Source organism: Periplaneta americana, chromosome 1, assembly GCF_040183065.1.
Source record: "Periplaneta americana isolate PAMFEO1 chromosome 1, P.americana_PAMFEO1_priV1, whole genome shotgun sequence".
NCBI lineage: Eukaryota > Metazoa > Arthropoda > Insecta > Blattodea > Blattidae > Periplaneta > Periplaneta americana.
In genome coordinates, this window is record NC_091117.1 from 141969072 (window position 1) to 142113250 (window position 144179).

Genomic DNA, 144179 nt, shown 5'->3' on the forward strand with positions numbered 1-144179 from the left:
ATTTCTGCCTTCTCTTGATCCACTTCTTCGGCTTGCATTATTGTTTTCTCAAATCTTATAGTCTTCGTGAATTTCTGCCTTCTCTTGATCCACTTCTTCGGCTTGCATTATTGTTTTCTCAAATCTTATAGTTGGATTAAGAACATAAGCCTTCTGATGTTCTGTATCAATTGCAACAATATCAACCCTTCTGTTAGAGCTATTTGTTGATATAGAATGTACTTCTTGAAACACTTGTCATTTCCGGGAGCGTAGTGAAGATGCCAGTGCTGAACGAACTCTGTGATGTTTCAGTTTCTATGAAGTTCTCCTTTAGAGCAGGAGCCTAACACATGTGCAAGTGTTTCAATCTCTCTATAAGCGGTATGGCGGCAGCGGGCAGTGTTGAGACTTATTCGTCCAGCAGTCATGTTACATGACTTTTCCAGATACAGAAAGGTCATTTCGTCTATTCATCGAGTTATTAAATTTCATAGTATCAGCAAATGTCTGTAGTAATCTTAGGCCTATGTGATGATCAATTTTTGAAATTTAAGAAATTAACTCTATTACTCGTTCCGTCATCTTGAGAGATTTTCAGTCACGCTAAAGAAAAGCAGTGATACATTTTGTTTTTAAGATTACTAATACAATAATTAAGTGTGCATAGTCAGCGCTTAAGACAAAATATGAAAACTGACACTGCCAGCTGCTTTGACAGGGATAATTTCCACTTCTATTTTAGATTCGAACACAAGTCCGCTGGATCTGTAAGTTTATCACAACAAAGGTAATGAACGTAAACGCAATAATTACCTTAATTTACTACAATTTAAAATATCTGAATATCTATATATAATTTCAATTCGTAATGGAAATTACGGGAAAACGGCTGAACGGATTTTAATGACTGACCTGTCATTTTGAAGCTTGGCACTCAAGGATTTTGAGAAAAATAGTAACGTTCAGTGAAGCCTTAGTTTACCAACATAATTTTTACTATTTTCCAAAATCCATCTTTCGTCAGTTTTGAGAACTAATAAGCATTTCAGAATAAAACAAACACACACTACAATAAACAATAGGCTATTACATGAAGGCCATGACCTGCAGGATTGCTGACATATTTGGAGTTCAAATTCAATTGGTTATTAAAAACTTCAAGACTTACTAAAATAATTTACAGGTCTGATTCTGCGGTGTGTAATTTTCTGAGTACAGCTGTGTATTGGATATTAAAATCTACAAACTTGAGATAGTTTGATGACATTATTACCATTAGAAATTAAATATTATTACAGTTAATGTCATGATGTTAATATATGTAACTACAAAACTTGCGTAAGATGATAATAGTGTTATTAAAAATAAAATATTTTTATAGTTATTAATCAAGTGGAGTTGTGTCTTTTTCATATACTTAATAGCGGTGTGTTGTAGATTCTTACATGCGTCATTCTCTTCAGTATTGGCTCGAGAGAGCGCAAAAATTGCAGTTTCTAAGGAAAGACGGTATTACTTACTGATAAAATAAGAGGTCTACAAAATTCTGTAGTCTCCCGATCATTTCAGCAAGATCTCTTAGCAGGATAAAATGATTTTACCCTGTACATTTCAAGCTCTACATGCAGCAGCTATACCAAGATGCAATGTCTATTGTTCGAAAGCATAGCAACCTGACATATTTTTAACTTTCACCTACAATCCACAATGACCTGAAATAGCTATTGCTTTACTCCCACATGACATTTTTACATGAGTTTTCGCGTTGAAACTCAAAAACTGAAGGTGGATCGGTTCAAGAAAAAGTATTTGGCATTAAAAAAACATTCAGAGGGAGTATGTTTCATTATTATGGAAGCAAATAACTTTTAATATGTCTCATATTTTTCATTGAAAATAAATCTGAAACATTTTTATTTGAACGTCTAATGAATTTAGCTTGCAGCATTTGCGGCACAAGCCACTAGTTAATTATATTTACTCAAAATAATCAATTAGGAAATTAAATGCCTAATCAATTTGTTGTTCGGTACAAACTCCTTGTCAAAATATTACTTTGTTTATGTTCATACATGCTTCAAACAATATTACTATTGTGAAGGTGAACTCTTCGCGATACATTACCAATTATCTTTTACTAAATCGATTATTAGCGTTCCGTGAGGACGTACTCTGTCTTGCCGTAAAATAAACTGTGTCGTATTTAGGCCTAACCGCTTATTTGAGTTCAATTATTGTGGCAATATAACGTGAACTACCAACTGCGTGATAAATTATAACTTTAAGCTTGTCATTTTGAGGTAGAGGATTTATTTAAAGTAGGTAATAGAATACTAACAGTGCAATATTGATGTAGCAGTGCTGAAGGTATGAAATTATTTATTTCAAATGTGTTATGAATGAAGATAGGAATTTATGTCACAACATGAGGGTATTAGGCTAGTAGTGCTTAGACTATCGTTACGTTATTAATGACATGAAACGTGAGGTATGGCCAGGTTACAACTGAAATGTGTTGTGTATCGGAGTAAATGAATGGAGATATGTTTCTCGTGCGTTCAAAGAACACTCTATGCATACCTAACCTTGTAGTCTCTGTGAGTAAATTCCTATCTTTAGTTATGAAGTATTTTGACGTTGAAGCAGAGAAATGGCAGATTCCAACTAGGAGAAAAAATAATTTTTTTACTACTGAAAAGGGTTAGAAAGTTAGAACAATCAGGTTTTTTTATTTGGTTATTTAACGACGCTGTATCAACTACTAGCTTATTTAGCGTCGATAAGATTGGTGATCACGCGATGCTATTTTTTAGAGATGAGGCCGAGGATTCGCCATAGATTACCTGGCATTCGCCTTACGGTTATGGGGAACCTGGAAAAAACCCAAGTTCCACGAAAGCCACGATCTACTACTCTGCAACTTTTCCACTTTTCAAATTGTTCCAACTTGATACAGCCATCAATTAAGTTAATAGAAATACTACAGCTATCTATTACAGTACCTCCATCGCCATGAAGCGCATCACAGATAAGCATAAACTTTTTTAAATCACCGTTAGTACCAGCCTACTCCATTGAATATGACGGGAGTCAACGGTATTCTGTTGTACTGTTGTCAATGAAGGGCCGACACACAAACATTCACTCGCTGATTCCTTAGTCTTTCTATGTTTCGCAAATATTTCGGATAAAAATAGTTGACATTTCATTATGAAGGTTCATTAGCTTGTAGCCTATATTAATGAAATGCTCATATTTATCACCACTGGATTCACAATTTATTAACGAACACAAGACAGTTCACGGCTTTGTAGATTAATTTCACAGTGGAAATATAGCAAGTAGTGTCCGTGTATGCCGCTTGGTGTGCTGCATATTAGCCGAAGCAAAAGTTAGTTGATACCACAGTCTAGTATATACAGTCACGAAGCTTGAGTTGTGAGGATGCTAGGAACAATAGACTGTACCGGTACTATTTCGTATTGTCTGTAATGAGGCGATAGTAGCGATCCTAGTGGTTAGCAACTATCTATGGATGCATACAGGGCCGCCGACAGAATTTATGGGCCTCTATCCAATACTGTACTCGGACCCCCGTTGAAAAAGTAACAATTACAAGTTACCAGTTATTCTAACCATATAATTATTTGCAAAATAAATAAAAGGTAAACCCCATACACAGATACGAACCTAAAAATATACACTTTTGTTACGTTGAAAACATTTAACAAAACATCACATTAGCACAATATATTATATTCATAAAACATTATTCTTAAACACCTCTATTTTCTAACTTGCAGTCCAAAATCAACAAACAACTCTCCTTGACTTCATTGATACAAAATCATTAATTATATCATCAAAATTTAAAGACCTAGCAAGATCGCTCTACAAACTAAGGAGGCCAATGTTACTCAGTCGTTCTTGATACATTGTTTATCTGAATACATTTTTTATTTCCTTCAGCATCAGCAACTGTCACAGGAATTGTATAGAATATTCTAATGTAAAATCTAACTCATGCAGAACAGTGAAAAGGTGATTCTCAATAATAAAACAAACGCTGTTACCTAAGTGTACTAATTCATTTGGATCTCCTCACTTCTGCCATTACATTTATTATAACGAAAATTCAACATAAAATAATTTTATTTATCTTTTATTTCAGGTGTTAACTTGATCCTGTAATTTTCAATATACTGTTCCTGCCCATGAACATTTCTACCGTTTTGAAACTACCACGTGTCTTATAGAGGTTAAAAAATGTCTTCTTGAAAATGCAATATGCTTGGAGATTGTGTCACACATAAAAGTACAACTAAATAAAAGTGGCATATTCAAAGTAAAAACTTCAAAGCCGTGTGAAGAATATTTGTAATAAAAATGATAATTAACGTACGTGAAAAACAAATATCTCCAGTTTTACAAAGAAAGATGTTTTTCATGTCAAGAGAGAAAAAGACTTCTTGTCATAAAAACTTCAAGACTGAATTTTATGAAAACATGAAGCCTCTGTTCATGCTTTTGAGAATAACGGGGACGTTTCCATACACGAAATCTCCGACAGGTAAAGTCTATATATAAACGAATTATTTGTAGACAATGGTGAAACTTTCATATCTTTCAAGCTTCTTTCAGGTTTAGTTTCTAATAGATCTGAGTGACATAGTGGTTGCCTCAATTACGGACCAGAATGATATAATTTTAAACTAAGAATGTCCGAAGGTTGGGTTCCTTGGAAAGTGAAAACTTTGGCCCAGTGTAGTACTTAGATTTGCTGTATATAAAAGATGTCATAATTCATGACAAATATTAAAGCAAAACAAACAGATATATCCAGCCATGCCATTTAGTGCTCCTTAACGTTTCGTAGCAGATGTTACTACAAAAAGAATTGCAAAAGAACTAAGTGGTAGGGAAAACAGGCAATAATTCGTCTGAAAATCATACTAATCCACGAAAGTTCCCGTCAATGTGCAAGTGTCAAACTACCTACAAATTAAAACCGAATATGAATTAAGTGTACGGAAATCGACAAGAACCAACGTATAATTGTGGTCAAGTGGCCTGTAATGAAATTTTATTAATCGCTTTTTGTTTCCAACTTATAATAATAATAATGATAATAATAATAATAATAATAATAATAATAATAATAAATGTGAAACACTGTTATTGAAACTTATCTAAGTTACGAGTTAATCTGAATACATTATAAATGTAAAGATAATTACTTAGGACTATCATTTATGAAGTAAAAATACAATTTATTTAGATATTTAAATATAATCACTGTTCAACATATGAAGAGAAAATCAATTCATTAAACTAGTCTGAAAAAATTCAAATTATTAATTATTCCTTACGAGTATTACATTTAAGAGCGAATGTAATTTATTACGCCTGTTGAATTAGGTAAATCAGAAATGCTTAAAAATTCACGGGAATACAGGTTATTTGTTGAATGTGAAATAAGGTGTACGAACTTGTGACTTTTTGGAAGATCAATAGCAAACAACTAAACAAACAACTAAATAGGCCTAACTAAATAAACAAACAATTAGATACAAAGATTGATAGCTAGCTATATAGATGGATAACTATATAGCGAAATGGATGGATGGATAGGTAGGTAGGTAGGTAGGTAGACTTCCCAAACCTTCTAATTACAATTTCAAATTCAATTTTCAACGACGTGTACTGTCTGCTTACTTTATCTTCACTAATCGTACGGTATTCTTATAACCTCTATTGCCTATCTACTCTCCTACCTTGAAATCTTTCCCATCTTTCCAATGATCGTCTCAACACTTCTTTTGTTTATTTGTATTGAATTACTATACTTCCTCCCTTTGTATCGTTTAAAATTTCCCTGAACTGTGCACTATCCTTTACAAACACTATCTATAATCGTAACATTTCACTTCCATCTCCAATTTACAGTAATTTCCAATTCATCCTGTCACATTCCTTAACATCTATTACTTCACTCGCCATTAAATTACTTATTCATTTATTCACTTCCTCCTCCGATTACTTTTCTTTAGTCCCTATTATCGTTTATACAGTATAATACATACTCTTTATTGTCTGTCTATCCTCCTACCTTGAAATCTTTCACGTATTTCCAATCTTTTGCGAGCACTTCTACCTCCTATTTACAAACACTTTCAATTTTCCCTTATCATTGAAAATACAGGATGATTCACGAGGATTTACCGTCCTTTACGGAGCTTATCTGAAGACATTTTGAGCAAAAAATGTCACATAAACATAGTTGCTATTCTCAATATTTTCAGAGTTACACTAATTTAAAGTTGTTTGTAAAATACATTTTTTTCTTTAATTTGAAGGTAAAATAATAATACAAATAGAGAATGAACTATTCAGAAGTATCATTTCTTTAATTGGCAAGTATTATGAATAAACACAATATAATATTTGTTACTCAGTCAAATGACAAATCAATGTAAAATAATGACTTATCTTATATGGTCATTAAGTTTTATATACATGAATTACAAATTGCAAACGTTTTCGCCCATTCAGGCATCTTCAGGCACAATTATACAATATCTCAATATCAAACTGTGTAGCCATTATATTGGTGGTAGATAAACTGTTGAAGATTAATGATGTACAAAACATCTCCATAATTAAAATGTAATATTACAAGTCATAAAAATAAAATAATGTTAAAAACCACGTAGTGTTGTAATTAAACTTCATAATATTCTGTGGAACTCTTGTTCAGTAGAGTCCAATGAGAGATTAATTATGTCTCAAATATATAAATAAATACGGAATAGAAATAGGAAATTATCAAATGTAAAAGTGTAATCGGATTGGATAATTGAAAGTACTCACGTCGTTTGAACGTGGCAACTGTATAGATCACTATAAAACATCCTATGTTTGAAGTAGTTATCTGTAATGAAAATAATAAATAAATCAAAAATTTTTTTGAAGAAATTTGAAAAACTAATTGGAAGACTAAATTATGGACGTACTTACGTAGATGTGAGACGACCTGCTGCTGTTGGAACTGTAGCTAGAATGACGCGGGGGAAGTGTGTGTTCGTGTAAACAACTAACGCGGAAGGATATTGCGTAGTGATGGGGTTAGAGGTTGTTATGACTTGTAATATTACATTTTAATTATGGAGATGTTTTGTACATCATTAAACTTAAACAGTTTATCTACCACCAATATAATGGCTACACAGTTTGATATTGAGATATTGTATATTTGTGCCTGAAGATGCGTGAATGGGCGAAAACGTTTGCAATTTGTAATTCATGTATATAAAACTTAATGACCATATAATATAAGTAATTATTTTACATTGATTTGTCATTTGACTGAGTAACAAATATTATATTGTGTTTATCTATATTAATTGACAATCTGAATATTTCCATCATGCTTTCTAAGTTAAGTATTATGAAGCTAAAAATGTGCTGTGAACTTCTTAGTTGCTTCGTACAGACATCTTTCTCTATTTTTAACTAGAAAATTTCATTATTTTACGCACTTATCACAACAAATATTACAAATCACACCACTTCCACCGACTTAATTATTTGCAGTTCAATTTTGCATCCTAATTTACAGTCTTGGAGAGTTCACAAAACATTCTAAAAAATGTCGCCGTCCGCTTGAGTACACTTGGCCGCACGCTTGTGAACGGCACTCGTCGCTCTACGTAACTGCATACGGCTATCTTTGATTTCCGTAGCGCTCGCGCTGTCTGCTGACTGCACGCTGACCAAGATCACAGCAATGCGTTCCAATAACGAAACGTAACTCTGTAAATATTGAGAATAGGACCCATGTTTATATGATATTTTTTGCTCAGAATGTCTTCGGAAATAAGCTCCGTAAAGGACGGTAAATCCTCGTGAATCATCCTGTATATTAATCGGACATTCAGGTGAAAATAATTTGTTGTTACGATGAGTTTTTCTTAATTTGTATCTTTGCCAATATTCCTAACATCAAAATTGAAGCCAATGTTTTTAAAGTAAAAAATAACGTAACATACCTAATTCCTTTTCAAAAACTGGTTTATAACTGAGAGTTTACTTTATAACAAAACTTCCTTGTGAATTCATACTTAAGTTTTGATATGTGTTTGTTCAGTTAAATCTGCTGCATACATGCATACATACTAACACAAACAAAAAAAAAAACGTGCAATTAATGAGTCAAATATATATGACATGTTTATGTTTCATTCCAGGAGAGCTTAAATTCACGTTTTTGTCCATACCAGTGCTTTATTCTATAGTAATACATATTACATCTTTAATTGGAGTAATATATACGTTGATATATGAACGTAGAGTATACGATGCTGATACAGCATTTCAGAAGACGATAGTTAAACTGGTATTGAATTCAGCACATTGTTTGCACCTGATGGTACTCCTTACTCAATGGATAGAAAGTAATAAGAAAGTAAAGTTCATCAATAGTTGGACTTCCTTAGAGGTAAGATTTGCGCACTTGTAGCCTATATGCAAAGTGTTATATAAATAGTACAAGTATTTTGACAGATTCAAAATGAATAAGAAATCCACCCGTACCTATTTCCTTATTCGAATGGTTTATTTAATAAACAGCAGTATTATTGTACTAGCACGTTTTTAAAGGGAAGATGTTGTTGAAAACGTGCAAGATTATATTGTCTTTTTTATAGACACCTTCATTCAATCAAGACCGGTCAGTTCGTTTGCTTCAAAGGTACAGGTACAATATAACGTAACCTTAATAAATCGGAGTTTTGAAATGGAAAAAACACTACGGTACGAATTAAGCTAAAACCTAGAGTCTCTCGTTGTTTCATTAGACCTACTTGCTTGCACTTAATTCCTTAAGAACCTGTACAAATTAAAACAATTAAAGAAGAGTGAGGTAAGGATAATGAAAATTTCGGCAACTTGAAGTGCAACTTATTGTCGTTAAGGATAGTATTGGAGTAAATATTATAGGGGTACCGGTACTTTTGCTTTTTTCATATATTTTCTCTAATTATTATTTATCATTGCTAACTTTCAAGTATTTATGTTATTAAATTATCATACTTTACAAGCAGGCAGTTATATCTCGACACATATTAGGTGTTTCATATTTGAAGAGTTATTTGGGCACATAAGAACGTCAGCAAAAAGAAGTTACATACTTACTTACTGGCTTTTAAGGAACCCGGAGGTTCATTGCCGCCCTCACATAAGTCCGCCATTGGTCCCTATCCTGAGCAAGATTAATCCATTCTCTATCATCATATCCCACCTCCCTCAAATCCATTTTAATATTATCTTCCCACCTACGTCTCGGCCTCCCTAAAGGTCTTTTTCCCTCCCGGCCTCCCAACTTACACTCTATATGCATTTCTGGATTCGCCCATACGTGCTACATGCCCTGCCCATCTCAAACGTCTGGATTTAATGTTCCTAATTATGTCAGGTGAAGAATAAAATGCGTGCAGTTCTGTGTTGTGTAACTTTCTCCAGTCTCCTGTAACTTCATCCCTCTTAGCCCCAAATATTTTCCTAAGAACCTAATTCTCAAACACCCTTAATCTCTGTTCCTCTCTCAAAGTGAGAGTCCAAGTTTCACAACCATACAGAACAACCGGTAATATAACTGTTTTATAAATTCTAACTTTCAGATTTTTGACAGAAGACTAGATGACAAAAGCTTCTCAACGGAATAATAACACGCATTTCCCAAATTTATTCTTCGTTTAATTTCCTCCCGAGTGTCATTTATATTTGTTACTGTTGCCCCAAGATATTTGAACTTCTCCAGCTCTCCACAAGATAAATCTCCAGTTTTTATAGTTACATTTCGTAGAATATTCTGGTCACGAGACATAATCATATACTCAGCCTTTTCGGGATTTACTTCCAACCCTATCGCTTTACTTGCTTCAAGTAAAATTCCCGTGTTTTCCCTAATCGTTTGTGGATTTTCTCCTAACATATTCCCGTCATCCGCATAGACAAGAAGCTGATGTAACCCGTTCAATTTCAAACCCTCTGTGTTATCCTGAACTTTTCTAATGACATATTCTAGAGCGAAGTTAAAAAGTAAAGGTGATAGTGCATCTCCCTGCTTTAGCCCGCAGTGAATTGGAAAAGCATCAGATAGAAACTGGCCTATACGGACTCTGCTGTAAGTTTCACTAAGAAACATTTTCATTAATCGAACTAGTTTCTTAGAAATACCAAATTCAATAAGAATATTATATAAAACTTCTCTCTTAACCGAGTCGTACGCCTTTTTTTAAATCTATGAATAACTGATATACTGTACCCTTATACTCCCATTTTTTCTCCATTATCTGTCGAATACAAAATATCTGGCCAATAGTTGATCTATTACGCCTAAAACCACATTGATTATCCCCAATAATTTCATCTACATATGGAGTTAATCTTCTCAAAAGAATATTGGACAAAATTTTGTACGACGTCAACAAAAGTGATATTCCTCGAAAGTTACTACAGTTAGTCTTGTCCCCCTTCTTAAAGATAGGTACGATTATGGACTCCTTCCATTGTTCTGGTACAATTCCCTTTTGCCAAATAGCAAGTACAAGCTTATAAATTTCGTTAGATAATGCGCTTCCACCCTCTTGTATTAATTCTGCTGGAATTTGATCGATACCTGGAGACTTACAATTTTTCAAATTTTCTATCGCAATTTCGACTTCAGAAGGTGTGGGTTCCGGTATAAATGGCTCAGAAGTTTGCATTTCAATTTCGTCCCGATTATTTCTATTTAGCCTATGTATATTTAGTAGTTGTTCAAAGTAATTTTTCCATCTGTTCAGGATTGAATGAGCGTCTGCAAGCAAATCACCATTCTCATCCTTGATGACGTTTACCCTTGACTAATATCCATTCTTGAATTCCTTTATGCCCTTATATAAATCTCTAATGTTTTTATTTTTACTATTTGTTTCTACCTCATTCAGTTTTTCCTTCAAATAATCTCTCTTTTTATTCCTAAGCGTACGATTTGCTTCCCATCTTTTACTGAAATAATTATCTCTATTTACCTCAACTGGATCCTGTAAGAATTTCAATTTTTCCTGTTTCCTTCTTTCTACTACCATGCAACAATGTTCATCAAACCACGGTTTCTTTTTCTTAGTTTCATAATAACCTATGCTCTGTTCAGCTGCAATTTTGACATTATCTCGGATATTTTCCCCACATGCCATTGACATCTAACTCTTCCTCAACTTCGTCGGAACTTGCTAATACGGCAAACAAAAAGAAGTTACATACAATAGAAATTCGGTATAATGCACCGGATGGTCACTCGCGCCATCCTTATACGAAGTGATGCAATCTAGCAAATTCAAAGTAAATTATTTGAACACACTATCCATATTAGATCTAAAATGGAAAAGACAAAATCCTCATTAGATGCAACAAGCAGCTTTCCAAGTGCTATATGAAGATTCAATGTCTGGGCTGGCCGGTTATCTTTCGTACCGATTGAAGAAGAAATATCTATGTGTGCATACTGCAAACAAACTCTTTTATAGTGAAGGAAAAAAACTGTGAAAGTAAGAAATCCGATTGGTTACAGTGTGCTTCACGGAGAAATATTCGTCTTTCTGTTGACTGGCTTCGTATGGTTTACAAATATTAAAAGTGTTTTGAGGAATAGCACGGGACTACATGAAACAAGTTCAAAAACGTAGCACAAACATTTGCTAATATACTGAACGAAAAGATCTCTAGTAGGCCTATATATCCATTCCTTATTGAATGATACTCCAGAACTCGATCATCATGAAAGCTCTCAACAAACGCTGACAAGGGCAGAAAGGTACATCGTCTACAACTAGCCGTAAAACAGCGAAGAAAATGAAGAAAATCGTCAACTATGTAATGTGAGCACAATAACATAACATTCTTCTTAGAGAGTCAATCTGTATTTTCCACGTCCTCGTTGTAAAGAAATAAGTGTTTTAACAATGTCTAAAGAGCCCACAATAATTGAAGAATTGTTTGGGATCACAATGGTCTTTTTATGAGTGTCACAAATATCTTCGGTGCATTACTTTTCGTAGTACGAGGCATGTTAAAGGTCCAGCCTTGACGGCATATGACATCACGAGCACAGCGGAGGTGTCTGATGGTCACTACTTTCCATTCTATTTTCCTTGGGTTGGAAGATGTTATCAGTCATCGCAGAGTAAAGTCTTAGGAAGAAAAGAACAGAATTTTCCTTTTCAATTGCATAAATTTTTTTTATTTAGTAGGAAATCGACTTTATTTTTATAAATAATTGCAACATTATAAATTCAGTAGCAATTACCAACACATGAAAACACCCCTTCTTCACGGCAGTAAGGAGATAAATAAACAATGCCTGCAGCATGCTCCACAAACGTCTGTACTCAGACTAGGGTGAAGCACGCGTCTACATTTCGGTAACAGCGTTACCAATCAATCTTTCTTAATACTTTAAAGTATTAAATTACTCTTAATCCGTAAATGTTGACAGAAATATTATGCAAATCATTTGTTGGAATTGAGAACTCTAAGGTAAATACTTTTATAAAATTTATATTTCTGAATGTGTTGTGAAGATAATGAGAACAAATATCAATACTTACAATAATTGTTTTTTATTATTTTTGGGAATTCTAAGCGTAAAAGGAAAAAATGGTAGAGAACTTTTCCATTCACACTATGCTAAGGTTTCGTCCCTTATAAGGACTGTCACTAAACACCTTCCATCATGTATGTTATACAGGGTGATGCAGGAGGAAAGGGTCATACGTTGAGAGGTGACAGTATGGGCCATTCCTTCTGAATTACCCTAATTAATTATTTACTGCAAGGAACTAAAAATGCTCCGAGAATAAAAATAAGACACAGCATTAAAATGTTGTTTCTTTAAATTTCAGGTTGAATTTCATCGCGTGACTGGTAAATATCTGGTACTGGGATTGGAAAGGAAAGCACGTTTAACAGCTGCACTAGTAGTACCCATTAACATCTTTTGTATGACCTGTGGATGTGTAATAAATGAAGACATGAAGATATGAGAGATTATTTTGATGAGTTTCAACCCCGTTCTTATATATTTGCTGCTATTTCAGTGGATATGGCTTCACATCAGTCTCAGAACAACAGCTACACATATCGGATCAGAAATAGATAAGGTATTTATTTCTGTATGTTGGCACGCTCCTAACCAGGACTTGTGTCAATTGAGTTATCTATTCCTAAGGAAAATTCAAACTTCAGAAATTAGAAATTGGTGAGAATATAAACCTTCTAATTCGTGAAGTCGTGCAATTAATAGAAACCATGTAGGCGGATACATTAATTGAAAAAAATATATATTAAATATCTTATGGTAATAAAGTAGATTTGTGATATAATGATGGTAAATCGCGTTTGTATTATGATATTAAGGAATGGTTGAACAAAGTAAAGTGAACATGAAACTCATGTCAAGATTTATCAAGATTATTGAAATGATATTATCTATTAAGAGGAGGATCCCAGTGAGTAAAACCGTGTGAAGGTTGAGTTAAATAGGTATAGGGATTTTTTTCTTTTGTGTAATTAGGGAAAGGAGTTAGTAAAGTGTTAGTATAGTGATTTTAAATAGGACAGACAGTTAAAATTTAAGAACGATATTTCGAAACAGTAACAATGCTCAATAGAATACAGAGCAAACTTGGCTAATTTCGTGATATTTCTTTTTAAATTTACGATAAAATTATACCAGCAACAATTGTATCTTTGACGGTATAGTACAAAGGCAGATGTAGCCTACTATAACGTAGATTTTGTTCACTGCGCTCTTTCAGTGAAGTGAGCGGATTTTTTGGAAATTACTTGAAGATTTGTTAGATCTATGGCTTTGAATTTGAGAGTGAATACGCCATCCGAAGAGTTTTTCTGCGGTGTTTTATGGTCCAAATTGTTTTCAATGGTAAGTACTGACATTCTTTACTTCTTGGTGAAAAATATATGCCTATCAATGCACTGATTATGTAACAGAGCCTTATCTTGGAAGGTTATTTTCTTAGCGTTTCCCTCATTCCATGATGCCATTTTTTCTCTTCAAATTTTTTCTATGCTATAATAACACTCTCTAGTGGAAAAAATATGAAATGCATGAAACGTAATATTTTTGTGTGTATTCATAGTAGAGATGAACAAAACTAACTGCCGTTCTCGCTCGCTGTGTTCGTTGCATTTGTCTTTCGAGTCTCGACTCGTCATTCTCGTGCGCTTCGAGTCTCGCTCATTATTCTCGAAATAGCATTTGGTCGGCGTGGAATGATTTCGTAACTTTGAATAACATACATCATTGAAATAAATAACATTATAAATGTTTAAATGAGACAAAAAGACAAAACAGAACAGTATCTTAGTTATCAAAATGTTCTGGCTCTATTAAATAAAATTACACATGGTTATATAAATAGAAAAAGAAACAATTCTCAAATAAATTTGCATTTCTAAGAAACACAAAACATAACATTAATATCTTTTTACTTGAGATTGCACATGTGATCTTAAACATGTGAAAAGAAAATTCCTAGCCTTTTAATAAGGGCCTAGTAATTAAATAAAGTCTGGGGAGCGGATTATTATACACTGAAAGGTAGAGATGATGTTTCAAATAGGCTACTTCATTGTTTATACATATATAACAGTTGCCAAAGTAGATAAAAGTTCAGTCAGGTATAAACAACTGTGGCGATTCAAGGCTACTTGACTTCGGGAGTCATCAATATCGAGTCTCGGAACACTCACAACCAGTTTTTATGGCAAGGATGCGACGTAATACAACACTGTCGTGCGGGTTTTTGGCTTTGCGGGCGCTGTTAGTCTCATTTTCTCGATCGTTGTTCATCTCTAATTCATAGCATCTCTGACATGTTGTAAATTTTGCAGATGGTAGATAATAATCAAGTGTGGAAAGAAATACAATATAAATGATATGAATGAGACATTTGATTGTCTTAAACAAATGAAAACTGCTCAGAGAAAGCTCGTCTTTTTCCTGGCAAGTTCGATGAGAACCAGAAGGTACCAAAGCAGCAGTCAATGAGAATGATATTTCCAGCCTCTCAAATGAGTTAAAGAGAGGTAGACAACGAAGCAGCAACATTTTAAGAGCCAAACGAGGAAGATCTGTGCTTAAAGAAAAGGCGAATGATAAGCTTAATGATTTGTGCGGATTTTTCTCAGGAAATTTCTAGGACGTCAAGCATGGTAAAAAATGCGTCAGTTGTGATCCGTGGTTTCATGATATATATCAAGGTCTTTCAAAATACCGAAAGAACTTTAATTGTTTGGGTTGTAGGTATGAATCAGACTGAGGACTTTAAAATTTGACTGAATATGCCTAAATATTTTGAATTTAAGGACTATCAGGAAAATACCCTTGTACTATCACGAAATTATACCAACCATTCTACAGTGCTATTTTTTATTATTTGTATTGTTTCTTTGTAAATATTGTATAAATTTATTTGAGGTAAAAAATGCCGACATGTAGCTTCCTGAAGTCTAAAAATGTACGTACATTAAAAACACTATTTTTTTTTTAATTTTTACCTTATATTTGCACCAAAAGCTTAATATAACAAAATTAGCCGAGTCTGCCCTACTCTATAAAGAATAGTAGATTATTGTAATGAGTTGAAACGTATACAATGTAAAATGCTAAAGTAAGAAGAGTAAGATGTGATGTAGGAAGACCGTAATTATAGATAAATTATGTTAGGAAGAATAGAATGCTGGAGTGGAGCGATTGGAGTGTGATCTGAGAGTATTAATAACAGATCATGGATATTTAAGATCAGTAAGGAGAAATGGACTGTTTGAAGTTAAATTTATATTTGGAATAGTGGAATTATTTAGTTAAACAGACTGTCGGGATTTCATATTAATTGTAGAAAAATGTAGAAATAATAGAAAGTTATGGTGAAACCCGTATACCCCAAATTATACCCGGTGAATCTTCTCATCCTGCGGATTGAGAACTTAAGCAGTACCGGTATTTTACAGAGTATACCGTAAACACAGTCCCCTGCGTTGTACTATAACTTTCGGCTGGATTGACTGCTACTTACCGCTCGGCATGGCATGACCAGGTGTTTCACTAGCGCAGGTGTGTACGTGCTGGCCTTTAGCAGTAAAGGTCTAACGTTCAAATACTAGCACCTGAAGGTAGTTTTTATTTAGGGTAATTTAACAGATAATTTGGCATGGAAGAGATTAATAATAGTTCTTCTGTCATATGTTTTGACGTAATTAGTTTAACACAAGTCAACATCGTAGCCTTATCAGACGAGCTGGTGAATGCGGTGTGAGTACCTGCATTTTGCGTCGTCTGTAAAATGCAGGTTTGCCTAGTTACCAATTCGCAGGATGAGAAGATATATATATATATATATATATATATATATAATTATCAATGCTTAACTCTTGCTGAGAGCCGAGAATATTTCGATGTTCAATGAGGATTTTAGAACTACTAAATCAGTTCATGAATTGCCTAGTATTCTTTTCAGATTTCCAGTATTAGGTTTGTGTACAATCAGTACCATTTTTGTAAATAATTTAAACGCTTAAACCTTCATTATTTCCATGTTTAAGTTTTACATTCAGGAGGATGTAAGTCAATCAATTTAAAAATGTGGCACAATAAGTTTATATGAACTTTTTTCATCATGATATCAGAAATCAGATTCTTCGTGAATCACTCTGTATATATTAAATCCTACTGCATAACGCTCTCTGACGATATAAAGAATATACATTTTCGATGTTTAAATTTTCTTCAATTCTAGGAGAATTCCGAAAATATTCTTTCCGCGTTACAAGACGTGATGGAAACAAACTAGAAAAAGGGAATATCTCGTTTATTTTTATTTTAAGTGCAGCAACACTTTGGACCTTCAAGTTCACCTTTAATTTTACATAGGCATCTAGTAGAATATCCTGTATTTTCTTGAAAGAAATTTTTCAGTTTTTTGTCCACTGATGCGCTTGCTTCTTGTGTAGTTTGATTAATGGTTTCGAACATATCATAGATATATTCAAGCGCTTTAACAATTTCAACTATGTAATCAATTGTATTCAATTAGAATTAGAGTCTGACTGGGCGGAAGAGAAGGCCTACTGGCCTTAGCTCTGCCAGACTAAGTGAGTAAGTAAGTAAGTAAGTAAGTAAGTAAGTAAGTAAGTAAGTAAGTAAGTAAGTAAGTAAGTAAGTAAGTAAGTAAGTAAGTAAGTAAGTAAGTAAGTAAGTAAGTAAGTAAGTAAATAGTAAATATTAAATAGTGAATAGTAAATAAATAAATAAATAAATTAATTAATTAATTAAAATTTCCATGTTTCCCGATTCCAACATTGTGATTGCCCTTGCTATATATTTTAAATGTATTTTAATTGTTTTTTAAGTAGGTTATTTTACGACGCTTTATCAACATCTTAGGTTATTTAGCGTCTGTATGAGAAGGTACGTTTGAGATGTGCAGGGCATGTAGCACGTATGGGCGAGTCCAGAAATGCATATAGAGTGTTAGTTGGGAGACCGGAGGGAAAAAGACCTTTAGGGAGGCCGAGACGTAGATGGGAAGATAATATTAAAATGGATTTGAGGGAGGTGGGGTATGATGATAGAGACTGGATTAATCTTGCACAGGATAGGGACCGCTGCACAGTGTGAAATTTCGCCAATCTAGCTGGCCAAAAATATTTGTCGCTTCTATAAGCATGTGTAATAATGTTTTATGTTACAGTAATATGATATTACCCTTATTCTATCATTTGACGACAGTTTCAGATGCGCGAGATTTCTGAACTCGCGAGGATGTCGGTTCGAATCTCTACCGATTACAAAAAAAAAAAAATATATATATATATGTGTTACATTTTGGAGTTGGCATAGAATATTCTTAAATTGGTCAATTAGAAAATAAAATTACTGTAGATAATGTTCAATATTTTAAAAATAATTGTATTACTTCTTTGACCAGAAATAATATTATTTTGCGTTAAGTGTTGTAGGGATAATTATCGGAAAATTATAATACTGACACGTACACATTTTATTCACTGGCTTAGCAGATATGGGAAAACCTACTATATTTTCACTCACATATATTGTATCTAACATCTAGAATCTTAAACATTTCCACAATACATCACACTTTAGAACATAATAAAATATATAAAATATTATTGTCCAGCAGTGGGGAAATAAAGACATGTTAGCCTGTAATTTATAAGTCAAAGAAATTACACTTAAAAGTAACATTTAATAATGTTAGTAATAACAATAATAATAATAATAATAATGATAATAATAATAATAATAGTAATAATAATAATACTAATAATAATAATAATAATAATAATAATAATAATAGCATACTAAACATAATAGAGTAAACAGAAAATAAATACTCTTGTATGAATGAAGGAAGATAGAGCAGACTGAATCACACAAACAGAACATAGGCCTAATACGAAATAGAAATATTCAAAAGAGAACGAAGACAGTAAAAAGGCAATAATACTAACATAAAATAAAATGAATAATAAAATCTTAACATAATAAAGAAGGAATATATTAAAATACTGACTGACATTTAAATTAAAACATGTAATACATAAACAGGAGAATGTTTTCAGACCAACAAATTCTTAAAACTCATTATCACTCTCACTATCTTCAGCATTAAGGGAAATGTTAGGGTCCGCAAGCAACTTTATAGCATCCGGTGATAAATCAACATGTGCTGACTGCCGAAACTTTCTGAGACTGGTGATGGCAGGACCACTTGAAATCAACAACATAGAAAGGTATATCTCTGTTAGTATGGATTCTTGATATCTTTCTAGTATGATTCTGCCTGTATCTTCTACAGTCCTTGTTGCGAGCCTCTTGGGCTTCTTCCGATAGTTGCCCTATTGGTAGCATGAAATTACTTACAATTTCTGGGCCATGGACCAGAATTTTATGAACAGATACTGGTATGTAATACCATGGGTATAAATTAATGTACAGTTCTCTTGTTTGATTTAAATATTCTTTGAATAACTGTACATTGATTTCATACCCACATGATATTGCCTGGAGAATGATGTAAAACCTGTGAATTAGATTTTGATCTACACCGGTAATTTGCGCATTCTTTTCTTCATCTTGAAAAAATCGTCTCGCAGTATTACATCATTCGTAGACCCATATCCTGGCTTTGGTTGATCTACACTCAGACCATTCTTTCGCAAATTTAACTGAATCATCTTTCTTCTTTCGACAATTTTTTTCTCTTCATTTCCTCTAATCTGCCATTTTTTCAAATCAAGCCTAAAGCTAATATGAATCAAACACTCGAAAAACCTTATCCAGGCGTGTAGGGATGATATTCCGAAGGAATAATTGTATGGATTCACGGGACGATTAAGACTCCTTTTGGAGTTCATATCTCTAGGACCTGCTCCACATAAATAACACCTCTGAGATGAAACATTTTTTGAAACCGCGTTACACACCTTGCCGTCAATCATGGTTAGCAATAAATTATGGGTAACAAATATATCTCCTGTGCCGATATTAATTTTAGTTGGCTGCAGAAGAGATATTTGTTCCTCCACCCTTCTTACTTCCTCCTCAATGAGGGAGGTAGACAACTTCGCAAACATCAATTTTATGGGACGACAAAATTTTGGCGAGGAAGTCTTAGGGTTTTGCCACACAATTACTTTTCTGTCAGAACACTGACCATACAACTGTAAAGGCACAAAAGATAAAATAAATAAATATTCATCTGAGAACCCTTCCTCCTTAAAAGCTTGTTTATACTATGTCCAGCACTTCCATCACATCCCCACTTGCTAATCAAAGTTAATTTATTTTGATTTGGTGTCTTGATAGTATTCAGAACATCCTCTTGCACACTTGCTAATCGATTAACTGTATGGTCCAGTAATGACTGTAATTTAATTTTTGCATTTACTTCTGTGATGGAAATACTGTCCTCTGGAGGATAGCATGCTTCTTTTGCCTGATGTAAAATGCGGTAGGGAGGATATATCTGTGATCCCAATTCTTTTGCATTGTAGTACATAATTTTATACTGATTGTACGTAAGATTGGCACTAACATAGAAGGCTAATGCTTGTTCAGGAGTCATTTGCTTGAGTTTTGATACGAACAACTGTCTGGCTTTTTTTATTTTTGTTGCTCTTTTAGGGGAAGCTAGGGACAGTTCTTTAACAATGTTAGCAGCATCTCTTTTGCCTGAATGTCTGAGTTCTAGTTCAGCTGCTAACATTACAGCTTCGGAACCCTGCTCCTTAGAAAAAGATTTAGCTTTCCGTCTCTTACTCCTATAACTACTATCGCCAAAGGATAATTTTGGCCTACCCTTACTTGAACCCGGTTTGTTCGTAACTTCTGCAGAGTCCGATTTCATGTGTCTATATATTTCTGCTGGGAATGTTAAATCACAATCTAACCACTGATGATTCAACTTCAAAAAATTGTCCATCCGTCTTCCACACTTAATCCACTTGTTATTAAACTGTATCGAAAGTTTTGACACAAAATTTTTCATTTTACTGAGAGTTGTTTTATTACGTTCTCCTATGTCCAAAGCCTGAAGCAGCGAGTCCAGCATTTTTGTATTCCTTGTTTGTTTGGAGCTACTACGCTACACTTCAAACAGCTTCCTCCTTGCAATTGATGTGCGCAAGTCTGAAAATGACAAACTTCCGCACATTTCTGTACCTTGAGATTTTGCATGCACATTTAAAACAAATCGATTTTCATAATTATGTAAATTCCAGATTTGGAACTTTTTGGAAATTTTCAAAACTATTTAAAGAAGAATTTTTTTAAGTTATATTTTTTTTTGTCCATTTTAAACTTAATGCTGTGGGTTATTAGTAGAAAACAAACAATTTAAATATACATAGGGTTAAAGTACGTACCTTCCTCTGCATTTTCCATGTTTCACTTTTAAAATACCACGCTTCTGACAAAACTTACACAGCTTCTTCTTGTGGTGCGCTGAACTCAACTGAGAAAGGCAACCGAAGCCTTATCTCGAGGCGTATCTTTATGCTTGTGCTGAATGTAAACTATGATGACCCTTGCCAAACAAAATGCAGAACAAGATACTGCAGACATTTAAGAATAAAATGTACTGCCGCATGGATCTAAATGTTCGAAGTCAAAAATTGACTTTTGGCCAGCTAGATTGGCGAAATTTCACACTGTGCGCCGTAGCGTCGCGGTTAAGGAGTAACACTGCAAGCCGTAAGAACACGGATTCGATTACCGACGGGGTCATAGACTTCCTCCACTGATCTAATCCTTCCGCCTGCACTATTGCTTTGGAGTTCACTCAGCCTCTAAAAGAAATGAGTACCAGGGACATTTCCAAATATTTTTTTTAACTTCTCTCATTGCAATTTTTTAGCTCTCTTTCATTCTGATTTCTTGCCTGACCCATCATCTTGAAGGAAAGTGGATCGGCAGTGAAGAAAAAGTCTCAAGGGAGAAGAAGAACCATGAGTACTCCAGTCAACATTGCTGCATTTTGGTTTGCTGCTCCGCCCTATGAACTATGTAAGTCGCAGAAGACGAGTGTGTACGCTTGAATGGTAGTCACTTAAAGGACGTCCTTTTCAAAAAATAAATGGCGTAATATGAACTTTATGATCTCATGTATGTCACTTTGAAAAAATAAATTCTTCAGTTAATAAACAATTTATTAAAATAATCGCCCGTTCCCTAGCGGACTCAGTGTAAGAGGGGAAATTGCAAGCATTCGGAAATTGAACTTGTGCGTGTAAGTAACAATCTCATGAAAATATGTCAGGAATGCATGGACGCAGATGGAAACCACTTTGAAAAACTCCTGTAACACAGGTTAATAATCATATTATTAAATAAAAATAATTATTTGCATGCTATTATTAACCAAATTTATATGAGTAAAAATAAGCGAAAGTTAAGGACAGATAATGACGCAATCTACGCCCGCCATGCAAGCATGTCTGATGCACGTGATCTCGGCTGGGGTCATAGCAGAAAGCTCTTCATTGTTTAAAGGTTATTCTGCACCTAAATGAAATCACTTTTTTTTTTTCTTTTACGGAGAAGGGACCCGACGGTTTGCTATGTATTCTGAATGATAGGGTAGCCGAACGCCCACCCTATTGTACAAGTGGAGCACGCCGCACCATGAACTTAACCTGGTCTATCAACGAGTTAGAAAGAGAAGATTATAGAGTGGCCATGTTGTCCTGTACAGCGCTCTTTGCGGTGCCACCGCGAAACACGGCAGATATGAACTAAGCGCCCACCGTTGTAAAAATTCGTCTGCTTACAATGTTGTGTATACAGAGGCAGAGCTACGAAAAAACAAAGAAAAAACATGCCTGTTGTATGTGCTGCATATAACTGCAATGTCAAAAGGAAAAAGACAACTGATTTATCATATTTCATGTAAATTTTATGAAGTTAAGTCCATAGTTTTGTTAATTAGCTGCATTTCTTTTCATGCATAAATGTGTAACAACGCCCGTCATACCATGCGGTGTGTACAGTATTTTTCTTTTCTTGCAGATTCCCTTTGAAAAAAAAAGAACTGTTGAAACAGTGGATAATAAATATGAAACGAGACAAATGGTGTCTCTCCGAGCTGTTAATTTCTAGAAGTTCTTTCAGTACTCCATCAAAACATTTGTTTATAATTTATGATGCAGTTTCACACAACCTATTGTTCAAGTCCCTAAATTATTTACTGTAGTTTTGGTGAACTGCATTTTCTTGAAAAAAAAAAAATGAATTTAACACTGTCTTTATTATATCATATGCTTTACGTTTCGTACGTGAGATCTGAAGTTCATGTTGTTCTGTAAATGTGCAAGAAAACCAGCAATAGTTTGTACTGCCTTGTCAACAACTGCCTCCTACTCCTTGTCATGTACATATATTTGTCTCTCAATGTAGAGAGCATAGGAAGCTGTGTTTAGTGGGGTGCAATTTAACCCTTGTTGTGTTTTTTATCCACTGATTTAACAAATCTTTGTTTTCTAAAGGAAAAGTGTAGGTTTCTCTGTTGTATATACCTAATGCGTAAGTAATTGCAGTGTATTATTTTTATTATTATATTTGTAATTATTGAAAAATGTTTTTCTCTTACATTTAATATGTAATTAATATAGTTTCTGAAGAAAAAATCTTTAAGTGTTGAGTGCTTTCTTAATGAACAGAATTATGTAATATGAATATCCTTTATTTCTGTTCCTTGTGTCCATCCTGATTACAGAGAAGACGATGAGCTGTAGTTTAAGCCTATTTCGAAGACAAACAATAAATCAAATAAATGGTTCACTAGTAATATACTTCAACTAAATACGGATAAAACCACTACAATTCCGTTTCAAACCCAATGAAAAACAAATAGCAATAAAATATTAAAATTATGTTTCGACACCGGCATCCTTTATTTCTGCTCCTTGTGTCCTTACTGCTTATACAAGAAGACGATGAGCTGTAGCTTATAAAAAGTAGGCCTATTTCAAAGACAAATTATTAATCAAATAAATGGTTCACTAGTAATAAAGTTAAACTAAATACGGATAAAACCGCTACAATTCCGTTTCAAACCCAGTGATTGCAATAAAGTATTAGAATTGTATTTCGACACTATCATCCAAAATAACGCAAAACTCTTGGGTAGGCCGTATTGTTGTTAGTATTTTGACTGGACGGACATGAAAGAACATAATTGAGCACCTACATGCAATAATGGGGTAAGTATGAATATATTTGAATATATTTCGTAACTACTTACCCCATTATTGCACGTGGGTGCTCAATTAACATTAATAATAATCTGTGGTGCCACAGCCCTTGAAAAGCTCAGACAGACCAGCCGGTTGTTGGCCTCACGTTCACATTTCGATAATAATTATACTCTACTGCAAAAAAAAAAAAAAAAAAAAAAAATTGAAAGCGTGTTTGGTCATGTTTTACCACGGTCGACTTTATGATATAATATGAACCAATCGTTAGCCGAGACAGAATCATTTTTCCCTCACTTCACATCAAGTTTGACTTGATGAAACAGTTTGTCAGAGCATTGAATACTGATTGTAATTGTTTGCAACATATAATTATATGTGTACAAAACCGCCTTTGCTTATCATAAAATAAATACATTTTCGTTAACGACCAACACATGTCAAACCACACGCCAGGCTGTACTAAATTTATGGACCTGACAACCTCCATATTGTATCAGTAATATATCTATGATTTACATCAATTTCATCAACTACAATTGGATGAAACGTCTTAACAACACGCATTTTAACAAAATATAAACATGTTAGTGACAAAACGACACTGCGCTTTAGTTCAACGTCAAACATCAAGATCAACAGAAATTGCCCTATTCAACGAACTTTAAATCGGCAAATACAGCCAACATATGTTCAACGTGATTATAATCTTTCAAAGTGATTTTACAAAGTGTTCACATTTCAATGACTACGCTAATAGTGGTTACAATTCTTAAACGGTTTTATTTTTTATATATTTTAGATCATATCACACGACTTGCAGTGATTTAAATCGGCAAATACAGCCAACACATGTTCAAAGTGATTTAAACTTTTAAAGTGTTTATACAAAGTGTTCACATTTCAATAACTACGCTAATAGTGGTTACAATTCTTAAACAGTTTTATTTTATATTTTAGATCATATCATATGACTCGCAGTGATTTAACCTAACATAGCATATATATCATAGATCAACCTGAGTTAAGTGCAAGCAATCACACTAATATGACCCTAAAATTACCACATTAAGTTCCATCTAATAGGCAAGGTTTTCATCATATTAATCTAACACTTCACATCTGAAGATGATACACAAGTATCGAAAACGTTAATGAAAATTTATTTATTTTATGATAAGCAAAGGCGGTTTTGTACACATATAATTATAGTCAAACATTAATAGCTTATCGGCAAACTTCAACATGAAATTGCAACATGTAGTTTCAGCCTTTTCTGCTTTGTAAGATCAATGGACCTCAAATTCGTGCCCTTGTACGTGACGAGGAATTAATCAAGAATATGAATAACAGGAGAAGACAGCATGACTGTTTTTCATGACAGTTATAAAAACTTTTTCTGTAGCAGTAACAAAAAGCCGGACAGCTATGAGTTGAATCCTCTAGATTCAAAACCCCCTAAAGACCATTTTGTTCATAATTGAGTTACGTCCACATATTGCTTGCAGAGAATGAATTATAATGATTTATATAGTTTGAATTAAGAAAGCCACTAAATTTAAAGCAAAAGGTTTGTTAAAAATCACTGTCAGGTTGAAAACTTTCTCAATTTTTCACTACTCATCCTACTCATCCTTCAGTTTGTGAAAGTAGATATAGGGGATTTTGAATCTATAGGATTCAGTTGTCCGCCAATGTTATTCATACTGTCGTATATTTCCGCAAATAAGATAGTCTTCAGATAATACGAGGTATAAATTTGAAGCACAATATTATGGTTTTGCTTAGATCTGTCCTTTAAAATACCCTCAAACTATCAACTGTCATGGGAAAAAGTGAAAGTGTAAACAGTGATAAAATCCTTAAAAGAAATATGGAATTTCTAACGCGATGGATAGCACAGAGGACGATTTGTTATGGACTGGTGATGGCGAAGTACAAACCGACTCGTCACATTCAGTATGGGACCTATATAATGGCGCTGTCAACAGTGAAAGTCAGGATATATTTTACGAGCTCTTTGCCTCAGACAACGAATTTGATCTGTTGTTTTTTGTAATGGTTTTAATGTAGAATTGTAATATCTATTTTTATTTTATCTGCCATATAAGACGACCCTGGTTTTGTGGATTTATTATGCAATCTTACATGCCACGTAGTGGATTAGCAGATTAGGAAGTGGAAGAAAGCAATGACAAGATAGAAGAGGTAGTTGAGAAGGAGAAGAAGGGAGCTGCGTAATCCTAATGGGCGACTGGAACGCAGTAGTAGGAGAAGGACAAGATGGACGAACAGTTGGAAAATATGGATTGGGAAAAAGAAATGACAGAGGAGAATCTTTGGTGAATATCTGTAAGAGAAATGCAGTGAATGTTGAAAATACACTATTCCAACAACATAAACGAAGAAGATACATCTGGACATGCCCAAGGTACGAAATCAGATATCAGATTAGACTACATACTGGTGCAGGAAATATTCCGAAATTGCTTAAAAAATGCAAAGGCTTTACCGTATTAACTCAGACCATGTCCTGTTGGTAATCGAAGTAGATTTTCGTCTGAAGAAGATAAGAGGAAAACAGGTGACGAAGAAATTTTCAAGAGAAAGCTGCTACATTAAAATCCACACCTGAGAATAGCAATGAATGCTGGACTCGTCTAAAAAGCTGTATAAAGATACCAGCAGGAGAAACAATAGACTACAGAGAAGGTGCGGAAATGAAGAAACCTTGAGTCACAGGGAAAATGGACGAAAGGAGAAAATGGAAACAAATACAAAGAAGACTTCACTATGAACCTATTTCATGCGAACTACGTGGAATATTTCTACTGAAAAAAATAATTTCAAGTCAATGATGTGTGATACAAATTATAACCAATGATGCATTTATATTTAAAAACAAAATAAGTCAATTTGTAATCTCTAACTTACTTTAATGAGTCTCCGATCAACAGCGTCCATGACCTGGCCTTATGTATGTACCACTACTTGTAGTTATCCTGTTTAGCCAAAGAAGGACGCATTAACCTTTCCATTTTACAGTATTTATTGTGTTGGTAGGTAAAGTTTTACTAAGAAATTTTATGTAAGTGACATCTTAGAAATTTGTTATAGGCTTAAACATGAATTAATTAAAATATCGAGTGTCCTAAATAAGGCAAGTCACGGAAAATTGGAAAAATACTTTCTGCCATTAATAAAACTGGCATCATGCATCATTCTTTGTTTCACCCGCTCGCCACGATGAGGCACAGGATATGAGCGGGGCCTGAAACAAAAGAAACAAAATAAAACAAAAAAAAAATTGTATTAGTGAGTATACAAAAGTAGTTTGATTTCTATTAATACCATTTGAGCACTACCTCCATTTTTCCTTCACTTACATTTACTCTCCCTTCATAAATCAGGATCCTCAATCTGGTGGCTTCTGAATGCTGCATATAAAGTTGTAAGAATTATAACAAAAGGGGAAAACCAAATATTGCAATGTGTTCAAGATGTAAATCGGATAATTCCATAAATAGACACAAAATATTTATATTTTATTTGCAAATATTTTATTATTATATTTAGGAATTGGTTGGGTCACTGGCTGAAAAGAAACTGCCTACTGAAGGATGCACTGAAAGGAATGGTGAACGGGAGAAAAGTTGGGGGCAGAAGAAGGTACCAGATGATAGACGACATTAAGATATGTGGATCGTATGAGGAAACTAAGAGGAAGGCAGAAAAGAGGAAAGATTGGAAAATGCTGGGTTTGCAATGAAAGACCTGCCCATGGGCAGAGCACTTATATATATATATATATATATATATATATATATATATATATACACACACACACACACATAGACACACACACAATATTTATACATATTATACAAAACCATCACGATGGTCCAGTGGCTAGAGCGCTGGACTCAATCCTGTGAACCCAGGTTCGATCTCCGGCATAAGCACGCATCCATTAACACAGGTATTCTCCGGAAGCTCCTGTTCCTCCCACAACCTCTTCTCAAAGTGGATGTAGTGAAGACCAGTCTTCCATGGCGCACCGTGGACGACTGTCTGTAAATTGGTCTACACAACTGGCTTCATATGATGAAACATATTGATAAACGCACAACAATTTAACAGAACCCATCTACATAGAGAAGTATTCATTCTATGCTAAAAATATATCAAGAAAATTTTAAACTAATTTATGCTGAGAAGGAAAAGTAAATAAATATAATAAAAACTTATTGAGAAAAAAAGAACACTTATTTTAAATATTCACGTTATTTTTACATTCACTCTTTAGAGAGGGAATTTCAGTATTTTATAGGGCAACTTTTACTTTTAATCACAACATCAATTCTGCGGGGAATAGATTCTTCTTCTTTTTCTTTGGCTCTACAGCCTGGTTCCAGCCTTGACCGCCCCAACGATGCTTTTCCATGTCCTTCGATCTAACACCTTTGTTTTCCATCCTCTAACACCTGCTGCTATTATATCCTTCTCCACTTCATCCAGCCATCTTAGCTGAGGTCTCTCTACTTTTCTGGTGCCAAAAGGTATAGTGAGAGTCAATTTCTTGCAAGGATCATTTTCATCCTTCCTACAGATATGGCCCAGCCACCTGACTCTCCTAGCTTTAATTTCTCTGCAAACATCTGGTGCTTTAAAAAGTTGGTATAATTCATAGTTATATCTTTTCCTCCAACTGCCTTCATCATTTACTGGTCCGTATATCGTCCTCAGAACCTTTCTCTCAAATATACTCAGCCTACAATTGTCGGCACTGCCAACTGCCCAGGTTTCAGATCCTTACAGCAAGACTGGTCTTATTAATGTTTTATATAATTTGCACTTAGTGTTGAGGCTGATATCATGGGAATAGATTCTACTAATTCTAATTTCTTTGGTAGTCATAGCTCAAAGTAAGATGCTCTTCTTCATTAGACTTAAGTAGAAGAAAAATACATCAGTTCGCTTTTCATATAGTTTAAGGTGTAATCGAAAATCCTCTTTTGTTGCAGGATTTGCACAGTTTTTAATTTTCTCCTTCATTCGTAAACATGTTGAACAACAATCAGTTGCAGGATTTGCAAAGCTTATGTTGTACTCATTAACAAATATACTTCGAAAGTATTCATAATTGACATGAAGCTCCTAGTCATGAGGTTTCTTGTACTCATCCCACATAGCTGAAATGCTTAAATGGCTGGTTTACATTTTATGATCTGCAGTAGTGACTCTGAGATGGTTATTTCTTAATTAATATTTTAACTGATTGTCTCTTATGGGCAAATTTTTATTTCGAAAAATGCCACCTCTTGTTTTTTTTGACCAAACACCTTGCTTGAGAAATTTGTTACATACATTTTGAAGACGAGACCTTCCTATTTGAAGTGCTTCTAGGAACAGAATTATTTCTACAGAGCGGTCTATGACATTCTCTACGGCACTCGGCGACAAGCGGGTCCAGCGTCAGTGCTTGTCATTCCCGGTGAACGGGGTCCGCCACAGTCGCACGCTACAGTCTTTCTCTCTTTGCCCCTGCTTTCTCTCTCTTTCCCTGCCTTCAAGGACACGTTGCAACAGATAGCTGCTCTTCTGTTGTCTATGAGCTCTGTTGGCGTTTGAATTGATGTACGTAGTCTAAGATGAAGAATGAAAATTGTGGCTTAGTATGGCATCACAAAAGTTTACAAGCCACAGTTATTAAGCCACAATCTTCAATCTTCATCTAGGACATAGGTACATCAATACAAACGTCAACAGAACTCATAGACAACTGAAGAGCAGCTATCTGTTGCAATGTGGCCATGTGCTATGTCCTTGAAGGCAGGCAAAGAGAGAGAAAGCAGGGTTAGAGAGAGAAAGACTGTAGCGTGCGACTGTGACGGACCCCGTTCACCGGGAATGACAAGTGCTGACACCGTGCCGGGCTCACTTGCTGCCGAGTGTTTTAGAGAATGTCATAGACCGCTCTGCACATACCTGAGTGAACATTATCCTCTCTTCATATTTACTCGGTAACATTTTACTGATACAGACTTGCTGAAAGAATTCTTGCGAGATCGTTTGCGTTTTGGTGATAGCACCGTCACATACTTCAGAACCATTAGATTTTGCATGTAGATCTGGCTCCTGGAAGAACTTCTGGTTGATTAATCTCACATCCTGTAATGTAAATTCAAAGCATCTGAATATTGAATTTGTGGATGCTGACAATTTGGGGGTCTTGGGAAACGTTTGCAATGTATCTGAAACAATATACATCAATATTGTAAAATTACACGCGTAACAGAAACGATAATAAACTAAGCAAGCTATCATAGAGCATAAAATAAATTATTTATACTAATATTTGAATACAGTAGGCAGTAACTGAACATATCTAACCTCATTCGTCTCGCCTTGTTTCCTTTCAAGGATTGTTCATTTCTCGTCTTTTTTCGACCTCTGTCGGGAGCAGCAGACGTTACTTTGTTGTTTGAGGTTGCCACTCTATTTTCCTCATTCATGATTACTGTCAATTCACTGTATTAAATGGCAACTATTAAAACTCCAATCGTATCTACAAAAGCACTTTTCCTGTTAACAATAATCAGTACATAGCTGTTCTTCAATGCTGAAAACATTACAACATTATTTTTAAAATTCTCTTCAAATCATTAAAATAACATGGTACCACAACAAAGAAGAAATAGCATGAATTATAAACAAAGGAATCATTTATTGGACAGTAATTACTTTGGTTGCAGATGTAATAGTGGTAGCAGAGGATTTATGATTGAACAAAACACATTTTACATATTTGAGGAATTAATACATGATGTAACTGTATAGTAGGAGGACAAAACATTCCTTGCATCTGCACCTAATTTCTCCAATCGTTTTCTACCATGGACAGAACACGTTTAGTCCCTTTATTTGTAGCTTTATCGTTAGAGAAGATAATAAGGAACAACATGTCGCAAAAAACCAACAAAATATTATCAGTGGACATAACACGTTTTGCAAAGAACAACTAAAAATGTACTAAATACTCCTTCGGAATTTAAATAAGAATTGCCACGTTATTAATAATATAATGCTGCAAACAAAAGTACACGCAAATAATATGCATAAAATAAAATCTTATAATGTAATACCAATTAAACTTATAATCCCAGGATAGAACTGGCTTTTCTTAAGAAACGCTTCGATGATCACTATATCTTAGGTTGCAGATTGAGAATTCATGCTATGTCTATATTTAACGCCAGACTTCATTACAAATCACATTGCAGTGAAGTTTCTTTGTTATTGTATCTTACTGGACTCAAAATCAAAGTATTTTGAAATAATCACACTGAAAAATTAGCTACTAAACGTACCTTCCGAAATTAAATTTCGCATAAGTTCTACAAAAATGCCACGTTATTAAAAATATTGCGCTGGAAATAAAAGTACCCGCAAATAATATGCATGGAATAAAACTTTATAATGTAATACGAATTATACTTCGAATTCCAACATAGCACTGGTCTTTTTGATGATACGTTTCGATGACCACTAAACTTATATGTTAGGCTATAGATTGAGGATTCATGACATATCTTTCTTGAATTAACGCGATGTTCCTTTACAAATCATATTGTAACAAGAGATTCTACGTTATTGTTCCTTTATGTACTGAAAATCAAAGTTTTTTAAAATACATACACTGAAAATAAACTTGTACTTCATACACGTTTCGAATTAAATTATCGCACAAGTTCTGAAAAATTGCTAATATTCATAGGAAAAAAACATCACAATTTAATCCGAAATCAAATTCCAATCTTAAATATAGAAAACATATTAAAAAACAGAACTTGCCTTTCTGATAACACATTTCGATGATCACTAACTTATATATTAGGCTGCAGACTGAGGATTCATGCCATGTCCTTCTTCAAGTAACCGGAGACTTCATTACAAATCATATTGTAAGAAGAGATTGTATCTCACAGTACTGAAAATCAAAGTATTTTGAAATAATAATACCGAAAAATTATGCACTAAATGCTTCTTCCGAAATTATATATCGCATAGGTTCTACAAGATTGTCACGTTATTAATCATATTATGCTGGAGAAAACGTAGGGCCTACACGCAAATAGTATACATGAAATAAAACCTTATAATGTAATATGAATGAAACATCGAGGCTGACGAGAAGTGGAATAACGCAAGTAGGAGATAGTTCAGGGAGTAGTGATGAAGGAAGAGGAGAAAACAAGGTGAAAAAACAGTAGGACTTAAGGAAATGGTGTGGAGAGGGAATAAATCGTGAGAAAAGAAAACTAAGACCTAAAAAGTAGCAATGTGGTAAAGTGAGTAGTGAAAAGCGCAAATAATTAGAGATGTAGAGTGAGGGGAAATGTGTCATACAGGTGGGGGTTATAGTATTTTTGGTATAATAATGGGTTAGGAGTAAACTTGTGGAATAATTGATGACAAACAAGAAGAGACTAGTGGAAGAATTGCAGTAATAAATTAAAAATAAGTAATTTCCTAAATGACTTGTACGTGAGGCGTGTAAAATGGTGAGTCGGCGCTGTATACTAATAATGTGAAGTGCCGCCTCACCAAAAAGTATGTTGCTTAAGACAAATATACATTCATTCACATTCAATATGAATGAAACTTCTAATCTTAGATATAGGACTACTTACAATATAAATTAAAAGCGATCCTGATGAAACGTTTTAATGATCACTACACGCTATACTGTAGATTGAGGAGTCATATCATATCTGTCTTGAATTAACGTGTTTCTTCTTTACAAATCACATTGTAGTAAGAGATTGTACGTTATGCCTATTGTTCCCCACAGTTCTGAAAATCAAAGCATTTTGAAATATTTACACAGAAAATAATTTAATTATCGCAAATGTTTGATAGGAATTGCCACGTTATTAACCATATTTTGCTGAAAACATAAGTAGGTCTACTTGGAAATAATGTGCATAGAATGAAACCTTATTAATTTGATGTGAATTAACTTCTAATATTAGATACCGGTATATAAATGTTTCGATGATCAGTATAGGCCTACTGCATATTAGGCTGTAGACTGAGGATTCATGCCATGTCTTGCTTGAAGTAAGCGAAGGCTTGATTACAAATCACAATGTAGGAAGAATTTATATTTTATTGTCCCTTGCTGTATTTTTGAAGTACACTGAAAGTTAAAGTTTTACTAAATACCCCTTCCGAATTTTAGTATCTCACAAGTTATATAATTATTGCTACGTTATTAATCATATTGTGCTGGAAGTAATATACATACATAGCATATAGCCTTTGTTAATTTAATGCCAATTAAACTTCTAACCTTAGATTATTTAATAAAAAGGCTGCAACTGATTTTTCTGAGGAAAAGTTTCATTGATCACTAAACGTTAGGCTGCAGACTGAGGATCCATGCCATGTCTTGCTTGAATTATCTGAAGACTTGTAGGCTATACCTACGTCACAGCGTTACTTTTAGATATTTGTTACAGATGTAGATTGATCCTGCTCACATTTCACGCGCTTTGTTAACCACTAATCAAGTCACAATTAGCACGATATTAAATGCATCGATTGAAATAGATGTCCATAACCGAAAAGGTAATTGGTAACCATGAAAACGTAACAACAATATCATTTCGTCATACTGTGTTGTGTATTTCAGCGCTCTACACTTTGGATAAGCCGAGACATAAATGGGAGGGTAATATTAAAATGGATTTGAGAGAGGTGGGATATGATGCTACGGACTGGATTAATTTACCTCAGGATAGGGACGGATGGTGGCTTTTGTGAGGGCCGGTTTCTGTGAAAGTAAGTAGGATAACAATTCAAACAAGGCGAATTCTTTCTGTGCGATTTCACCGAATGGAATGTATCGAATAGAAATTATACAAACGTACGTACCTATATGAATATATCATATGCTTGAAATATGAAATTTTCTTATTTAGGTCTGATATATGGATACGATTTAATAATATGAAATCTCAACCAGGTAACTTGTCCCGACCGGGAATCGAACCCGGGCCACCTGGTTTCGCGGCCAGACGTGCTAATCCTTACTCCACAGATGTGGACTGAGATGATAGTTTGTATATTCCTGTTAAGTTGTATTTATTTGTGGGTCTTGTCTGTGTGTTAAGATGTTTTTTTGATGATTTTGTAGTGTGTTCAAGCAACTAAAATACAACATTGCATACAGAACATTTTACAAAAACATCTTAACACACAGACAAGACACACAAATAAATAAAACTTAACAGGTGTATACAAACTATCATGCAACAGTTGCAATGACTTTTACATTAGACAGACCAGAAGACCATTTCAAAGACGTCAAATGAAATCATTTAACTCATAGTCCATATAATAAGGTAAAGTTTCCTTTTTCTGTATCAGATATAAAAGGCATTCTCTTTAATTCCAAATTCAAGACAGTTGATTTTTTATTTAATGTAGGCTGTAATTTCTACGGATTAAGTAGAAACAGATTACATAAATTTACATGAAGTAATAAAAATTTAAAAGGCATGATGGGGCCGATAAGCTAACAAATAACAATTAAAGTTTTATCATATACCGTCAATGCTTATCCATTTAACAAATTTATTTGTTTTACAATAATTTGTTATATTTATTTGATTTTGAACGTTTTCGGCTTTATTAAGCCATCTTCAGCAGCTATATTTTCACATATATCGGTTATGCATTAACTCAAGTAGATTGTGAGAGTAAAGAGGCGGGGAATAAAAACTATTCTCTTTTTTCTACCCTTTCTTTCTCTCTTTTCCTCCTTTCTTCTCACTTTCTGCTATCTTTATGACAACACATATATAAGCTATTTATACGGCAATTTTAAAGATACTATGAAAAGATATGTCGTAGATAGATAGATAGATAGATAGATAGATAGATAGATAGATAGATAGATAGATAGATAGATAGATAGATAGATAGATAGATAGATAGATAGATAGATAGATAGATAGATAGATAGATAGATAGATAGATAGATAGATAGATAGATAGATAGATAGATAGATAGATAGATAGATAGATAGATAGATAGATAGGCAGGCAGGCAGGCAGGCAGGCAGGCAGGCAGGCAGGCAGGCAGGCAGGCAGGCAGGCAGGCAGGCAGGCAGGCAGGCAGGCAGGCAGACAGACAGACAGGTAGATAGATAGATAGATAGATAGATAGATAGATAGATAGATAGATAGATAGATAGATAGATAGATAGATAGATAGATAGATAGATAGATAGATAGATAGGTAGATAGATAGATAGATAGATAGATAGATAGATAGATAGATAGATAGATAGATAGATAGATAGATAGATAGATAGATAGATAGATAGATAGATAGATAGATAGATAGATAGATAGATAGATAGATAGATAGATAGATAGATAGATAGATAGATAGATAGATAGATAGATAGATAGATAGATAGATAGATAGATAGATAGATAGATAGATAGATAGATAGATAGATAGATAGATAGATAGATAGATAGATAGATAGTTTTGCAAAAACATGTGAAACATGTATGGCATCGCCATATACAATTTAAAATACATGATATCATACAATGGATACAAATTCAGATACATGAATATTAAAAAACTCATCGACATCATACAATGGATTTGCCAATAATATAGTCCTATTTCGTGTCCTAAACACTCGGAATGGAAGATTCCTTATATCAACAGGTAGACTATTAAATAATTTAAAAGCAAAGAATAGAAAACTGTTTTGAGTAATACTGTATTTACATTTGTCAATATACAGTATAAATTTGTATTACTTCTTGTAGAATATTTATGAACAGAAGTACATGCTATGTAATTATTAATGTTATTCCGAATGTAAAGGAGACAGGCCAATACATACATAGACGGCAATGTCAAAATTTGTGACTTTATAAAAAGAGGTTTACAATGAGTCGTATTTGATACTCCATGAATTAATCTTAAAGCCTTCTTTTGTAATATGAAAAGAGCTTGAGCAGAAGTATGGTGACCCCAAAGAATAATACCATAATTTAAATGGCTTTGTATATGGCTATGAAATATTGTAAACCATACCTTGTTAGGTAAATTATTCCCTAACAACCTTAACATATATAGGCCTTTACTTATTTTCTTAGCAACATAGTCAACATGAGTTTTCCATCCCATTCTAGGCTCAAGAAAGATGCCCAGAAACCTAACAGCAGTATTACTAACAATAGTAATACCAAAGTTTAATTTAACAGTTTTGTTAGAATTAATCATAAGTTTATTCGCACTACACCAATCAACAACCCTACTTGATACATCAGCAAGTTCCATAGACAATATGTCACTCTTTTTATGAATAGTATTAACGGCTAAATCATCCGCAAACATGAAAGACTCAGAACATCCACCCACATATCGCCATGTTTTTTTTTTCAAAATTGATGATTTCATTATATATTTATAGAGTTATGCCATTAAATTAAGCGTACATATTATTTAGTACTCACCATTCTGTTTTATTCATCATCCACTTCGAATACTCCTTCACTAGTACAAGCTTTGGAGTTAACTTCTGCTTCCTGTATCCTGGGTAAACTTTGGCGATGTCTTTCAAGAATGTGGGTATTGTTTTGGAAGGCGTACCGTATTCAAACCATATGATCCTTTCAGAAATACAGATATGTTGAAGTTCGATTTTTTAAAAGTTTACCCTTTTTGTATTTCCTCATAACAATATGAGATTAATCGAAATCTACTATCTGTCTTGGCCCACCGATAGGAGTTGAATTATTTGTTGGTATTACCACAGTCTAGTATATACAGTCACGAAGCTTGAGTTTTGATGATGCCTGTGAGAAAACATTGCAGTTTTCAGATGAGGGCGCTCGTGTGTCGTGAATGCGATCCTCTCAGTCTCGATGCGTGTCGAATCAGCTGGAGAAATATTGGTACAGTCTGACAATAAAAACATCAACAGCTGTTATAATCAAATAAAATTACCAATACCATAATTGAATTTACTTTTTCTGTCATATATACGGACAGTACCTTATTCCAGAAATAGCTGTATGCCCGACGTAGAGCCCTCAATTTCGTCTGCATTATCAGTTGAACTGCCTTCGTCTGTGCTACCTGGCCTATCATAATACATCTCATCTTCATCACACTATTACTAGCCTTTCAACTTCCTCTTACATTAACGCGTCACGATGCCAATATTCGTCCCCGATATGTTTAACAGATTGGCAGCATTTTATCCAGTCTTCTTTGGTGGTTTTGCATTATCTAACACAACAATGCGAGAACAAGGTTCTTAGGAAAATGTTTGGGGCTAAGAGGGATGAAGTTACAGGAGAATGGGGAAAGTTACACAACACAGAGCTGCACGCATTGTATACTTCACCTGACATAATTAGGACCATAAAATCCAGACGTTTGAGATGGGCAGGACATGTAGCACGTATGGGCGAATCCAGAAATGCATATAGAGTGTTAGCTGGGAGGCCGGAGGGAAAAAGACCTTTGGGGAGGCCGAGACGTAGATGGGAAGATAATATTAAAATGGATTTGAGGGAGGTAGGATATGATGATAGAGACTGGATTAATCTTGCTCAGGATAGGGACCAATGGTGGGCTTATGTGAGGGCGGCAATGAACCTCCGGGTTCCTTAAAAGCCAGTAAGTAAGTAAGTAAGTAAGTAAGTAAGTAAGTAAGTAAGTAAGTAAGTAAGTAAGTAAATAAGTAAGTAAGTAAGTAAGTAACACAACAATTCACTCTGATGGAAGATTTGGTATGAGACGTTCCTTTAACCATTTATTATAATTTTCGCCGTTCATTTCATCACGATAATTTTGCAGATTAAGATTTGGAGTCATATATCAACTCGGCCCCTTCGATGAATTCCATTTCACCACCAGCGTGAACAACAATAGCCTTATGCCCAACACTTTGGTTTACATGCACACCTTGCACTTCATCATGCTGTCAACACTTTTATACGGTGTAATGAGTATGGACCCATGTTTCATCTGTATAAACAATTGGCTTCTTTGGCCCCTTTTCGTTTTGTTTTAGCATTATCAGGTATGCTGCACGACGTGCAACAATGTCCGACAGCTCCATTAAAACATATAGTATGTTTTTGCATTTCTTAAATTTGTATCCCATGGATTTCAGCAGTCTCCAGAATGTATCTTTTCCTTAATAGCATTCATAAGCTTGCTTAGGGTCGGAATTTCTTTATCTCTGCTCATAAAACTCTAAAAAGTTCTGCGGATAACACATTTTTCAAAATCATCAAGTACAATTTTCTTTGAATGTGGGCGGCTTTTACCAGAAGTTGGAAATTGTCCTTCAATGCGCTTTGCTTCCTCACCTCCTTAGCTGTAATATGTTTTGTTCTTTCATTCTTCCCCACCGCCGTTGCTGTTCTTTTCACAGCGTTCGTTAATGGAATAATAAGACCTTTCTTTTTCTCTTTACAAAATTTTAGCACATTGTATATAATCTTCTGCTATGCGTGACGAGTGTCTCGGCAGAGTTTCCATTCGCTACACACTTCCGATACCGACTAGCAGAATGAACGAACTGAACTGAGGCATTTCTTTACTGCAGCGCTGTGCATAGTACGTCAGAACTGGGTGACGTAATGCGGTATCGATCGCATGTTTATGTTCAAGCTTACTCTACCTGCCGTCTACAATGATTCTTCAGACTTCATCCGAACCGTACTAATAATATTGCTGTATCATTACCAGTGGCGTAGCGTCAATGTAAGCTAAAAAGCTCAGCTTCCCCAGTTAATAATAATTTCATAACAAACCTGCAGTTTATGAACAAAATTATTTATTAATCTTAATACAATTTATATTTACGCGTTAAATATTGTGATGCGGCAGCTCAGGATGATTTGTGATGCAGCAGTAAACATGAAGCCTGCACACACCAGCTTCCAATCCCCTAATTCTTCTGTGTAACCCTACCCGCAGATTTTCCATCCCTTTCTAACAAAACTACCCTGGTCGCAAGGCTCGCAAGAAGCTAGCTTTAACATTGAAAATAATTTAGTTTCCGAGTTATCCCTTTCGTGAGTTGTGTTTAGTTGAAGTGTTAGTGTGCATTTTGACTGATATAATAAATAATGAGTGAAATAACTGTTGCTGACACTAATTTACTTGAATTTTTAGGACAATTCCATTATCAAGACTGTCTTATGAACAAAAGTGTGATTTAAAAACAAACGACCGACTCCCTTGCTATCAATGAAGGACACAACCAAGACAGACGCATAACTTACGTAATTACTAATACTGTATTTATTGACCGTTAATATTGTGATTTCTCTAAATATGACAGGGGGTAAGTTAATGCTAAATTATACGTCTATTTGTTAGAGATAGTCTATGTGTAAACCATGAAATCATATTATACTACGTACCATTTGAGGTGATGCCTTATTGGTATTACCTACGAGGTTCCAACCAATCTTGGACTGCTGATTTGACATTGACTACTATTTATTTTAAGACTATATTTTTCCAATACGTTATTTCATATGTACATGGAAGACAATTTGAGTTAGCTTCCCCTGCTCAAAATTTCATGCTACGCCACTGATCATTACTGCTGCAATTTAGTGCTATAGCTCGCGCAAGAAACGATTACCGAAAACCAATGGTGGCGTTGCTGTCTGTTTTGACGTGTGTATGTAGGCACGCCGAGAGGGGAGAGGTGCGAGCCGACGGAAGTACTGTCTCTTCCAAGAAGATGAACAAATGAGGACATCGCTATGGAAATAAAGAACGTAGCAAGAGAACAATTCGAAGCTAATTAAACGCGCAACATATGTTTACGAATGAAATAATAATGCCGTGCGATACAAGACACACATTCACATGCAATGGAACAAACTAAAGTCGTGATGTAACTATCACAACGCAAGACTGATTCTATCGATGTCATTTCTCTTCCGACTGTACTCTTGAATATCATTCAAGTTATCTCGTGACCTTTCCTCTCGCCCGCTCTTCCTTATCGCATTGTTTGATTCGCATTCCTTCCGTCGTCGGTAATCCGTACTTGCGAGACCTATACTACTGCTATACCACCACTGTAACTACCACCACCACTATTGATAAAACAGTCCAAGATATAGGACGAGACATATACTCATAGATGAATATAGAAATTGTATAAAAAATAAGTTATGTAATTATTCGTTAAATATTTCAATGTACTTGCTTATCTGCTCTTCATTACTCTCTCCAAACTTCTTAAAAGTGATAAAATACGGACATGTCACTTGGGTTATATAGCATCCGGTCCCCCAGATTCAAGCTATAACTCTCTCTGTGGGCCGTATGAATGTTTATTATATATTTTAATGAAATATATTAGTTATAATGAAATGTATTATAAGCCCATATGGTGGCTCAGAACTAGCCTAATGCTTATTTTGAAAATAATTATGTTATTTTAATGTTACAACAATAATGTTTAAAGTAATGAGCGTATTCTGTATCAACTTTTTCCCCTACAAATTAGACTACCCACCACGTACAATATTATCTGCAGTTACAGTAATATAAATACTACAAGAATAGTATTGATATATAAAAGGAGTATTCAGATTTAGTTACGTAAATGACTTTCATTATAATTTCCACGCTAGAGGCTCGGTTAAATTTCAGCGAGACCAAATAGGCCTAGTAACTGTAGTGTTGGAATAAGGTGAATTGGCAAATTCTCGAGGTGCTTTCATCTTCCCTGAAATAATTTGTATATTATTTTCGTAATATTTAACCGTTTTTAAATGAAACATTCAATTTGAAAATGAGTAATTGAATACAAATATAAAATTTCCTTTAGTTTCTATCCATGGAATTAAATATTCGTAAAATTGAAACTCGTACTGCACGGTAATGTAGATAAATACTGCCGCGCCAATACCTCACATATAAAAGGCTTAGCAAAGTTCAGAAGTAGATAGAACAGTACTGATATTTATGAAATAGAATTTGCTTTAATTATACTCTAAAATCAATTATGACTTTAAATCAGTTCCTGTTCGAAGCACGCTTGTCCACAAGCCAACGCAAACTTACATTAGTGTGTAACTGTTGAACATTAAGTACAAACTAAACAATAATAACATATATTATAGGATAGTTATCGTAACCTAACAAATTCATTGAATGAATCTCAACCCGGACACCGTCGGCCGTTCTTGAAATATCCAACCCGTATTCTATCTAGTTCCTGCCCGATGTCTTGTAACATTGGTTGCGTCAACACTGTTCACTGCATTAGTTGTAACTTCCTTCAGTGTTCCTGATTCTAGAAATCCTTTACATAGTCCCACAGGAAAAGATATTGGTCCTTCAAGTCCAATCCAACGCAATGGGAGAAAGTTACCGACATCAGTACTTCACTATGGTGGCATGTCGTTTTGTTGACAATGTTGGGTTGCAAACTCATCACCTGATGTACGAAGTAGAAGTGAAATATACGCAGATACGTTCACTTTCTTATCGCATAGTCGATAAAGTAATAAAACTGGCTATAATAAAGTCTTGTAGTTAACACATATTCCGCACACATTTCGAAACATTCGTTGCACTGTCATTATGGATCCCACTGTTGGTGTAGCAAACGAAGCATTATCACTTTTCTTGATCACTAATCACTTCCACATAAAACACATTACACAGGAAAACAAAGTACAGTATATGCAACGCTTATATCTTCAGATGAGCGAGTGTTATAATGTTGATTTCCTCTGCAATATAATATCAAGTAGATGCATTACGCACCTAACATATTAGACTACATAATTAAATATTTGCATTGGCTTATGAACACTGTACTTTAATAACATGTGATAGATTAATATTTTAATTTCCCTTGTCAAAATGTTAAATATCAGTAATTCAATTTAATTATTAAGAGTGGTATATATTAACTTCGGATTATTACAAGAAAAATCAAAATCAATACGTCTATTCCTAACAAGGAGAGAGTATAGCGAGAAGCTGCATTAAGTCCATAGCAGCTTACGTATGAAGTGAGTTGTCATGGAACGGGTATCATCAGCTGCAGCTGATTCTTTGTTGCCGGTTAATACGGCCCAAATGACTATTTAAAAATTCTGAAACAAATTAAATAAAACAGTAAAAATGCTCATTTCAAACCTCCTGTTTGTGTTCTTCCAGATAGGAAAGAGTGGGAGGGAGATCACCTTAACCAATTCCCAAGTCGTAGTCTGGTTTAGTTCAGAACAGACAGCGGTACTGGACCAGGGCTTTACGGTGTAACATCCAGGGTTAGAATACCTATCACCGTTGGTCAATATTCTACGGTTTTGCAGGCTGGATTGTTTGTGATATGAGCTTGCGCTCATGAAAATCTAAATAGATCATGCGAAGGCCTGAATATCTTTATTTACTCTGGTAGCCAGGCTACACAGGTGAGCCACCGGCGTAGCTAAGGCGCTTGCCTGCCGATCCGGAGTCGCGCTGGGGTGCGGGTTCGATTCCCGCTTGGGCTGATTACCTGGTTGGGTTTTTTCCCGAGGTTTTCCCCAACTATAAGGCAAATGTTAAGTAATCTACCGCGAATCTCGGCCTCATCTCGCCAAATGTCATCCCGCTCTGTTATATACCAGTGCATTGGCGAAAGTGTAAGCATCGAATTATGTCGTTATCAAAACCGTCTGCTACAAAACGCACATTTCGTATGGAATGGGAAAATGAATTGTTTTGTTGTAAGGTCGGAGACAATTTTCAGTGTAAGCTTTGTAGTAAAATATTACTTGACAATATTAATATCGTCATAAGTTGTTATTATTATTATTATTATTATTATTATTATTATTATTATTGTTATTATTATTGTTATTGTTGTTGTTGTTGCATCAGTATTTATAATTTTTAAATTGTAGATGTGGATCGAAACAAACAGTTGGAGCAACTGAAAGAGAAACTGAGTGCACCCAGAGGAATATACTTTGCATCCATCATATAAATTTCAGCTTACTAGTCATGTAGTTGTTACATATCGATTTGTTAAATCTTTCAATCCTATGGCTTAACACAAAATATAGAACAAATTAACTCAGTGTTTTATATATTTACATAATTTTGTATTATTCTACAAAGGTTTCACCCTCCTAGGGGCATCATCAGGTACAATGGTGTTTACATCAAATATCTAAAATCAATTAAAAGAATACGACCACATGTTCAAAGTAATGTATCACAGTGGAGTAATAATATGTGTAGAATATAAAGTATAGTGTGCAATTGAACAAAATATTAGAATGAACATACAAATTATAGATTAAAGCATAACCAGGTCAAAATATTAAAATCACAGGCCAAAATTCCTTATAATTGTGTTATGTTGATAGTATAGAGAATACAATATATTTAAATATAATTTAGTGCTAAAACATAAAAGTTGAGTCCTAATATAACATGAATATACTATTATAGAGAACTGTTAACTATCTCATTCTTTGAAGACATTATTCTTATAGCAAATGAATTTTCATTAATAAAATTATATATTTAAAGAACTATTATGCGAAAGGGTGTGCATTAATATATCGTACGTTGAACAATAGTATGTTATGTGGTTAGTTATAATGCAGACATATCACTAAATGTTGAGTCGTAAATAATGTGAAGTCAAATGTTGTAGTCGGATTGCTAATGGGGCAAGTAAGATGTTACTTATATTCATGTATTAACCATCGTATGCTCAACTTTATCTGTAACATATATTTACTATTGTAATAGATGAATTAGATAAAAAGATTTTGAATTAAAATTCCATGTAAAGTTATAATATGTTATATGAACTAATTATATATTGACATTCGGGAGCAAGGTGTAGCTATCTGTGATATATCACGATACAAATGTATCATTGAAAAATAATAAGAAACAAACATCAACACCGACAGAACAAGGTAGAATAATAAATCTAACAAATACCCAATTCACAAAAGATGAAATAGATATATTAAATTTAGGGTACAACCATAAATTCCCTCAGGATAATTTCCGAAAAACTGTAGATAATATAATTATCGAAACAGAAGCTCTAATACAAAACAATACACATTCTAATAAAGAATATCTTAGACGTCGAGCTGCTAGTATAATAAAAGAGTTTAAGAATAATTCCAGTACAATTACACAATTCAAAAAGGCTAAAGAAATAAAAAAACTAAAGAATTTACAACAGCGTCACAGCAATTTAATACATACAAAGGCTGATAAAAATAATGCAGTTATAATTATGGAAAAAGAACAATATATCAACAGAACTACAGAATTTTTAGACAAAAACGAAATTATTGAAATAAATGTTGATCCTACCGAAACTTATCAAAAAGAATTCAGAACAGCAATAAAAAATTCCACACAGGTTATACCATCTAATAACATACATCCATAAATACATTAATCAAAATCCAAAAATACCAATACTCAGTACATTACCAAAAACATACAAAAATCCGATAACTATGAGACCTAATGTAAACAGTATTAACGCACCTAATTACAAATTACACAAATTTCTCCAGAAATTCTTAAAATATACATTACAACTCGAAAACAAATACACTATAATTAATACAAAACAATTAGTAAATAATTTAAAAGAAATAAAGATTAATAACAATACACGAATGATGTCCTTAGACATAGAAAATTTGTGTACAAACATCTCATTTAATGAAACGTTAGACATTATTCAAAATAAATTAGAGAAAATTAACATACAAAAAAACAAAAATCGAGCAAATTATGACACTTCTAAAAACAGCAATAAAACAAATTATTTCCATTCCAACGACAAAATTTATAAACAAAACAAATGATTAGCCATGGGAATCCCGCTATCAGAATTATTTACAGAAATATTTCTACAGCATCTAGAAGGCCAAACAATAGACGATATAATACAAAACCATAACATAAAATTGTACATAAGTTACGTAGATGACACTTTGATCATTTATGATAACGTAAAAATAGATGATCATATATTAAAGTCTTTCAATAGTCTTCACAATAGTTTAAAGTTTACTCAAGAAAATGAATTAAATAAATCCTTAAATTTCTTGGACATTACATTAATAAAACAGAAAACAAAATTTGCTTTTGACATTTACAGAAAACCAGGCCACACAAACCATTGCATTTCATCTAATTCAATACACCCCATTACACATAAGCTCAGCATGTTCAATTTTCTAATTGAGAGATTAATGTACTGTACATACCATTAAATAAGAAAATTATAAAAAAGTATATAGTGAAATATTACAAATGGCTAATGAGAATGGATATAATACAAAAATGATAAAAAATAATTCAGGAAAAAAAGAAAGACTAACAAAACAAAAAAAGTTTACACCTCATGTCGCTAAAAAAGAGAAAAGGCAAAAGGCAAATGCAACACTCATATATATATGAAATATAGTCCACAAACATAATAACAAGCTCAAAAAATCTAACTAATGGACTTCTAAAATATAACAAATTACATAATAATAGCATTTACAGATACTGTATCTGACTTCAAGACTAACCGCTGAAAGTCAAAATATGCTATTCATTTGATGATACTGGCCATGGACTAGGACATAATAAAGACACTGAAAATTTTAAATACATATGCAGTTATTAAATTAATAAATAGTGCCGAACAATTCTAAATAACTAATAGTACATTATGCAACGAGCCTATAATGAAGGTAATTAAGGAGTATGGATATTTATGAAACGAGCGCAAGCGAGTTTCATAATTTTCATACAAGCTTCTTAATTACCATTATAGGCGAGTTTCATACGACTTTTTATGCTCGACCATATTTCTAACTTGATATTATTAATTTTTTAGCAATGTCCCGTATGTTGTGGGATGTGCGCAGGCGCGAAAGTATTGATTTTTTCCGAGGAACAGATGTCCACATTGACCTTGCTAGGCCATAAGAACCTACAGAGATAACATTGAAAGTAAATTAGACATTGAAAAACGAGATGACAAATTGAATTTATTTGAATATTATTTACAATTAACGCTAATTATTATAGTAACAGAACATAACCTTCTGCGGCAGTATTGGATTTTCAGCCTCCGTGACTTTTCGCTAATTCTCTTTCGATTGCATATCCGAGAATAATTGATACTTGCGGTTTTATAATGGTAGAAAGCTGACCTGTCATTGGCTGAACAGTTGTAACCTGAGTCGTCATTGGCTGAAAGACCTGACCTTTAATGAGTAGGTGTACTTAATGACATGCATTAAAGGTCTGCTACCAGGTGTATAATTACTACATTTCGGCATGGTCGAGCATAAAGAATATTTAAAACACGGTACCATAAATTAACGAAAATCTTATTCATAATCAAAATCCATTATACACTCTTTATGTATACAAAACATAGTCCCTTACTTCACCCAATAACAATTAATATTACTACGCGGATATAATACATGAGCCATATGCAATACGTAATATTTGGTAAGTAGACGCACGAGCCAGTAGCTACACTTTGCTTCCGATTATCAACATGCAAGTAGTTATAGAATACAATCCAATTATGAAATTTTATTTCATTAGTCAATTACCAATTTTCATAAATTTAAAATATTTGTTACAGATAAATTGAGTACACGATAGTATCACATGGATACTGAGAACATCTCATTTATCCCAACTGGCACAATGATTACAGCATTTAACTCCAGCAAGCAAGCAAGCAAGCAAGCCCAGGCAGGCAGGCAGGCAGGCAGGCAGGCAGGCAGGCAGGCAGGCAGGCAGGCAAGCCAAGCAAACAAGCAAGGCAGGCCAGGCACGGCAGGGTACGGCAGGGCAGGGCAGGGGAAGGCAAAGCAGGGCAGGGCAAAGCCAGCCAATGCAAGGGCAAGCAATGGCAAGCAAAGGCAAGGGCAGGGCAAGGAAAGGCAGGCCAGGGCAAGGCCGGGCAGGGCAGGGCAAGGCCGGGCAGGGCAAGGCAGGCAGGGCAGGCCAGGAGAAGGCAGGGCAGGACAGGGCAAGGCAGGGCACGCCAGGGCAAGGCCGGACAGGGTAGGGCAAGGCCGGGCAGGGCAGGGCAAGGCCGGGCAGGGCAGGACAAGAGTAGGCAGGCCAGGGCAATGGCAGGCAGGGGAGGCCAAGGCAGGCAGGGCAAGGCAGGCAGGGCAGGACAGGGCAAGTCAGGGCAGGGCAGGCCAAGGCGGGCAGGGCAGGGCAAGGCAGGCAGGGCAGGACAGGGCAAGTCAGGGCAGGGCAGGCCAAGGCAGGCAGGGGAGGCCAAGGCAGGCAGGGCAGGGCAAGGCAAGGCCGGGCAGGACAGGGCAATTCAGGGCAGGGCAGGCCAAGGCAGGCAGGGCAGAGCAAGGCCGGGCAAGGCCGGGCAGAGCAGGCCAAGGGCAGACATAGCAGGGCAGGGCAAGGCAGGGGAGGGCAGGGCAGGGCAGGGCAGGGCAGGGGCAGACATGGCAGACTAAGGCTGGCAGGGCAGGGCAAGGCTGGCAGGGCAGGACAAGGCAGGGCAAGCAAGCAGCTGGTTTATACACATGGCTTAATATACCGAAATATATTTATAATTTGTAGTTATTGAGATTATGATTTTTATTGCTATTATTATAGTTATCGTTACTACTATTATTATTTATTAGCATCACTTTCAAACCACTGCTAGTAAAGCCTACAAGCTGCAGCTGCATTTTGTCGTGTTTCACCATAGAGCAGAACAATGTCAGTGCACTCTGCATTTGTAAATGCACCAGGAACACCGCTGTTCTTGTAATTAGTAATAGAACGACGTAAATGAAGCGGGTTCATTACCCTGTTACTAGTAGTAATACTTGACATTTGAACCACTATGACAGACGCGGGCAAACTGGTAATCATGATTATATCTGGTAGCGGGGGGAGTTCTGACGTCACGTTCCTCCCACCAACTTCCACCCCCTCTGTAAGCGACCCTTAGTCGATGTGACGGATTGTCTTTGCGATGTTGAATACTCATAAACGTCCATTCCAAGTAGATTAGGAAGAAATATTCTTCTGTTGTGCTCATAGAGAAAACGTGATATGTTTACTATGCAACAAAATCGTTATAGGAACGCACAGAAGCAATATACACAGATATTATAAACACGTTATAAGAATCATAGCTTAATTACAGGTAAATAATCGTAGTTTGAAGTTTAATACCTACACAATAAGCTAAAATAATAATATTAGCTAGATCATTTTTCTGTTTTCACAATTAAAAAAAAAACATTTCGCTCTATCTTGTTTATTTCTCTCTGTTTCAATTTATAGGGCCGGAACGTACGGAGCGGCTTAAAAAATTAAAAACCCAAGTATTAAATAACCAGAATAGGGAGGAGGCGAATACTATGACTCAACAACAAAAGGAAATTCTTACCAGTGACATAGTTGTATGGGAAGTCGTAAAATCATTGAAACCTTTGTTAAAACATGTTTAATAAGTATGGCGAGTGTTATGTCTCTGAACAAATGAAACAATATGAAAACATTAATTTGCCTCATCGTATTAACTATAGGGATAGGAATAGAAGATACTTCAAACCTGGTGGATGAGTAATTAAAATCTAGTATTTCCCAATTCATAGTGTATTCATTAACTTTAGATGAAAGTTCAGACATTGCTCAGTCAGCATGGATCTTAAGGTAATTATCATTTATTTTTATATCAACTTCATGTAATAAAATGTGTACAATGAATTTAATTGTAAAACATTGATAAGAGCTTGCTTAACACAAGGTAGAGATAATGTGTGCTCATAACTGATATTCTGTTTCCTTTGAAGTTCGCTACTGCACATGAAAGGGGTAAAGTACATTCCCCTACCACACAAACTCTCCTCTGTATGGCTGGTTGCATCTCAAGCTCTGCCCACCACTGCACTAGGACACTCGAGTCGAACGCTCGCATTTGTTTCGACATCCGTTCCCTAAGCCTCTGAACTAGGCAACTGTTTAGCGTGTTACTCACGAAGGGAAGTCTAGTTCAACAAAATACGGCGCAGATGGGCCACCTGGTAGCTATGCCACACTAGCGTGAACAATGCTCTTTGTACATACGAAAATATCCGAAATTGAAATGAGGTGGTTACTTAAACAATACTTGCACTGCAAGAAATTTATTTCAATGTCACAAAAAGTGATAGATGCATAGGAATAACATGGAATGTTACTGATTTACCATGATGAAATCGTCTGAAATGTGTCTTACAGTGGAAAGCCATTGTATCTTAATTTCAAATAAGGATCTATTAATTCTTGATAAAATTATTATATGCCATGTGTATCATTCTGTGATACATTGACTGGGCAACAAAACATTCAGCTGGCGCTTCAATACACAAATGATTCCTTATAATAATTATTTTTAAGGAGCTATTAATATTAAACCATTACAGAAAGTAAACGATACATTTTGATGACGATTTGAAATATAATTTACTTCACTTCATTATAATTGCTGTCAGCGAGATGATATTTGGCGAGATGAGGTCTGAGATTCGTCATTTTATTGCCTGATAATCGTCTTACAGTAGGTATAAACCTCTGAAAGATAGCAAACAGATAATCAACCCAAGAAGCGGTAATCGAACCCACGCATGAGCGCAACTCCGATTTTTAAATTTAGTTTAACGATAGATTCAATTAAGGTGATGGAATTTTCCGGTACTTACATAATCTTATTTCATGACCTGCGTAACATTAATATGAATTGGTGATACCTGATTATACAGTAACACGTCCAGTAACAGCTGTCTGCACTTTAGTCCATCCTGTAACCGCTGTAGTAAAGTCAACTTCAACTGGAAGAACTTAGAACTGATGCAGCCCAGAACATATGCTGCCAACTTGAAATGTATACAATTTTAATGAAGGGAATGTGCAGTTGAATAATAATATGTATTAAAGATGCAGTTATTTTTAAATAAAAAAAAATGATTTGGTAATGATACATTAGGCTACTGCAGGGTTGCCGAACTGAAGCTTTTTTGGTGCTCGAGGCTCTCTCTAGAGCCGCGTACTGAAAGGTGAGGTGTCTTCGGTTCTTGTAGCCAACAGAGTGCGACCATGGAACTGCGAGCGGAGACGAATCTAAATACTAGCTGTAGGGTTCGGACAGAAGATTACGCGAAAGCATGGAATTCATGGTGGGAAAAAGTAGTGGTGAAGGTCACAAGCTAAACACAACCTCCTCTATTGCCTAGAATGCAGTACATAAGCTGAGAAATATAAACAAATTGCATTCATTGTGTTCAACGGAGTAGAGTTGATATAATCTTACTATACTTATTGTATGCTACTACTCTTGTGTATATTTTAGGTTAATGTATTTAAATTGAACCATGGTTAATAGTGTATTCTTTACGTTTAACATCTGAAATATAATAAATTATGAGTGAAGAGCGTAGACCCTAATAAAAATCATCCTCCACGTAAAAGATGCAAGGCGCAGTTTTCAGGCAAGAACTATTTCCTACGTTAGGTAGATTTGTTGCAAATGTATTTTCACTGTTCGCGACGACTTATATTTGTGAAGCTGCATTTTTATTAATGAAATATTATAACCCACAGTTAATTTCCGATTTATAACGCAAATCGTCTTAGCTGCATTTAGATTGGCAACAGCCAATAGAATTTGAATATATCAGACCCCTAACTGCCCATTGTGCAACTCAAACCAAGAAATGGATTCGGAACACCTCAAAATCTGTGCTTCAGTGGCTGACCATGACAATATCTTTGAAACATATTGGAGTACAAGAGGTCAAATGACTTTGTCAAACGTCTGGCATATAAAACAACAACATTAATGAAATTAACGAAGACTCACATTCGTAGCAGAATGTCTGATAAACATTCACGAAGTTGTTATGAAGGGAACGCACTGTCAACTTTCTACGAAAGCAGTTTCTTCCTCGAAAATGTAAGATGTAAATGAATCTATTTAATGCACAAAGTACGTTTATTATTCCAATAAGCATTTTTCCCTTCAACGGAAACACTCGCTGCATTTCTCTCACATAAATTCATTCCTGGGGGGGGGGGATAGCTTGTTGAAACAGAGCCGACTATTCTTTCAACATCACGGGTTCGCAGGCTACCCCTACCCTCGCGCTGGTGAGAACCATTCGGCTATCTTCGATCAACGCTGCTACATCCTTGACAGCAACTATAACATTATAGCGACTATGCCGGGAGCCTCAGTTCGGCACCCCTGGGCTACTGGATTGCAAAAACTTAAAGTTAGTATATTGACTAATTATGTGGCAATAAAATTTTCGAGATAATAGTATTAAGAGAATAATTATGAAGAAAGTACAATAATATAGAATTTAGCTAAATAAAAATTGCTCAATGGAAGCGTGTGAATTTGAGGGCAATTCCAGCTACAGAACTACCATGGCACGAGAAGGCAATAACAGAATGCAGTTAATTCTCGGTTAGCAAGATGCGGTGTTCACAGTCAGTAATTCAGAGAGTGGAGAAATTCTATAACCCTGTAATATGACAAAATATTTCATATTATCTGGAAAATGAAATCTTGACTTAACAACATTGAAACATTATACTAATTTTATAATACGATGCTGCTGTCACTATTACCACTACTATAAATTTTTGCTGCTTTCTGTTTGCTTTTACAATGAAACGACTTAAGAGCCATAATCAGATAGTTCACTCTTTTCAATTTCCCGAAATAAAAATACAATAACTTTTTAATAAAAGTAAGGTTTCCTGCACTCATCTTAATGTATTAGTGCGCTGTGATTTCCGAAAACGTTTATACAACTTCTCACAAACTGTGTGTTTAATAATATATATATTTTTTAATTTCCACTTTAGACCAATGACTCTCATTTCCGTCTCCTGGGGCATCATCAGGTAATACATAACAATATAAAATATTAACTCCATAGTGCATATGAAAATGTGTTTATATAATTGCGAAGACGAAGATCAAATTAAGAGAGGTTGTTATCATCATATCCTCAATTATATTTTAAGAATTACTTGCCCAGGTGTGATAACAATGCATTATATTAGTGAACAATGATTAATTAAATTTTGTAAAAATTAATAAAATATTGCAATAATGGGAGCAAGATTATTTTAAACTGTCATAAATTGTGACTGTTGATGTTGCATAACTTCCCCCACGATAATTTCTGTAAAACTTTGGATAACATAATTATTGAAACAGAAGCATTACTACAGAATTATACACATATTAATAAGGAATATCTTAGATATCAAGCAGTCAAAATAATAAAGATTATGAAAGTAATCCCAGGACAATAAAACAATTCAAGAAGGTAAATGAAATTAAGGAAATGTCAATAAATTACAACAATAATGACTTCACAATAATTTAGTACATACCAAACCTCATAAAAATGCAGTTGTAAGCGTGAAAAAATATGAATATCTTGACAAAGTCATTGAATTTTTTAATAAAAGTGAAACGAAGGACATAAAAACTGATCCTGCAGAAATATACTATTATAACAGCACTAAAATACCCCACAGAGGTCATATCATCTCATAATACATAAATATATTAACTAAAATCCAAAGATTCCGATACTTAGAACATTACCTAAAACGCATAAAACCCAATAACTATGAGACCAATAGTCAACAGTATTATACACCACACCACACCACACCACACCACACCACACCACACCACACCACACCACACCACACCACACCACACCACACCACACCACACCACACCACACCACACCACACCACACCACACCACACCACACCACACCACACCACACCACACCACACCACACCACACCACACCACACCACACCACACCACACCACACCACACCACACCACACCACACCACACCACACCACACCACACCACACCACACCACACCACACCACACCACACCACACCACACCACACCACACCACACCACACCACACCACACCACACCACACCACACCACACCACACCACACCACACCACACCACACCACACCACACCACACCACACCACACCACACCACACCACACCACACCACACCACACCACACCACACCACACCACACCACACCACACCACACCACACCACACCACACCACACCACACCACACCACACCACACCACACCACACCACACCACACCACACCACACCACACCACACCACACCACACCACACCACACCACACCACACCACACCACACCACACCACACCACACCACACCACACCACACCACACCACACCACACCACACCACACCACACCACACCACACCACACCACACCACACCACACCACACCACACCACACCACACCACACCACACCACACCACACCACACCACACCACACCACACCACACCACACCACACCACACCACACCACACCACACCACACCACACCACACCACACCACACCACACCACACCACACCACACCACACCACACCACACCACACCACACCACACCACACCACACCACACCACACCACACCACACCACACCACACCACACCACACCACACCACACCACACCACACCACACCACACCACACCACACCACACCACACCACACCACACCACACCACACCACACCACACCACACCACACCACACCACACCACACCACACCCCACCACACCCCACCACACCCCACCCCACCACACCACACCCCACCACACCCCACCCCACCACACCACACCCCACACCACACACCACACCCCACACCACACACCACACCCCACACCCCACACCACACACCACACCCCACACACCACACCACACCACACACCACACCACACCACACACCACACCACACCACACACCACACCACACCACACACCACTGGAAATAATAACAAATAGCTCAGGATTAGTGAGTATAAAACGTTTCATATTAGCAAGGAAGCATTCATGACTTCTTTATATTGTATATACAGTAGATATATTCGTGTTGTCAAATGTAGTACTGCTGGAACTAGTGGTGGAGCATGCTGTTGTATATACTTCATTCATACATACATACATACATACATACATACATACATACATACATACATACATACATACACACTCCATTCTTCACTCACGATAACAAAACAAAAAACAAAATCTGTGTTTCTCATTAAATTTTATAGTAAATTGGGTCATACAAGTTATTGTATTTCAATACATTCTGTACATTCCATGTCTCACAAATTTAGAACGTTCAATCTTTTAGTGGAAAAATTAATACAAATACCGTTAAGTAGAAATACTTACAAAAAAAGAATACAATAAAATACTAGAAATAGCGAAAGAAAATGGATATAATTACAATACGAGTAAGAAAATGAATCACAAAAAAGAAATACTAGGTAACAGAAGACGTTTACAACCCATTCCACTAATAGAGAGAGAAAACAAAAAGCATATTCAACATTAACATATAATAAATATACAGTATTTCCAGTAAATCAGGCAATTATTTTAATAGAGAAAATATTACAATTGCACATAAACCCAATAACAGGCTCAACAATAATTTAAGTAATGGTCTCGAAAAACAATAAATTACACAATAATGGAATCTATGATTTAGAATGTTTAACGCGCAAAAGTAAATATGCATTGGACAGACACGGAGGAATTTCATAGTCAGATATGGGGAACACATATCTGACTTTAAAAAGAACCGTAGAAAATCGAAGTACGCGACTCATTTGATAGAAACGGGTCACGAGTTAGGTCATAATACTGATATATTTAAAATGATAAAATCTTGTTGCAATGATAAATTAATTAATACTGCTGAGGAGTTCTATACAACAAAGCAATATTTGCAAGATGGCATAATAATAAATCAGAATTTGGTTCACAATAATAATTCTTTGTATACTCTCTAACCTGTTTAAAAATAGTTCCTCATTCTAACATGTTCACGTCAATATGCAGATACGAGAGCTGTGCGTATTCGGCAATACCAAGACAGTCGAACTTACACACGCTAGCAGATATCATCGCATCACAGTCTTCATAATTATTACGTAAGTACAAACATAGCGTAAAACATAAAATCTGTTAACATTAACTACTATAATATACATATCTGTTAGAGATATCAGAATTGAGCATATGGAGGTTTTCACGATATTACCAGTCAAGCTGCATCGTCATCTTATCTTCTTACGACAACATTAATACGTGATCAAGTTGAAATACAATTGGACTTCACATTTAGCAATACGATGAATTTAATAACTTTTAAAAATGTGATATCAACAGTCATAATTTTTGGCAATTTTAAATAACCTCGCTCCCATTATGGCAACATTTAATTACTTAAAAAAGCACTGAATAGATACCGTAACAAACCCCTAGGTCTAAAATGTGAAATGGTTATCGAAATGATAATTCAAAATATAAAGATCCTAGCATTTCTAAGTATGATGTAACTATCGGAAAACAAAAAAAGTAAATAGAAAATGTGACCACACGTACTTAATTATCGTCGAAGCAAGGAACTGAGCGTGAGATTGACATATTTTTAGAATAAAGAAAAAGGCTGGCAAACAAAATTAAACTTTTAATGGTTGATACATAATTTACTATTAGTGTAACAGAATTGCTTAACTATGGACTAGTGGGGAGTGAAACATAGCACGCTGAGGGCGATCTATCTGAATATGGCTTTTAGACATATAAAATTTTTATCCTACTTACGCCTAAAAAGACGGCGGCAAAGCCTAGAAAATACATATCTGAAGCAGGAAAAGCAGCCATTCTTCGTTCGTCTATCCTTGTCTTCTTCTTCTTCTGCCGATAGGTCCTCGACGTGTGGTGCTGGCATGGGTTCTGTAATGGAAGCCACCATGGAATCTGCCATGGATTCTGGCATAGGGAATTGCATAGCTTCTGAGCTTGGATCTGATGTGGAAACTGTCTGTGGTGGCATGAAATCTGGCATAGGTTCTATCATGGAAGCTGGCATGGGAGAGGATATGGTTTCGTGCATGATATCCGGGATTAGATCTGGCATGGGAGCCGGGATGGTATCTAGCGAGGGAACTGTCATAGCTTTTAGCATGAGCACCGGCATAGCTTCTGGAATGGTAGCCAGCATGAGTTCTCCCATGAGATCTAGCATGGGACCTGACAAAGGACCTGCCATGGGAGTTACCATGCGAGCCGGCATTTCGGGCATGAAAACTGGCGTGGTAGCTGACATGAGAGCTGCTGTAGAAGCCGGCATGGATTCTGGCATGGTTGCAGGTATGGGATCTGGCGAGGGAGGTGCCATGGGATCCGACATGAGAGCCTGCATGCGTGGCGGCATGGGACCTAACATACATGGTTCTTGCATAGCATCTAGTATGCGAATTGGGCATGGTGGTATGGAATCTGGCATGGGTTTTCGCATGAGACCCGGCATAGCTTCTGGAATGGTAGCCAGCATGAGTTCTCCCATGAGATCTAGCATTGAATCTAGCATGGGACCTGACAAGGGACGCGCCATGGGAGTGGCCATGAGATCCGGAATGGTTTCGGGCATAAAAACGGGCATGGCAGCTGAGATGAGAGCTGGTGTGGAAGCCGGCATGGATTCTGGCATGGGACCTGGCGAGGGATGTGGCATGCCTGCCGGCATGGGTTCTCGCTTGGGTGCTTTCTTGCGAAATGGCCATTTTGACATGGGACCTGGCGAGCGATGTGGCTTGGGTTCTCGCTTGCGTGCTGTCTTGAGAAGTGGCCATTTTGGCATGGGAACTTGAATGGGTTCTGGATCTGGCAGGGTCTCTTGCCACTCTCGGATGGGTTTAAGGTACTCTGCAAGAAACAAAATAAACTTGATCATTAAGCACGTGTCATTGCATTCCAGGCTTTCAGTGAATGACATATAATAGGGGAGGATTCGTATGCAACTGCATATTGTTACTGTCTATTTGCAAGCCATGAAAAATCATTTTATACTTGTTTTGAACGACTGTAATGACGAATATTCAAAATTAATTGTAAATATTTTTTCATATCTCAGGTTTTCCTGTATATATTGAACATGCAGTGTACCATATTTTCAGGATTTTGTAGCATAAAGCCCGAAATTAGCATATTTTGTAAAAACAGTAACATTCTGAATTGTATGTCAGCATATAAAATTTTTGTTTTAACTGTAATCGATGGCGAGAAATTCCTTGCATATGCAGCATGGATGTGGAAAAACCAAAACCACCAAGCTATGCGCTTGTTCCATTGTGCTACTGCACAACAAGAAACAATCGCAAACACCTCTACGAACCTGACTTCCTCATCATTCTTACAAGTTTTAGGCCATGTAGGTTATTACAATGTCATAATAAATACTTAGGAATATTCTCTCCAAGGGACATCCCAGAGATCTCTTCCCATAGAGTTGATAGTGAAGCATAGCTTTTGGGATTCTGTGGGACCTCATAAATCGCAAATTTCTCATCCAGTTGTTCTGATATTTCTGTATGAATTGGAGTACTGGTTTCAGATCGAGTTCTTCCATTACTTTGTCGCTGCGTTTATAGTCCCATTTTGTATATCATGCTGTTTGTGAAAAGTGCACAGAACAAACCCAACTGACTCGCTTTGAATATCTGCCTACATCTATAAATTGTTTGGATTATCCCAAAACGACCTAGCCAGGAATAGAACAAAGTGGCGCTTCTTTGTTGTAGTCCTGTGCTACAAATAAGGAGCTAAAAGAATACTATGCTATCCGAAGATACATCTGCGCATACTAATGCCACATACTGTTACATGTAGTTGTTTTTATCATATTCAGCATGTCATCGCCACTTCTAGCAATACCGTATTGTATCTTTGGTCCAGGGAAAATACAATATGTCGTTGCAGAAAGTGGCAGAAGTGAGTCTTTCCGTAAAATACGAGTATTTTTCGCTTTACTAACAAGTAGGATTGATGTACTAAGCATTTACCAATTTAACTTATTCTCTCTCACCTTTCGAGATCATATCCAATCCCTATTTCGCAAGACCAATGGCTTGATACTTAGACACCATCCCATTCTGGCGGCCTTAACTCCTGACAACCTGGGGGTAGGACTTACCCTATATAAGGCCCTCATTCGCTCTGTAATAACTAGACCTCGGATTTTAGGTAAAAACCTATTTTGTTCCTCATGACATCCGATAGAAGAAATAAGGAAGAGACTAGTGAAGTGCTTTGTGTGGGATGTGCCAATGTAAGGGGCATAGATCTGATCATTACGACGAAGTGAACAGAAACGACTAGAAGCATTTGAAATGTGGACATGGAGAAGAATGGAGCGTGTGAAATGGATAGACAGAATGAGAAATGAAGCTGTCTTGGAAAGAGTGGATGAAGGAAGAATAATGCTGAAACTGATCAGGAAGGGAGAAAGAAATTGGCTGGGTCACTGGCTGAGAAGAAACTACTTACTGAATGATGTACTGGAAGGAAAGGTGAATGGTAGAAAAGTTCGGTGCAGGGAAATATATCAGATGATAGATAACATTAAGATATAGGCTATGGATCATTTGCAGAGACTCAGAAAAAGACGGAAAATAGAGAAGATTGGAGAATGCTGGATTTCCAGTGAAGTACGTGTCCTTGGACATTTGTGTAGGTGCGCACAACGGACACCTCTTAGCTTTACCAACTACTCACTCTTGCTCGTGTAGTGTGGATTTGTGCGAAATCAGCTTAAAAAAGTAGCATTTAAGGCTGGGATTACGTCCATTTGCGTGACTTTACGTTGCGTTCATCCGTACGTTGAACGTCTACCGAACGTTCAGAGCCTGTGTATTATGATCGACGTTCATGACAACTATCACACTCTGCCGGCCATAATGAGTACTGAAATCAGTCAGCTGTTTATGATAAACATTGAATTTTATGGCAACTTTGTTTGAGACAACATAAATAAAACAGGCCTACCAGTATTAAAAAAATATTTTACGACAGAATAATATAGAATGACGATAATAATAAAGTAATAATAATAATAATAATAATAATAATAATAAAACCATATATCAAGGAAGACTGTTGTGCCTTGATACACTTTTCACATTTGATTTTTTTTTTTTTTTAATTTTGAGAAATGAAATTGTTTAAACGAAAAATGCTTGAAATAATTATTGAAGTTTCCTTTACATCTTCCTGTATGTATTTTCTTGCTTTATAGATCTGTTAACGAGAAAAAAATAAAATAAAGTGATATGTAATGTTTTCGACGGTACAACAGGTTCATGTACTTTGGAATATACCCTCTTGTAAGTTGGAACACATGGAATATAAGTGGGAATATAGCTGTAAAAACTGACAATCATAGCTATTTTAAAATATTCACCATCATAAACCAAGGCAAGGTTCTGTGATTGCTATTTTGTTTCTTGGTTTTGTGTTAGAAAACATATATCAATGAACGAAATGTTTAGTTTTGGTACTAAAAAAATTGTTTCGTCTACAGAACTCACACTTTGTAAAAATCAAACCGAAATTACGTCCAGAGTTACTTAGCTACATTCTCTACAATCTAGCTACTTCAGTTTGAGTCCTCTAGGTAGCAGCAAAATTTAAAAAACAAAAATTATTCAAAGCCATACTATGGTCAGGGTAAAGTCTCCCATACTAAATAGCTGGACTAGTGCGAATTACGAATATATTATTTGTGGAATAAAACCCGTTTATTTCGGGTTAAAATAAAATAACATATCTAAAATAATGTAAATAAATGATTAAAAAGATAAAAAAGAATAAGTTAACCGCAAGTTCGAACCTAAGTTCCCCTATAACACGACCATTCTCATTCATGTGACGTGACATATTCAATCAGAGATAATTCCTCGTATTAAGTAATTTTTAATTATTATTATTTTATTTAATATCCGAGTAGCAGTATGGCGTATCTACAACGAAAGAAGCGGTGAAAATATTTGAAGCGCTTCTGATTCATGATTGGATGACGTTGAACTTACGTTTCTTTGCGTTTGTGGAAGCTAGACTTCGGTAATATCGAATCAACGCTGTCATGCGATCGTTCATTTTAACGTTAACCGTAGTCAAATACACAGAGCTTGCATGTGACAAACTTCAACGTACTTTACCGTAACGAAACTAACGCAAAGGAACCTCGACCGTAATCGCAGCCTAAAAGACCTTGATGGAACGTTCTCACATTTCAGTACACTACACTGTTTTCTGTCTCGGATTTAGATTCAAATATAAGCGCGGCTCAAATGATACTGACTACTACCGACCCAGTGGCCATAAATCATTCTGAATTGTGAATTCTTTTAATGAAAAAAGTAATCTATTTCATTCAAATGGAATAAAAAATTGAGGGAGGAATACCTTACTAAAAGAGGAACACGAAGTATCGTAGTAATGTGCTTAATAGTGTATTTTGTAGTTTAAAGTCTAATTATTCCTTTAAATTGTGTTTTTAAATAATAAGCAATGATTCATTGTAGTGTATGAGGTATTAGCTCTCAAATGGAAAGGGTTATTGGTAGATGACTTCCAAAGTAATTGCAAATGGGTTTCAAGCCTGCAGGCATGATATCCACGAGCCAATTCAAAAGGGAAACAACTCAAAATTTAAAGTTTTGAGAAAACTGAAATTCAGAGCTGTGAAAATGAAATTAAGAAACACTATTTGAAACTAACAGCATATATAGAATATGATTTGAATTTGGATTAAGTTCAGTCAGTGGCATACGCAGAATTTTTTTTTAATGGGGGAGTCATTATTAAAATTGTTTACAAATTTACATTATCTGTATTTTAAATTGTATTATTATTATTATTGTTATTATTATTAATATTATTATTATTATTATTATTATTATTATTATTATTATTATTATTATTATTATTATCAGCAGCAACTGTTTTTTCACAGAGGAATGTGAAACTAGATCCAGGAAGAATGTTAGCAACAACATCGTCACAAGCCACCTGCGTGACTCAGTCGGTTAAGGCGCTTGCCTGCCGGTCTGAAGTTGCGTTCGGGCGCGAGTTCGATCCCCGATTGGGCTGATTACCTGGTTGGGGTTTTCCGAGGTTTTCCCAAACCGTAAGGTGAATGCCAGGTAATCTATGGCGAATCCTCGGCCTCATCTTGCCAAATACCATCTCGCTATCACCAATCTCATCGACGTTAAATAACCTCGTAGTTGATACAGTGTCGTTAAATAACTAACTAAAAAACATGAAACGCTCCGGCTGCAAAGAAAGATTTCCCAATGTGAAATTTTCACTATCCTCGCGAGAATCACTACGCGACTTTTTGATTTTTAAAACATTGTAAAATTGAGCTTTTCTGTTGCTCAAACATATCGAAGGACCAAGAACGGTGTTGTGAAGTTTACATTAAAAATATGAACTTCAAATGCACAAAACGTTAAGCGAACGTTTCACAATTAAGTCAGAACTCTAACGAACGGGTGAATACTGCTAGGTTAGCCCTTTACAGCATAGTGGTTGTTCAGAAGAACCACCGTTTCCTTTCTTTCTAAATTTTATGACAGATATTCCACCAAGGAACCACCTCTTGAATATACATGGAGGTGCCATCTATGTTTTGAAATTGTGTGCAGAGTTAAAATGTTGAAAAAGATTGATCGAAGCTTTTTTTTTATGATCCATGAAATGAAAAACATAAAAAATTAATTTGTGATGCAAAGAGTTAAATTGAGTTTAAAATCGACAGTGCACAATATTTAACATGCGCACTACCGAGCTATCGAAACAACCTTTTCAATTTCATATTGTGTCAGCTTCATTTTATTACAAGGTTGGTAGTTGGTACGAGGCGGTATGTCTCTCTCTATAAAAAGATAACATTGTTATAATTCGAATGTGCCGCAGCACTTAGGACAAGGATTATATTGAATGAGGGGTAGGAGGACTGTGTCTTATGTCGATATAGATTTTGTTACTCTGACAGTGAAAAATTTGTGAAAATTTTTGGATAAAAATACTCAAATCTAAATATGCCATTTTTTTTTCAAAATGTTCGGGGGGGGGGGAGTTCAAATCCTTTAACCTTTCCCTTGCGCACGCCTCTGAGTTGAACGATCCTGCGCAAGCTTCCCCCTATATAAAAATTGATTTGCTCCTTATCACTCATTATCTGACTATGAGATATCCTTGAAAAAAATTCGTGAATTCTAATATAAATGCCATTTATTACTTTTGATTAGTTCAGCCGTATTTTTGCAATCAGTGTACTAGAATTTGTAATAAATACTTGGGTGAATGAGAGCTGACTTCCTTCAAAACCTACCACTGGGACACATATGTCCCACAAAGAAACACCAATGGGACAAATATGTCCCAGATTCCTCAAGGCCACTCCGTGCAAGATATCATCTGGATATTGAAACGGCATGCTAATTAGAGGCTTAGGAATTAGTAAATGCTAATAAATAAAATATTTTCTTTAAAATTAAAATTGGTAGTGAAAGGGTTAATACTGTGATATGATTAAGTTTTTCTGTCACTGCCTTAGTAAGAGGCTAGAGAATTTTGTGTTAAAAATGTTAAATAAATATTCTTTCTTTCTGTAGAGAACCTAATATCTTAACTTCAAACATTTAAGAACAGGTTCTGCGAACTGCGACAAATTTAACAAGTGAATCGAGCGACTGGTGAGAACTGGCTGAGTGACACCACTGGACAAATGCCTTATTCGCTACCAGTCATTTTCGTGTCCTCCTTTCGGAAAGTCGGTTCCAAATATGCCTCCATTCGTCTCTGTCTTCCCAAGCTTTTTTCCTACTTATTTCATCCCACTTGATCCCCGTTCTTGTAAGTTCTATTGAATTTGATATATCCATCTTTCCCGTGGTCTTCCCATTGGTCTTCTACCTTTCACTTTTAAATTTAATATTCTCTTTGGCAGTCTTCCCCTTTCCATTTTTTAGGTGCCCAAACATTTGTAATCTCTTATTTTCTAATTTCCGAGGCATAGGCCTACTTATACCAGCAATAATTAAAATTCCAGAACTTGTGCATATACGGTAGCTGAAAGCGCCACTACTTCAGGATGTAAACAGTTACTGTACCTTCCCAATAATCGGCGTGGTGGTATAGAAGGTAGGCGTCCCAACCCGTGAGTTTCTCCGTCGCCAACAATTCGCTGTACTGCTCTACCTCCACCATGTAAAAGCCTTCAGGTCGACCTAAAATGCAATATAATTCTAAGTTGAAATCTTTGTAATACGCTGATTGCTAGCTATGAAAAGAAGTAATAGGTAGCCTACTGTCCGGCCGAATGGTTATATCCCGGTTTGCCCCACTCGTTTCTCCTCTCCTCTCTATATGTGCAAGTGACTGAGTTGTTAGGTTCTATTTTCTGTATGGAATTGAACGTTTACGTAACTGTTTAAAATACTTTAAAGAAAAAGGCCCCCTTAAATAAGTAACTTTCATGTTATTTCCCTTGTTTTGACGACCGTGTGACATAACCACTCGGATGGACAGTAGCATGACAATATGTACGTCACCAAACTGTTAACAATAAGTGAATTATAAAAGTAAAGTCTGAAAGGAAATCAAGAGATGAAGCGCGTTACTGCTAATATAGGTATAACGTCAAAGAAAAGTACATTCAGGGAACTGAAATAAGGGAAGTTTAGACTTTTATTAGAAAATGAAATTAATTTATCCATATTCTTTTAGTTACAGATGTCTCCTAAATGTTGTGTGCTTGTGTGTACCAGAGTGCTATAAGTGAGAGTGTTATCTTACAGTTCTCAAATTTTCAACTGAAAAGGATAAGTTATATGGCTAGAAGCTACTCTTAGGCCTCTGCCACAAAATGTCTTCACGCCAACAAAGCATTCAGTTGTTTGTATTAAACACTTTGAAGTAACCGAATTAGAGACAGATAATTTTATTATTTAGTTACATCCCTTATTAGAATATTATCACCATGGCATGAAAAAGCAATAAAAATTCCAAGCAGGAAAATAATAAGCTTATATTTTAAGTAGATTTCTTGGCTTTATGAATGTAGAATTTCAGATAACATAGAAGAAGAAACTATCTGCCTAAAAAAATTCTAGACAGCAGAAAAAAGAGGTATACTAAAATGGGATGAGGATATCAAACAGGTGATAAATGGTAAACGGAAAGCTTGTCTCTGATTTTTACAATAAAAAAATTTGAAGATGAAATAGAATATGAAAGAAAGCGGGCAATTGTAAACGGGAAGCAAGGAAGCGACACAGAGAGAAATGGAACGATTTTGTTTCAAGATTAGAAACAGTCTTATCTTTACCAAGACCCAAAACTTTCAACATTTTAAAGAAAATAAATTCAGAGATAAAAGAAAATGTTGTTATAAACCCTATCCCAAATGAATTTTATTTAATCACTTTAAAAATATATGGTTCCAGAAAAATATACCTCTTACATTAACGAACTCCAACAACAACACAACAACGGATGTTATTACTTATGACGAACTCACTGGAGTATTATAAACCCTCAAAAACGGAAAAGCTCCTGCTGAAAATGGTTCAAATATAGAGAGAGGTTTTTTAATTGCGAGAGAAGAATTTACTTATAGATTTTTATACTTCTTAAACAATATTTTGTCAGGATCAAAACCACCAGAAAGTTGGCAAAAGGCTATTATAATACCCATCTATAAGAAAGGAAACAAGAAACAATGTGGAAATTACAGAGGCATAAGCCTTCTCAATTCAGGTTATAAAATCTATACAACCATAATCAAAAATAAATTATCACATATTTATGAAGACAAAATCACTGAAGCACAAAATGGATTCCGAAAAGGGAGATCATGTTGTGAAAGATATTTTACTATGAAGATTTTAATAGAAATGCATGGAGAGTGTATTATCTAAACACACTTAGCATTTATTGAATTTCATAAAAGCGTTCGATAAAGTTAACAGAAATAAACATTCCGATATTTTATGCCATATTAATGTACCAAATCAAATGGAAGAGAAGGGAAGCAAAGAGAACAAGGGTAATACAAGCAGAACGAGGCGAAAACGGAGAGAAAAGTTGAAGACATTGAGAAAAAGAATATGAGGAGAAAAAGTTCATGTAGTGAGAACATGAGACGAGGGGAGAATTAGATTAATAGAACGAGAACAAGGGGTTTAGAGGAAGAGCAAGGGGAATAAGAGAAATACAAAAAGAACAATTGGAATATAAAGACTACAAGAGGAATACCATATTAACAATTAGAATAAAACGACATCACAGTGAATGCAAGTAGTAAAAGGGGAAATACAAGGAGAATAAGAAAAATTCAAGGAGAAGGGAGGCGAATACAACAATAACAAGCCGTATACAAGCGTTACTGAGGGTATACAATGAGATCGAGAGGAATATAAGGAGAATAGTAGCCATTAAATGACAGCATAGTGAATGCGAAGAGAATAAGAGGAATAGAATGGGAACCAGGGGAATCCAACGAGATCAAGATTAAGGTAAAAGGACAACAGAAGGACAAGGAGAACAAAATTGGGGGTCGATCATTATATTTTTGGTGATATTGCAGTTTACATTGGTCTACAATTACTGTATGTCACTTTTTAACTATTTCTGCCTCTAATTTAGAGAAGGAACAATTTTTTCGTAAACGAGGTACCATTCATTAACAATATTATAGTGTATTCTTAAGTGAACAGTAGGTAGCATGTGAAGTTACGTTTCTAACGTGCAGTGCAGTTTTATTAAGATGAATTAAGCACCATGACGTATTTTCAAATTGAATGTTATGGTTGTCCTGCTATCTTGTCTTGAAGGAATTGTTCCAGCTCTAATCATCATTGCATACACTTAAAATTTACTATTCCTTACGCCTGAAACAGGGACAACACCAGCGAAAACACGACCGACAACACCGGCGACACCAGTAGTAAGTCCGCCAAAGCGGATTCTTCTGTCTTCTCCTCAACTTCTCTTCTTTTCTTCTGCGTTTCAACTTTTCTTGAAGACCTAGTAAATTATATGGAGATGCTGATCCTCTTGCTGCTGCTCTTGGTGGCGCTGATGATGCGAATGATGACGATGATGATACTGGTGATGGTGGTGGTGGTGGTGGTGGTGGTGGTGATAGTGATATTGATGAAGATGGTGATGGTGGTGGTGGTGGTGGCGGTAGTGATTGTGATGATGATGATGGTGATTGTGACGGTGATGATGATGATGAAGATGATGATGCAGCTGTCCTGGCGTCCACCGTACCTGTTAAGCAGAGCAAACTCAATATAACATTGAATAACGTAACTAAATTACACACTTTGAAGTTTGCTTTCCTCAAACATTTTACTTTGATCACATTACTGTGTTGTTATTAAATATTTAAAAATCCACACGTAGTTAGTGGCCAAGCCTGTAAAATAAATGTTTATTTAATTGACTTACAAATTAATGCATTGTGGTGGAGGGTATACTTTTTACATTTATTTATAATTACGGCTTGGAAGTTGATGACCTAAGAATCACAGGAAAATAACTTATAAAAAGCCTCAAATTTGTGAAAAAAGACATCAAAATGTAAAAAAATACCAAGATTTAATAATGATGATGATAATAATAATAATAATAATAATAATAATAATAAAATAATAATAATATCGATAATGATTCGTAGGATCTCAGGTTTGAAGGATCGCCGGTTGTTTTGAAAGACATTCCTGTATATTGAAAAACTCTTCTCTACTTCAACTGACGTCATGGACACATACTTAAAGTGACCAACGTCCGCTGGTGAAATATCTTAATCAAGAAGTCAGTGTTTTCACCATGCAGAACTTTCTCGGCTTTAGACATTGACTGGTACCCAATGTTGTTTTCCAGTCCTTTTTTTCATTTTCTCTCTAACTTCATGTCCAATTTTTCCTACTCATTATTACAAATGTTCTTCGAAACCTTTAATATTTTTGACAGCTGAACGAATGCTGTTATCTCTTTTCTCTAGCCATGTTATTGCTGTTGCCAAAATTAAAAGTTATCATTAATATATGACAAACATTCCTTAATTTGAGAATCAGACAACAAGCCTTGAGAAACTGCTATAGAAGCAGCACTTTCTCTATCAATATTGTCTTCACTTGTAAGGTACAATACGCTGACTGCGAGTACTGCGGCTGTAATATTTGTACTGTTGCGTTGAATGGGAGCAAGCACGTTACGCATGATCAGGAGTTAAGGTTGATACAACCATAAGACAAATACCTGCATGACAGGTTCTGGAATGTAGACTACGATTACACTGTAAATAAATTCCGTTCAAAAGAAGAAAAGGGAAATAATGCAATAAAAAGTAGAACATTTCCTAAAAATGACCAGTAAACAATAAAAGACAAAAAAAAAATAAATGCAAAATAAAAGTAGACATAATCAGAAAAAAATTTGATATTTCATCAACTTCCAGCCCTATTCATCACTCATCAACTCTGCACTATTTTCCTACGTCCCTTCTGATATTCCCATCACATTCACTCTGTTTCTACTCATTGCTTCAAGTTTTCCAACTTACTTGTTACCGCTGGAGTCCTTTCATTCTTCGTCGAACTTCCTTCTTCTGTGACTTGTTCCGTCATGAATTGTCTTTCCCCAGTATCCCCCTCCCGGACATCCGATTGGGGGGATAGTTTACGTCCGGAATTTTTTACCAGGGAAAAACTCATCTTGACATAATTCAACATTTCTTCTTGGGAGATATAAGTACGGAAGCTTCCCATTGCTGTCCGCACACCACTCTCTCTTTCGCATCTTAAAAGATCCCAGGGGGCCCCAGCGAGGAGGTGAGGAGAGTGGATTTGACTAATTAGGCCCTCCGGACTTCACCGAAATTCACCGCAAGGGTTAAATATCAGTTCCATCAGGGTTTTTGACCCGATCAGAGACCGGGAAATCCCAATTAGCCTTCGCCCCCCTTGTTGAGTGTAAAGCGTTATAAAGTTCATCATTGTGAAAAGACCAACTAAGATTCTTATCGAACATGACACCAAAGAAGTTAGTCTTCAAGGATGATTTAAGGTTAAAGTTATGTCATTGAAATACTAGATATTGAAAATTAACATTATTACTAAGAAATAAGCATGAAGTTCTGTCTACATTAATAATAAGATTATTAGAACGACACCATTTTTAAATTCACAAACACCATTAATTAATTTTCGGTTTGCACAATACCTAGATGCTAAACAGGACCAAGATGAAGGTAAACTGCTATCAAGTTTAAGTAAACTAACGCTTCCATATTATTAATTTATGCAGTGATAAGAGAAGTTGTCAAATAAATGCTAAGGAAAAATCTTGAACTCAATATAATTTATTATAGTAATACGTAGTGTAATTATATAAATTATATAATTCTGAAAAAAATTTAACTTCAATTTTTATTACGTGTGGAGTGGGGAGCACACAGGTAGGCATGGGGTAATTTTGATTGTGCTACTTGGTATACCTGAGTGAAAATTTTTCTACCTGAACTCACTTTTGACGTGGACGAGAAATTACATGTGAAGATTATTTTATGTGCTATGCACTTATCTTTGGACTGACACTAAAGACAGGTAGGCCTACACATTGCAAGTGTCCATGACGGTTACCACAACACAACTACCGCTCAGGCAACACTTTCCATAGGCTATGCTTTACAGAATTGTCCAGTGTTATTCATATTGTAAATTTGTGTAGGTTACTGGAACAAGCTTACTCTCGCCTTTCTGACTTTCTTGTGCACACCAGAAAGAGCATAGTTAAAATTATAGCACATTCCATTTCCAGGACTGATCCATTAGTTACACGAAAATAGTAACCAGACTGAACAGGCGCTACAAAGAGCGAACAGCCCGTCTCAACAAAATCGTAATCAAAAAGAAACGCTACGCATTCTCACACGCAATGAATACTTATTCTTCTCGAAATTCTTTCGTGGAGCGAGTCTTGAAGGGAGTCCATCTGTATGTCGGCGACAATTTCGCACGACTATCCACAAGTAGCATAATTGGAATGTTTGTTTTTGAGAGTTATGTTAGAACGAGGGGGCTAACATGAATGTGGAGATTATGAGCATGCAACTACATTATGGTACAAGATACACGTGACGTCATAAAATTTTCAAATAGCACTACATATTTTAATCATGTTACATTGATTATACACATTAAGACGAGTTCAAAAATGTATCACAATGTCACCTTCCCAATCAATAACAACAAAATGCGCAATGAATGCCATCAGAATGTGCTGTTTGTTGTGGTACTCCATTCATCTTGTGCATTAAGTTACACAAAACGGAAGACGACTGACGTCCGTACATGTCGTGTTTTGTGTGTTTGCTGTCTTAACATGTAAACAAGCCACAACAACTGTCGACGCCACAATTCACGTACACTGGTCTGCACGTTCTCCGGACTTGTTGCCACACGACTTTTTCCTGTGAGGAACTGTAAAGGACAGTGTGTACCAGAACATTCTGACAACACCAGACGACATGCAGCAAAGCATTCGACAGGCTCGTGTGTCCATTCAGCCAGCAACATGCAGGGCACTTACACGGTCTTTCGGGGAACGCCTTCGAATGTGCATTAATGTGAATGGTCACCATTTTGAACATCTTCTGTTACTCTCAAAGCATAACATTATCACACTCACAGTACGTTTTTGTTTCATTTTGTTGTTGTTGTTGTTGTTACTGATTAGGAAGGTGACATTGTGATACATTTTTGAACTCGTCTTAATGTGTGTAATCAATGTAACATGATTAAAGTATGTAGTGCTATTTGAAAAATTGATGACGTCACGTGTATCTTGTACCATAATGTAGTTACATGTACCAAATCTCCACTGAAAGTACGTTTTTGTTTCGTTTTGTTGTTATTCATTAGGAAGGTGACATTGTGATACATTATTGAACTCGTCTTACTGTGTTTAATCAATGTAACATGATTAAAGTATGTAGTGCTATCTGAAAAATTGATAACGTCATGTGTATCCTGTACCATAATGTAGTTACATGCACCAAATCTCCACATTCATGTTAGCCCTTCGTTCTAACACAACGCTACCTATCCAAACAAAAAAAGTTATAATAGGTGCACGAGATAAATGAGACACTCTGTATACAGGGACTCTTGTTTACTGCACATGCGCAGTGTGTTGTAAGCGAAACTTATACAATGAAGGATATCCATTTTTTTTTTCATAGATCTGTGGTTGATACTTTTGTACGCGGTTTGTAACAACTGTGTTGCCTAAACCCCTAAAGACAGAAAACCCTATATAGAAGAATACACTGTTTTGTTGACGTTAAAATCTACATATTTTCACACAGTCGAACATGCAAGCTATCAAAAAGTCTTACAAACTAATTTCAAGAATTAAGGAAAATTTCCCGTTCAAGACTTTATGAAAATACAATAATTTAACATGAATATTCCGAAAGAAAAGCCTTATATTTCTAGAGTAAATGATCTTAAACCCTCAGTTTTTACTACCGCAATGCGGACCAGGAATACTGCTGGAGTTTATGCTAATTCAACTGTGACCTAAAAAGAAGGTGAAAGCTGCAAGATCTTACCCTGTTGGCGAAACGTTTAATACACCATCATTAATTCTGTTGGGTATCCCATTCCTTTGTCTGGTATCCTGATGTTGCCAGATGTTCGGCTGGGTTAGTTGCAGGGTCTCACTCCAAGTGCTGCATGAAGCGTTTAGAGTTCACTTTCGTTGAAAATTTTCTCTGTCGCAGGTACAGGAGATGTCTCTGTAGGCTTACAATAATGCAAGCAACTTCGATGATCGAATCAGTGAATTCCATGTAAATTCCTGGAATTGTTTCGAAAGTTCTGAAAGACATAAAAGCCGCCTAAAATTTTCGGAACCCATGGAAAATGTTTTAACATAGCTAGTGACAACCGCACAGTGGTCTAAAATCCATATTTAGGAGGACAAATGCAGAAAAAGTGACTTGTAAGAAAATGAAATTAAACCGTTAAATTATTTTCCTATATAACTGAGTAACACTGAATTGATAATCTTAATCAGCGGAGGTGGCTGCATAGCGAGATAAGAAGCCGGTAACATGCCACATTTCGCCACCCAGCATTCTTACTCAGCAAGCGCCACGAGTCTGCCGTTTTCCTTGTGCTGTAACTCTGTTTTAAGTGGACGATTCGATTCATATTTGGTACCAACATGTCAAGTAGTTTTTTAGGTATGTAACACTGTTTGTTTTTGTGACATTTAATGTTATTATAGTATGTAAAATTAGCATGAATGGACACGGGACAAAATATAAATATAACCATTGAGTGCAGACTTTGCTAAGGTAGAGAAAAAAAAAACCCCTTTGGTTCGTCCAAAAATGATTTCTTTCACTTCCTCCACTATTTACCTCTATTTTAAATCTAGTCTTAAGGTGCGCAGATTTGCGGAAGTAATAATTTATGAGCACTATTCTTTCGAGGTGCAGTAGTGCAATTTTTCTCGGTTGCAGTTATTTCAATATCTGTGAACCGAAACTGCTTCCGCAGTATAATTCAGGGAATTCAAGATGACAGCTTGTTAATTATGTACCAAATAAGCTTCCCGAGTGTCCAAAAGGTGCAATAATACCTAAAATGTTACATTCCCCCCCCCATAACATACGATTTTTTCTAAATGCATCCCCCTGTAAGGGGCACTTCTGTTCATACCAACGTAAACAGAGTTTGTACACAAAACAAATGTACTAAGTGTAACTACTGTATAAAATTTCATAAAAATCTGTTAGATAGGACAAAAGTTACTAATTTTGTCTAATTGCGCCCCCCTATAAGGGGTAGTTACACTTAGGCCAACGTAATGAGAGCTTGTATACAAAACATACATGCTACCTGTAACTACTTTGTAAAATCTCATAAAAATATGTTAAATAGGAGAAAAGTTACTAATTTTGTCTAATTGTGCCCCCTAAAAGGGGTAGTTCTCCTTATACCAACGTAATCAGAACTTGTATACAAAACATATATGTTCCTTGTAACTGTTTTGTAAAATTTCATAAAAATCTGTTAAATAGGAGAAAAGTTACTAATTTTGTCTAATTGCGCCACCACTATAAGGGGCGGTTCCCCTTATACCAACGTAACGAGAGCTTGTATAAAAAACATATATGCTACCTGTAACTGCTGTGTAAAATTTCATAAAAATCTGTTAAATAGGAGAAAAGTTACTAATTTTATCTAATTGTGCCCCCTAAAAGGGGTAGTTCTCCTTACACCAACGTAATCAGAACTTGTATACAAAACATATATGTTCCTTGTAACTGTTTTGTAAAATTTCATACAAATATATCAAATAGGAGAAAAGTTACTAATTTTGTTTAATTGCGCCCCCCTATAAGGGGTAGTTCCCCTTATACCAACGTAACGAGAGCTTGTATACAAAACATACATGCTACCTGTAACTACTTTGCAAAATTTCATAAAAATCTGTTAAATAGGAGAAAAGTTACTAATTTTGTCTAATTTCGCCCCCTATAAGGGGTAGTTCCTCTTATATGAACGTAATCAGAGCTTGTATACAAAACATATATGCTACTTGTAACTGCTTTGTAAAATTTCATAAAAATCTGTTAAATAGGAGAAAAGTTACTAATTTTGTCTAATTGCGCCACCACTATAAGGGGTGGTTCCCTTTATACCAACGTAACGAGAGCTTGTATACAAAACATATATGCTACCTGTAACTGCTGTGTAAAATTTCATAAAAATCTGTTAAATAGGAGAAAAGTTACTAATTTTCTCTAATTGCGCCCCCTGTAAGGGGTAGTTCTCCTTATACGAACGTAATCAGAGCTTGTATACAAAACATATATGCTACTTGTAACTGCTTTGTAAAATTTCATAAAAATCTGTCAGATAGGAGAAAAGTTTCTAATTTTGTCTAAATGCGCCCCCCTATAAGGGGTAGTTCCCCTTATACCAACGTAACGAGAGCTTGCATACAAAACATATATGCTACCTTAACTGCTGTGTAAAATTTCATAAAAATCTGTTAGGTAGCTGAAAAGTTATTGATATGTCCCGCTAAATTTGCATTCTAGACCACTGTGAACCGGCGTAGATGGAGTAGGGAAAGGGACTCGTGTGCTGTGGATGTGAGTTTGATTACACTCCGACTGATTGATTATATGTGCACATATTTTTTCTTTCCACGCTCTCGAAGGCAATCACAATGGGCCAGAATTCAAATCTAGCGGGAAAAAATTAAATAAGTATGGAATATAATTTTAAATGATTCTGTTTGCAACTCGAGAGGAGAGACCAAGTAACCTGGGCGGGTAGATTACGCAGAGGGTTGGAGGAAATAGGCATGGGATTTATAATCGGGGAAGATTGCAGGAACAAGCGAAATGTCTGGCGGAAAGTCAAGAAACGCCTGAAGGATATAGACAGGCAAATAACAGAAGGGGAATGTAGGGATAAGGTTGCTCTGGAGATCAATCGATGATCAAAACAAATTGGGGGGCCGAACTATATCTCTATGGAGGTAGCAAAGATGGTAGACTGGGTTTAATCTGGTTTCGTCTAGGAGCCTGGAGGGCACTTAAAATCGTCAACGAAGAGGGGGCGAGAATATGTCCTCTTTGTGGTAAAGGCGAGACATCACACCACATTTTGTCGGAGTGTGAAGCCACAGAAGCTCTGAGGAAACGATTCCTGCCAGAGTCCTTCATTAGATATAGCAGGGGGCACTTGGCGACATACGCTGTATTAAATAACGTTAAATCCTGTGACAGTGTGGGAAAATTTATGGCAAAAGTTCGACAGTTGAGGGGAGAATTGGCAGAGGGGGAGGGAGCCGATGGATAAGGGAAAGATTTATTAGTGTTGCAATGAGTAATATTAACATTGAGCGAATTATATAATTAGGGGATAATGTTTTTTTAACTGTGTCTTTTGTATTTTATTGCGTGTGTATGTTTTTATTTATATACTGTATTACCTTTATACTTATTATTTGGATTATTTGGTGCAGCTTCAACAAGAAATTAAATTGTTTATACTGAATATATATATATATATATATATATATATGTTTGTGTGTGTGTGTGTGTGTGTGTGTGTCACTGTGCGTGTTTGTTTTTCATATCTCCCTTTTATTTTATTTGTATTATTTTTGTGAAATTTGGTATAAAGTTAGATTAGTTATAATAGTGGTAATCAATGATAACGGTAGTAATAATAATAACTGTTGTTTTACTATTTTATTATTAGTAGTACAGTATTATTGTTTGTTTTCTTTGAAGATTCAAACTGTGCATAGTTATAGCACGAATGGCCGTACGGGCTCGTGCGAAGGATGTTGTGTACATGAGTTTGCATAATTTATTATGCATCTATAAATGCACTTATCTATCTACCCATCTATCCATCTATCCATCTATCTATCTATCTACCTATCTACCTACCTACCTACCTACCTACCTACCTACCTACCTCCCTATCTATCTATCTATCTATCTATCTATCTATCTATCTATCTATCTATCTATCTATCTATCTATCTATCTATCTATCTATCTATCTATCTATCTATCTATCTATCTATCTATCTATCTATCTATCTATCTATCTATCTATCTATCTATCTATCTATCTATCTATCTATCTATCTATCTACTAAATAATGATTTCTAAGAGCTTATGGAATAATAATAAGCCAGTATGGAATTGTTATCCGTAGTAATGAGCTATGAGTGCGAGTTTGAATAATTATTTCATGGAGCCTACTAGGTACTTAATTATATAACTTGTTTTTTTCGTGAAATTGTAGTTTCCAATATTCTCTAATAGGAGGAGTCATCGTCTGCAACTCTGCATCATCGTCCTCCTTATCTTCCTTCCTCTTTCTCTTCCTCCCCCTCCTCCTCTTCCAGCTGCAGCTGCTCTTCGTCCGCTTCATCATCCTTCCCTCCTGTCACACGCACGTCTTCACTTGTACTGTAAGTATGGAGTTCCTTCAACATTTGACGCACTTCAGCGGGAAAGGAATTCTTCTTATTTTCTTAAAACGGATAAATACTTGATATGATAGGATCAGGAGTTACAAGAAGATGATTTAAGATATCCTACATTGTTTGAATTCGTGAAAATTTTTTTGAATAATCTTCACAGTACTTTCTAATGCTCTAATGTCTAGCTTCTTGGGCTTCTTGGGCAAACCTATAGGTAACACTGCACATTGTATTTACGTTTGGTGACGTTATCTATTAAAAATTATAATGCTTTCTCTGGTGTATATGGTCTTGGTAAAGTTGGAGATTTATTATAGGCTATCGTATACTTTGATGCTCTTTTTGGAGTAATTTGTGGTGATTTGTTGTAGACCATGTGTTGCATCTCTTTTCTCTGAACCCGCAAAGACAATTGAGTAATTAGAACTAATTCACTTTAAGAACGCTGATCTTTCAGAGACCGTACCCTACATGTTTAATTCTTGTTTTCATGCCACTTTCTTCAAACAATTTTTGAAGTCTACCTACTCCTGAAACGGATGGAATTAAATCCTTGGACATTTGGCGAGTTTTTATTTATTGTAGAACTCTTTTGGGAAATTTGATGTCCTTTTTTTAAATTGGGGACACATGAATTAAAGTGAAATTTTAATGGCAAGCAGAGTAATTATCTCATGCCTCCATATTAAATTTTGTACCAGTGCACTTTATTTGAACCAGGTACCCAGCTTTGAAGCCGTTAGCCCTGTGAATTTACAGTGTATAAAAGTTTCAGGTTTTACTAAAATATTGACAATAATTTATTAATGGAGAGAAGAAAGAGTCTGGAGTAATCGACCGGGTATGTGGGAAAAGTAGAGGGAAGGGAGGAGGATGTCCATGGTTCATTGATTTCACTAACCATTCCGAATCTTTACGCAAAAACCTGTCCTTTTTCCTGGAGCACTGTTTCAGGCGTTTTTCTAAATTACTTCTAAATGTGCGCACAACTTTTTCGACACACCGTATAATATCCTTGGAACAATGTTGTATTTCTAATTTTGTCACTACGAAATCAGTGAGAGTTTGAGTAGACCCTCTTTTAGTAGTCAACACCTCGTTTAAGTCCATCCGAGTCACAATGGACTGGATATGGGGATCTACATCTGAAATAAAAACGCAAATATAAGAAAAAGGCAAGCAAACGCAAGCAAATCTTAACTTCTGTAATAAACTGTAAGGATTGCTTTATAATCTGATGTGCATTTTAAGGTGACACCTGGTGCAACATTTTTTATATCTCTAATTTAAAATGAAGTAAATACATAATTCCGCAATATTTTAAAGCTATGTTTAACGCATCCCTGGTAACATTTCACGTACACAATTAAAGTATGAATAATGGAAATAGGAAGTACGAACCTTCTGTTAAAAATTCCATCACAGAAATACACTTTTCTCCACACAGATCACCCTCACATCACTACCGCCATAAACCGTCTGGCGCTCGGCGCTTGGGTTCTTACACTTAGCGACTTTTAGCAGCCAGCCCTGTTGGCATTTCGCTCGGTATAAATTGATGGCGTACAGATTTATGAAGATCAGTTTTAGTACTTCGAGCCTAGATAGCGAGAAAACGTTATTTAAAACATTCAAAAATTCAATATTTTCCTGCTAGATTTGAATTCTGGCCCACTGTGATGCCGAAAATGTAGTGCACAGTTGTCAAAAAAAAAAAAAAAACAACAACAAAAAAAGTGGCCGCACTCGTGAACAGCGAATATTTTCAAAGTCCACTTCGGGTCGCGGCGATGTTACACGATGCAGGTGCTTGTACAAGCAGTTCCGGAACTATGAAAGTGTTCCGTATCTGCGCCTCGTAGACCAGCGGTAGAGTGCTTGTTTAATGCTTTAAAGGTTGTTGGTTCGGGACTTCTTCAAGTTTTCATTTTATTTTTAATCGTTCTTTAGCGATGTAAATGATATTCAAATTATCATTTATATTCAGTTATCGTTCGTTATGGATATCACGTTATTTATATTTTATCGTTCTTTAGAGATATGAATAAAATTCAAATCATCATTTGTATTATGCTATCGTTTTATAACGATATGAATAATAATAATTATTATTATTGTATCTCCAATGGGAGTTAGCCCTGTTTTACATATGTATGTTAGGGCTATAGTTTTATACACAAAAAACATAAGCATAAAGAGAAATTGAAAAGAAAATTAAATTAGCTTACGCGATGTAAACAAAACATAAACAATCCGTAAATTAGGCATTGCGATTGCAAAACAAATATCAGGTATCAATTTGAAAGATACAAAAACATTAACAACACACATACGTACACTTCTATAACACAAATACGCAGCTTTCCGTACCATACATCATAAATTAATACACAATAGTCACACAAACACAATCAAACTATAATTACGACATTGCGACGACATCAAGCATCCCATAACTGACTCACATACATAACAAATCAAGCATCCATTGCAACACATACACTTCAACATAGTAACCACACTTTTAAAAGTTACAAATTTGGCTCCAAGAAGAATAAATAGGACACTGTTACTAATTACTATTCTTCTACAATTTCTTAAATATATCTGTAATAAGTCTGTGAAATTCCGATATGAAAAATATTCACGTTTTTTATATTCTGTTAACGTTCTTTAGCGATATAAATAATATTCAAGTTATCATTTATATTCTGTTTGCTTCATTAGTATTATAAAATAATATTCCAGTTATTTATATTGTTATTGTTCTTTCGCAATATAAATAATCTATATTTTATGTAAGTAATTATTATAACACAAATAATCATCTTTCTTTGTAAAATAGGTTATTTTATTTAGATAATTGAATACGTATTATATAATCCTATTAATTAAACAAACCGATATTTATCATTTATATTCTGTTATCGTTCTTTAGTGATACTGTATAAATAATATTCAAGTTATTTATATTGTAATAGTTCTTTAGCGATATAAATAACATAAATTTAATATTAGGTTTGGAATAATCCAGTTGCATAATACTGGTATTAGTTTTTCTTTTTGTATTATTACATTATACTATCTTGAACCACAATAAAATGAAAAGGAGTAACGAGGAATTGAACCTGAGACGTTGATATCTAAATTCCGACGTTCGTCCGCTGAGCTACGAGGGCGAAAGTGTGGAAACATTTTGGGAAAAATTGGCCCAATCACACTCTAAGATTTTCTGATGATTCGTAGAAGCTAGTCGAGGATGCGGGGGGCAAAGTCTAATTGGGATTTCCCGGTCTCTGGTCGAGTCAAACATCCTGATAGAACTAATATTTAACCCTTGCCGTGAATTTCGATGAAGTCCGGAGGGCCCAATTAGTCAAATCCACTCCCCTCATCTCCACGCTTGGGCCCCCTGGAATCTAATAAGATGCGAAAGAGATAGTGATGTGCGGAAAGCAACGGGATGTTACGACATTTAGGCCTATCCATCCCAAGAAAAACTGCAAACATGAACAAAGGAAGCTTTTAATAGAAGAAGAAGGATCTTCTGCGGATCTCTGGAAAAAGTACTAAGGAAGAGACTATTGATGTGCTTTGTGTGGAGTGTGGCATTGTATGGGGAAGGAACATGGACATTACGACGAAATGAAGAGAAACGAATTGAAGCATTTGAAATGTGGATGTGGAGAAGAACGGTGCGTGTGAAGTAGAATAAGAAATAAAATTGTGTTTGAAAAAGTGAGTGAAGAAAGAATGATGCTAAAACTGATTAGAAAGAGAAAAAGGAATTGGTTGGGTCTCTTGTTGAAAAGAATAATAGACGACATTAGGATATGTGGATCATATGCGGAGACTAAGAGGAAGACAGAAAGTAGGAAAGATTGGAGATTGCTGGGTTTGCAATGAAAGACCTGCCCATGGGCAGAACACTTATGTATGTAGATCTAAGAACAGTCGCTGTTTGCAAAGACTAGTCGATTCCATGCCCACTCGACTGCAAGATGATCGAGATAAGAGGAAGATAGACTAAATATTGAATTGTGGCTTTTTGTTTTGTTTTTTGAACGCTTAATTGTTTAAATGTTTTAAGGCCGACGCCTGTAAATTTGTTTTGTTTATGCCACGAAAGATATTTTTATTGAGAATAAAATCTTTTTTCTTTCCATTTGCAGCCACAATATCATAATGATAAAGTCATGGCATAATATATTAATGAACCTGATGTTAATTACTAAAATAATCGTAAAAGAGAAAGGAGCCATTATGTATAGTTTGTCTCTCTCAAAAACAGAACAAAAAAGAACATAAAAAGCACGTGGTTGTAGTCGAACGCAGGACCTCATGAATAAGAGACCTGAACGCTACCATTACGCTATCGAGTCACAAAGAGAATACTTCAATTATAACTGTAGATATCAGGCAACGTGGTCCAACAACATGTAACATCGCCTGTCTCCGAATTGTAGCGAAGATACCCGAAGGGAACTTTGTTTCAGGAGAGCGGCCACTTTTTCTTTTGACAGCTGTACAAGTAGTCAACCGGCCGCAAGGGAATTTAAGTATTGTTCTTTTCACATTTCATGTTTAAAACGTATTTTTAAGTTTTCTAAAGTAATTGATATAACGTAGCTACATTTTATGATGCAATTATGTATTGTATTAATGATAATAATAGTAAATCTTTACTTTTTTCGAGAATATTAATTTCAAAACTCTTTGGTTTAGAAATCTTCTTCTTCTTTTATTATTTCTCTAGCTGAAACTTCGTTCTATAGTATATTGGCTGCGTTTTCTCAATAGGAGTTGAACTTTAATGTTGCGAATTTGTTCTTCCTGCGTGTTCGTCTGTGTATTTGTGTTTTTTTTTAATTATATTTCTGTGCTTGTGTCCCCATTTTCTTTGGAACAAGTGAAAGTATACAGTTGAAATTTCACCGTTTTTTATTATACTACTTTATGTCAGTAACGTGGTAATTTACGTACTGATAGAAAATGTAGATTAGAAATCTCTGTAGGAGTCAAAACTTTTTGAAATAGTCATACAATATAAATAGGTTAATTCGACATTTGATAATTTGAATAAATGTCTACATCCTTAGTAATTAAAACTAAACTTTCTGTAATTTATTTTATTACAACATTTTCACAATTTTCGAATAAATACAAATGAATGCCTAACGACAAATAACAAGCAAACGGTGGTCACACATGTAAATGTTAGCTTCCAAAAACGAACTATTTATTTAAATTAAAAATGATTAATAATAATTTATTTATTTTTATTAAGATCGGCAAATATAGTATTCAATACATGTGTTACATGCATAATAGAATCTCGGAAATAGAGAAGACTCGACTTCGCCTCGTCTTCTCTAACTTACCTCGATTCTGTTATAATACACTTATCACGCTTATATCGCAATATACAGTGCGTTCCACTGAAACATTCAAATTTGAAAATTCTACTTTTAATAATTGTTCCTTTTAAAATTATTCATGTTTATTTTTTATTTCATCATCCTTAATCAAAAGTTTTCTTGTTTATTTCATCATCCCTAATTAAAACTTTTCTAACACTTGTTTATATTTTTTAGGTTATGTTATAACGGTCTGGCCGAGCTAAGAACGCAATCTATAATTGGATATGCATTCCTTAGAAATATACAGGATCTTTCTAAATTAGACCGACAAACTTTAGGATCGGATAAATAACCTTCTTTCAAAGAGTTATTTTTCAGGAACCGATGGGCTGCGACACTTCCTCTCAGAGCAAGAGGCTTATGTCAATGCATGGTTCCATAGTACAAGAAGGGATTGAAGTAATTAGTTACATGAAAAGTGAATAAACAAATCATTAATGTTACAGGAACAATTTATTGATCCAAACATATAGAAAAACATGTAAAGGAAAAACACTCACTTCAGTCTAAAATAATGAGACAGGGAAATCAAAAACTCCTTAACTCCAATAAACGAAATTTTACAGGAGAGAGAAAAAACTGATTATTTCTCTAACTTTAAATATTATACATTTACGTATTAATATTGTGTAAAATTACATTCTTTATCAATTAAATACTTCAAAACCTAAATTTTTACATTACCTTACGCTACAATTTGAAATAAACACTGCTGGAGTTAGTGGTTTTCTGACTTCCATAGTGTATGAATTAATAAAAGTGAATAAATATGAGCCATGTGAAGAAAAAAGATAAGTATATCATAATCCCCTTATGAAACATTGGAATATACGAGAAAATGGAAGTTTATTGTTAAGAGTAACATTGCTACATTTTTTTAAATCTCAAATGTATGAGACAGAAAATCACAAATTACCATAAAGCACATCAACATACACAAATAAAACCACAAAAAAATATTAAAATGTTAACACAGTCTCATTCATGTTACAGATTCTTTTTTTTCTCTCACTCTCATGTTCTTCCTGTGCATCTAGATTCTAGATTATTACTGTCCGCAAACAGAGTTTGGTAATTCATCCTACTTTCCTCAGAAATGAACTGCATTAAATTTTGCAAATCTTTTTGCTTTCTTTTTTCAATGGAAATGCTGAATTGTACTTTGGTTGACTGGGGAATGATGCATCTGTATTGGGTTTCTGGAAGTTATTCGACTCGATATTGTGCCTTTAATAGTCTTACTTACATGGATTGCATAGATTTTTGTGACATTCTGAATACCATATCGTATCACTTTACTCAGCTGATTGAGCGATAGTGTTGCCACCTACCGGAAAATTAAGCTTGGAATGCAAAAACTCTCTTATTCCATGGAGTAAGTGGGGTTCTGACTTCCACGAGTTTTAAAACAGCCCCCAGAATGCAAATGAATATCTATATTAGTGTATTCTTGCCTTCCACGCATGCGGGACAAACTAAAAAGCATCATCCAGCCCATAACTCACTTTTGTCAAAAATTGGAGTTAGTGGGTTTTTGATCTCCCTGTCTCAATTAGAAGGATGGGTCCATTGCTTTATATCTGATCACTACAACAAGTGCTGGAACACACGTACATTGACTTCCAGACAAGCATTGCATCGATGTGCCATACTTTGTCGTACTCTTTCAAAGACGCGAAGCAATTCCCTGATTTCAGTTATTGAGCAGACAATGCGTGTTGCAAAATCTTCTTCATAGTCAACAGGGGTTTCACGAATCACAGGTAGTAATCAAATTTGATTAATGCATGATACCGAGCTCGCGAAATAAACAAACGCGGTCGAAGAATAATACTGACGGAGTAAACAAACTGGATGGTAGCATTAAACCCCTCTTGCACTAAAATGAAGTGTCCGAGCTCAAGGGTTTCTCAACGAAAAGTGTTAGAAAGAAGGTTATCTATCCGCGATCTAAAAGTCTGTCGGTCTAATGTAGAAACATCTGTATATTGTCGTTAAATAAAGTTTGAAGGCATCTGGTTTCGCCAGCAGCAAGTTGTGAAGGCACAAAGGACAAAACAATGCTAAAAATATGACCAGATTTTTGTTAGTCGGTCTCATCTTCAACCTCTTCACCCCTCCCAAACGTGTGACACTTAACAGTTTGCAATTCCGCTGTTGCCAAGAAGTAATTCATAAGACAGTGACTCTGTTAACATAGCTGTAAAGGAACTTATCACGCAGAATGCACACTTCGGAATTTACATTCCCCTTTCACTCCTTCTATTTCATTAGGCAGAATAGTTTACCACGGTCAATGCAAGAAGGTAATGCAATAATTCTCTGGAATGGCGAAATAATGTTTCATAAGTGATTTTAGGCAATATTTAATCTTTTTTGCGTAATGTTTCCAAGCTTTGGTATTTTAGGGCATAATTCCAAACTTCCACAGTTCTTAGGTCAAGTAAATCCGACCCCAACTCATTAATGTACACGATTTTAAGATTTCTTTGTTTTATAAAGTGCCAGTCTGTGGCTACCTAAATGTGTTTCTGGTGATGTTCGGAAAACAAAAGATACTCTCTATTTTATCTTATGTATTTCCTCTTTCATTCACTTTCATGCCATCAATATTTATGTTTACATATTGACGTACTAGCTTCGATGACCATGGCTGGGCGGCAGCTAAGGAAGCCCAGTTGGTGAGATTAGTTTAACATATGACGGACTGTAACTGTTCAAGTTGGAAGCGTGAGGTGAACCAGGTAGATTAGCTACTTCCCTCTGTAAAACACTTCTGACCATGGTTGGGCTTGGTTGGTTAAGGATAATAAGGGGAACACAGAGACAGCAATGTTAATACATGGAAAACAAGACGAATACAAGGAGAAAAAGAGACATACAAAGAAAACAAATGAAATACAATAATAATACAAGGAGAACAAGAAGAATAGAGGGATAACAAGAAGAGTACAAAGAAAAAATAAGGAGAATACAAAGAGAACAAGGGAAATACAATGAGAACAAAGTCAATGCAACGAGAACAAGGAGAATACAAGGAGAACAATTGGAATACAAGAAAAATCATGGGAATAAAAGGAGAACAAGGAGAATATAAGCAGAGGGAACAAAGAGAATACAAGGAGGACGAGGTAAATACGAGAAGAACAGGGAGAAAAACGGAATAATAGGAAAACAACCAGGATACAAGATCAACATGGAGAATCCAAGGAGAACATAGGAATTCAAGGAGAAAAAGAGGAATACGAAGCGAACAAGGAGATTACGAGAAGAATGGGGGAAAACGAGGAGAATACGAGGATATGCATAGAACATAGGGGACACGAGAACACGTGAGATACCAGGAGAGTAGTGGGATACAAAGGAGAATAAGGGGAATACAAAAAGAAGAAGTGAATACGGGGAGAACATTGGGGGAATACGAGGAGAATACGGGGGATATGCGGAGGACAGGTGGAACTCGAGAAAAATGCATGAGATACAAAGAGAATAGGTATCCTCCATATGCGTAGAACAGGGGGAACACGGGAACACGTGAGATACAAGGAGAATAGGGGAACGCAAGGAGAATAAGGGTATTACAAAACGAAAACGGGGAATATTATTATTTATTTATTTAACTTGGTAGAGATAAGGCCATTAGGCCTTCTCTTCCCCTCTACCAGGGGATTACAACTACAATATGAAGAATACAACAGGAGAACAGGAAAAATATGAGAAAAATACGGGAATATGCGGAGAACAGGGGGACACGAGAACACGCGAGATAGGAGACTAGAGAGATGCAAGGAGAATACAGAAAGAAGAAGAGGAATACTGGGAGAACAGGGGAAATATGAGTAGAATACCAGAATACCTGGGATATGCGGAGAACAGGTGGGGCACGAGGAAAACACATGAGATACAGAGAGAATAGAAGCCATTCAAGGAGAATAAGATGGATACAAGAAGAAAAAGGGGAATACGGGGAGAACTGGAAGGATACGAGGAGAACAGGGGGATACGAGGAAGACGGAGGAGACCAGGAAAACAGGAGGCATACGAGGAAAAGAATTTGCATAGAGGGGATACGATGGAAACAGCAGGGGATACTAGGAGAATGCGGTGAAACTAGGAGAATGCGGTGAAACTAGGAGAATGCGGTGAAACTAGGAGAACAGTGTTGATGCGAGAAAAAAAAGGCAGACAAGGCGAATGTAAGAACAAAAAGGGGAATGCAAGGATAACAAATGAAAGAGAAGGAAAACAAGAATAATACAAGCAGAAGAAGTGGAAGAAGAGGAGACAATGGAGAATAAGTGGAGAAAAAAACACGGTATGTTAACGAGGAGATGTAACAAGAATAAGATTATTAAAAGGAGAAAGAGGGGAACAGGGAGAAAAGGGAAAATAGAGAGAATAAAAGGAGAAGGTGAGGGGTAGAAAGAGAACAAGGGGAATATAAGAGAACCATAGTAATGCTAAGAGAAAAAGAAAAACGCGAGAAAAAGGGAATACAAGCAGAACAAACAAGGTGAACGTGATAAATACCAGGAGAATATAGGGTGAACACGCGGCATACAATGAGGACGAGCGACGTGCAATGGTGATAAAGGTAATACAAGGGAACAACCGGAATGCTAGGAGAGCAACCGAGATATAAGTACATGGGGAGTGCAAAGATAACAAGGATAATGCAAGAAAAACAAGCAGAATACAAAGATAACTATGGGAATACAAGTCGAACAGAGGGCATACCAGGAGAATACGAGCAATTCAAGGAAATTATGTGGAGTACAAAGAGAACAAGTTGAAATCTAAGCGAAGAAAGAAATACAAGGAGAAGAAGGTGAATGCATACAGAAAAATGGAATACACGGATTAAGCGGGGAATACGTGGAGAACAGGAGGAATATCTGGTTAACGAAGATAATATAAGAACAAACAAATAGAATACAAAGGAAATACAAGGAGAACAATTATATTGTAATATAAGGAAAACAAGGGGACTACATGGAGAACAAGGACCACGCATATAAAACAAAGGTAATGCGAGGATAACGTAGGGAATGCAAGGAAAACAAGGGAAATGCAAGGAAAACAACGAGTATGACAGAGAAACAAGGAGAATGCAAGGAAAACAAGCGGAATAGAAATATAACAGAATACAAGACGAACGGAGGGAATACAAGGAGATTAAGTGGAGTAGAAGGGGAACAAGCTGACAACAAAAGGAAAATTGTGGAAAACAAGGAGAAAAAAATGAATTCAAACAGAGAAAGGGGAATATACGGAGACAATGAAGTATACAAAGAGAACAAGGGGAATTCAAGGACGACATAGGTGTTTGAAAGAGAAAAGGGGACTGGAAGAAGACAAATAATAAAAAATGGAATACGTGGAGAATAAGGGAATATAAGGAAAAGAGAGTGAGTGCAAGAAGAACAAGAGAAGTGCAAGGAAAGAACGGGGAAAACAAAGAGAGCAAGGAAAAGACTAGAACAACAACAGAAATGCAAGGCGGACAAGGCGAATATGAGGACAACAAGGGGAATGCAAGGGGAACAAATGGAAGAGAAGTGAAACAAAGAGAACAAGGATAATACAAGCAGAACGAAGCGAAAACGGGAGGAATGTTGAAGACATGGAGAAAAAGAATTCAACAAGGAAAAACACATGCAATGACAAGAGGATGCAAGGATAATAAGATTAATAAAGGAAGAACGAAGGACATCAGAGAGAGAAAAGTGAAAACAAGGTAGACACAAGAAGAGCGAGAGGAATACAAGGCGAATAAGACGAATGCAAATAGAAAAATTAGAATAATAGGATTACAAGAGGAATACAATATTAACAATGGTAATAAAATGATAGCAAGGGGAAATGCAAGGAGAATTAAGGCAAGACAAGGAAAACGTGGCAGATGCATGAAGAACAAGATGAATATAATGGGAACAAAGTTACATATAGTAAAATATAGGAAATGCAAGGAGAACAAGGGGATTAAAAAGTGAACAAATGAATTATAATGAAAACGGAGGTGAAACCTAGGAGAAAAGCGGAAGATGAGAGAAGGGGGAAGACGAGAAGGAAAAGGAGAGTGAAGGACATTATAGTGAATGTGTAAATAAGCTCCGTAAGTGGCGCTAAATCCTCGTGAATCACCCTATATATGAGGTCTTTGATCAAACTGCCTTCCGTATTGCGTAATAAAATCGTGTTTTAATTATTATCTATGCAGAGATGGTTGCACTGTATAGCAACATATTTCTCGCTGTAGTGCGAAGACATAAGCGTTTCTGGCTGTCTCTACGATATAGGGTATAACTAAACGACATTTCATACAAGTTGAGAGGATGCGAAGGCATTTCTTTCCCCTTTTACTTGCTCTGAGTCCGTCAGTAACAGACCGGTAGCTGTTACGGCTTATACTTGCACCCCCCAAGTTGTACACACAAGAAAATAAAATATTAAATAAAGTACATAAGTGGATATAAACTACAGTGACACAGATGTTTGGCAATTACATGTTTCAGGATATTTTTGTGTCGTTCTTACAATATTTTCAACTAATAATAATTAATTAAATTAAGGGATGTTAGTTTGTATTATGAAGTCAGGGGAGAGTGACACAGTGAAGATTGTCTCTCTGTGTATGCCTAGAGTAGCAACTAGCGGTGAAGAAAACATTTATCTTCTGCTGTCAGTAGGTTTTTAATGTGCCAGTTGATACAAACAACAGTAAAATAAAATACAAACGCTTAGTATAGATTTTCGAAATATAGATTACCGGTAAACATTTTCAATAATAAGAATTTTCACTATGTTCAAAGTCAATTAGTCGAACGTTAGTAAGATAGACAGTAGCATCTTCACCTTCACGGATGGTAAAGAGTGTGAGTAGAGGGGAAAGCCAATCAACCAAACTGAAATATGGATTACAACGTCTTTGGTCTCCAAACACATTACATAGTTCCTGCAATGTTCGAATATGAAAGAGGCAACCAAGACATTACCAACTTCGTCTTATTTCATATGAAAAGCTACTCGCAAGATCTGTGCTAAAATCTTTAAGCGGTTATAACCAGGCTTCGGTCCTGGTCACAGAAACGCTTGAAGTTCAGAACGCACGGGCGATAGTGCTCTGTTGGTCGAGTGGCGTGGGAGATGAAGAGGGCCGTTACTTCGTGTCTCAACATGTAAACAGTCAGTCACAGTAAAGCACAAAATATATTTCACCCTGTACAGATGCAGTATATACAGTACATTCCTATTGTAGATAATAAATGTCTACCATTAAAGTATTAACGTGAGTTGTAACCTTCAATCAGGTGTCCCTACGCCGAAGCCTGTTACACGTACCGCAGCCAAGCAGCAATAGGCCTACACACAACGGTAATGCACATTACGGACCCACCTGTGCTGTTGCAGTAGGGTGACTGCACACGGGCCATGACGTCATTTATACTCCGTGTATTCTAAACCTCATACTGGTTACTATGTGTCCCTAGGACGAAGCCTGGTTATAACTAGACTTCGAAATTGAGACACATTTACGCTGAAGTTAAATACATACAGTGTTTACAAAGCAGCTGGCAAGGTAGTCTCTCCCCTCATATACACATCATGTCAGTTATATGGAGCAATCCAAGCAGAGCAAGGAAAAGACTAAATGGTCGCCTGAAGGACAAACGTAAATATTACGTTGGTCAGAATACATTGTCTCTAGGATCTATAAACAGTTATACAGGTAAATATTATTTACAAAGATACTCTATAATAATAATAATAATAATAATAATAATAATAATAATAATAATAATAATTTTATTATTAGAATAATATAAGAACACATACTAATTGTAATTGCAGACCTACATAAATTATAAAATAAGGAAAAGAAGCGACAAAAACACTAATTATAAAATATAAGTCACAGAAATAGACTTATCTGAAACTAATCGTAATCAGGTTACTATAAAAGAAACAATATTTAGATAAAACATTTGGAACACAATATGTTTCATTTTTTAATATAAACCTAACCCCTGTATGAGTAAAACTCATCACAACATAGATAAAACATTTAGAACACAATATGTTCCATTTAATATAAACCTAACCCCTGTATGAGTAAAACTCATCACAACAATTGAAGATAATATTGAGCAATTCCACGTGTAACTGACTGACATTTATAGTACACTTTGACAGCAAAATGTTTGCCTAAATTGTATAATGGGTTGAAATTAGACTGTGTCACCGCAGGATTTTATAGAGGGAAGTGTACATTTAAGATAAATATAAAAATAAACGTCTTTAATAGGAAAAGTATACTATTTATTTACGTCCAAAGTGTGTGTAACAGACTGACATAAATGTCAACTCTCTCTTCGGGTGAACATGGTTCTCCACAGATTTCTCTGAATTGTCATTGCTGATACAATTTTGCAAAATATAGTTCGGAAAGGAAATTGTAATCTTCAGTTTAAGTTGAAAACGACCTCCAAACCACGATTAGTAATGGAGTTATGGCCGAAAAAGTGATGTGTAACAGACTGACCTCATTCTGTAACTGACTGACATCTCTGAATTATAAAATGAAGTTGCACTTACAGAACCGTAAATAGTACAAAATAAGTAGTAAATTAACATAACGATTAATTTAAATAAATAATATGTTTTCTTTCTTTCTTTCTTTCTTTCTTTCTTTCTTTCTTTCCCTGAGTTTAACCTCTCCCTTGTAAGTTCATTTACACGACCCACGCCACACGGGCCTTACAGGGCCGCGACCTGTGGGGAGAGGAATTAAACTGTGGATCACATACATACTTTTTTGACCACACAAGGACATGGAGGGCCTCCCCGGACGAGGGATCAGCTCCGATACAACACAAACATTGAAGACATTACATAGCATTCACTCACACATATGCCGGACTTTCAAGAGATACAATCCCGGCATTTGCCTGGAAATAACTGAGGAAACCATGAAAAACCTCAGTTAGGATTGCCGGCCCCTGGGATCGAACCCCGGACCTCCCGAATGCAAGGCCAGCCCTCTACCACTCCGCTAGGCCGCTCGGTTAATATGTTTTCCAGAATACAAAAATTAGTTTGCTTAACCATGCATCTTAAATGACACATATTAATGCACATACAAGAATTACATAGGCCTACTTAATAACATATATAGTTCTTTCTCTGTGATTAAATACTGTATATACAAGCCATATGCATTGGTGTTTAATTTTAGGACTATAAGAGTGTCACAGCAACCTTGACAGCGCTTATCACTCTATATGGCATGAACTCCCCAGCGTAAGACCGTATGTTACGTTATTCAAGCGCGTTCCTAATCATCTGGCACTGACCTCCTTATCGATTACGATAAGGTGACGCAGATCACAGTTTATATTTTCCATGCCTATGGCTGTTATATATTATGTTCATAATAATAGATTAGAATGTTGAGTTCTACTTTTAGATTGAATTTGGACCATTGGAATTAAACACGTAGAAGCACTCCACGGCACTCGTTGACTCACTTATTTAGTCTAACAAGTATGTACGGCAGGAACACTGTCAATATGTCACTTGTTAGTGAACAAACTTTAGTTTCTTTTCACACACGAAACCTGTGGACCTTTCGCACTGATTGTTCACAAGACAGTTGTACATATTCTACAACATAGGGATCTAATACTTTCACGTAATGAACTCCATGAGATGCCGGAATAGGTGCAAGATGCTCACAATGTTACAAAATTCTGTAGCGCTTTGTATCTTCTTCCCCGATTTCGCAGGCATCCATGCCATCCTTTTTACTTGGCCTCCAATCACATCCACAGCCCCTTTGCCATGATGTGACTGAAAGAAGTTCCATTCTATGTTAAATTCAAATATGCGAGCAAGCAATGTCACATTGCTCAATGTTTACTTCTGTTTAAAATGACTCGCTGCTTTATCTGAAAATATTTTTACCACCTCAATGTTCGGAAGAATCGCCAAAATTTCCGAAAACATTTTTCTTTGACAAACATTCACTGGATAGCCTATTTGTCATGTGCTACATAATCTGACACTAATGCAGACGATTTCTTCTGAACTTCCCTGTCACCTTCCTGTTTAAACCAGGCAACAGCAGTAAATATTGAGACCTGCTTATTGCTCCAGTGAGCTGCCTGAATCTCATTTTGCTTTTTTCAGGTATAATTACTGCACACTTATCACCAGTTCACGTATAACTTCACCAAGGCCTTCCAAGTAACTAAGCACGCTGTGAGAATGAACAGCATAACAGCTGAGAGCGCGACATGTAATATTGTTTTGTTTATTTTATTGATTACATTTTTAAGGTTAAAGGTACCATCAATATCAATTCCAACTTATGATGTCATACTCAATCCCTTTCTTTGGGATATCACTTTCTTTATGATTGATGTGTTTCATCCATTATTTTAGTACAGTATAGTTGTACTTCTATGGAATTTATGTGAATATTCCTTCTTAACTCTTTATTATGTTATTAACATTTAAAACACAAGTGCAATATTAAGAAAGGTTTGCGGGTCCAAACTCGGCTGGGTTCCGAAGCTTCAAGTCCTCCGCTAGGAACTTTTATGTAGTGCTTGCCGTGTCTTAGTTTTCCGGCACGTTAAAGACCTTCAAGCCTAAATTAGAGTCTTGGATTAACTATCCTTTCTCTTGTGTCCCACTATTACTTTCGTAGCATATTAGGTGGCGTTTCAGGCGATGAGCTTACCACTTGTGCATCTGCCCTGTCGGCAAATAAGTGTAATTGAATTCCTTGTAGGCATGGAAGTCTCCGCTAGGGGATACCTATGTTCAGACTTCGGAATTATGGATTAAATTACGATATTGCTGGTACAGATAAGGTCGTTTTGGGAGTTCTCGGCATTTGGGAGATCTCGACACTTTTCAGAAAAGCAGCCATTGCGAGCACTGTTTCTAGTGCAAACAGTTCGAACTGTATGAGATCTGTGTTGACTGTGTTTGTAATCTCTGTGTAAGTGAACCTCGTGGCTCCAACTTATGTTTTACGATCACACAAGGCAATAAACACAATACATATTGTGTAAAGCTTGCTGTCCCCTCCGTATTTACAGGAATTATGTGGACCTTCTTATAATGACCTCATGGGTTAGCCTATCTCATTAGTAGGCTACATTAACATAATGTAACACAGTTCACTATATACATTGAATTTAATACATAAATAAATAATTAACATTAAGAGAACAACATCTTAATACCGTATTTGCTCGCGTAATTTGCGCACTTTTTAATTACCTTTGACCACTGAAAAATTGGGGCGCGTAAAATATGCGGATTTTTCAAATAAGAGGTCCTGTTCTGAGTTTATCTCAATTAGTATATGTATAGGTAAGTATTTACGGTAGGGCTAATTTTCTATACCGGTAACTTGTCTCTACCAAGGACAAGCATTGTTAAAGTAGCGGGACTTTGGGGTTTCTTTCTGAAGCAGGTACTTCAGTTGCTGGTGAATGACCTACGGTGGACTGTAGGGAAGGAAAATCCCTACTACACTGAAAAAAATATGTACGTAATCCCTACTACACTGAAAAAAATATGTACGTAAAATGTGTGCGCAGAATACAAGGAGAAAAAATAAAGTTCAAAATAATCTCTTAAAAATTAGGGTGCGCAAAATACGCGGGGGCGCAAATTACGCGAGCAAATACGGTATATAAAAGTGAATGTGGGTATGTACTGTTCTCCAACCAGGAGATTAATCGTGAAAGGATGTGCTTACTATTGCGTCATCTATTATAGCGAAGTAGATAGATAATATTACCGTTATAACGTCAGTTTAAAAAACATAGGTTCTCCTGCATATGTTATTTCCTGTATGGAGAGATTAAAAGACCAGGAGTGCTATTCATAGACATTTCGCAGCACGCGCTACGAGCGTACTAAGCTAGCCCCGGCTATCCACTGGTTACTAGTACAGAATTCAAATCATATCCTATCGCTAACACTGGTTTATGAATACGAAAAACGCTGATCATCCACCGGAAGCCCGCGCTAAAATGTCTATGAATACGGCTCCAGGAGATTAACCGTGATCTAATTTTGTAATTAGGGTAGTATAAATATGTGTGTATCAGTGTTATCGTTTGTGCTTTGATAGTTAGCCAATGGAGATGCGTGTACCCATGTGTGTGACCTTATGACATCTTATGACATCAACATTCATTCACAGCATTACTCGGCTGCGTCTCATTCCCCTGAGACTTTCTCCTGGTTGGAGTACAGTATGTATGCCTATGTGTATATGTTCTCTATACATATCTACACGCTTTGACCGATATGTGCCAAAATTTGCATATTTAATCTTAACAACCAGGAGAAAAACATAGGCTATATTAAAATTGTTACAATGGACGTTAAATTAATTAAAAAAAAAAAATAAAGAATAAAAATAAATTCGGTCAAACATTCATGTGTAATACTAAAATGCAATCTTCTCTAGTCAATTGTTCTTTACCATTGTCTGTTGTATTCAACATCGGCTTTCCCGAGGCCATGGAAATTATAACACGAAATTAAATAACATTGTTGATATACAGGGACATCATTTTATTTTTACTAATATTTTTAATATTAACCTGGCTATACTATTTGGATTAATGATTGAGACCCGGAAACACCGTTTGCTACCTCCTTCCACGACTGGAGTTCGATCATACTGGCGTAAAATACAAACAAATCACTTTACTAGGTACAGCAGGGAAGAAAAGTAGTTCATCCATTTACGTAAAGTAGGAAATATCGCGAATTTGAGTGTGATAATTTTCATTAGGGTTTGTTTAATCAAAATACAGTCCAGTATTAACGATAAGTGTTTTTACTCAAGAACTGAGTTATCCATGCGAACGTATTCATTATGCAGTGTATATTATACTGTCTACAGCACATTAGCGTACAATATAGAGAATGAACTTAAAATGAAAAATAATCATAATATGGATATTTAAACACATTTTTGAAAATGGTGGCCGTTCATTTCGATACAGGCTTCAGTTGTTTTGTGCCTATTATCGCACTATAGACTGTTGAATCTAATTCCAATTAGCAGTTTCGTCCTTCATACTTAGTAACTCATGCAAATCTAGTCTTACAGGTGAAGCTCCCTGTAAAGCAGATTTGAATAATTTCAAGGGAAAAATTGTTCCGGGGCCGGGTATCGATCCCGGGACCTCTGGTTGAACGTACCAGCGCTCTAACACTGAGCTACCCGGGAACTCCACCCGACACCGTCTCAACTTTTCCCTTTATTCCACACAACTCGCGTGGGCTGACGAAACGCCAGAGACCCACAACGAGTGCACACAATCTCTGTGTGACTTGGAATTGTGGTTTTCTGTTAACGTACACAGTAACGTACATATTATGCAAATCTAGTCTTTCAGGTGAAGCTCCCTGTAAAGCAGATTTGAATAATTTCAAGGGAAAAATTGTTCCGGGGCCGGGTATCGATCCCGGGACCTCTGGTTGAACGTACCAGCGCTCTAACACTGAGCTACCCGGGAACTCCACCCGACACCGTCTCAACTTTTCCCTTTATATCCACACAACTCGCGTGGGCTGACGAAACGCCAGAGACCCACAACGAGTGCCCACAATCTCTGTGTGACTTGGAATTGTCGTTTTCTGTTAACGTACACAGTAACGTACATATTATGCAAATCTAGTCTTTCAGGTGAAGCTCCCTGTAAAGCAGATTTGAATAATTTCAAGGGAAAAATTGTTCCGGGGCCGGGTATCGATCCCGGGACCTCTGGTTGAACGTACCAGCGCTCTAACACTGAGCTACCCGGGAACTCCACCCGACACCGTCTCAACTTTTCCCTTTATTCCACACAACTCGCGTGGGCTGACGAAACGCCAGAGACCCACAACGAGTGCACACAATCTCTGTGTGACTTGGAATTGTGGTTTTCTGTTAACGTACACTGTAACGTACATATTATGCAAATCTAGTCTTTCAGGTGAAGCTCCCTGTAAAGCAGATTTGAATAATTTCAAGGGAAAAATTGTTCCGGGGCCGGGTATCGATCCCGGGACCTCTGGTTGAACGTACCAGCGCTCTAACACTGAGCTACCCGGGAACTCCACCCGACACCGTCTCAACTTTTCCCTTTATATCCACACAACTCGCGTGGGCTGACGAAACGCCAGAGACCCACAACGAGTGCCCACAATCTCTGTGTGACTTGGAATTGTGGTTTTCTGTTAACGTACACAGTAACGTACATATTATGCAAATCTAGTCTTTCAGGTGAAGCTCCCTGTAAAGCAGATTTGAATAATTTCAAGGGAAAAATTGTTCCGGGGCCGGGTATCGATCCCGGGACCTCTGGTTGAACGTACCAGCGCTCTAACACTGAGCTACCCGGGAACTCCACCCGACACCGTCTCAACTTTTCCCTTTATATCCACACAACTCGCGTGGGCTGACGAAACGCCAGAGACCCACAACGAGTGCACACAATCTCTGTGTGACTTGGAATTGTGGTTTTCTGTTAACGTACACAGTAACGTACATATTATGCAAATCTAGTCTTTCAGGTGAAGCTCCCTGTAAAGCAGATTTGAATAATTTCAAGGGAAAAATTGTTCCGGGGCCGGGTATCGATCCCGGGACCTCTGGTTGAACGTACCAGCGCTCTAACACTGAGCTACCCGGGAACTCCACCCGACACCGTCTCAACTTTTCCCTTTATATCCACACCACTCGCGTGGGCTGACGAAACGCCAGAGACCCACAACGAGTGCACACAATCTCTGTGTGACTTGGAATTGTGGTTTTCTGTTAACGTACACAGTAACGTACATATTATGCAAATCTAGTCTTTCAGGTGAAGCTCCCTGTAAAGCAGATTTGAATAATTTCAAGGGAAAAATTGTTCCGGGGCCGGGTATCGATCCCGGGACCTCTGGTTGAACGTACCAGCGCTCTAACACTGAGCTACCCGGGAACTCCACCCGACACCGTCTCAACTTTTCCCTTTATATCCACACCACTCGCGTGGGCTGACGAAACGCCAGAGACCCACAACGAGTGCACACAATCTCTGTGTGACTTGGAATTGTGGTTTTCTGTTAACGTACACAGTAACGTACATATTATGCAAATCTAGTCTTTCAGGTGAAGCTCCCTGTAAAGCAGATTTGAATAATTTGAAGGGAAAAATTGTTCCGGGGCCGGGTATCGATCCCGGGACCTCTGGTTGAACGTACCAGCGCTCTAACACTGAGCTACCCGGGAACTCCACCCGACACCGTCTCAACTTTTCCCTTTATATCCACACAACTCGCGTGGGCTGACGAAACGCCAGAGACCCACAACGAGTGCACACAATCTCTGTGTGACTTGGAATTGTGGTTTTCTGTTAACGTACACAGTAACGTAGTAGTATGTGAATGTAGGTAAAGCGACTGAAAATAACACTGTAGTAATTCTAGAATATTCAAAATATTGTTTTTTATATCCGAAAATGTGTTATTGCGAAATTCTAACTGTATAATCACGTTGCCAATGTAATATGTTATGCGATGTGGAAATAATCTCTTTAAAAAAAAAATAAATAAAGAAAAAAAAAAGGTATACGTCTCTCAGAATATTAGTCTTTATGCTGAAAAATGATTTATTGCCAGTTTATATTGTACCTGTATTCTGTATATAAAATAAGAATTAATATAATGCTAGTGGCATGTAGCAGCAACTGTTGCTTGATAGAGATTGAAAATCACAATAAAATTCCTATACACAAAGTCCCACATTATTGACACTATTCATGGCCTTCAAAAAACCTAATACAGCTGTATTAATAATTCAAATGAAGGTGAAATACATTACGTGAACCATGGCCCTCTGCACAACACTACGAAATAAACTGCAAGAAGTCCTACGGTATACGTTCTTGCTGCGATGGACGCACATATTTTTTAAATTTTTACATCGTAATATGTAATACTGTCTTCATGCATAATTTCACTTCTTGAAAACGTTGTTACAAACATCATTTTCTACATAGTCGTTTATGAGTTCTTAATGCAATACACTTCTAAACGTTCTACCACATTTTCTTGGTCGACCAGCCACACTCATAATAATGAACTAATAAAAGAGAACAGACTAAATTCACAACGTAACAACACTATTACTTTTAAGTAATGCCAGATAAAAACACACGCACTATATTGAAGCTCGAAAAAAATACGTGACAGTTGAAAGATGAACAAACAATTATTATGGTATCGAGATCTCGAAAAGCATGATATTGTGACGTCAACATCTCGCATGTACAGAAAGCTTCGATAACTACAATTTGTGAACGTTTTAAGGAAACACGATGTTTGAAATTTCACTATTTTAAACGTAGCCTTTCCTATGCACAAAGTCCCACATTACTGACACTATTCATGACCTTCAAGAAACCTCAAAAAGCTGTATTAATAACTCAAATGAAGATAAAATGCATTACGTGAACCACGGCCCTCTGCACAACACTACGAAACGGACTGCAAGATGTCCTACGGTATACGCTTTACTGTGACGATCGTACATATTTTTTTAATGTAAAGCTTCTTATGAACTTCGCTACAAACCATTTAGATTTTCCCGCAATATTAATATTATTAGCTTTCGATAGAGACATCACACAACCTCACAGGATGTACAGTTTTCATAAAATTTTCCGCCGCCACAGTTCAAATTAAATATATAAATGTTCTGAATTTGTGAGCTATAGTTTCTCAAGTCATATTAAAAAAAAAGGCATACAGCGGTCAACGGGTAAAAAATTTTCCAATATAAATTAAATTATATATCTACGTATATATTAATTCTTTGGTATGATCGATAGAGAGATAAATTTTGGCTCTCGATGACACCCCAACGGGTTCAGACTGGGAACAAGTGAATTCCCTGTTTATAGTCAGCTGTCTCTGAAATTCAAGCGAAAGCACACACAGACATGACATTACGTGAAATGCAGAGCTTCAGAATCAATGTACGGATTTTATAATTATTTTATCTCTGCCTCTGTGCAACGTCATATTTGCGGGGGAGGAAAGGAGACAGTAGAAAAGTTGTAATGCTTTTTAATATGTGGATTCCCATGACTAAGATAGCTACTTGAAATTTAACGGTCACTGACCGGCAGAGATAAAAGTAAAACCTGTAGAACATTGATACAGTGCTAAGTGGGCCTATAGGGACCGAGGGGTGTGATTTTATTTTGCTAAACTTCAAGAGAATGCTAATTCATTTTAAGTTTGTGTGACTGTAGCCTATACATAGGCCTATGTTCGTTTGGTTTTACTGTATTTATAGTTTGATTTTTTTATTTTTATTTGTATTTCTGGTGATGTGGAAGAGAAGGCCTGTTGACCTTAACTACGCCAGAATAAATAAATAAACACACACACATATACATACATAATACATACATAATACATACATACATACACACATACATACATACATACACACATATATACATACATACATACATACATACATACATACATACATACATACATACATACATAAATACATAGAAATTAAAACACATTTGAAAGTAAGGCACGTGATGAAATGTTTTCTTTCGTTGCAGTTGTTTTAAATTGAGTTAATCCTTTCAGGCATTTAGCTAAGAAGTTCATTAATTCATGTAAGTGACGCTATGTAAAGATTCATCTTTATGGTCGAGGAAAGCTTATTATAGGCAATTCGTTTTGGTTGTCTACAGTTGAGTTTCTGAGATTTCGGAAAAGTCTAACAATCAGGTTATTTAAAAAAAAAGAAGCAAAAAGGACAACCCAGGCAACGTCAGGTGCTTTCAGCTAGTTTACAATAAAACCAAATACTAATATCTCTAATGTATCCAGCCGTCTTCCATAGTCATACACATCGTCCATGCTATCAAGTTAGCACATGCAAACATTACGGCCAGGCCGTGCATTAGCACTCCAGTTAAGATTAGTATCCAACTCCACTTAAGGAGAACACCCCAGCGACCTACTCTAAATCAGTTCCGCGAATCTCCATCCTTACGTACAGTGGCTCAAAATGAAACTCGTACAGTGTAGTATTAATTAGTATTCAGAACTGAACTGGAATCTTCATTTTCTAATGCCTTCAGTATTCAAGATTGTATATTAAAAACATTACTTTTATAGAAGAGCACATTAAAAGTAAACTAAATAACGTATTTGTCTTCGCAGAAATCCAGAATCAACATAAAACTCGTACACTACATTCATAAAGGAAATAAATACAGAACACACTATGTTAATCCCTCATTCGAACTCAAGTTTTGCTCCCGTGTAGACGTGCTTCACCCCGAAAGAGAACTGCTTGTTTAAGACTACCATGAGCCGTCAAAAAGGGCAGAGTTCTATATCTGAACATGAGACGATCATACATCACCATCAATAGGGTAAGTCTTTAAGAGAAATCGCCAGATTAGTGAAAAGATTGCATTCCACTGTGCAGGATATTATAAAACGTTTTAAAGAACGAAAAACAGTAGTAAACAAGCAAGGAGAGAGCTCCAGAAAAATCTTTAGTAGTAGGGATGAACGTTGTTACTCAACAAAGTGAGGGCTAATCTAAAGTTATCTTCACCAAAGCTGGCTTTGGAGACTGAAAAGTGTTTAGGTAAGAAATGTAACCCTGAAACAATTAGAAATGTATTGAGAAAACACAACCAGGAGCGAGGAAGAAACCGTTCGTTAGTGAGGTCAACAGGAAGAGAAGAGTACACTCTTAGACAAAAAAAAAAAAAATTACCGGACTCTTGAAGCGTAAATTTGTCTAAGTTCCGTTCGGCTGTGCGCCTGATACACAAGACTAAAATCAGAGTAGTAAGGACGAAACCAGCGAGATCCAAGAACATACTCTTATTTCGGCAAACAAGGGTTTGAACTGTGTATGTGTCATAGCTCCGTGGTAAAACTCTGGCTTCCTACGCAGAAAACCCGGGTTCGTATCCGCCTTCGTGTATATATATATATTTGTTTCGTTTTATTTTTTCTCTAGGTAGAAACAAATGATACATTTATTAACGTGCACAGGAGTTTGGATTAGTTGAACAATTAAACAAAAACATTCAGTAATATCGGAGAATTCTTCCTAATTACCCTCGAATTAAAATAGATGTTCAGTTCTTGGATCTTCTCCCCTCTCCATAAGGAATATTGATCAGTTACTATAATTTGTATAAGTAGTAGTAGTAGTAGTAGTAGTAGTAATAGTAGTAGTAGTAGTAGTAGTAGTAGTAGTAATAATAATAATAATAATAATAATAATAATAATAATAATAATAATAATAATAATGACCACAGATTATTCCGCCTTGCATTTTCAGAGGAGTAAGGTAATATTTTCAGATGAAGTTACTTTTTCCTCTGACAATTACGGGAGGCAAACGTCTACCGTTCAAGGGGATCCCGATACGATCCTACGCATGTGGCAACTCGCTTTCGCAGTGGCCGTATATCTGTTCCATATTGGGGCTGGATATCCAGTGACGGCCTGGGTGTTCTATGGCGGCTCGACAGAAATCTTAATGCCCAACAATACAAGGTCATATTGGAAAATGTTATGCTTCCCTCTGTACGGATGATACATCCTGATGATGATGATGAGATCGTATTTCAAGAGGTTAATCATCGTGTTCACACATGTGCCTAGGTCATAAGATGGTTTTCAGAGAGGCCATATATCAGACTGATAGAATGGTCTCCCTGTTCACCAGATCTGAATATCCTAGAAAATGTGTGGTCGGAGGTGAAGAAAACTGTGAACGCGATGATAAATACAATACCACGTCGGCCGACCACAAAAGACGCACTCTGGAACATTATCGAGGACGCTTGGGATCGTGTATCTTCACGTCGACAGTACCTGAGACGCCTGATCGCATCCATACCCCGTAGAATGCAGGCGGTTATAGATGCGGAGGGATTACATACCCAGTCTTGAATTTTTTTGTCTATTTTGATTTTTGTTTATTGATCTCCGAGATGTATTTCTTTATTTTGTTTAATACAAAGAAAAGGATAATGTCTGTTTATTCCTATCCGAGAAGGATTTCTTTTACTTAAGGTTTATTATTGTTTATTTCTATCCGAGAAGATTTCGTTTAGTCTCTTTAAATACAAGATACAAGGGAAAAGATTGCTATTATGTATCTAACTTGCCCTTTGTAAATATTAACTTTCTGTTAAATATTTCACAATACTGGTTATTATCATTACACAAGAAGTAAAAAATGAGAATGAAAAAAAACAAAGTATAGACTGAGATTCGAACTCGAAACCTTTCGAATATAAGCCACAATGCTACCGATTACGCTATGCGAGAGAGACGACGACTCTTTAAGTAGCATGTTATATAATCATCATATAGTGGTGGCAGTGGAGTATCGGAAACATTTACGACAGAAGAAATTCATCCGCGTGTGTATCATGCTCTGACGAATGCACCCGAAGACTTCTAAATCGGACATAGAATCTGGAGCCCGGTCATTTTTTTGTCTAAGAGTGTACAATTTGCTAAGGAGCATATAAATAAGGATTGTGTATTATGGAAAACGGTTCTATTTACTGATGAGAGTAAGATGAACCTCTTTGGTTCAGATGGGAGGGTTTATGTGTGGTGTAAGCCGAATATGGAACGCAAGGAAAAAATCTAAGACCCTCTATGAAACACGGTGGAGGATCAGTTATGATATGGGATTGTATGGCTGCTAGTTGGGTCGGTAATTTGGAGTTCATTGAAGAATCCATGGACCAGAATGTATATTTAGACATTTTAAAAAAGAATGTGAAGCTCAGTACACAGAAACTAGGGATAAATAACACATTCAAATTTTATCATGATAATGATTGGAAACATAAGGCTCTGAAAGTATACACTTGGCTTCCTAACAAAAGCCTCAAAGTGTTAGAAACCCCACCCCAGTAACCAGACATAAATGTAATAGAACATTTATGGTCTGAATTGAAAGTTAAAATACAGCAGCACTCCATAAAAAATAAACAAGAATTGAAGAAAGCTATATTAGAAGAATGGTCGAAGATTCCTGTATCTTACTGTGAAAATTTGGTAAAATCTATTCCAAAAAGATTGCAAGAAGTTATCAATAACAAAGGATTTGCAAGAAAATAGGCCTATAAATAAATCAGAGTTGTAGCATATTTTCACTTTTTACTGTGGTAAAAGTTTATTTTATTTTGTTATAGTCAGAGTGTGTACGAGTTTTATTTTGAGACAGAAAACGTTCAATTTGAGTCCAAATATTTAATTTTTCCAGTATTTCTGCAAGATGTAAATCTTAAATATGTATTGTATTAATTGTCATATTGAGTAGTATTATAAACTGTAAGTTTTGTTTAGTTTAATGGCTGTACTTATTTATTATATTGTATATCGTTTGGTAGTTCATTGTACGAGTTTCACTTTGAGCCACTGTACCATCTTGGAATGACACTCAGCATTGTCCGGTCCGACTCACGGAGAAAACCGGCAGGAAAATCCAGAAATATGCACTATGTATAACGTGCTCACAAACCCGGTTGGTATCACACAGCACCACGACCAGTAGAAAATACGAGTACATCAAACTTTGTTCTTACCTCCAGTCCCATAATCCCCATACAGTACCGTCCACGACGATCACTGAGTTCCGGACGTAATACGTCTATCCTGGAGCTCACCAATCAACCACTTCTCTCGATGTATACGTGACAGTTCTCGTCCAGCAGCAAGCGTAACATCGATGAACGCCGGCAACCAGCCTGTAATCCGCTCTGCTCGATGTGTACATGTCGGAGGCGGGCGGCTCACTCTAACCCCGCTTCCACGTAATTCACTGGACTCCATCTGTAATTCTCGGAAATCGGGCACATTCTCTCCAACTCCGCTTCCAAATAAGCCACTGGAGTCGATGTGTGCTTCCCGGTGGTCGACCACTCACTAAGTCTGTTCAGAAATACCATGAGAAAAACCGTTGCATATAAGACAATTGGCATACATGGCCTGAAAACCAATAACAGAACATCGTTATTCTCGATACCTGTAGATATGCATAAAATAACGTGTTAGAATCTCTCTTCTAACTCGTTGTGAAATAAGGCCACGCTTCCTAGCGGAATTTTAAGGAAACACTAGAAGTGTCCAGAAGTCTAACGTAACACTAACTACATAGTAGAACAAAGTAATAAAAAAAAGATCGACATGAATAAAGAAAAACAAAACAAATAAAGGAATAAGGAAAATAGGAAAAAGGCATGGTGTCGTGAACCTACGCCACAAATGTGAGTACCACTTTTCTTTTCTGTCATGAAATGTAATATACAGTAAAACCTTGCTAAAACGTACTCTCTATAAAAAGGAAACCTGCACAAACGAAAAATAAATTTGGGAACTGAATAATTTGCTATGTAAAATAATACTTTAAAACGGAAAACTGCCCAACGCGAAAATGGAATCATTTTTGGGCACCAGTTAGGTAAAAGAAAACATGACTAAAACGCATAATTTTTAGCGTAACTGTTGCTAAATTCTTTCAAATTATTTTTAATTTTGCAATAATACTGTTCATAATTTTTTTGTGTGACTACATGCAATGCTCGGGAAGACTTTCGCTATTCTTTGTCAGGCGTTGGGGTGAAGCTTCTCTAACCATGCCACTATTCTGTGCTCATTGTCAAGGACCTGGGCAGGTTACTGACCTCCTGTACCGTTACTTCTTCCAAACCTCTCGCGTTTTCTGTCATTTATTCTCAGTTCTCTGTTAACAAACCAATACAGTGATAAAGGACAGTGCGAGTAGAATAAAACTGTGAATAATTGTAGTGTAGTGTCAATTTAATTTCAGATTTCCATTTCTTTTTGCGAGTTTTATGCCAATACAATATTAAATAACATTGCGAATAAAGTAAAACTGTGTGATTCAATAAAAACAGCCTAGATGACCAGTTCTATCATGGAATCGTAGCTTCATAATTTTAGTGGAGCAATGAAACGTCAAGGTCGTAAGGTCATACTGTTTTTAGACAGTGCTACTTGCTATCCAAGGATTGATTTGTCTAACGTCAAGTTAATCTATTTCCTATCAAACACAACTTCAGTTACACAACCGGCGGATCAATGCGCAATTTACACTCTGAATTGATGCAGAACGCGAAGGAAATCTTACAACGTTCTCTTCAAAAGTCACGGTAATGCACTTTAAAAGAAATGTGTGAGCCAAGAAACTAGGGCAGAGGAAGGTAGGGGGATATATATATATATATATATATATATATATATATATATATATATATAAAGAGAGAGGAGCTGCAATTACGTAAGTTAATAATTATGAAAATAAAATTCACTTTGCATGTACAGTAATAGCTTTTATTTCAGATTATTTCTTCATTGTGTTCTTTCTACAGTGAGCATATTGCAATAGTAATCTATTCTTAGTTTTGCCAAAACTCAACCCTTTGTAGAAAGAAAACCTGCGAAAACGGAAAGAAAATTTGTGGAAGGGTCGCGTTTCGTTTTAGGGAGGTTTTACTGTGCTATAGTCCGAGTAATCTTACTTCATACCGTAAGGGTGGAACTTAACCATTTTCCCTCATTACTACATATGCTAGTGAATTGTGGCGATTTTCTAGTTTGCAGGTTGAATTTTCTTTTGCCAACTTCGTTTCGAATTTCGATATTTACAAATACTACAAATGGTAGTAATTTTGTAATTGGTATGTTGGTAGCTGAGACAAATATCGATAATATTTGTCACTACTGGAGTTACATGAAATTAAAATTGTACTAGATTTCTGAGCCGGTTACTGGAAGCTAGAGAAATTTTAACATACTAAAAATTAAGATCAGTATTAATATTAATACATAATAGTTATTTTATGTGTTGCCTTGTGGTTATAATTCAAGACTACAGTCAGGCAGTACTAATAATTTCATGTGGTCAAACATAATATATTTTTAGGTTAGGTCTCATGAGTCAATTTTTCAGTCAAACCAATGCATTTCGTATTGCTAAACAAAATACTTGAAATATTGATCCCTTTCTCGTGTAGTTTGCCGACGAAAATATGTTACAAATTATTGAGTTATTTAGAATAACCTTCCAACATAAAGTACTGTAAGTAAATAAGTCATTTAGTACGTAGAATCATGTGATATCTGGTAACAGTTGGCAACACTGACAAGTCGGCAATATTTGCTGTTTAGGAACTGTTCTTATGTGACTCTCACTATAACTTTAGTTTATTGTAGCCTACTTTGACTGGATGTACGTGATATAGTAAATGCACAAATTTTTGTATAGGCCTATACATTTTACAGATTAGTAAAGATGCCAAGTGATTATCCTCAAACAGTTATCGACAAGTGTCGAGTTGTCCCTGATTTCGCTTGTGGTCCTCCTTAGGTGATCTGAGTGAGTGTCTCTATCAAACTTTTTGTGTATTTGGCCTTAGGTGAGTTCGCAATCCTTCATACAGCTTCTTAGTGCCACTTTGTTCGTCTATCTGTGTCTGCCTGCATGTATGAAACTAGTCATCTTCCATTGAACTAATCTTAATTAAACTGCATATTTTGATTCTCATATCGGACAAATAGGAAAAAGCACAACTCTCGATACAAATATGGAAGATCAATTAGGCATATCCTTCGCCTTGATTCTAAGGGCTATATGGATTAACAATTAATGACGGGAAAGAATTGACATCCTGACGAACTGCAGGATAACATGTTTGAGAAGATCTGGATCTAGCCGAAAATTGATACGAAATTCTCGCTAAGGAAGATGTTACCACTTCCCAAAGAACACCATACGCACTATCCGTACAGGGACATTTATGCTTGCCTAATTCCTCACCTACTGATAATTTCTTTGAAGAACTGTCGCAATTTCCACTGCTAACATTTCCATCTGGTGCAAAAGAGTAATAAAACTCAAGATTGACACATAATAATGTCTGAAAACTATAGGAAACAGCTGGAGACTAAACAGCAAAAATAAGCTAGGCTTTTTCCCTGGAGAACGAATAGGAATTCAAAACGATACATTATCCCAGTAAGATGGTGCCCTGCACATTACGGAATGGAGGTTGTGAATTACTGGAACCAAGAATTTCCAGGACGATGCATAGAAAGAAGAATGGTCTTATGATCCCCTAACCTCGACCAACCACGAAACCTGGAAGAGTTAAAGAGAATAATTTGGAATGAGATACACCAGATAAACCAAACACTGTTGCTAAAACATTAAACAATTTACAAAACAGACATACTCACTCGTACATTGTTTGGCAGTGAATGAGAGTCATTTTATTATCAACACATGAACAATTGAAGCATTGCTAATTTTTAATGAACTTTCTTTAAGTTCCAAGCCTTTTGTTAATATTGCAGTTAATTCAAATGGTGCGTATTCAATTTTTAAAGGCATTAATAAGTGTTTCTTTTAATTAAAAAAGTGCTTGTAGTATTTACGTTTTGAGACTTGAAGAATCCAGGACGGGAAAAATAGTACTTTTTACCAATTAAAACAATAGAATCTTTAGCACAATTTAAAAAGAAATTAATTTAATTTTCATCTTATGGAAAATGCAATTTCGAGCACATGTTCAGAATATTCCTTTTTTAACCCGTATAAATTTTGTGTACATGCTTATGTAGACTTATTTTATAACATCAGACTTAGGAAAGTTACAAGCGACCTTCTATACTTTTTACTGATCGTGTACAATGAACATAATATTCAATATTTGACCAAAATAAGTCTAAAGAAGAAAAGCAATATTTCACAAATTTCTGAACAAATATTGCTATCACTGCTTCAGAAAAACTGTAGCTTTTTGAAAGCGATTATCATTAATGAAGTCCACCTTCAATAATTCATCATAAGCAGTTGAGAAAATAGCAATACCATCGTTGGTCAGTGTGAATATTACTATTTCTGGTATAGTAATGTAAAATTAGATTTATTTATTAAACAATGGATTGTGATTATGTTATTAGACGTCCATATTTGTAGCATAAATGAGTGAAAAGAACACAGTATTCCGTAATGAATTATGAATGATTTAAGCATTGAGTAAACACCGTATGTTAAAATATCATGTCACTGGATTCGCGCGTCGCCATGTTGGTGTGGGAATCCCTCTCTCTTTCTAACACAGTTGCTGCACGATGTTACCTCCCAAATTCGTGTATGCATATTGAAATTAATTATATTGTGGGTTATCATGAACTATTTCTATCAATTTAATATAGACTATGAATTCTCTAAACTTGGACGTAAACATCATAAATGAAATTAAGGTATATATAAAGTGCTCTACATTATTTCTAATTAAAAAGAAATGCATATCAATGTAAACATATCAAAACTAAAGACAAATTATGACAGAAATCTCTTACTTCTTCTAGGCCACATATTTACATGCACTACTCCCGATCGGAAGGATAAATATGGGTTAGGAATAGTGAAGATTAAGTTTATTAGTTAAATACGATACAAGAAAAGAACACAATTATATTCATATAGAGTTTTTTAAAAATATACTGTCGTACTGGTAGTACACCGAAAGTTAATTTTGAAGCAGAAAGATTTATTTTCCATTAAAATTGTATAATTTTTGGCTTTGTCACGAGTTTAATTACTATAAATAATGTAACTGAAGTTATCGATTTTTATAGGTACATACCAGTATCTATACCATATACCAGACCTGCAGAACCCGTAGGTAGGGGAAATATGACGTCAATCTCACTCCACTTCTATTGGGGATCTTCGACTTCTGCATAGACTTGTTGACATTCTTTGCGTGTGTAAGGTCCATCAGTGGCGGCACTGTAATTTTCAAAAAGAATTGTAATAAGTCATTGTATTTATAATGCGTTATGTCGTTTCAACGTTTACGATTATGCTAGATTTTCTGTCGGTAGTTCCTTTGAGATTTCTTTGCGTCGAACCTGCTTTATATTTTCCAAAACTTCCCTTCTATCATCACCTACGGGAACACAATTTTGTAACATTTAAATAATGAATCTTGAAAGTTAATAGAAATGTCACTATTCATTTCAACACAAAATGAACACAACGAGTGGTGTCTTTAATTTGACAGTATATAAATAAATATTCAATATACAGTTCGTAATAATGAACTTACCCGAAAGTTTTCTATTCCATAATTCTTAATATGGACTTTGTTTAAATGTCGATTAATATTGAAATGATGAGTAGAAATAAATTGGATGGGAACAGTAAATAAGCAATTCTTTCGTCTTCTTCAACAACAAAATGATTATATTTCCATTTCCTTTGGAAGTAGTTTTTCTTCACGGGTTTAGATTTTGCCATGTGCCAGTTCTCTTCAAATTGCAGTACGCGTATTATGTATTCATTTATTTACTTATTTATTTATTTGGTTCCAGTGCATTACAACAATGTTGAATGACAGCATTGAACTCCGGTCATATAGCTATCATTCACGTATCAACATACAATATATATGTATATATAATATACACACATAGGTAGATCTTCTTACATTATATGCACATACACACATACATTTTCAAATTTATTTTACATATTTTTTTAACTTAAGGTACTCTCTCCAAACTTCTTAAAAGTGATAGAATACGAACATGTCACTTGGGTTATATAGCACCCGGTCCCCCAGCTTCAAGCTAACTCTCTCTGTGGGCCGCATGAATGTGTATTATATTTAATGAAATATATTATTCATAATGAAATGTATTATAAGCCCATATATTCGCTCACAACTAATGCTTATTTTGAATATAATTCTGTTATTTTAATCTTACAACAATAATGTTTAAAGTGATGAGCGTATTCTGAATCAACTTTTTCGACTACTACTTAGATTTCCCCTACCTATTAGACTAACCACCACGTTCAGTATTATCGGCACGTACAGTAATATAAATAGCTACTACAAGAATAGTATTGATAGGCTATATAAAAGGAGTATTCATATTTAGTTAAGTGAATGACTTTTTTAGAATTTCCACACTAGAGGCTCGGTTAAATTTCAGCGAGACCAAATAGGCCTAGTAACTGTAGTGTTGGAATAAGGTGAATTGGCAAATTTTCGAGGTGCTTTCATCTTCCCTGAATTAATTTGTATATTATTTTCGTAATATTTAACCGTTTTTAAACGAAACATTCAATTTGAAAATAATTATTTGAATACAAACATAAAATTTCCTTTAGTTTCTATCCATGGAATTAAATATTCGTAAAATTGAAACTCGTACCGCACGGTAATGTACCAATAACTCATATGTAAAAGGTTTAGTAAAGTTCAGAAGTAGATAGAACAGTACTGATATTTATGAAATCGAATTAGCTTTAATTATTCCCTAAAATCAATTATGACTTTAAAACAGTTCCTGTTCAAAGCACGCTTCTCCACAAGTCAACGCAAACTTACATTAGTGTGTAACTGTTGAACATTAAGTACAAACTAAACAAAAATAACATATATTATAGGATAGTTATCGTAACCTAACAAATTCATTGAATGAATCTCAACCCGCACACCGTCGGCCGTTCTTGAAATATCTTGAAGTACTCTAGCCCGATGTCTTGTAACATTGGTTGCGTCAACACTGTTCACTGCATTAGTTGTAACTTCTTCAATGCTCTTGAATCTAGAAATCCTTTACATAGTCTACAGGAAAATGTATTGGTCCTTCAAGTCCAATCCAACGCAATGGGAGAAAATGATCGATATCAGTACTTCACTGTGGCGGCATGTCGTTTTGTTGACAATGTTGGGTTGCAAACTCATCACCTGATGTACGAAGTAGAAGTGAAATATACGCAGATACGTTCAATTTCTTATCGTATAGTCGATAAAATAATAAAACTGGCTATAATAAAGTCTTGTAGTTAACATAGGCCTATATTCCACACACATTTCGAAACATTAGTTGCACTGTCATCACGGGTCCCACTGTTGGTATAGCTAACGAAGCATTACCACTTTTCTTGATCAATAAAACCACTTCCACATAAAACACATTACACAGGAAAACCAAGTACAGTACAATAAATGCAACGCTTATATCTTTAGATGGGCGAGGATTATAATGTTGATTTCCTCTGCAATATAATATCAAGTAGATGTATTACGCACTTAACATATTAGACTACATAATTAAATATTTGCATTGGCTTATGAACGCTGTATTTTAATAACATGTGATAGACTAATATTTTAATTTCCCTTGTCAAAATGTTAAATATCAGTAGTTCAATTTAATTATTAAGAGTGGCATATATTAACTTCGGATTATTATAAGAAAAATGAAAATCAATACGTCTATTCCTAACAAGGAGAGTGTATAGCGAGAAGCTGCATTAAGTCCATAGCAGCTTACGTATGAAGTGAGCTGTCATGGAACGGGTATCATCAGCTGCAGCTGATTCTTTGTTGCCGGTTAATACGGCCCAAATGACTATTTAAAAATTCTGAAACAAATTAAATAAAACAGTAAAAAAGCGAATTTCAAACCTCCTGTTTGTGTTCTTCCAGATAGGAAAGAGTGGGAGGGAGATCACCTTAACCAATTCCCAAGTCGTAGTCTGGTGTAGTTCAGAACTGACAGCGGTACTGGACCAGGGCTTTATGGGTTAGAATATCTATCCCCGTTGGTCAATATTCTACGGTTTTGCAGGCTGGATTGTTTGTGATATGAGCTTGCGCTCATGAAAACCTAAATAGATCATGCGAAGGCCTGAATATCTTTATTTACTCTGGTAGTCAGGCTACACAGAGTGAGCCACCGGCGTAGCTAAGGCACTTGCCTGCCGATCCGGAGTCGCGCTCGGGTGCGGATTCGATTCCCGCTTGGGCTGATTACCTGGTTGGGTTTTTTCCGAAGTTTTCCCCAACTATAAGGCAAATGTTAGGTAATCTACGGCGAATCTCGGCCTCATCTCGCCAAATGTCATCCCGCTCTGTTATATACCAGTGTATTGGCGAAAGTGTAAGCATCGAATTATGTCGTTATCAAAACCGTCTGCTACAAAATGCACATTTCGTATGGAATGGGAAAATGAATTGTTTTGTTGTAAGATCGGAGACAATTTTCAGTGTAAGCTTTGTAGTAAAATATTACTTGACAATATTAATATCGTTATAAGTTATTATTATTATTATTATTATTATTATTATTATTATTATTATTATTATTATTATTGTTATTGTTGTTGTTGCATCAGTATTTATAATTTTTAAATTGTAGGTGTGGATCGAAACAAACAATTGGAGCAACTTTTTTTTTTTTTTTTTTTTTTTTAATTTAATGAAATGAGCCCCAACCCCGCTCATTTCAGTCTCAGGCAGACCACAATTTTACCGAGTCCTTATTTTATTTAGTTTCTTTATTATCAATTTTTATTTGGTTAAACTATTTATTTACAACTTTATATTATTATTTCTTCATTTAATTTACTTATATTTATGAATTTGTTTGTTTAGTTATGTATGTCCTAGTTTTGATTAAGTACTTGATTTATCTGCTTTTACATTATTCATTTAACCATTTACTTATTTATGTATTTATTTATTTGATGATTAAACATGTGGCAATTTATTATATAAAACAAGATTGTTTTTTTTTTGGAGCAACAGAAAGAGAAAGTGAGTGTACTCAGAGGAATATACTTTGCCTCCATCATATAAATTTCAGCTTACTAGTTATGTAGTTGTTACATATCATTTCGTTAAATCATTCAATCTTACGGCTTAACACAAAATATAGAACAAATTAACTCAGTGTTTTATATATTTACATAATGTTGTATTATTCTACAAACGTTTTCACCCTCCTAGGGACATCATCAGGTACAATGGTGTTTACATCAAATATCTAAAATCAATTAAAAGAATATGACTAAATGTTCAAAGTAATGTATCATAGTGGAGTAATAATATGTGTAGAATATAAAGTATAGTGTGCAATTGAACAAAATATTAGAATGAAGATAAAAATTATACATTAAGGCAAAACCAGGTCAAAATATTAAAATCACAGGCCTAAATGGCTTTTAATTGTGTGGTATGTTGATAGTATAGAGAATACAATATATTTAATTATAATCTATTGCTAAAACATAAACGTTGAGTCCTAATATAACATTAATATACTATTATGGAGAACTGTTAACTATCTCATTTTTGGACACATTATGCTTATAGCAAATGAACTTTCATTAATAAAATTATATATTTAAAGAACATATTATGTGTAAGCGTGTGCATTAATATATTGTACGTTGAACAATAGTATGTTATGTGGTTAGTTATAATGCAGACATATCACTAAATGTTGAGTCGTAAATAATGTGAAGTCAAATGTTGTAGTCGGTTTGCTGATGGGGCAAGTAAGATGTTTTTTATATTCATGTATTAACCATCGTATGCTCAACTTTATCTGTAACAAGTATTTACTATTGTAATAGATGAATTAGATAAAGATATTGAATTAAAATTCCATGTAAAGTTATAATATGTTATATGATCTACTTACATATTGACATTCGGGAGCAAGGTGATATATCACGATACAAATGTATCATTGAAAAATAATAAGAAACAAACATCAACACCGACAGAACAAGGTAGAATAATAAATCTAACAAATACCCAATTCACAAAAGATGAAATAGATATATTAAATTTAGGGTCCAAACATAATTTCCCTCAGGATAATTTCCGAAAAACTGTAGATAATATAATTATCGAAACAGAAGCTCTAATAGAAAACAGTACACATGCTAATAAAGAATATCTTAGACATCAAGCTGCTAGTATAATAAAAGAGTTTAAGAATAATTCCAGCACAATTACACAATTCAAAAAGGTTAAAGAAATAAAAAAAACTAAGGAATTTACAACAAAAATTGCGTCCCAATTTGATACATACAAAGGCTGATAAAAATAATGCAGTTGTAATTATGGAAAAAGAACAATATTATATCAACAAAACTACAGAATTTTTAGACAAAAACGAAATTATTGAAATAAAAGTTGATCCCACATAAACTTATCAAAAATAAATCAGAACAGCAATAAAAAATTCCACACAGGTTATACAATCTAATAACATACATACATAAATACATTAATGAAAATTAAAAAATTCCAATATTTAGTACATTACGAAAAACACACAAAAATCCGATAACTATGAGACCTATTGTAAACAGTATTAAAGCACCCATTAAAAATTATGCAAATTTCTCCAGAATTTCTTAAAACAGACATTACAACTCGAAACCAAATACACCTTAATTAATACAAAACAATTAGTAAATAATTTAAAAGAAATAAAGATTAATAATAATACACGAATGATGTCCTTAAACATAGCAAATTTGTGTAGAAATATCACAATTAATGACACGTTAGACATTATTCAAAATAAATGAGAGAAAATTAACATACAGAAAACAAAATTCCAACAAATAATGATAGTTTTAAAAACAGCAATAAAACAAAATTATTTCCACTTCAACGATTAAATTTATAAACAAAACAAAGGATTAACCATGGGAAGCCCGCTATCAGGATTATTTTCAGAAACATTTCTGCAACATCTAGAAAGCGTAAAAATTGTTGATATAATACAAAACCATAACATAAAATTGTACGGAAGATACGTTTGTGACACTTTGATCATTTATGATAACATAAAAATAGATAATTTTATATTAAATTCTTTCATTAGTCTACACAATAGTTTAAAGTTTACTCAAGAAAATGAATTAAATAAATCCTTAAATTTCTTGGACATTACATTAATAAAACAGAAAAAAAATTTGCTTTTGGCATTTACAGAAAACCAGGCCACACAAACCATTGCATTTCATCTAATTCAATACACCCCATTACACATAAGCTCAGCATGTTCAATTTTCTAATTGAGAGATTAATGTACATACCATAAGGAAATTATAAAAAAAAAATATAGTAAAATATTACAAATGGCTAATGGGAATGGCTATAATACAAAAATTATAAAAAAAATAATTCAGGATAAAAAGAAAGACTAATAAAACAAAAAAGTTTACAACTCATGTCGCTAAAAAAGAGAAAAGGCAAAAGACAAATGCAACACTCATACACTATATATTAAATATATCCCACAAACCTAATCTCAAGCTCAAAAAAATCTAACTAATGGACTTCTGAAATATAACAAATTACATAATAATGGCATTTCCAGTTTGGAATGTATAACCTGTAAAAAATAAATAGGGCAAACCCGTAGAGATTTTGAAGTCATATGGGTGACTTCAAGAATACCCGCAGAGAGTCAAAATATGCTATACATTTGATGATATTGGTCATGAATTAGGACATAATAAAGACACTTCGAAAATTTTAAATACATATTCAGATATTAAATTAATAAATAGTGCCGAAGCATTCTATATAACTAAACAATATTTAAAACACGGTACCATAATTAACGAAAATCTTATTCTTAATCAACATCCATTATACACCCTTTAAGTAGACAAAACATAGTCCCTTACTTCACCCAATAACAATTAATATTACTACGCGAACATATGAGCCAAGCAAGCAAGCAAGCAAGCAAGCAAAGCAAGCAAAGCAAGCAAAGCAAGCAAAGCAAGCAAAGCAAGCAAGCAAGCAAGCAAGCAAGCAAGCAAAGCAAGCAAGCCAAGCAAGCAAGCAAGCAATTCTTACGTCACGTTCTTCCCACCAACATCAACCCCCCTCTATAAGCGTAGTCGATGTGACGGATTGTCTTTACAATTGTCAATACTCTTAAACGCCCATTGCAAGTAGATTGGGAAGAATAATTCTTCTGTTGTGCTCATGGAGAAAACGTGGTATGCTTACTATGCAACAAAATCGTTATAGGAACGCACAGAAACATTATATACAGACATTATAAACAATGTCATAAAAATCATAGCTTATTTACAGGTAAATAATCCTATTTTGAAGTTTAATACCTACACAATAAACTAAAATAATATTAGCTAGGTCATTGTTCTGTTTTCACAATTTTTTAAAAAACATTTTGCTCTATTTTTTCTATTTCTCTCTGTTTCAATTTATAGGGCCGAAACATACGGAGCAACTTGAAAAATTAAAAACCGAAATATTAAGTAACCAGAATATAGAGGAGGCGAATGCCTTGACTCAAGAATAAAAGGAAATTCTTACCAGTGACAAAGATGTATGAGAAGTCGTAAAATCATTGAAACCTTTTAGTGACGGGGAATTTGTTAAAACATGTAAAATAAGTTTGGCGAGTGTTATGTCTCTGTACAAATGGAACAATATGAAAACATTACTTTGTCTCATCGTATTAACTATAGCGAGAAGAATAGAAGATATTTCATATCTGGTGAATGGCCAATTCATAGCGTATTCACATGCTTTAGATGAAAGTTTAGACATTGCTCAGTCAGCATGGATCTTAAGGTAATTATCATTTATTTTTATATCAACTTCATATAATAAAATGTATACAATTAATTTAATTGTAAAACATTGATGAGAGAATGCTGAACACACGGTAGAGATAAGGGGTAAAGTACATTCCCCTACCACACAAACTCTCCTCTGTGTGGCGGGTTGTATCTCAAGCTCTCCCCACCACTGCACTAGGACACTCGAGTCGAACGCTCGCATTTGTTTCGACATCCGTTCCCTAAGCCTCTGACCTAGGCAAATGTTTAGCGTGTTACTCACGAAGGGAAGTCTAGTTCAACAAAAGACGGCGCAGATGGGCCACCTTATAGCTATGCCACACTAGCATTGCAGTGAACAATACTGCCTTTACATATGAAAATATCCGAAATTGAAGTGAAGTGATCACTTTAACAATACTTGCACTGCAAGAAACTCCTTTCAACGTCACAAAAAGTGATAGATGCATAGGAATACATGGAATGTTACTGATTTACCATGACCAAATCATCTGAAGTGTCTTACAGTGGAAAGCCATTGTATCTTAATTTCAAATAAGGATCTATTAATTCTTGATAAAATTATTATATGCCATGTGTATCATTCTGGGATACATTGACTGGGCAACAAAACATTCAGCTGGCACTTCAATACACAAATGATTCCTTGTAACTCTCATCTCAATCAAATTGTTGGATTCTTTGTAAGTTCATGCATATGTATATACACTTTTTGCTGGTTGAGTGGAAGAGAAGGCCTTACGGCCTTAACTCTGCCAGCTAAAATAAATCATTATTATTATTATTATTATTATTATTATTATTATTATTATTATTATTTTTAAGGGGCTATTATTATTAAATTATTACAGAAAGTAAACGATACATTTTGATGACGATTTGAAATATAATTTACTTCACTTCATTATAATTGCTGTCAGCGAGATTATATTTGTCGAGATGAGGTCTGAGATTCGTAATTTTATTGCCTGATAATCGTCTTACAGTAGGTATAAACCTCTGAAAGATAGCAAACAGATAATCAACCCAAGCGGTAATCGAACCCATGCATGAGCGCACATCCGATTTTTAAATTTAGTTTAACGGTAGATTCAATTAAGGTGATGGAATTTTCCGGTACTTACATAATCGTATTTCATGAGCTGCGTAACATTAACATGAATTGGTGATACCTGATTATACAGTAACACGTCCAGTAAAAGCTGTCTGCACTTCAGTCCATCCTGTAACCGCTGTAGTAAAGTCAACTTCAACTGGAAGAACTTAGAACTGATGCAGCCCAGTACCTATGCTGCCAACTTGAAATGTTCACAATTTAATAAAGGAAATGTGCAGTTGAATAGAAATATGTATTAAAGATGCAGTTATTTTTAAATAAAAAAACTGATTTTGTAATGATACATTAGGCTACTGCAGGGTTGCCGAACTGAAGCTTTTCGGTGCTCGAGGCTCTCTCTAGAGCCGCGTACTGAAAGGTTAGGTGTCTTCGGTTCTTGTAGCGAACAGATTGCGACCATGAAACTGCGAGCGGAGACGAATCTAAAAACTAGCTGTAGGGTTCGGACAGAAGATTACGCGAAAGCATGGAATTCATGGGTTGGAAAATGTAGTGGTGAAGATCACAAACTAAGCGCAACCTCCTCTATTGCCTAGAATGCAGTACATATGCAGAGAAATATAAACAAATTGCATTCATTGTGTTCATACTCTTGTGTATATTTTAGGTTAATGTCATTAAATTGAACCATGATTAATAGTGTATTCTTTACGTTTAACATCTGAAATTTAATAAATTATGAGTGAAGAGCGTAGACCCTAATAACGATCATCCTCCACGTAAAAGAGGCAAGGCGCAGTTTTCAGGCAAGAACTATTTCCTACGTTAGGTAGATTTGTTGCAAATGTGTTTTCACTGTTCGCGACGACTTATATTTGTGAAGCTGCATTTTTATTAATGAAATATCATAATCCACAGTTAATTTCCGATTTATCACGCAAAACGTCTCAGCTGCATTTAGATTGGCAACAGCCAATAGAATTTGAATATATCAGACCCCTAACTGCACATTGTGCAACTCAAACCAAGAAATTGATTCGGAACACCTCAAAATCTGTGCTTCAGTGGCTGACCATGACAATATCTTTGAAACATATTGGAGTACAAGAGGTCAAATGACTTTGTCAAACGTCTGGCATATAAAACAACAACATTAATGAAATTAACGAAGACTCACATTCGTAGCAGAATGTCTGATAAACATTCACGAAGTTGTTATGAAGGGAACGCACTGTCAAATTTCTACGAAAGCAGTTTCTTCCTCGAAAATGTAAGATGTAAATGAATCTATTTAATGCACAAAGTACGTTTATTATTCCAATAAGCATTTTTCCCTTCAACGGAAACACTCGCTGCATTTCTCTCACATAAAATCATTCCTGGGGGGGGGATAGCTTGTTGAAACAGAGCCGACTAATCTTTCAACATCACGGGTTCGCAGGCTACCCCTACCCTCGCGCTGGTGAGAACCATTCGGCTATCTTCGATCAACGCTGCTACATCCTTGACAGCAACTATAACATTATTGCGACTATGCCGGGAGCCTCAGTTCGGCACCCCTGGGCTACTGGATTGCAAAAACTTAAAGTTAGTATATTGACTAATTATGTGGCATTAAAATTTTCGAGATAATAGTATTAAGAGAATAATTATGAAGAAAGTACAATAATATAGAATTTAGCTAAATAAAAATTGCTCAATGGAAGCGTGTGAATTTGAGGGCAATTCCAGCTACAGAACTACCATGGCACGAGAAGGCAATAACAGAATGCAGTTAATTCTCGGTTAGCAAGATGCGGTGTTCACAGTCAGTAATTCAGACAGCGGAGAACTTCTATAACCCTGTAATATGACAAAATATTTCATATTATCTGGAAAATGAAATCTTGACTTAACAACATTGAAACATTATACTAATTTCATAATACGATGCTGATGCTGCTGTCACTATTACCACTACTATAAATATTTGCTGCTTTCTGTTTGCTTTTACAATGAAACGACTTAAGAGCCATAATCAGATAGTTCACTCTTTTCAATTTCCCGAAATAAAAATACAATAACTTTTTAATAAAAGTAAGGTTCCCTGCACTCATCTTAATGTATTAGTGCGCTGTGATTTCCGAAAACGTTTACACAACTTCTCACAAACTGTGTGTTTAATAATATATATATTTTTTAATTTCCACTTTAGACCAATGACTCTCATTTCCGTCTCCTGGGGCATCATCAGGTAATACATAACAATATAAAATATTAACTCTATAGTGCATATGAAAATGTGTTTATATAATTGCGAAGACGAAGATCAAATTAAGAGAGGTTTTTACCATCATATCCTCAATTATATTTTAAGAATTACTTGCCCAGGTGTGATAACAATGCATTATATTAGTGAACAATGATTAATTAAATTTTGTAAAAATTAATAAAATATTGCCATAATGGGAGCAAGATTATTTTAAACTGTCATAAATTGTGACTGTTGATGTTGCATAACTTCCCCCACGATAATTTTTGTAAAACTTTGGATAACATAATTATTGAAACAGAAGCATTACTACAGAATTATACACATATTAATAAGGAATATCTTAGATATCAAGCAGTCAAAATAATAAAGATTATGAAAGTAATCCCAGGACAATAAAACAATTCAAGAAGGTAAATGAAATTAAGGAAAAGTCAATAAATTACAACAATAATGACTTCACAATAATTTAGTACATACCAAACCTCATAAAATGCAGTTGTAAGCGTGAAAAAATATGAATATCTTGACAAAGTCATTGAATTTTTTAATAAAAGTGAAACGAAGGACATAAAAACTGATCCTGCAGAAATATACCATTATAACAGCACTAAAATACCCCACAGAGGTCATATCATCTCATAATATATAAATATATTAATTAAAATCCAAAGATTCCGATACATAGAACATTACCTAAAACGCATAAAACCCAATAACTATGAGACCAATAGTCAACAGTATTATACACCACACCACACCACACCACACCACACCACACCACACCACACCACACCACACCACACCACACCACACCACACCACACCACACCACACCACACCACACCACACCACACCACACCACACCACACCACACCACACCACACCACACCACACCACACCACACCACACCACACCACACCACACCACACCACACCACACCACACCACACCACACCACACCACACCACACCACACCACACCACACCACACCACACCACACCACACCACACCACACCACACCACACCACACCACACCACACCACACCACACCACACCACACCACACCACACCACACCACACCACACCACACCACACCACACCACACCACACCACACCACACCACACCACACCACACCACACCACACCACACCACACCACACCACACCACACCACACCACACCACACCACACCACACCACACCACACCACACCACACCACACCACACCACACCACACCACACCACACCACACCACACCACACCACACCACACCACACCACACCACACCACACCACACCACACCACACCACACCACACCACACCACACCACACCACACCACACCACACCACACCACACCACACCACACCACACCACACCACACCACACCACACCACACCACACCACACCACACCACACCACACCACACCACACCACACCACACCACACCACACCACACCACACCACACCACACCACACCACACCACACCACACCACACCACACCACACCACACCACACCACACCACACCACACCACACCACACCACACCACACCACACCACACCACACCACACCACACCACACCACACCACACCACACCACACCACACCACACCACACCACACCACACCACACCACACCACACCACACCACACCACACCACACCACACCACACCACACCACACCACACCACACCACACCACACCACACCACACCACACCACACCACACCACACCACACCACACCACACCACACCACACCACACCACACCACACCACACCACACCACACCACACCACACCACACCACACCACACCACACCACACCACACCACACCACACCACACCACACCACACCACACCACACCACACCACACCACACCACACCACACCACACCACACCACACCACACCACACCACACCACACCACACCACACCACACCACACCACACCACACCACACCACACCACACCACACCACACCACACCACACCACACCACACCACACCACACCACACCACACCACACCACACCACACCACACCACACCACACCACACCACACCACACCACACCACACCACACCACACCACACCACACCACACCACACCACACCACACCACACCACACCACACCACACCACACCACACCACACCACACCACACCACACCACACCACACCACACCACACCACACCACACCACACCACACCACACCACACCACACCACACCACACCACACCACACCACACCACACCACACCACACCACACCACACCACACCACACCACACCACACCACACCACACCACACCACACCACACCACACCACACCACACCACACCACACCACACCACACCACACCACACCACACCACACCACACCACACCACACCACACCACACCACACCACACCACACCACACCACACCACACCACACCACACCACACCACACCACACCACACCACACCACACCACACCACACCACACCACACCACACCACACCACACCACACCACACCACACCACACCACACCACACCACACCACACCACACCACACCACACCACACCACACCACACCACACCACACCACACCACACCACACCACACCACACCACACCACACCACACCACACCACACCACACCACACCACACCACACCACACCACACCACACCACACCACACCACACCACACCACACCACACCACACCACACCACACCACACCACACCACACCACACCACACCACACCACACCACACCACACCACACCACACCACACCACACCACACCACACCACACCACACCACACCACACCACACCACACCACACCACACCACACCACACCACACCACACCACACCACACCACACCACACCACACCACACCACACCACACCACACCACACCACACCACACCACACCACACCACACCACACCACACCACACCACACCACACCACACCACACCACACCACACCACACCACACCACACCACACCACACCACACCACACCACACCACACCACACCACACCACACCACACCACACCACACCACACCACACCACACCACACCACACCACACCACACCACACCACACCACACCACACCACACCACACCACACCACACCACACCACACCACACCACACCACACCACACCACACCACACCACACCACACCACACCACACCACACCACACCACACCACACCACACCACACCACACCACACCACACCACACCACACCACACCACACCACACCACACCACACCACACCACACCACACCACACCACACCACACCACACCACACCACACCACACCACACCACACCACACCACACCACACCACACCACACCACACCACACCACACCACACCACACCACACCACACCACACCACACCACACCACACCACACCACACCACACCACACCACACCACACCACACCACACCACACCACACCACACCACACCACACCACACCACACCACACCACACCACACCACACCACACCACACCACACCACTGGAAATAATAACTAGATAGCTCAGGATTAGTGAGTATAAAACGTTTCATATTAGCAAGGAAGCATTCATGACTTGTTTATATTGCATATAGATATATTCGTGTTGTCAAATGTAAACCAAGGCATGAAGTACTGCTGGAACTAGTGGTGGAGCATGCTGTTGTATATACTTCATACATACATACATACATACATACATACATACATACATACATACACACACACACACTCCATTCTTCACTCACGATAACAAAACAAAAAACAAAATCTGTGTTTCACATTAAATTTTATAGTAAATTGGGTCATACAAGTTATTGTATTTCAATACATTCTCTACATCCCATGTCTCACAAGTTTAGAACGTTCAATCTTTTAGTGGAAAAATTAATACAAATACCGTTAAGTAGAAATACTTACAAAAAAAGAATACAATAAAATACTACAAATAGCGAAAGAAAATGGATATAATTACAATACGAGTAAGAAAATGAATCACAAAAAAGAAATACTAGCTAACAGAAGACGTTTACAACCCATTAATATTACAATTGCACATAAACCCAATAACAGGCTCAACAATAATTTAAGTAATGGTCTCGAAAAACAATAAATTACACAATAATGGAATCTATGATTTAGAATGTTTAACGCGCAAAAGTAAATATGCATAGGACAGACACGGAGGAATTTCATAGTCAGATATGGGGAACAAATATCTGACTTTAAAAAGAACCGTAGAAAATCGAAGTACGCGACTCATTTGATAGAAACGGGTCACGAGTTAGGTCATAATACTGATATATTTAAAATGATAAAATCTTGTTGCAATGATAAATTAACTAATACTTTTGAGGAGTTCTATACAACAAAGCAATATTTGCAAGATGGCATAATAATAAATCAGAATTTGGTTCACAATAATAATTCTTTGTATACTCTCTAACCTGTTTAAAAATAGTTCCTCATTCTAACATGTCCACATCAATATGCAGATACGAGAGCAGTGCGTATTCGGCAATACCAAGACAGTCGAACTTACACACGCTAGCAGATATCATCGCATCACAGTCGTCATAATTATTACGTAAGTACAAACATAGCGTAAAACAAAATCTGTTAACATTAACTACTATAATATACATATCTGTTAGAGATATCAGAATTGAGCATATGGAGGTTTTCACGATATTACCAGTCAAGCTGCATCGTCATCTTATCTTCTTACGACAACATTAATACGTGATCAAGTTGAAATACAGTTGGACTTCACATTTAGCAATACGATGAATTTAATTACTTTTATAAATGTGATATCAACAGTCATAATTTTTGGCAATTTTGAATAATCTCGCTCCCATTATGGCAACATTTAATTACTTAAAAAAGCACTGAATAGATACCGTAACAAACCCTTAGGTCTAATATGTGAAATGGTTATCGAAATGATAATTCAAAATATACAGATCCTAGCATTTCTAAGCATGATGTAACTATCGGAAAACAAAAAAATTAAATAGAAAATGTGACCACACGTACTTAATTATCGTCGAAGCAAGGAACTGAGCGTGAGATTGACATATTTTTACAATAAAGGAAAAGGCTGGCAAACAAAATTAAACTTTTAATGGTTGATACATAATTTACTATTAGTGTAACAGAATTGCTTAACTATGGACTAGTGGGGAGTGAAACATAGCACGCTGAGGGCGATCTATCTGAATATGGCTCTTAGACATATACAATTTTTATCCTACTTACGCCTAAAAAGACGGCGGCAAAGCCTAGAAAATACATATCTGAAGCAGGAAAAGCAGCCATTCCTCGTTCGTCTGTCCTTGTCTTCTTTTTCTCCTTCTTCTTCTGCCGATAGGTCCTCGACGTGTGGTGCTGGCATGGGTTCTGTAATGGAAGCCACCATGGAATCTGCCATGGATTCTGGCATAGGGAATTGCATAGCTTCTGAGCTTGGATCTGATGTGGAAACTGTCTGTGGTGGCATGAAATCTGGCATAGGTTCTATCATGGAAGCTGGCATGGGAGAGGATATGGTTTCGTGCATGATATCCGGGATTAGATCTGGCATGGGAGCCGGGATGGTATCTAGCGAGGGAACTGTCATAGCTTTTAGCATGAGCACCGGCATAGCTTCTGGAATGGTAGCCAGCATGAGTTCTCCCATGAGATCTAGCATGGGACCTGACAAAGGACCTGCCATGGGAGTTACCATGCGAGCCGGCATTTCGGGCATGAAAACTGGCGTGGTAGCTGACATGAGAGCTGCTGTAGAAGCCGGCATGGATTCTGGCATGGTTGCAGGTATGGGATCTGGCGAGGGAGGTGCCATGGGATCCGACATGGGAGCCTGCATGCGTGGCGGCATGGGACCTAACATACATGGTTCTTGCATAGCATCTGGTATGCGAATTGGGCATGGTGGTATGGGATCTGTCATGGGTTTTCGCATGAGACCCGGCATAGCTTCTGGAATGGTAGCCAGCATGAGTTCTCCCATGAGATCAAGCATTGAATCTAGCATGGGACCTGACAAGGGACGCGCCATGGGAGTGGCCATGAGATCCGGAATGATTTCGGGCATGAAAACGGGCATGGCAGCTGAGATGAGAGCTGGTGTGGAAGCCGGCATGGATTCTGGCATGGGACCTGGCGAGGGATGTGGCATGCCTGCCGGCATGGGTTCTCGCTTGGGTGCTTTCTTGCGAAATGGCCATTTTGACATGGGACCTGGCGAGCGATGTGGCTTGGGTTCTCGCTTGCGTGCTGTCTTGAGAAGTGGCCATTTTGGCATGGGAACTTGAATGGGTTCTGGATCTGGCAGGGTCTCTTGCCACTCTCGGATGGGTTTAAGGTACTCTGCAAGAAACAAAAAAACTTGATCATTAAGCACGTGTCATTGCATTCCAGGCTTTCAGTGAATGACATATAATAGGGGAGGATTCGTATGCAACTGCATATTGTTACTGTCTATTTGCAAGCCATGAAAAATCATTTTATACTTGTTTTGAACGACTGTAATGACGAATATTCAAAATTAATTGTAAATATTTTTTCATATCTCAGGTTTTCCTGTATATATTGAACATGCAGTGTACCATATTTTCAGGATTTTGTAGCATAAAGCCCGAAATTAGCATATTTTGTAAAAACAGTAACATTCTGAATTGTATGTCAGCATATAAAATTTTTGTTTTAACTGTAATCGATGGCGAGAAATTCCTTGCATATGCAGCATGGATGTGGAAAAACCAAAACCACCAAGCTATGCGCTTGTTCCATTGTGCTACTGCACAACAAGAAACAATCGCAAACACCTCTACGAACCTGACTTCTTCATCATTCTTACAAGTTTTAGGCCATGTAGCTTATTACAATGTCATAATAAATACTTAGGAATATTCTCTCCAAGGGACATCCCAGAGATCTCTTCCCATAGAGTTGATAGTGAAGCATAGCTTTTGGGATTCTGTGGGACCTCATAAATCGCAAATTTCTCATCCAGTTGTTCTGATATTTCTGTATGAATTGGAGTACTGGTTTCAGATCGAGTTCTTCCATTACTTTGTCGCTGCGTTTATAGTCCCATTTTGTATATCATGCTGTTTGTGAAAAGTGCACAGAACAAACCCAACTGACTCGCTTTGAATATCTGCCTACATCTATATATTGTTTGGATTATCCCAAAACGACCTAGCCAGGAATAGAACAAAGTGGCGTTTGTTTGTTGTAGTCCTGTGCTACAAATAAGGAGCTAAAAGAATACTATGCTATCCGAAGATACATCTGCGCATACTAATGCCACATACTGTTACATGTAGTTGTTTTTATCATATTCAGCATGTCATCGCCACTTCTAGCAATACCGTATTGTATCTTTGGTCCAGGGAAAATACAATATGTCGTTGCAGAAAGTGGCAGAAGTGAGTCTTTCCGTAAAAGACGAGTATTTTTCGCTTTACTAACAAGTAGGATTGATGTACTAAGCATTTACCAATTTAACTTATTCTCTCTCACCTTTCGAGATCATATCCAATCCCTATTTCGTAAGACCAATGGCTTGATACTTAGACACCATCCCATTCTGGCGGCCTTAACTCCTGACAACCTGGGGGTAGGACTTACCCTATATAAGGCCCTCATTGGCTCTGTAATAACTAGACCTCGGATTTTAGGTAAAAACCTATTTTGTTCCTCATGACATCCGATAGAAGAAATAAGGAAGAGACTAGTGAAGTGCTTTGTGTGGGATGTGCCAATGTAAGGGGCATAGATCTGATCATTACGACGAAGTGAACAGAAACGACTAGAAGCATTTGAAATGTGGACATGGAGAAGAATGGAGCGTGTGAAATGGATAGACAGAATGAGAAATGAAGCTGTCTTGGAAAGAGTGGATGAAGGAAGAATAATGCTGAAACTGATCAGGAAGGGAGAAAGAAATTGGCTGGGTCACTGGCTGAGAAGAAACTACTTACTGAATGATGTACTGGAAGGAAAGGTGAATGGTAGAAAAGTTCGGTGCAGGGAAATATATCAGATGATAGATAACATTAAGATATAGGCTATGGATCATTTGCAGAGACTCAGAAAAAGACGGAAAATAGAGAAGATTGGAGAATGCTGGATTTCCAGTGAAGTACGTGTCCTTGGACATTTGTGTAGGTGCGCACAACGGACACCTCTTAGCTTTACCAACTACTCACTCTTGCTCGTGTAGTGTGGATTTGTGCGAAATCAGCTTAAAAAAGTAGCATTTAAGGCTGGGATTACGTCCATTTGCGTGACTTTACGTTGCGTTCATCCGTACGTTGAACGTCTACCGAACGTTCAGAGCCTGTGTATTATGATCGACGTTCGTGACAACTATCACACTCTGCCGGCCATAATGAGTACTGAAATCAGTCAGCTGTTTATGATAAACATTGAATTTTATGGCAACTTTGTTTGAGACAACATAAATAAAATAGGCCTACCAGTATTACAAAAATATTTTACGACAGAATAATATAGAATGACGAGAATAATAAAGTAATAATAATAATAATAATAATAATAATAATAATAATAATAATAATAATAATAATAATAATAATAATAATAATAAAACCATATATCAAGGAAGACTGTTGTGCCTTGATACACTTTTCACATTTGATTTTTTTTTTTTTTTTTAATTTTGAGAAATGAAATTCTTTAAACGAAAAATGCTTGAAATAATTATTGAAGTTTCCTTTACATCTTCCTGTATGTATTTTCTTGCTTTATAGATCTGTTAACGAGAAAAAAATAAAATAAAGTGATATGTAATGTTTTCGACGGTACAACAGGTTCATGTACTTTGGAATATACCCTCTTGTAAGTTGGAACACATGGAATATAAGTGGGAATATAGCTGTAAAAACTGACAATCATAGCTATTTTAAAATATTCACCATCATAAACCAAGGCAAGGTTCTGTGATTGCTATTTTGTTTCTTGGTTTTGTGTTAGAAAACATATATCAATGAACGAAATGTTTAGTTTTGGTACTAAAAAAATTGTTTCGTCTACAGAACTCACACTTTGTAAAAATCAAACCGAAATTACGTCCAGAGTTACTTAGCTACATTCTCTACAATCTAGCTACTTCAGTTTGAGTCCTCTAGGTAGCAGCAAAATTTAAAAAACAAAAATTATTCAAAGCCATACTATGGTCAGGGTAAAGTCTCCCATACTAAATAGCTGGACTAGTGCGAATTACGAATATATTATTTGTGGAATAAAACCCGTTTATTTCGGGTTAAAATAAAATAACATATCTAAAATAATGTAAATAAATGATTAAAAAGATAAAAAAGAATAAGTTAACCGCAGGTTCGAACCTAAGTTCCCCTATAACACGACCATTCTCATTCATGTGACGTGACATATTCAATCAAAGATAATTCCTCGTATTAAGTAATTTTTAATTATTATTATTTTATTTAATATCCGAGTAGCAGTATGGCGTATCTACAACGAAAGAAGCGGTGAAAATATTTGAAGCGCTTCTGATTCATGATTGGATGACGTTGAACTTACGTTTCTTTGCGTTTGTGGAAGCTAGACTTCGGTAATATCGAATCAACGCTGTCATGCGATCGTTCATTTTAACGTTAACCGTAGTCAAATACACAGAGCTTGCATGTGACAAACTTCAACGTACTTTACCGTAACGAAACTAACGCAAAGGAACCTCGACCGTAATCGCAGCCTAAAAGACCTTGATGGAACGTTCTCACATTTCAGTACACTACACTGTTTTCTGTCTCGGATTTAGATTCAAATATAAGCGCGGCTCAAATGATACTGACTACTACCGACCCAGTGGCCATAAATCATTCTGAATTGTGAATTCTTTTAATGAAAAAAGTAATCTATTTCATTCAAATGGAATAAAAAATTGAGGGAGGAATACCTTACTAAAAGAGGAACACGAAGTATCGTAGTAATGTGCTTAATAGTGTATTTTGTAGTTTAAAGTCTAATTATTCCTTTAAATTGTGTTTTTAAATAATAAGCAATGATTCATTGTAGTGTATGAGGCATTAGCTCTCAAATGGAAAGGGTTATTGGTAGATGACTGCCAAAGTAATTGCAAATGGGTTTCAAGCCTGCAGGCATGATATCCACGAGCCAATTCAAAAGGGAAACAACTCAAAATTTAAAGTTTTGAGAAAACTGAAATTCAGAGCTGTGAAAATGAAATTAAGAAACACTATTTGAAACTAACAGCATATATAGAATATGATTTGAATTTGGATTAAGTTCAGTCAGTGGCATACGCAGAATTTTTTTTTAATGGGGGAGTCATTATTAAAATTGTTTACAAATTTACATTATCTGTATTTTAAATTGTATTATTATTATTATTATTGTTATTATTATTATTATTATTATTATTATTATTATTATTATTATTATTATCAGCATCAACTGTTTTTTCACAGAGGAATGTGAAACTAGATCCAGGAAGAATGTTAGCAACAGCATCGTCACAAGCCACCTGCGTGACTCAGTCGGTTAAGGCGCTTGCCTGCCGGTCTGAAGTTGCGTTCGGGCGCGAGTTCGATCCCCGATTGGGCTGATTACCTGGTTGGGGTTTTCCGAGGTTTTCCCCAACCGTAAGGTGAATGCCAGGTAATCTATGGCGAATCCTCGGCCTCATCTTGCCAAATACCATCTCGCTATCACCAATCTCATCGACGTTAAATAACCTCGTAGTTGATACAGTGTCGTTAAATAACTAACTAAAAATCATCGAAACGCTCCGGCTGCAAAGAAAGATTTCCCAATGTGAAATTTTCACTATCCTCGCGAGAATCACTACGCGACTTTTTGATTTTAAAAACATTGTAAAATTGAGCTTTTCTCTTGCTCAAACATATCGAAGGACCAAGAACGGTATTGTGAACTTTACATTAAAAATATGAACTTCAAATGCACAAAACGTTAAGCGAACGTTTCACAATTAAGTCAGAACTCTAACGAACGGGTGAATACTGCTAGGTTAGCCCTTTACAGCATAGTGGTTGTTCAGAAGAACCACCGTTTCCTTTCTTTCTAAATTTTATGACAGATTTTCCACCAAGGAACCACCTCTTGAATATACATGGAGGTGCCATCTATGTTTTGAAATTGTGTGCAGAGTTAAAATGTTGAAAAAGATTGATCGAAGCTTTTTTTTTTATGATCCATGAAATGAAAAACATAACAAATTAATTTGTGATGCAAAGAGTTAAATTGAGTTTAAAATCGACAGTGCATAATATTTAACATGCGCACTACCGAGCTATCGAAACAACCTTTTCAATTTCATATTGTGTCAGCTTCATTTTATTACAAGGTTGGTAGTTGGTACGAGGCGGTATGTCTCTCTCTATAAAAAGATAACATTGTTATAATTCGAATGTGCCGCAGCACTTAGGACAAGGATTATATTGAATGAGGGATAGGAGGACTGTGTCTTATGTCGATATAGATTTTGTTACTCTGACAGTGAAAAATTTGTGAAAATTTTTGGATAAAAATACTCAAATCTAAATATGCCATTTTTTTTTCAAAATGTTCGGGGGGGGGGAGTTCAAATCCTTTAACCTTTCCCTTGCGCACGCCTCTGAGTTGAACGATCCTGCGATTTTTCACAACATAAAGCTTAAAAATGCAGATTTCTCAAAACTTTAAATTTTGAGGTAAAGCAACTCAAAATGGGTCGTCGATATTATATTCCTGTCTTGACTGCCTGCACACTTCGAAAAGGAAAGATTTGACCCTTTCACTACCACTGGGGTATATATGTCCCGCAAGGTGCTCAAACTTCACTGTTAGGACAAAACCCATTTGTGACAGCGTAGAACTCTGTCCCACTGGTTGTACACAGATTTTCTATTCACAGAATTTCCACAAGCTTCCAATATTTGGCTGTGGACTTCAGTTTTAGAGGTTCTAACCTCTGAACGGGAGAGAATCATACATATATTTTTCCTCGAAATTACGGAACGTGCCTTATTTTCTTTGTTTAATTGTGAGTGCATTTGCCTCTAGTGATGATACACATCAGTTTTATGCATCTTACATTTTTTATATCAGGTACAATGCATATAATATAGTTTTATTTTTCAGTGTGACACATATAACTCACTGGTGTTTGTCCCAGCGGTATTTGATAACCTGTTGTACATTATAGCTTATGTTTATTTTAGCTGAGCTGGACAAAAAATGGCGCCGAAATGAGAATGTCTTTCTCCAGGAAAATGTTTACAAGGGATTGCTAGCAAGCAGAATGCCTTTCTTAGCGATAAACAACTGGTACCATATTTCGAGAAAACTGTAGACGACCAGTGTCAGATTGTGACTTCAGTTCTGATGATGAAGTTGTGGATGTAGATTACACGCATAGTGACAATGATTGAGAGCGTACAGATGGTGAAGGCTCTACTTCGGAAGTAGAAGAGAAGAACAATTGCAATGAAGATAATGTAGAAACTTCTAATCATGATTGTGACTATGATATAATGATAATGATAATAATGGAGATAATATTGATAACAGTTACAAAAATTCTAAAACTATGTCCTCTTCAGACACCACAAATGTTTAGTCACCTATGAGTGCACAGTACCAACCTAGACTAAAAGTTAGTGCTGATAGTACTCCAGTAATACTAAATCAAAATATAAACAGATCATTCGATTATCCGGATGTCTGGTTACAGATTTTTCCTTGCAGTCTCCTTATGCATTTTGTTCAGTGTACGAATATAAGGTTAGACATTCTGAAACGCGAGAAGAAAATAAATATAGCAGACACTGACCACTCAGAAGTGTTGCTTGTGTTAGGAGTAACATTAGTGATGTGCTACAACAGAGTTCCTAATTTTTCCGACTATTGGTCAACGCTTGCATCCTTAGGAATAGAGGCTATAAAAATGCTGTTTCTCGAAACAGATATCAGTTGTTGCTCTCGAAATTGTATTGCGCAAATCCTGACAAAGGGGAATCATCTTCAAATCCTATTATATAGATGATGTAATTTGCTACTTGAAGAAAACTTTTGAGAAAGCTAGAGAAGATTGTCTTTTCAAACCACTGATGAGTCATGGCTAAATGCAAGGAACGGTCAAGCCTCAAGCAGTACCTACCAATGAAACCAATAAAGTGTGGAATAAAAATCTGGGCGCGCTGTGATTGAAAAACTGGTTATCTGTGTGTGTGTGTGCGTGCGTGGTTTAGATGTGTATTTCGGAAAGGATTGGGAAGAAAAAATGGTCAAAGAAGAACTCTTGGAGAACGAGTAGTGCTAAAATGTGTGGAATTGGTAAGGAAGAGTGACGCCACGGTCGCATTTGATAGTTTTTTTTGTCTGCCAGACTTGTGGACACTATACAGTACGCTGCAGTTAAGACATGCATATCTAACAGAAGAAACATGTAAACATTTGATGGAAATTTGGAAAGAGCTCAATATCAGCACAAGGCAATCACTTCTGGAACTATTGGTGCAAGATGGAAAGATTCAAAAGAAGTGGTACTCAGCAACTACCATAGAGCTAATGACATCCAAGTACTACGAAAGAAGAAAGATGAAAGTAGAGATGACTTACCCTGTCCAGAATCAATTGCATTCTAAAACGAAATTATGGGAGGTATTGATCTCTCAAGTCCATACCTGTGGAGTAACGGTCAGCGCGTCTGCCGCGAAACCAGGTGGTCCGGGTTCGATTCCCGGTCGGGGCAAGTTACCTGGTTGAGGTTTTTCCGGGGTTTTCCCTCAACCCAATATGAGCAAATGCTGGGTAACTTTCGGTGCTGGACCCCGGACTCATTTCACCGGCATTATCACCTTCATCTCATTCAGACGCTAAATAACCAAAGATGTTGATAAAGCGTCGTAAAATAACCTACTGAAAAAAAATTGATCTCTCAGATCAGAAAGTTGACACATACGATTTCAACAGTAAATCGCAAAAATAGTGGGGAAAAATCTTCTTCAAGATTCTTATGGTGTCTGTTGTCAATTTTTGGATCTTGTATCAAGAGATCAAACAAAAACGATTCAGTTGCTGGAATACCTTTTTCTTCTTGCCGTTGGCAAAAGAAATGCAGCAGTAAATAAAAAGGAAGAGGACATCTGATCGTCCATCATCGGCTTCAGAACTGATGTTGAATGTAGGAGATCACTTACCGGTGGAAGGCAACACCAGAAGGCGATGCGTGAGATGCAAGCACAAAAAAGAAACAAGAACTAAAATTTTATATACAATGCGCAAGCTTCCCCCTATATAAAAATTGATTTGCTCCTTATCACTCATTATCTGACTATGAGATATCCTTGAAAAAAATTCGTGAATTCTAATATAAATGCCATTTATTACTTTTGATTAGTTCAGCCGTATTTTTGCAATCAGTGTACTAGAATTTGTAATAAATACTTGGGTGAATGAGAGCTGACTTCCTTCAAAACCTACCACTGGGACACATATGTCCCACAAAGAAACACCAATGGGACAAATATGTCCCAGATTCCACAAGGCCACTCCGTGCAAGATATCATCTGGATATTGAAACGGCATGCTAATTAGAGGCTTAGGAATTAGTAAATGCTAATAAATAAAATATTTTCTTTAAAATTAAAATTGGTAGTGAAAGGGTTAATACTGTGATATGATTAAGTTTTTCTGTCACTGCCTTAGTAAGAGGCTAGAGAATTTTGTGTTAAAAATGTTAAATAAATATTCTTTCTTTCTGTAGAGAACCTAATATCTTAACTTCAAACATTTAAGAACAGGTTCTGCGAACTGCGACAAATTTAACAAGTGAATCGAGCGACTGGTGAGAACTGGCTGAGTGACACCACTGGACAAATGCCTTATTCGCTACCAGTCATTTTCGTGTCCTCCTTTCGGAAAGTCGGTTCCAAATATGCCTCCATTCGTCTCTGTCTTCCCAAGCTTTTTTCCTACTTATTTCATCCCACTTGATCCCCGTTCTTGTAAGTTCTATTGAATTTGATATATCCATCTTTCCCGTGGTCTTCCCATTGGTCTTCTACCTTTCACTTTTAAATTTAATATTCTCTTTGGCAGTCTTCCCCTTTCCATTTTTTAGGTGCCCAAACATTTGTAATCTCTTATTTTCTAATTTCCGAGGCATAGGCCTACTTATACCAGCAATAATTAAAATTCCAGAACTTGTGCATATACGGTAGCTGAAAGCGCCACTACTTCAGGATGTAAAAAGTTACTGTACCTTCCCAATAATCGGCGTGGTGGTATAGAAGGTAGGCGTCCCAACCCGTGAGTTTCTCCGTCGCCAACAATTCGCTGTACTGCTCTACCTCCACCATGTAAAAGCCTTCAGGTCGACCTAAAATGCAATATAATTCTAAGTTGAAATCTTTGTAATACGCTGATTGCTAGCTATGAAAAGAATTAATAGGTAGCCTACTGTCCGGCCGAATGGTTATATCCCGGTTTGCCCCACTCGTTTCTCCTCTCCTCTCTATATGAGCAAGTGACTGAGTTGTTAGGTTCTATTTTCTGTATGGAATTGAACGTTTACGTAACTGTTTAAAATACTTTAAAGAAAAAGGCCCCCTTAAATAAGTAACTTTCATGTTATTTCCCTTGTTTTGACGACCGTGTGACATAACCACTCGGATGGACAGTAGCATGACAATATGTACGTCACCAAACTGTTAACAGTAAGTGAATTATAAATGTAAAGTCTGAAAGGAAATCAAGAGATGAAGCGCGTTACTGCTAATATAGGTATAACGTCAAAGAAAAGTACACTCAGGGAACTGAAATAAGGGAAGTTTAGACTTTTATTAGAAAATGAAATTAATTTATCCATATTCTTTTAGTTACAGATGTCTCCTAAATGTTGTGTGCTTGTGTGTACCAGAGTGCTATAAGTGAGAGTGTTATCTTACAGTTCTCAAATTTTCAACTGAAAAGGATAAGTTATATGGCTAGAAGCTACTCTTAGGCCTCTGCCACAAAATGTCTTCACGCCAACAAAGCATTCAGTTGTTTGTATTAAACACTTTGAAGTAACCGAATTAGAGACAGATAATTTTATTATTTAGTTATATCCCTTATTAGAATATTATCACCATGGCATGAAAAAGCAATAAAAATTCCAAGCAGGAAAATAATAAGCTTATATTTTAAGTAGATTTCTTGGCTTTATGAATGTAGAATTTCAGATAACATAGAAGAAGAAACTATCTGCCTAAAAAATTCTAGACAGCAGAAAAAAAGAGGTATACTAAAATGGGATGAGGATATCAAACAGGTGATAAATGGTAAACGGAAAGCTTGTCTCTGATTTTTACAATAAAAAAATTTGAGGATGAAATAGAATATGAAAGAAAGCGGGCAGTTGTAAACGGGAAGCAAGGAAGCGACACAGAGAGAAATGGAATGATTTTGTTTCAAGATTAGAAAGAGTCTTATATTTACCAAGACCCAAAACTTTCAACATTTTAAAGAAAATAAATTCAGAGATAAAAGAAAATGTTGTTATAAACCCTATCCCAAATGAATTTTACTTAATCACTTTAAAAATATATGGTTCCAGAAAAATATACCTCTTACATTAACGTACTCCAACAACAACACAAGAACGGATGTTATTACTTATGACGAACTCACTGGAGTATTATAAACCCTCAAAAACGGAAAAGCTCCTGCTGAAAATGGTTCAAATATAGAGAGAGGTTTTTTAATTGCGAGAGAAGAATTTACTTATAGATTTTTATACTTCTTAAACAATATTTTGTCAGGATCAAAACCACCAGAAAGTTGGCAAAAGGCTATTATAATACCCATCTATAAGAAAGGAAGCAAGAAACAATGTGGAAATTACAGAGGCATATAAGCCTTCTCAATTCAGGTTATAAAATCTATACAACCATAATCAAAAATAAATTATCACATCTTTATGAAGACAAAATCACTGAAGCACAAAATGGATTCCGAAAAGGGAGATCATGTTGTGAAAGATATTTTACTATGAAGATTTTAATAGAAATGCATGGAGAGTGTATTATCTAAACACACTTAGCATTTATTGAATTTCATAAAAGCGTTCGATAAAGTTAACAGAAATAAACATTTGGATATTTTATGCCATATTATTGTACCAAATCAAATGGAAGAAAAGGGAAGCAAAGAGAACAAGGGTAATACAAGCAGAACGAGGCGAAAACGGAGAGAAAAGTTGAAGACATTGAGAAAAAGAATATGAGGAGAAAAAGTTCATGTAGTGAGAACATGAGACGAGGGGAGAATTAGATTAATAGAACGAGAACAAGGGGTTTAGAGGAAGAGCAAGGGGAATAAGAGAAATACAAAGAGAACAATTGGAATATAAAGACTACAAGAGGAATACAATATTGACAATTAGAATAAAACGACATCACAGTGAATGCAAGCAGTAAAAGGAGAAATACAAGGAGAATAAGAAAAATTCAAGGAGAAGGGAGGCGAATACAACAATAACAAGCCGTATACAAGCGTTACTAAGGGAATACAATGAGAACGAGAGGAATATAAGGAGAATAATAGCCATTAAATGACAGCATAGTGAATGCGAAGAGAATAAGAGGAATAGAATGGGAACCAGGGGAATCCAACGAGATCAAGATTAAGGTAAAAGGACAACAGAAGGACAAGGAGAACAAAATTGTGTGTCGATCATTATATTTTTGGTGATATTGCAGTTTACATTGGTCTACAATTACTGTATGTCACTTTTTAACTATTTCTGCCTCTAATTCAGAGAAGGAACAATTTTTTCGTAAACGAGGTACCATTCATTAACAATATTATAGTGTATTCTTAAGTGAACAGTAGGTAGCATGTGAAGTTACGTTTCTAACGTGCAGTGCAGTTTTATTAAGATGAATTAAGCACCATGACGTATTTTCAAATTGAATGTTATGGTTGTCCTGCTATCTTGTCTTGAAGGAATTGTTCCAGCTCTAATCATCATTGCATACACTTAAAATTTACTATTCCTTACGCCTGAAACAGGGACAACACCAGCGAAAACACGACCGACAACACCGGCGACACCAGTAGTAAGTCCGCCAAAGCGGATTCTTCTGTCTTCTCCTCAACTTCTCTTCTTTTCTTCTGCGTTTCAACTTTTCTTGAAGACCTAGTAAATTATATGGAGATGCTGATCCTCTTGCTGCTGCTCTTGGTGGCGCTGATGATGCGAATGATGACGATGATGATACTGGTGATGGTGGTGGTGGTGGTGGTAATAGAGATATTGATGAAGATGGTGATGGTGGTGGTGGTGGCGGTAGTGATTGTGATGATGATGATGGTGATTGTGACGGTGATGATGATGAAGATGATAATGCAGCTGTCCTGGCGTCCACCGTACCTGTTAAGCAGAGCAAACTCAATATAACATTGAATAACGTAACCAAATTACACACTTTGAAGTTTGCTTTCCTCAAACATTTTACTTTGATCACATTACTGTGTTGTTATTAAATATTTAAAAATCCACACGTAGTTAGTGGCCAAGCCTGTAAAATAAATGTTTATTTAATTGACTTACAAATTAATGCATTGTGGTGGAGGGTATACTTTTTACATTTATTTATAATTACGGCTTGGAAGTTGATGACCTAAGAATCACAGGAAAATAACTTATAAAAAGGCTCAAATTTGTGAAAAAAGACATCAAAATGTAAAAAAGACCTAGATTTAATAATAATAATGATAATAATAATAATAATAATAATAATATCGATAATGATTCGTAGGATCTCAGGTTTGAAGGATCGCCGGTTGTTTTGAAAGACATTCCTGTATATTGAAAAACTCTTCTCTACTTCAACTGACGTCATGGACACATACTTAAAGTGACCAACGTCCGCTGGTGAAATATCTTAATCAAGAAGTCAGTGTTTTCACCATGCAGAACTTTCTCGGCTTTAGACATTGACTGGTACCCAATGTTGTTTTCCAGTCCTTTTTTTCATTTTCTCTCTAACTTCATGTCCAATTTTTCCTACTCATTATTACAAATGTTCTTCGAAACCTTTAATATTTTTGACAGCTGAACGAATGCTGTTATCTCTTTTCTCTAGCCATGTTATTGCTGTTGCCAAAATTAAAAGTTATCATTAATATATGACAAACATTCCTTAATTTGAGAATCAGACAACAAGCCTTGAGAAACTGCTATAGAAGCAGCACTTTCTCTATCAATATTGTCTTCACTTGTAAGGTACAATACGCTGACTGCGAGTACTGCGGCTGTAATATTTGTACTGTTGCGTTGAATGGGAGCAAGCACGTTACGCATGATCAGGAGTTAAGGTTGATACAACCATAAGACAAATACCTGCATGACAGGTTCTGGAATGTAGACTACGATTACACTGTAAATAAATTCCGTTCAAAAGAAGAAAAGGGAAATAATGCAATAAAAAGTAGAACATTTCCTAAAAATGACCAGTAAACAATAAAAGACAAAAAAAAAATAAATGCAAAATAAAAGTAGACATAATCAGAAAAAAATTTGATATTTCATCAACTTCCAGCCCTATTCATCACTCATCAACTCTCCACTATTTTCCTACGTCCCTTCTGATATTCCCATCACATTCACTCTGTTTCTACTCATTGCTTCAAGTTTTCCAACTTACTTGTTACCGCTGGAGTCCTTTCATTCTTCGTCGAACTTCCTTCTTCTGTGACTTGTTCCGTCATGAATTGTCTTTCCCCAGTATCCCCCTCCCGGACATCCGATTGGGGGGATAGTTTACGTCCGGAATTTTTTACCAGGGAAAAACTCATCTTGACATAATTCAACATTTCTTCTTGGGAGATATAAGTACGGAAGCTTCCCATTGCTGTCCGCACACCACTCTCTCTTTCGCATCTTAAAAGATCCCAGGGGGCCCCAGCGAGGAGGTGAGGAGAGTGGATTTGACTAATTAGGCCCTCCGGACTTCACCGAAATTCACCGCAAGGGTTAAATATCAGTTCCATCAGGGTTTTTGACCCGATCAGAGACCGGGAAATCCCAATTAGCCTTCGCCCCCCTTGTTGAGTGTAAAGCGTTATAAAGTTCATCAATGTGAAAAGACCAACTAAGATTCTTATCGAACATGACACCAAAGAAGTTAGTCTTCAAGGATGATTTAAGGTTAAAGTTATGTCATTGAAATACTAGATATTGAAAATTAAGATTATTACTAAGAAATAAGCATGAAGTTCTGTCTACATTAATAATAAGATTATTAGAACGACACCATTTTTAAATTCACAAACACCATTAATTAATTTTCGGTTTGCACAATACCTAGATGCTAAACAGGACCAAGATGAAGTTAAACTGCTATCAAGTTTAAGTAAACTAACGCTTCCATATTATTAATTTATGCAGTGATAAGAGAAGTTGTCAAATAAATGCTAAGGAAAAATCGTGAACTCAATATAATTTATTATAGTAATACGTAGTCTAATTATATAAATTATATAATTCTGAAAAAAATTTAACTTCAATTTTTATTACGTGTGGAGTGGGGAGCACACAGGTAGGCATGGGGTAATTTTGATTGTGCTACTTGGTATACTTGAGTGAAAATTTTTCTACCTGAACTCACTTTTGACGTGGACGAGAAATTACATGTGAAGATTATTTTATGTGCTATGCACTTATCTTTGGACTGACACTAAAGACAGGTAGGCCTACACATTGCAAGTGTCCATGACGGTTACCACAACACAACTACCGCTCAGGCAACACTTTCCATAGGCTATGCTTTACAGAATTGTCCAGTGTTATTCATATTGTAAATTTGTGTAGGTTACTGGAACAAGCTTACTCTCGCCTTTCTGACTTTCTTGTGCACACCAGAAAGAGCATAGTTAAAATTATAGCACATTCCATTTCCAGGACTGATCCATTAGTTACACGAAAATAGTAACCAGACTGAACAGGCGCTACAAAGAACGAACAGCCCGTCTCAACAAAATCGTAATCAAAAAGAAACGCTACGCATTCTCACACGCAATGAATACTTATTCTTCTCGAAATTCTTTCGTGGAGCGAGTCTTGAAGGGAGTCCATCTGTATGTCGGCGACAATTTCGCACGACTATCCACAAGTAGCATAATTGGAATTTTTGTTTTTGAGAGTTATGTTAGAACGAGGGGGCTAACATGAATGTGGAGATTATGAGCATGCAACTACATTATGGTACAAGATACACGTGACGTCATAAAATTTTCAAATAGCACTACATATTTTAATCATGTTACATTGATTATACACATTAAGACGAGTTCAAAAATGTATCACAATGTCACCTTCCCAATCAATAACAACAACAAAATGCGCAATGAATGCCATCAGAATGTGCTGTTTGTTGTGGTACTCCATTCATCTTGTGCATTAAGTTACACAAAACGGAAGACGACTGACGTCCGTACATGTCGTGTTTTGTGTGTTTGCTGTCTTAACATGTAAACAAGCCACAACAACTGTCGACGCCACAATTCACGTACACTGGTCTGCACGTTCTCCGGACTTGTTGCCACACGACTTTTTCCTGTGAGGAACTGTAAAGGACAGTGTGTACCAGAACATTCTGACAACACCAGACGACATGCAGCAAAGCATTCGACAGGCTCGTGTGTCCATTCAGCCAGCAACATGCAGGGCACTTACACGGTCTTTCGGGGAACGCCTTCGAATGTGCATTAATGTGAATGGTCACCATTTTGAACATCTTCTGTTACTCTCAAAGCATAACATTATCACACTGACAGTACGTTTTTGTTTCATTTTGTTGTTGTTGTTGTTGTTGTTGCTGATTAGGAAGGTGACATTGTGATACATTTTTGAACTCGTCTTAATGTGTGTAATCAATGTAACATGATTAAAGTATGTAGTGCTATTTGAAAAATTGATGACGTCACGTGTATCTTGTACCATAATGTAGTTACATGTACCAAATCTCCACTGAAAGTACGTTTTTGTTTCGTTTTGTTGTTATTCATTAGGAAGGTGACATTGTGATACATTATTGAACTCGTCTTACTGTGTTTAATCAATGTAACATGATTAAAGTATGTAGTGCTATCTGAAAAATTGATAACGTCATGTGTATCCTGTACCATAATGTAGTTACATGCACCAAATCTCCACATTCATGTTAGCCCTTCGTTCTAACACAACGCTACCTATCCAAACAAAAAAAGTTATAATAGGTGCACGAGATAAATGAGACACTCTGTATAGAGGGACTCTTGTTTACTGCACATGCGCAGTGTGTTGTAAGCGAAACTTATACAATGAAGGATATCCATTTTTTTTTTCATAGATCTGTGGTTGATACCTTTGTACGCGGTTTGTAACAACTGTGTTGCCTAAACCCCTAAAGACAGAAAACCCTATATAGAAGAATACACTGTTTTGTCGACGTTAAAATCTACATATTTTCACACAGTCGAACATGCAAGCTATCAAAAAATCTTACAAACTAATTTCAAGAATTAAGGAAAATTTCCCGTTCAAGACTTTATGAAAATACAATAATTTAACATGAATATTCCGAAAGAAAAGCCTTATATTTCTAGAGTAAATGATCTTAAACCCTCAGTTTTTACTACCGCAATGCGGACCAGGAATACTGCTGGAGTTTATGCTAATTCAACTGTGACCTAAAAAGAAGGTGAAAGCTGCAAGATCTTACCCTGTTGGCGAAACGTTTAATACACCATCATTAATTCTGTTGGGTATCCCATTCCTTTGTCTGGTATCCTGATGTTGCCAGATGTTCGGCTGGGTTAGTTGCAGGGTCTCACTCCAAGTGCTGCATGAAGCGTTTAGAGTTCACTTTCGTTGAAAATTTTCTCTGTCGCAGGTACAGGAGATGTCTCTGTAGGCTTACAATAATGCAAGCAACTTCGATGATCGAATCAGTGAATTCCATGTAAATTCCTGGAATTGTTTCGAAAGTTCTGAAAGACATAAAAGCCGCCTAAAATTTTCGGAACCCTTGGAAAATGTTTTAACATAGCTAGTGACAACCGCACAGTGGTCTAAAATCCATATTTAGGAGGACAAATGCAGAAAAAGTGACTTGTAAGAAAATGAAATTAAACCGTTAAATTATTTTCCTATATAACTGAGTAACACTGAATTGATAATCTTAATCAGCGGAGGTGGCTGCATAGCGAGATAAGAAGCCGGTAACATGCCACATTTCGCCACCCAGCATTCTTACTCAGCAAGCGCCACGAGTCTGCCGTTTTCCTTGTGCTGTAACTCTGTTTTAAGTGGACGATTCGATTCATATTTGGTACCAACATGTCAAGTAGTTTTTTAGGTATGTAACACTGTTTGTTTTTGTGACATTTAATGTTATTATAGTATGTAAAATTAGCATGAATGGACACGGGACAAAATATAAATATAACCATTGAGTGCAGACTTTGCTAAGGTAGAGAAAAAAAAAACCCCTTTGGTTCGTCCAAAAATGATTTCTTTCACTTCCTCCACTATTTACCTCTATTTTAAATCTAGTCTTAAGGTGCGCAGATTTGCGGAAGTAATAATTTATGAGCACTATTCTTTCGAGGTGCAGTAGTGCAATTTTTCTCGGTTGCAGTTATTTCAATATCTGTGAACCGAAACTGCTTCCGCAGTATAATTCAGGGAATTCAAGATGACAGCTTGTCAATTATGTACCAAATAAGCTTCCCGAGTGTCCAAAAGGTGCAATAATACCTAAAATGTTACATTCCCCCCCCCCCATAACATAAGATTTTGTCTAAATGCATCCCCCTGTAAGGGGCACTTCTGTTCATACCAACGTAAACAGAGTTTGTACCCAAAACAAATGTACTAAGTGTAACTACTGTATAAAATTTCATAAAAATCTGTTAGATAGGACAAAAGTTACTAATTTTGTCTAATTGCGCTACTATAAGGGGTAGTTACACTTAGACCAACGTAATGAGAGCTTGTATACAAAACATACATGCTACCTGTAACTACTTTGTAAAATCTCATAAAAATCTGTTAAATAGGAGAAAAGTTACTAATTTTGTCTAATTGTGCCCCCTAAAAGGGGTAGTTCTCCTTATACCAACGTAATCAGAACTTGTATACAAAACATATATGTTCCTTGTAACTGTTTTGTAAAATTTCATACAAATCTATCAAATAGGAGAAAAGTTACTAATTTTGTTTAATTGCGCCCCCCTATAAGGGGTAGTTCCCCTTATACCAACGTAACGAGAGCTTGTATACAAAACATACATGCTACCTGTAACTACTTTGTAAAATTTCATAAAAATCTGTTAAATAGGAGAAAAGTTACTAATTTTGTCTAATTGCGCCCCCTATAAGGGGTAGTTCCCCTTATATGAACGTAATCAGAGCTTGTATACAAAACATATATGCTACTTGTAACTGCTTTGTAAAATTTCATAAAAATCTGTTAAATAGGAGAAAAGTTACTAATTTTGTCTAATTGTGCCCCCTAAAAGGGGTAGTTCTCCTTATACCAACGTAGTCAGAACTTGTATACAAAACATATATGTTCCTTGTAACTGTTTTGTAAAATTGCATACAAATCTATCAAATAGGAGAAAAGTTACTAATTTTGTTTAATTGCGCCCCCCTATAAGGGGTAGTTCCCCTTATACCAACGTAACGAGAGCTTGTATACAAAACATATATGCTACTTGTAACTGCTTTGTAAAATTTCATAAAAATCTGTTAAATAGGAGAAAAGTTACTAATTTTGTCTAATTGCGCCACCACTATAAGGGGCGGTTCCCCTTATACCAACGTAACGAGAGCTTGTATACAAAACATATATGCTACCTGTAACTGCTGTGTAAAATTTCATAAAAATCTGTTAAATAGGAGAAAAGTTACTAATTTTGTCTAATTGTGCCCCCTAAAAGGGGTAGTTCTCCTTATACCAACGTAATCAGAACTTGTATACAAAACATATATGTTCCTTGTAACTGTTTTGTAAAATTTCATAAAAATCTGTCAGATAGGAGAAAAGTTTCTAATTTTGTCTAAATGCGCCCCCCTATAAGGGGTAGTTCCCCTTATACCAACGTAACGAGAGCTTGCATACAAAACATATATGCTACCTTAACTGCTGTGCAAAATTTCATAAAAATCTTTTAGGTAGCTGAAAAGTTATTGATATGTCCCGCTAAATTTGCATTCTAGACCACTGTGAACCGGCGTAGATGGAGTAGGGAAAGGGACTCGTGTGCTGTGGATGTGAGTTTGATTACACTCCGACTGATTGATTATATGTGCACATATTTTTTCTTTCCACGCTCTCGAAGGCAATCACAATGGGCCAAAATTCAAATCTAGCGGGAAAAACTTAAATAAGTATGGAATATAATTTTAAATGATTCTGTTTGCAACTCGAGAGGAGAGACCAAGTAACCTGGGCGGGTAGATTACGCAGAGGGTTGGAGGAAATAGGCATGGGATTTATAATCGGGGAAGATTGCAGGAACAAGCGAAATGTCTGGCGGAAAGTCAAGAAACGCCTGAAGGATATAGACAGGCAAATAACAGAAGGGGAATGTAGGGATAAGGTTGCTCTGGAGATCAATCGATGATCAAAACAAATTGGGGGGCCGAACTATATCTCTATGGAGGTAGCAAAGATGGTAGACTGGGTTTAATCTGGTTTCGTCTAGGAGCCTGGAGGGCACTTAAAATCGTCAACGAAGAGGGGGCGAGAATATGTCCTCTTTGTGGTAAAGGCGAGACATCACACCACATTTTGTCGGAGTGTGAAGCCACAGAAGCTCTGAGGAAACGATTCCTGCCAGAGTCCTTCATTAGATCTAGCAGGGGGCACTTGGCGACATACGCTGTATTAAATAACGTTAAATCCTG